The sequence below is a fragment of the Alligator mississippiensis genome, chromosome 1, assembly GCF_030867095.1.
Source record: "Alligator mississippiensis isolate rAllMis1 chromosome 1, rAllMis1, whole genome shotgun sequence".
In the NCBI taxonomy this organism is placed as follows: Eukaryota; Metazoa; Chordata; order Crocodylia; family Alligatoridae; genus Alligator; species Alligator mississippiensis.
This window is the reverse complement of record NC_081824.1, coordinates 461,116,912-461,238,807: the sequence shown is the minus strand read 5'-3', so window position 1 is coordinate 461,238,807 and position 121,896 is coordinate 461,116,912. Positions and strand designations below refer to the sequence as shown.

Genomic DNA, 121,896 nt, shown 5'->3' with positions numbered 1-121,896 from the left:
CTGGGCAAGATTGTAGGTATTTTAGTTTAGTTTAATCCATCTGTTTATTAGGTGAAGGTCTCAGGTAATATTCTTCAAAAGTGCAAAGTGATTTATAAACCAAAGTCTCATTTTCGTAAGTCCCTTGGGCACGTAGGTATGTAGGAGCTGAAGTGCCATGAAAAAACAATAAGGCTAAAATTACTTCAGTGGTCTTGCTTATCATTGGACTGTATCTAGTTGGTATTGTAATAAATTAATAGATAATTCCAGGTGCCGTCCATGAGATCTGGTTTCCATGAAGTCCCCACATGCTCCAAGAACCAAGGTAGCATTAGCTAGCATTATCCCACAGGAAAATTCAAGTAGATAGAATGGGGAAAATGCAACAGCAGTGGAAGAGAATAGCCAGCAATGTTCCATGTGGCCAAAAGTTTTCACTGTGCTGAACAGGTTGCAGTAGATGCTGACAATTCACAATTGCTTTATTGAAGCATGGATGTTTTCAGCATCTTTGACAAGGGGAGATACAGATGTGACATGGTGCTTTTTCTTGTGGAACATTTTAATAGCTATATGTTCAACCTCCCAGCAGGATCATACTTTTTCAGAGCAAGAAATTGTCACCATACACTTGGTTTGGATGAACCTCCTGCCAAAGTCAGCAAGGAAGGAATCGGCACAGTGATCTTTAGCAAAAGAGAACTTGTGACATGTTAGAACGGAGTGTGCACAGGGGGACGGAAAAGTTCTTTCATAAAGGAATCTCTTCTCCACAAAGCAAGTGCTCTCATGCTCTCTGCTGGTATCTTTTCTCTAGATTGCAGCAGCATTCAGAGGAGACTTCTTCACATGAAAGTCCAAGGGAAATAAATTTACCAAAAGAGAATTCCTTAGACGTATGTATTTTATAATTCAGTAATACTACATAATGTATTTAACCACATTTCTAATGATCGTACGTTATTAACTAATTACTGTTTCCTCTTTTACAATGGGCCTTTGCAGTTATTGTAAGCTTGCTTTTTTGTGCAATCCATGCACATTCTAAAGCTACTGAAGGAAGAAAAAAAATCACATACTGATACAACACATCTAAAATATTCTTGGTCCACTGTTAGATGGTAGCAAGTACATGGAGCCTTGCAGGCCAGCTTCCCTTGGGAGGAAGCTGAGCATATTGGGTATACTGTTATTATAACTTATTTTATTTACACACACATTCCAGTTTTCTAGAAACAATGCTTTCCCAGGAATTGACCCCAACCAGAGGCAAAAGCTTTAGAGCAAATTCCCCTGCTTTTCACACAGAGCACTGTACCACCAAAATTAAAATAATAGAATCATAGAAAATTAGAGTCAAGCGGGACCTCAGGAGGTCATCTAGTCCAACCACATGCTCAAAGCAGGACCAGCCCCAACTAGATCATCCCAGCCAAGGCTTAGTTTAGCTGAGTCTTAAAAACCTCCAAGGATGGAGCTTCCACCACCTCTCTGAGTAACCTGATCCAGCATTTGACTACTTTCCTCATGAAAATTTTTTTCCTCATATCTAACCTAAACTTCCCTTGCTACAACTTAAGACTGTTGCTCCTTGTTCTGTCGTCTGCCACCTCTGAGAACAGTCCGGCTCCATCCTCTTTCAAACCCCTTTTCAGGTAGTTGAAGGCTGCTATTAAAACCCCTCTGTCTTCTTTTTTCTAGACTAAATAAGCCCAGTTCCCACAGCCTCTCAGAAGTCATGTCCCCCAGCCCCTTTACCATTTTCGTTCCCTTCCACTGGATTCTCTCCAATTTGTCCACATCCTTTCTGTAGTGGGGGCCCCAAAACAACAGAGTTCAGTTAATTAATAGTGACATAGCCTGTTTTCCCAAGCCTAAGCATATCAAGAGAAAGACATGGAAGTCTGCGCTAAGTGCTACCTGATGATTGTAAGGAATAATAGGCTCAGAGTTAAGTCGTCACTAGGGAAAACTTTAGTTGCTCAACTACAAGTAAAATTTGTTTTGACAAAATGTAAAAGCAGATTTTGTTTTTAAGCTAAAAGCCATTAAGGTATGTTGGGAACTTAAATTTGTTCCCTAGGGCTTTGCTGGTAAAAACAACAGAATATTTTAAGAAATACTGATAACACAAAAGCGATTGTCATGGAAATAATGCATGAGGGGAGAGAACGTGTTGATTAGGTTCTTTGGTTATTTTTATAAAAGATGATCTCCATCAATGGTGGGTTTCACGTCCATTACCCCCGAAGATTGGGATCAGCTTTCTCAGCAAGGACCCCTTACTCACGTGTCCTGTTTTTCATTTCTGGAAGAACATCTGATCTGGTGAAATCCAGACACTTTCAGCGATTTTCTGTCATGACCTAAGGCCTGAAGATTGCTTAATGGGAGAAGACTGGCTACCCAGAATACTTGCATTCAGATAAATGGGCTCAAAAACACCTCATCAGGGCAAATGGGAAACAATAAACTATTTATAGACTACCAGTAGAAGAAATGGTCTCCTGTGCTTTTATCATATCCCAAGGTACATGCCTTGCCCTTCCCTTGATAGACCATTTAGAGGGAAAAAGTTGAAACACTTGAGTCCTTGGTATGGCCAGCCTGTTAGCTTCTTAGAAGATTTGTGTTGGCATCATGAACTCAGATCAAGCCTTTACCTCCATGGGTTAGTTAGAGGTCTCAAGGAATTAAGTTGCAATGAAAGGACACCCTAATTTCTCTATTTTTTTCTCTTTCTCTCAGCAGATGCATATATGTAAGTGGTACCTTTAATGGTACTAAAACATGAGTAGAAGTTTGTCATTGAATTAGCCAATAAATCCTTCTGGGCTAAAAAATAGTACAAAAAAAAGCTGCTGTTATGTAGGATATGCTTACACCTCTGTGCAATGTCTGTTGAAAGACTGTGCAAAGGGAGGGAAAATATAACAGCTGCAAACTGGGCACGTCTACATGAGATGCTACTGTGCTATAACCACGAGCTACTGCGCAGTAGCTCATTGCTACTGACCAGTGGTGTCAGAAAAAAATCACGCGGGGACAGTCCTGCAGGTACTAAATGACTGCACAGTAACAGCTGCGCAGTCCGCTGCTCATGCAGACACAGCCACTAATGACAAGTACTAACAGACAAGTTTAAGGAGGAAGTGCTAAATGGGAATTGCTGTTGCCTGAAATGGGGCTCTTACCCCATTACCAGAAAGGGAAGGGGGCCAGGCACCCCTGGCCCATTCCTTCCCCTTCACCTCCCCACTTCCTTTACTTTTTCTTCTGTTACCTTGCTGTGTGTTTACCAGTGTTTCCTTCCCCTGGTAGAGTTCCCTTCCCCCCTTTCCTATCTCTTACTTCCAGTTTATCTCCATCCTCTCTCTCTCTGCCAGTGCCCTGCTGGTGATCCCGGAGCCAAACCCACAGGCAGGGGGGACCTGCAGCAAGGTGGCTGCTGGATCCAGGTGCAGGCAGAGACTGATGGTCAGGGATCCTGGTTTTCTCTGATAAAAAAAAAATCCCCAGTTTTCAGATTAAAAAAAAACTAACCCAAAATCCACATTTTTCCATGATTAAAATGAAACATCACTAATATATGGATATATATACGTATAGTGGTGTTTCATTTTGATCACAGAAAAATGTGGGTTTTGGGTTATTTTTTTAATCTGAAAATTGGGGAGTTTGTTTTTTTTTAATCAGAGAAAACCAGGATCACCACCGATGGCCCAGGCAGGGGAAGTACAGGAGTCATGTGACCCAGAGAGCCCTGTATAAGCCCATGCCGTGGAAGCCGTCGGGGATGGAAACCTCTGTGAGAGACGTGAGACCTGGAGCCCAGACTATGGAGAGGAATCAGGAGACTGCCTGGAGTGAAGGGAAGTTGGGAGCCTGCATAGGAAGCAAGTCAACTATTCTGAGCACTTTCTGTTTGTCTTCTGTTTTTCTATGTGGAGCCCCCCACCAATGGGTGTGGTGAACCCCATGTGGGACATTCCTATGCAATGGGGCTGGTGCTTGCATTTTGGGGGTTTCACCTCCCCGCCCCGAGGGCTGGGTTGTGGCTATAGGGGTGGAGGAGACCACAAAGAGGCGGTGATGGAGGGAGCACCCCAAACTTGAGATTGTGCTGTGTAAAACTTGAGGTCACAGCGTGTGACTACAGCGTGTTCTGCAGCCACAGGAGGCTGAGCTTGACTGAACTGAGAGGCTGGAGGTGGCAGGGGGTCCCTAGCTGCCCATGTACTGGATATTGCAGGTGCTGGAGCTTGAGGTCACAGGGAATGCCTGGAGCTGAACCAGGAGCTTGTGGCCCTGAACTCTGGGTGCTGGGCTACAAGGCTCAGCAAGAATAAAATTGGGATGAGGCTGAGTGGGGAGCCCTGGACCAGACAGGGACCATCTCTTTCAAAAGCGTGCCTTGTCCTCTGTACAGCCTCCCTTACTAATTTAAACATCAAGGTGTGGCAGGTAAGACTACTGAATAGGGGAGAGGCCAGAGGGCGTAGGCGCTCATAGGCCCCTGGAGGTGGGTACCCTGTACCAGCACTTGCAAGTGGCCAACATTGGCATTCATGTAAAATGAGCCATGACACAATTAGTGCTTGTTTGGCTGACTTAGGGCATTTATACACATGCTCCAGGAGTGTGTGGGAGGGAAGGGGCATTTTAATTAGAGTGGCTCTGGGAGCCACTCTAATTAAAGTGCCTGAAGTGTCTTGTGTATCAGCATCCCCACAATGAAAAATGGCAGTGGCGGCACTTTAGCTAAAGCTTATCAAATGAGCTCCAGCTAATTACCATGCTCCAGCAGACTCAATTAATTGAGTCTGCTCCGACGCACTGTAATTACAGCGTGTCGGAGCAGCCTCACTGTACGTGTACAGGTGGCCTTAGGGTTTGGCCATGTAAACTGATTAGCATGAGGTAAGCTGGGGTGTTAATTTACAGTGCATCAGCTCAGATCCAGCCTTAGGGATGGGCGATGTGGGTGGCCACCCAGGGTGCCATGGTTGGGGGGGCCAGGGAGAATTTCAGGGGGGATGCTACACACACACATGCGTGCACACATACATGCACATGCATACATACACACACACACACACACACACCAGCACTGTACCCCCATGCCTCCCCACCCCAGCTGATCCCTGCCCCCCTGCCTCCAGCCACTGCTCAGGAGGAGCCAGGCTTGCCTGCTATGGTAATGGGGCCAGGGAGACACCCACAACACAGGGGACTGAGCTGGGGATGGGGGCCACCTGCCCAGGCAGCCATGCTTCCCTTTGCCCTGCCCCTAGGCTGGCCAGGGCTGACTGTGCAGCTGCACCAAGGATGTCATGATCACTCCTGGCCTCAGCAGTGTCTCCATGTGGGCAACTGGGCAGCAGTGCCAAGCTGAGAGCAGCTAGGTAGCTGGGGACAGGGTCACCTGTCTGGGTAGCTGTGCACCCCTCTTCCCCCTTCCTCCCTCCCTCCACTTCTCCACCTGCCTTTGCCTGCAGCAGTGCTGCTGACTGGGAAGAGGGCATCAGGAAGGGGGATACTGGGAGATGAAGAGGGGGGTTGCCAAAATAGAAGTTCACCCAGGGCACCATTTTCCCCAAGGCTGGCTCTGCATCAGCAAACCCATTTTCATTGAGGGGCAAACTACCTAAACACTTATTGCAGCTCCAAAGTGTGCACATAGGATGTTTTACAAAGCAACTGTTATGCTCTAAATTGGGATCATTGGAAAGCAGGGTTTGACAGGACCTCACAAGGCCAAGGCCGTCTAGTCCAGCCCCCTGCTCAAGCCAGGATCAGTTCTCCCAGACCAAGTGTCTGTCTAACCTGCTCTTGAAAGTTTCCAGGGAAGGATATTGTATAACATCCCTAGGTAGTCTGTTCCAATGCTTGGCCACCCTCAGAGTTGGAAAGTTCTTCCTAATCAACCCAAATTTCCCCCGCTGTATCTTGAGACCATTGTCCCCTACAGCCACAGAGAAAAGTCCATCTCCACCCTCTCTATAATTGTCCTTCAGGTATTTGAGGACTGTTATCAATTTCTCTGCAGTCTTCTCTTCTCCAGACTAAATAATCCAAGTTCTTTCAGCATTTCCTCATAAATCATGTTTTCCAGGCCTCTAATCACTTTTGTTGCTCTTCCACTCTAGCTTTCTGTGCAATAACTTGTTTGTTTGCTCACATCCTTAACTTGCCAATATGCAACAGATTTTTACATCCTACAGATGCCTGTGGCTCTCACAAGCTAAATAAGCACATCGTGGGTGCATCTACACAAGATTCTGACTGCACAGCTGACTAATACCACACAGTAACTTGTCACAGCACTGACAGTGCTAATACGCATCTGTGCAGTATTATTAGACTACTGTGCAGTAGTGTCACTTAAAAGGTGATCACTGATGCTACTGTGCAGTAACTCCAGTCACTGTACATTTATTTAGTACTCGATCATACAAGTACTAAATAAATGCACAATAATTTCTGCACAGTAGTGTCTCATGTAGATGTGTCCTCTCTGACCTAAACCAGTGGTTTTCAACTTTTTTCATTTGCGGACTCCTAAAAAATTTTGAATGGAGGTGTGGACCCCTTTGATTTGTAAGAATGGAGGTTCACATACTTTTGATTGATCGTAGTCATTTTTTGCAGACCCCTTAGACATAGTCTGAGGACCCTCAGAGGTCTGTGGGCTGAAGGTTGAAAACCACGGATTTAAACCACTGGCTGGAGCATTGAGTGCAAGGAAACTGGCTCCTCAAATTCTGTGAAGACAAGACAGAAACAAAATAATTCTTTCTAGTGCCCTCTTCATTATTTGATTAAATTACTACTGTATTACCTTGATGGTTAGATCATTTGAAGCAGAGGACGTATTGATTGTGACCTTAATTTGATTATTACATTGTTTCATTTTGAATTAGTTTAGTAAAATGTGAAGTAAATTAGCTCAGTAATATGCTGTAAGTGTACATCTTTTTGTTCATCCTTTTTAATAAAAGCCATACAAAGTTCACAGGAATGGTTTTCTCCATCCAGTTGTAATATGGGTCACAAACTCTAAGAGCACGGGTCACTTTAGGTGAGAAACTGCAAGCCACGTGGTTCTACTTCCAAATTAATACCCAAGTTCCTCATATGACACAAGGCATAATAACAATATACAACCCTATTGCTAAACCAATCCGTATCAAGGGAGGTAAAATAATAAACCCTTCTTGCACTACTAAAGGTGTTTCTATTTATCAGTTACATACCAGCATTATGTCTATGTGCTACATACCTACCTGCATGAGCACACATATCAAATGCATCAAAAAGCCACTGGTATCTGAATCAGACGGGTTTACACTTTTGTAAGCAAAAGCTGAAGTGAGCGCTTGCTCACAAAACTTTATGCATCTCTGATTCACTTAGTCTACAAGGTGCATCTTTACCCTGCCTTCCACCTGACTTCAGACTAATATGGCTACCTCTCTAATATCTTCAAAGTACCTATCAGCTTTGGCCTGGTAATAACTGTCTCGGGCAGGGGGTGGGGAGGGGAAGGATTGCAAAGATTAATTAGTCAATGTTTTAAAATTAAGCATGTGGAGCTCCACTGCATCACACCTCTGTGTAGCCATTTACAGCTGTTTAAAGCAGGAGTAAACATAGAGCACAGCCACCTGGACGTAGACACCTGTTACTGCCTTGTGACACCTGAGTGTAGAGTATGTCTACCATGCAATGCAGAGCAGAGATACCTGAGCCAGGTGGAAGAACTGGTTTAGGTATCAAGGTATATTAGTTCTGTGCTCCTTCCTGGCTCATTAACCCTGCTTAAAGCAAGGTGCACGAGTCTGGGTGAAGCCTCTCACTAACATGGCTATTCTGCTTCTGGTCTCCAAGCTAGCTCATTCCTGGCATCTCTGCATAGCATTGTCTTGCTCCATACGGACATACCCAAAGCCCCCAAATGCTACCATTCAGAGTTAAACACTCTTCACAAGACTACACAGGGTGCAAAACAGAGCCAAAATGGGCTTGTGTAGTGCTATATACAAGTTTTTCTTGACCTGCTGCCTAGTACCAGGGAAGAATTGATGGGAAATGTAGTAGGAGATGACAACTTGGGCAGTGGTGACCACAAGATGATTGAGTTCAGGATCTTGAGGAAAGGAAGGAAGGAGAGCAGCACAGTAAGGACCCTAGAGCACAGACAGAAGTGACAATTTTACCCTGATCTGCCACAGAAAGCGTTCTATTGCCATGACCAAACACAAATTCATGGCTGCAAACAGCTTAAAAAGTGGCTGATCCAGTGACAATCTGAATCCTCAATGCATGAGGTCCTTGGACCGATACTCTTTAATGTCTTCATCAGTGACTTGGACGAGGGAGTCAAATGTACTCTGTCCAAGTTTGCAGATGACACAAAGCTATGGGGAGAAGTGGACACGCCGGAGGGCAGGGAACAGCTGCAAGCAGATCTGGACAGGTTGGACAAGTGGGCAGAAAACAACAGAATGCAGTTCAACAAGGAGAAATGCAAAGTGCTGCCCCTAGGGAGGAAAAATGTCCAGCACACCTACAGCCTAGGGAATGACCTGCTGGGTGGCACGGAAGTGGAAAGGAATCTTGGAGTCCTAGTAGACTCCAAGATGAACATGAGTCGGCAGTGTGACGAAGCCATCAAAAAAGCCAATGGCACTTTATCGTGTATCAGCAGATGCATGATGAATAGGTCCAAGGAGGTGATACTTCCCCTCTATCGGGTGCTGGTCAGACCACAGTTGGAGTACTGCGTGCAATTCTGGGTGCCGCACTTCAAGAGGGATGCGGATAACCTGGAGAGGGTCCAGAGAAGGGCCACTCATATGGTTAAGGGCCTGCAGACCAAGCCCTACGAGGAGAGACTAGAGAACCTGGACCTTTTCAGCCTCTGCAAGAGAAGGTTGAGAGGCGACCTTGTGGCCGCCTATAAGTTCATCACGGGGGCACAGAAGGGTATTGGTGAGTGTTTATTCACCAAGGCGCCCCTCGGGGTTACAAGAAACAATGGCCACAAGCTAGCAGAGAGCAGATTTAGATTGGACATTAGGAAGAACTTCTTCACAGTTCAAGTGGCCAGGGTCTGGAACGGGCTCCCAAGGGAGGTGGTGCTCTCCCCTACCCTGGGGGTCTTCAAGAGGAGGTTAGATGAGCATCTAGCTGGGGTCATCTAGACCCAGCACTCTTTCCTGCTTATGCAGGGGGTTGGACTCGATGATCTATTGAGGTCCCTTCCAACCCTAACATCTATGAATCTATGAATCTATGAGGGGTCAGATGAAGAAGTTTCAAAATGGAGCATTTTCTGTAACTTCTGTCTGCATTGCCTGCCAGCCTTGAGCTGTTTTCAGAATGGGAGCTGGGAAAGGGAGCAGAGGGAGTTCAGTCTGGGGGATTTTCAGCCCCTGCTGGAGGGTGGAGCAGATGTATTGAAGCTCCCACCCCTACATGTGTGTGTGTGTGGGGGAGGGGTGTTCAATTCACCCACCCTATCCCCCGGCACTGGCTGGGGAACCCCTAGAAACAGCTCCCTCTGCTCCCTTTTTCTCCTCCCATTCTGAAAACTTTGCAGCCTGGCAGGGAGGGAGGCTGTGGCTAGAGGAAACCGGCTGTAGGCTGCATCTAGATTCCCCTCCCACCTGGAACCAAGGGTGAACTTCTGTTTGGTCCTGGGTGATTGCTGTAACTCAGAGCACTTCCTGCAAAGTGTTCTCAGTTACAGCAGGGAGCTGCACTTCTGTCTGCATGCCTAGACTTCAGAAAAGCAGACTTCTATTCCCTCAGGGACCTGATGGCAGGATCCCAGGAGGCCAATCTGAAGGGCAGAGAAGGCCAGGAGAGCTGGTTATATTTTAAAGAAACCTTACTGAGGGCATAGGATTGAACTATCCTAATGCTCAGGAAGACTAGCAAGTATGGCCAAAGTCCAGCTTGGCTTCGGCAGGGAACTCTTCAATGAGCTACAACATAAAAAGGAAGCTTACAGGAAGTAGAAACTTGGACAAACAACTAGGGAGGGGTATAAGAGTACTGCTCAGGCATGCAGAGATTAAATCAGGAAGGCCAAAGCACAATTGGAGCTGCAGCTAGCATGGGATACGAAAGGTAACAAGAAGAGTTTCTACAAGTATGTCTGCAACAAAAGGAAGATGAGGGAAAGCGTGGGGTTCTTACTGAACTGGGGAGGCAAACTAATGACAGATTATACAGAAAAGGCTGAAGTACTCAAGCCTTTTTCACCTCCATTTTCACGGGCGAGGTTAGCTCCCAGACTACTGCACCTGGCAACATAGTTTGGGGAGGCGAGCAGCCTACAGTGGTGAAAGAATAGGTTAGGTAGGGACTCTTCAGAAAAGCTGTATACAAATCCATGGGGCCAGGTGTGATACACCCAAGGGTGCTGAGGGAGGTGGGTGATGTGATTGAAAACTCATGACAATTGGGAGTGTCCTGAATGGTTGGGAAAGGGCAAATACAGTGCCCAACTTTAAAAAAGGGAAGAAGGAGGACCTGGGGACCTACAGACCAGTCAGCATCACTTCCCTGGAAAAATCATGAACCAGGTCCTCAAGGAATCCATTTCTAAGCACTCGGAGAAGAAACTAATTAAGAACAGTCAGCATGGATTCACCATGGGCATGTCATGCTTGATCAACCTGATTGCTTTTTTAATGATTTTTTATGATTAGGTGACTGGCTCTGTGCATATGGAAAGAGCATCGGATATGATATACCTTGACTTCAGCAAGGATTTTGACACAGTCTCCCACAATGTTCTTGCAAACAAGCTAAGGAAGTATGAGTTGGATGAATGGACTATAAGGTGGACAGAAAACTGACTGGATTTTGGGCTCAAAAGATAATAATCAATGGCTCAATGTCTAGTTGGCAGCTGGTATCAAGTGGAGTGCCCCAGAGGTCAGTCCTGGGGACTGTTTTGTTCAATATCTTCATCAACAACCTGGAAAATGAGATGGAGGGAACCTTCAGCAAGTTTGCAGATAATAGCAAGCTAGGGGGAGTAGTAGATACAATGGAGGGTAGGGCTAGGATTCAGAAAGACCTAGACAAATTGGAGGATTGAACCAAAAGAAAGGGACCTGGGAGTTACAGTGGACAATAAGCTGAATATGAGCCAAACAGTGTGCCCTTGTTGCAAAGAAAGCTAATGGCATACTGGTATGCATTAGTAGGCGGCATTGCCAGCAGATTTAGGGAAGTGATTCTTCCCTTCTATTCTGCACTGGTGAAGCCATATCTGGAGTACCGTGTCCAGTTTTGCACTCCACATTACAGAAAGGATGTAGACAAATTGGAGAGAGTCTAGCAAAGGGCAATGAAAATGGTTACAGGGCTGGGACACATGACTTTTGAGGAGAGACTATGGGAATTGGGCTTATTTAGTCTGCAGAAGAGAAGACTGAGGTGGGATTTAATAGCAGCCTTCAACTACCTGAAGCAGGGTTTGAAAGAGGATGGATTAAACTGTTCTCAGCAGTGACAAATGACAGAACAAGGAGCAATGGTCTAAAGTTGCAGCAAGGGAAGTTGAGGTTAGATATTAGGAAAAACATTTTAATTAAAAGGTAGTAAAGCCCTGGAACAGGTTACCCAGAGAGGTGGTAGAATCTCCATCCTTGGAGGTTTTTAAGACCTGGCTAGATAAAACCTTGGCTGGGATGACATATTTGGGTATGGTCCTGCCTTGAGCAGGGGATTGGACTAGATGACCTTCCGAGGTCCTTCCAACTCTAATATTCTATGATTCTATATAAGTTAATGGACTCGGTCTGTGAGTCTTTACTCAAAGTCCTTATGGAAACAGAGGAGAGTTTTGTCTTTGGAAAGGGTGAGGCCTGTTATTAGAGATGAAGGACCTGACAGCGTTAAATACAATGTCTGTCTATGAACTCACTATATGTTCCTCCATAATTTCTGCAATATACAAATATAAAACGGGGGAAGCAAGTATAGTAGCTTCATACAGAAAGAAAGAACTGACAAGCTAAATGGATTTTAGCATATTCATTTCGCTACTGAGTCCTGAGACAGTTCCTCTCCTGCTGCACTATACATGAACATTTTTAAAACACCAAAGCTCCTCCAAAGGCTTTTCAGTAACAATATATGAGGGTACCACTGAGGGTAGATTTTACTCTTCCTGGCAAGTTTTGGCAGCTCTGAAATATTTAATTAGAAACAAAGATCTAAACATTTCTATTTTTCCTTTATTCAAGCAAATTGAATGTTACCCTAAACTACCCAAATATAAGTCTGACAAATATAAACCTACCCAGAACAAATATTTATGGCTATACTATTAGGGTATCCCAGTCTCCATCTCATGTAGAATGCATCTAGGCTATGATTCAAACGATATATCCAGATTCGTCAGGTGCGCTCAGTATAAATAAAGCCATTTGTAATTCATCATACTGTAGTTAATAAATTATCATTTACTAATGACATAGTGCTGACTGTAAGTACTGTAAGTATTTTTCAGTTGGAAAAACAATACCTTGTCCCAAAGAATGTACAGTCAGCCAGATAGATTAGGCAGCTACCGAATCAGTGTCTTTACTCTGTATGCTATAGATTTTTGATTTTTGTGTTACCTCTTGTATTAGCAACTAAATTGAGTGGCTTTTTAAAGACCCCAAAGAAACATCCCAGGACATTTTAAAGCAATGGGGTGCTTAGAGAACCATTTATGTTTGTTCAGCACCACTGCTTGTGTCAACAGGTAGAATATGGGTGACTGTCTTCAGAGGGAACACGCCTCGAGACTGCAATTACTAGAGCTAAACTGGAAGGGCAACAGCCTCATGCACATCCTATAAGTGCTGATGTCACTGGGATTGCATCACTGCTGACTTGTGACCCTAAAGAACAGGATCTCAGGCTCAGACAAAATTTGCCTAATGCTTAAGCTAGCACTGGATAAAATACTAGCAAATGTTCCATGGTGAGAAGTCCTACACTAACAGAGAGATGACCTAAAATATCTCCACTTTCTGTGATTCCATGAAGATGGAAATAAATGACATAAGCCTAATGCTAAAAAGGCCACACATGGTTTTATTTTTGCAGGTGAAGTTGGTTCCTTTCTTCTTATAAAATTCAAAATAGACTTGAGTAAAAAATGTTTCCAATATAGTGATGTAGACTCCTGCCTACTAGTTAGTAGATTAAAATCATTGGTTTCCAAGAGGTCCTGAGTCTGATACTGTTCCCCTTAGCAAAATTGTCTCCACCAGACTCCATATCTATCTATAACCCTGAGAGCTGATTACAGTCATTGCAATAGGAAGTGTCAGACTGTACTTATACCTCCCAGGCAAGTCTGAGTAACAGGAAAATCCTGTTTTGATGAATAAGTTAATGGCTCCTTCTGGAAAACAAGAGGAGGGATTGTGTAGAGAACAGGCCAGTTTTGCATTCAGTCCCACCCTAATCTTTAAAATGCCTACCAGGATACAAAAAACAGATTAATTTGGCTTATTCCTGGTTTCTATGATGTTTTATAGAGGGAATGGCCCAGTGAAGAACGAGGATCCTGAGACAGGTTCTGAGCAGCTTTCGTATAATTAAATAATAAACTTTTTGCTCAAGAACTATACAAACTTAAGCCTACAGTTCTACGGCTAACCAGTTTGATGTTGGCAAGTCAGGTAGGCATTGGTGGATGCTGCCTATTATGTTTTACTAGAATAAAGAACCAACTATGTGATGTTCTCAGCCTCTTGAAGGCTCAGGACAAGCGTAATGGCTTCTTAACCTGGCAGGAGAAATACCATGTATCTGTGTCCAAGAAGGCAGTTTTCCTGAAGCGTGCTCCGGGAGAACTGCTCTTCTGGCGTGGTTCAGCACCCACCGAGGTACAGCAACTTTACACCCAGTTTATGAAGATGGGTGTCTCCTCCCTTGCTTGCTCTGAGAGCCATATGGCTAAGGGCAAGCAAAACTCGGGGTTGTTCGAATCCCACGTCTCCAGGCTTGGGCCTGCAAGTAGGATCCCCGCCAAAGGTTTTGGAAACATCTGAAGCCCCAGATGCGGATGGAGGATGTTTGCTGGTAGCAAGGCCACTTATGGTTCTGGACACTTGGACTTGGAATTAGTTTTGGCTAATTTGGCCCTGGATACAAATTAAATAACATAAAATAAAGTGCTTTCAGTGAGAGGAAGAGCTCCTCTATTACTTCCTTTGGAGCCCAGGAGGAGCAAGGCCCTTCATCTAATACATAAATAAATACATATTCTTACCAGATCACATCCTGAGAAAATGGTTTGCAAGTGTAATTTTAGAAAACGATTTATTATTTTAGCAAACAGCCCTTTTAATTTTCTACGTTAAGAGCTATCCAGCTAATCACTGCAGCTTTCCTTTGAGGCTTTCACCTCCTTGCAGGGAAAGCAAGAAGAGCAAGCCAGGGAGAGTGTGAATTATTTATGGGTTCTCGCTGAAAGCATGTGTGGTGTCAGGAGAGCCTCGTTTGATCGACTGGATTTGTACAGACAGTTTCTGTAGCAACACAGAACCTTGCCCAGTAACGTCTCATTCGCTTGGTCACTGGTAATGCAGAATTGTGATAAATTACTATATACACAGGTGAGGCTTCCATAGAATCCCAAAGCAAGACATAGGTGGGTTAAACCTGCTCATCCTCTCAAGCCAAAAAAAAATATTAGTTTAATAAAGAGAAGAGGTAGTTGTGGTTATTGCTCCTTGCAGTCACAGGTGTGACTGTAGCTCAGTAAACATACCTGAGCCAGCATTAGACTAGCTAGCTGGGCTTTCAGTAGGAGTCTATCCATGGCAGCACAGGTTTCAGCATCGTGGGGACCTGGGGACGTCCTCAGCAAGTGGAGCTCTTGATGTCTACAGTGTGGTGAACTCCGAGACAGCTCTGAGCACATGTTCCCCTGCCCTCCTTCCCCAACTCCTATCTGCATCCAAACCCAGATATATGCTGGTGAAGACACTGCAGGATGCTCTTTCTGGCTGCTCTAGAGACCTCAGTCTTTGGCATGCTTAGAAACAGCCAGAATGGCCTCACTAGTTTATTTTTTGGGAGAAATTAGCAGGTTGATAGGGCATGCTTGGGAATGTCTTTGCTGGCGCACACAGCTACCACTACACTGCTGGTGCCCAAGCCATCTTGGACACCAAGCCATTTAATTTAAATCTTTGCATTGCAGTACAAGTGTGCCTGGTACTGAGCTTTGAAAAAGAGGTAGGGGGAGGTATAGAAGTATTTTTAGATCACATTTTTAATATATTTATTATATATCTAGCTACAGAGACAAAGAGCACACGACTGAAATAAACAGGTTACACCAATTTGGGAGAGATAATATACAACAGTGAAACCAGAAAAATAATAACAATAGATTTTACAGTTTTTGAGATTAGACTGGAAATATACCGTAGAGAATAATTGTGGCTTGACAAGAGCAGAGATTAGTGGATTCAACAAGTCTTCTGCTATCTATGATGTCTTTAGCCTTCAGCCTTGGCTTATTGTTGTTTGCACTGTCTGCTGCTTCTTGTAAAGATGAACCCATCACAATGAAAGTACATGTAAAATACAAGCTGTCTGGCTTGTCTAGAAATGTTATGAAGGTCAATATAGTATTGTGCCATGAGTGTAGTCTAAGCATAAAATACACACACACACGCACAAATACATAAACCCACATACTTCCTTTTTAATACTTTTCCCCCTACAAATAACTTAGTTGACCCCTTCATTACATGCATTATGTTTCTGGTATTTGGGGGATATATATCAGGACTAAACAAGAACAGTAGAAAACTTCAGGGAATACTGGAAAACTTCATAGTGATTTCAGTGTCAAGTTACAGCATTTGGCCTCTAAGGGTATGTGCAGTTGTTTGCCACACCTCTGGTCTATATTCATGAGGCTTACTTTAAGCCACTTAAACATAGACTCAAGACCAGCGTGTGCAGTCATTCACTGTTCCTGGGAGCCCTGCAGTGAACACAATATAAGTAACTCGAGGTGCAGGAAGGGACAGGTGGGATCCGGGGGGAGGCTAGTGGATCTACGGGGGGCGGGGGGCGGGGTTGACAAGTTGATGGGGGCAGATAGGGGGTTGGGGTGAGTGGCTAGGCCTTCCCAGCCCTGGGGCTGTGCAGTGAATGTATACAGGCATTTGAGAGACTGGCTAAGTTAGTGCACCTCCTCAGGTGAGCTAGCTTATATCAGGCACGCCATTTTGGGGGTGATTGAAGCACTCCTAATGCCTGTATGATTGGGCATTAAGATTGACCTAACCAGGGCTAGGCTGGTCTAAATGTAATGTCTGTACAGACCCTACCTCACTGCAAGGTATTAAAAAAAAGTAATTGGAAAATGAGACTCATTTGATATCAGCAACAAATGGTTTTCTGCGTATTTTGTGGGTGTAGATGTTCAGTATCCCTGATACTTCCTATACAAATTTATGTTTTCTTTAAAAAAAATAAATGTTTAATGGTTCTGCTGGCAAAGCTGTCCTTCAGACTGGGAACTAACACAGCACTTTCTCAGAACTGTTCTGCACAGAGAACTCTGCACAGCGTTTGCGGGCTCTCCTCCAAGTGTGGACACTTGTAAAAAAGTTCGAAAGCGTTTAGATTGGCTTTGCTTGCACCACATAAAAAGAGAGGTGTGAACAGCCCTATTCATCTCAATGGCCCCCCCATTGTTACAATTTATAATCAAAACAGAAGCAGAAGTAGAAACATGCAGCCAGGGAGTATTCCTTTCTGGCAAAATAAAGGCAGCCCCTTGCAAAAGTTACAGAGCTGTGGGGCAAGTGTATTTTGGTTTTCCCAGCTCTCAAAACTAAGGTTTCAAGAATTCCAGGGCAAATCATATTTTGCCCAGCATTACCCAAAACTCCACCATTTACCCTCAAACCGACCTCCATGCTTTAGACAAAAAAGCCCTATGTTTCCCAAAAATGTCTCCCGCCCACACTAACTTCCTCTCTGTAGTGAAATTCCCACCTGGAACCTGGAGGACTGGATGGGGTTCTCTTAAAAGTCAGTCAACTCCACTTCTTGGCTGACTACAAATTGTGTCAAAGTAGCAAAAAATATTTTTCTGAAACACCATTTAGCTAGTGTGTTTCCACAAGGCCCCTAGGTGCTGCTGCCTGGGGAAGTTATACGTTCTTTCACATTTCATGAATTGCTGGGAACTGTATCGATAGCCAATCTTCCAAGTATTCAAATAAAAGATATTTGCAACTCCATGTATGTGATTTTGATTATGCAGACAGAATGCCTGCTCGTTGTACACTCGAGTCCAAACTTTGTTCAGATTAATTTAGGCGGCTAAACTTAGAACCTAGTTATAAAAGCTTAACGGGGGTTGGTCAAAAGTCACTGGAAGCATAAAATCTAAAAGTGAAAAAAGGCTAAGGCAGTAGCAAGAGGCAAAAATAATACCAAAAAAAATCTGATACTAGATAGGTTTTGAATCCCGGTCCACATTTAAAACATTTTTCTGGCAACAATATAATTTAAGAGACTGGAAAAATCATACCCCGATCAACACAGTTGTGCCAGCAAAACACCTTCTGTAGATGCAGCCATGCTTGCAGAAGCAATGATTTATTTGAAGAGCTGCTGTTAAGATACAGTGGCAAAAGAAATCTTTTGCTGGTATAAAACAAGTGACTTTTTTTGGTATAGATCCACCCTTTGTAAAAAAGACTGTAATAAAGGCACTAAGAAGTAGGGGAGACCTGTGCCAGCAGAGCAACTTAAAAGATACTACAAAAAACCCCCAACCAAACAAAGCTCTGTGCTTTAGAGCCCTGACAACAGTTTAAATTTCTACCCTCCTCAATAGGACCTGCAGGGAAAAAATGGGGAAAATACTGTTCACCTCCATTAGGGAAATCTCCTGTAGTGCATGAGCTTCCTGGGGAGAGAGGAGGATACATAATATTTCCTTGTGCTGGCTTGTAGAAAGGTGGGTAATACAGTACAAGTTAATTACTTCTGGGCTCAATTTCCTCATTTCTCCAAACTTGTCAAAAGTATTTATCATCACTGATGTTTTAACATCCTACCAGTTGCCTCACTGAAAAAGAAGAGGATCATTTTTGAATGCATAAAAAGATAACCATTTCTCTGCTGGCCTAACTCAAAACTGGACCAAGGGAATTTTATTGAGCTTTCCAAGAAAATCCAGCTCAGCCCCAAGAGCAAACATGAGACATTTCTGTTACAGGTGCGAGCATCTCAGAAACTTCCAGTCCATAGAGCTACTGTAGTGTAGTGACATCTATTTAACTATTCCAATGCCAGTGAACCTCAGTTTACCCTACCTTAAAGCTTGGTTTATACTAGAAATGCTCGCTGGTGCATTAATGGCTTTTTGCTGTATGATTTTATATATGTTTATAATGATAATGCAATGCACACATTTATAATGTAAAGGAAATGGTTCTAAATTATAGAGTTCTGCTGACAAAGACTTGTTCGCCTCAGTGGGAAGAGGTGTGATGTCTGACTGACATAGTTGTATCAGCTACATCCCTTAGTGAAGGCAATATTATAACAGCAAAACTGCTCGGTTACTGGCCTAGGTTGTGTCACTTTTTGCGTAGTGGCTCTATGATGCACGGACAAAGCAGAGCTTTGCTGGTATAGCTATGTCAACACGAGGAATGTTTGGTCAATAAAAGAGCAGTGATAAAGTATTGTACAGTAGACACAGCCTTAGGTTAGGCTCAATTAGACCAGCATTAAAATGCTTTTTCCTGAATAATTGATTTTGCTCTGGTAACTAATATGAGCTATAATGCAAAAGCACCCCTTACTGGTATAACCTGCATCTCTACCAAGCTGGTATGTCTATAGGTATGATCATATAGCTGCTCTGGCAAATTCTTTATAGTACAGATAAGGCCTCAAAGCACTTTGCCAGATGTTGACAAAGAGCTTCTAGGTTGTGTTGATGCTGGAACTGCTTTACTGGTATAGAAATATCAGCGTACTATGTTGGCAAGGGCTATTAGTACAGACTCAGGTATACTGACATGCTGTATTAGGGAAGAAAAAGCACCCTGTCTGGCCCGTAACATTTTTCCAATCAGCAAAATGAGTTAAACTGGTAAAAACAGATTTTTTTTTCCAACCAAAAGGTAGGGAGGGTGGCACTTGAGGCTAAAAACTGGCAACCTGTTTAAAGCAGCCTTGATCAGGCTGAGATATGACTCCCGTCAAAATAGACAAAGTACCAGCAGACTATTGTGCTCCTGTATGGTCCAGAAATTGTCACAGTAAAAAACTTGACACTGGACTTAACAGTGCACTGAGGCTCATAACAGGCTGCACAACTTACACACAGATTTATTCCCTGTACTCTTGGGCATTAGACCAAGTGATAGAAGAAGACAGACCCTGACATCATTACTGGCAATAGAGCAAATGAAAATCATCTTCTCCATCAACTGTTAACCCAGTAGATGGGGGCTTAAGATAAAGCTGTAAACCATTTATACATGAAGCCCACAGCTCCTGGAAGAGAATGGGGATGTTGAACCAAGCCTGTGGGCAGCAATGAAATGGGCCAACCGCTGGGAAAGATCAGACCTATTCCTAAAGCATTTTATACCAACACCAAATGAGCCACCCATTGGGCATGACCTTGACATAGAAACATGGGTTAAGATGAACAGACTAAGATCTGGATACGGAGTCGAATCCAGACTAAGATCTGGATACGGAGGCTTCAAAACAATATGAACATCTTGAACAGCCCCCTGTGTGAATGTGGTGTCCAACAAGCAGCACAGCATTCAATCAAAAACTGTAATCTTTACACAGTCGAGGCTGATGTAACTTTGGTTTTGGCATGGAGGCAGCTGATGATTGTGCTGCTGTTGCCATACTAAGGAGGACCTACAAATGATCCTTCACTGCTTCTCTCAAGCATACCAGTGCCTGAGACTGACCATTAACCTCAGAAAAACAAAGGTGCTTCACCAGCTTGCTCTTGGCCAATTAACTCCCCTGGCAAAGATCCTCATTGACCGACAATGGAGAATGTTAAACACGTTGCATACCTTGGCGCCATCTCTCAAAGAAGGCCAACCTCAAGGACATTTAGTATAGGATCCAATGTGCCAGCTCTGCCTTCAGAAGACTGCATCATTGTGTGTTCAATGGTCATGACATTAGGACTTGAACAAAGCTCCCATTATACAAGGCCGTGGTAACCCCAGCTCTACTCTACAGGTGTGAAGCTTGGGTAACCTACAGGGACCACCTGAAAAGCCTGGACATTTTCACCAGCGCTACCTCCAGAAGGTCCTTGGCATAAAGTGAGAGGATCATGGCACAAATACCAGCATCCTTGCCGACGCTAACACCACCATCCTGGAAGCGTTGATTATTAAACATCAGCTGCGGTGGACAGGGCATTGTGTGCGCATGCCTGATGTACATTTACCAAAACAACTGCTATCTCCCAACTCAGCCAAAGACAAAGGACATGTGGGAGGGGGGCAGTAAAGGAAATGCTTCAAGGACACCCTCAAGGCAAATATTAAGAAGTGTGGCATTGACACTGCAAATTGGGAAAAACTAGCTCAAGATGGGACTACATGGCAATGCCTTGCGCGAGAAGGTACATCCTACTTCGAGGAAAACTGTCTTGCCTTGGAGGCAGAAAAATGATGCAAAGGAAAGAAGATTGAGAAATCCATGGTGCAATCCTTCCTTTAGCCACCACCTGTGGCATCTGCCAGAGAGTCTGCGGCTCTAGGATCGGCCTTCTTTGCCATCAAGGGACTCGTCTACAACTCTTTACTTGGTGTAATCTTTACAAATGCCCAGACGGCGCAGATGGAGTCCACACATTGAATGATAATACCAGACAGTGGCTCAGCGATCTGGAAGTGGATATCAGATGCCATACAAAAGAGACACGGCACAGGAGCTTGCACGCTAGGATTAAATGGCAATGAAATTGAATTAGCCATGAGGCAAAGTGTTAATTCAAATTCGCAGGTACTTAATGTGGAACAATAGGTTTGTAAGTCTATAAAGTCTGGGGTTTTCTGACAGGCAAAACCCTCAAATGGGAATCAAGCCGATTTTTACCCTTAGAGTAAAAATGGTTCAGATGGGAATGGGAACGGTGGAGGGGATGCTGCTAAGAGGTGTCCCTGCAGCTCTTAACTCCTTTGTTCGTCTCTTTTGATCTAATCAACCTATTTATTATCAACCTTTTCTTGGCAGTGTCCCTTTCCCTACCAGTCCTTTCATAGCATTTGATAAGGAGGCTGTTGCCTACCACAGGGCATGTTTCTGAACCAGTTAGTTTCTATGAAGGTGCCACCTTGCCCTACCTTCTTCCTTGCTTCGGTCTATCTAACGTGGCTGAACCCAACACCTCTGTGCTCAATTTTGCTAGTGTAACTGTGCCCACACCAGGGGCTTCTGGCACCACAGTTGTGTTTTGTCAAGTGTCACAGCCTTGTGTCAGTCAGGGGGTCGTGTGTCAGAGCCGACCCTAGAGGTGTGTGGGGCCCGGGGCATATCAGCCTGTGCGGGAGATACGGGGGTGGCAAGTGGCCGGCGTATGAAGCCGGTGGTGTGTGGTGGTTGTGCAGAGTGGGTATGGCACCGTCCATGGGGGCCCCCAAAACGTGGGGCCCGGGGCAATCCCCACCAAGGGATGACCCTGGCATGTGTGAGTCTGCGTGAGCCAGATAGCATGGTTTCCTTGTTTCATCTTGGGACAACCCATCATAAGAAGGAGGTTGTGGGTTCACAGTGCAGTATTTCATAAGACTATGTGAATGCCTATTAATAGTATTTCAGTAGGGGAAAAAACCATTCCGTTGATGCACCTTTTACAAAAAGTGTACGTTCATGAGAAAAAGGTGCCAAATTTTAGATCTGGAAGCAAAATCATTCCTTTTTATCCCCAGAAATACACCCTGGGCAGCATCAGTGGCGGCTTTTACTACAGATTTGCCACGTGTCGCTTCTTTGGGAACTTTGTATTAAATTTCAGGCCATTAAAAAATAAAAAATGTTCCCTAGAGGAAGTGTTTTGTGGTGTGTGTTGCATAGAAACATTCACAAATCGCTCTCATTCAAAGGATCACAGCTCTATTCAGTAAACATTATAAATAGAAACATTTGGAGAGAGAACGGGAAAGAAAATGGGAATTTTGGGCAATTGCAAAAAAAAAATAAAAAAATTACTATACACACACAAACACACTTTAATTTTTGCAATTTCCCAGTTGGAAATAAATTCGGGTGTAATTTGACCTGGGACAAACACTGGTGGCAGTGCAAAGCCCTGGCATACTGCCTGCATTAAGGCAGCAGGGGGGCGCTCAGAGGCCTATATCCCCACTTGCCACAACTGAGGTCCAGCTTTGCACTTGGCACGTGCCCCCGCCCTGGCTGGAGCCAGACAGGCTGAAAGGGGGGGGGGGGTGACAGTAGGTCTCGGAACAGCAGGGATTGCCACGGCAACATCTGGCCAATAAGCAACGAGGCCCTTGAGGAAGCGGCTGAAAGGAGGGAGGGAGTGGGCGGAGTCACGTGCAGGAGCCAATAGCGCCGGAGAACTTCGAAGGCGGGCGGGATGACCCAGCGGAGCCAATCAAGACGCGGGCCAGTAAAGAGAGGCGGGACTATACTCTCCTGCCAATCAAAGGCCGGGGTGGAGATGAACCGACCAATAGCCACTGAGTACGGCGGTGGCGTTTTGGCCGGGGCCAACCGGGGTGGGCGGAAAGCAACTCCTCCGGTCCTGAGGAGCCAATAGGGAGCGCCCGGGCCGCGGCGCGGGCCAATGAGGAGGCGGGCAAGGAACAAAAGGGGGTTCCCAAGCGCCCGCCCCCTCCCTTAGAACAATTTCACATGACGCAACGGTTGGAGGAAGAAGGAGCCCGCGAGCCGCCGCCGCCATTTTGTGCGTGTGAGACGGAGACGGAGACGGCGGCGGCGCCGGCCCGGAGGATGCGGTAGAGGAGCCCGGCGGCGGCGGCAGCAGCGGCGCTCGGCGGCGGGGCAGCGGCGCTCGGCGGCGGGGGCGGGGCGGGCAGGCGGGGGGCGCTGCGCGGCGGGCGGGGCGGGTCCGGCGGCCCGCTCGGACGATGTCGGCCCCGGAGGGCGGCAGCGAGGCGCGGGAGGACGCGTGCCGCGACTACCAGTCGTCGCTGGAGGACCTCACCTTCAACAGCAAGCCGCACATCAACATGCTGACCATCCTGGCCGAGGAGAACGTGCCCTTCGCCAAGGACATCGTCTCCCTCATCGAGGCGCAAATCGCCAAGGTTTTTATCTCGCTCCGCCCGCTCCTCCCCGAGCGCTGGGGGCGGACAGCACCCCGGGGGGCGGCGGGCGGGGGACGGGGCGCTTGAGGGGCGGGTTGGGGGGCAGGACCCCGAGCTGGGCCGGGCGGGTGAGGGGGGGAGGGGGTGAGGGAGGCAGGCGCACGCAACATGGCGGCCCGGACGGGCCTGGGCAGCGCCTCGCCCTGCCGAGCGCCCCCGGCGCCGCCGAGGGCGGGGGCAGCAAGGGTAGGGCAGGGCCGGGCCGGCCTCGGCGGGGCCTTCGGCTGCGGGCGGGCCCGGGGCGCTCGGGGTAGGAAGGCGCCCGCTTCCGGGGCGCTGCGGCCTCCGAATAGGACTCCCCCCCCCCGAGTATTTTTTTTTTTCTTTCCACTCCTCTATATGGAGTATTTCCCTTCCCCCCCATGGAGTATTTCTTTTTCCTCTGTATATGGAGTGTATTCCCCCCTTATGGAGTATATTCTCCTCTCCTCTCCTCTCTTATGGAGTATATTCTCCCCTCCTCTCTTATGGAGTATATTCTCTCCTATTCCCCCCCTCCCCCATGGAGTATATTCCCCCCCTCCCCCATGGAGTATATATCCCCTGCCCCGCTTATGGAGTATATTCTTTCCCCTTATATGGAGTATATTCTCGCCTCCCCTTCTGTATGGAATCTATTTTGCCCCCTTCCCCTCTCATGGAGTATTTATTTCCCCCCCTTTATATGGAGTATATTCCCCTTCCCCTTATGGAGTATCCGCCCCCCAAGTATTTAGGAGTATTCTCCCCTGTCCCCTATTGACTATTTCCCTCCCCCCTAGAGTTTTTCCTCCTTTGTATGGAGCATTCCCCCCCCCCCCCCCCCAGTGGAGATGCTCACATTGGGGCCCTCACAGATTGAGCTTCCTGGGGTGGCTGGGAGGCCTGCGTGTGCTTGGTGGAGTTACGTGCGGGGCGTTGCTTTATTTCCCCCCACCCCCCTGACTGGTTAGCCAAGTTGCACGGGACGTTTTGTTTGCCGCTCTGACTCGTAGCTTAGTGGTGCGTGTGTTTGTGTGTGTGCGTGTCATTAATCTCTCTCTCTTTTTTTAGAGAAGCTTATAGGTTTGGGGAGGGGGAGAAGAAATCTGCCCTGACTAGACAGCAGCAGCCTGTAGGATCCTAACATGGCGCCTGAGAGGCACATGATGCAAAAGAAGGGAAAGAGGAGGCTCCCTCTGAGCCCAACCCAGGCAGTTGCTGACATCAGTCAGCCTGTGGGCACATGGCTGGGGGTTTATTGCACCTTTTTTAGCAAAAGAGTTTTTTTAGTTATAAAAGCTCTTTTTCACCACCACCCCTAAGCAAAACCTCTCTGTGTTCTCCCCTGCTCCCTCTACTATTTAGGTATATTGTAGGGTTTTTGTTGTGTGGTTATAAATTGTGGCTTATAATGGTGAGAATTACAGTACTTAAGAGGGGGGAGCTAGAGCCCTCCAGTTTATTTAATCTGATTTTTTTTCATCAAAGCAGGATGACTTCTTAAAAGTATTCTTCAGACCTTTGTCCAGTCTAATTTTAAGTGTCACGAGGGGCTGGGCTTTGCCATTTCTTTGGGGAGCTGATTTCATAACAATCAATCTCACCATTATATCTAATAGGGGGCAGTGGGTGCATATAAAATGACTTGTTATGAATTCTAATGCTGTCAAATATCTTCATTTCTGCGTGCTTTTGGAGCTTCCCCCCAATGAGTGTTTTTATAGATGTTTTAAATCCTGTATCTATGGTTAGAATTGCATAGTTACTGTTCGTGACTATGGTTATACAAAGGCAAGTTTTTAGTTTTTCCCGGGGAATTGATCTCCTTTATTAAGCCACTTTTAAAAAGTGTTGCCTGGAGACAGCTTGTTTAGTGTAAAACTGAGTGGTCTGCTTTACCTTTTTAATAAATGGTTATGAAATGTGTGACTGGTATTTAAAATTTGTAAATAAAATGTGTGAAATATGTATTTGTCTTTTTATTTTCCATTGTGTAGTGCAGAATCCGTTTCTAAGACGTATTCTGCTAACATGGTTATTTAACCAAAGGTGTTCAAAAGTTGCGTGACCTGGGGTTCAACTATTTTATATAAGTATAAGGTGCAAATCTTTCGGGAAACTAATAAAAGAACAGAGCCACACATTTCCAACAATACCTTTCATACCTGATTTAAAAAAAGAACAGTGGGTGTTGTGTTCTGCAATGAAAGCTAACCGCCATATTTAATACGTTCTAGTATCTTTGGGTATCCTGGTGACCTTCCCTAATTTATGGTGGGTGCCCTGTGGGTATCTTTAACCAGGAGACTCTTGAAAATCACAATAATGACCATAGCTAGGATTCCTGGATTCCCTTTTGTGCTAAACTGAATGCTTGCTAGCAGTTTTGAAAAATACTTTCAGAAAAAGGATTTACAGATTTCAGCCTAATCTAAATCCTGGTTCTTAAAAGTGACATTGAATAATTTATGCAGCAAACTCAGTTTTGAATACTTAACTCCTAATTTATATAAGTTGATTTGGAAACAGGCTTCCTTACCTGAATGAAGTGGTTCCACATGTGATTATTTTTCACAATCTGATGCCTGATGAAGGTGACAGTTGTGGGTTCTTTTTCTTTTCTTTTTTTTTTTTTAAGGGATTTGCTACCAGTTTTAATGGACCCCCCGCAAGGCCTTAGGTTTTAAAGCTTAGCTACTTTCGGCTGTATAGATACATTCAGTGATGAACTAAAAAAATACGTAACACTATCAGTTGCTGGTGAGACAGCTATGTATGTTTCACTGAAAGTGCCTTGAAAATCAGAGAAGCTATACATTTGATTACAACCTTCCCCTCTCTTCCTCTCTTTAACAAGATGTTTTTAGAAGTTAGAAATACAATTTTTAACTTACTATTTTGTGGACTACCTTGAAGAAGAAACCCAAACTCTTCCAGCCATTTTAGTATTGTGAAGTATTGGACCTATAACCTTGGTTTTGAAGGCTAGAGGGGGTGTGACTTTTTCATTGGTGGTTGCTTTAGCTCAGTTAATCTTGCTTTCAATGTTCAGATTAATGGGCCATTATTGCATAAGTCATATTGTTCATTTACAGAAATTAATGTACATGCCCCATGCATCTCCCGGTTTCCTGTTATATTCAAAGACCTATCAAAGGCCCATTAAATTTCTCCCTCCATATCTAAACTAGTTTAGGGAGTGACCAGATTGAATACCAGCCTGATATAAAAAAGAAATTGCCGAAGGTATGACAGAACATGGCTCTGATTCACCCCAAAAAAGTTAAAGGACTCAGAATGCCCTATATATTTTTTTCCCTTTTGTTTACTTAAGCCCCTTTAGTGGTGAAGGTATTAAATAAAACTGTAAAGCAAGAGCATTTCCACACACTTGTCTGGACAATGTTGTTTTTTTTTTAATTGAGGTGTTATTAATGATGGATCAATCTGTTAACCAGTCCTGGCTCAAGTTACTGATGAGTAAACTTACTCTCACTTAACACTTGACTAAAGGCATGGTGAATGGGAATTTAAAAGTTGCATCACTGCAAGCTCCTATATGGGAGCACAGTCAATGGACAGTTTATGCTGTTGTGTCTTTTACGTTGTCCTCACCAACAAGTCTGTGTACCTGCTGATGCTTTCTGGAAATTTGCTGTGCCTTCTGCTTGGGAAAGCTGATGGTAGGCATTGAATTTCTTTTGCTTTGGGCCAGCAAGGTTTCATGCGCGTTCGTAGTTGCTGTGCCAGTTTCAACACCACCACACTGTTCCTGTTGCACAAACTTGTTACCAGTTCTGGAAAAAAAAAAGTGAAAACCAAAAAAAAACCCCCCAACCTGCTTGTTTGGTAATGGAGTGCCCAGAGTTTGAAGACTGTCTTCACTGAAAATCGTGGTTGCCAGTTACAAGCTCATCTGTACTTACATGATCAAGCTCATAACTGAGTTTTGCTTGGATTTAGAACTTTGTTTTAGCTGCATATTTTGCCTGCACCGTGAAAATCCTACTAACTGCAGCTGCTGAAGGGAGGATGAGATTCCTCATGTTTTTCGTTTGGATTACAAGGAAGTAACTTTATTCCAAATATTCTTTTACCAAGGGACTATGGTATTCAACGTTAACTTACGGCTACAGAACTTCAATATTTTTTGGGCTTTCTGCCAGAAGTCTGACATGCAAGATGTAGATAAACAGCTTTAAGTTGGGTCAAATTACATTTCTTAGATGTTCCAGCAGGTGCTAATAGTGATTTCATGTTAATCAGTTCTTTCAAATGAATCTGAAACAGTTTGTTCAGCACCCCTAAAGTAACACTTAGGCTCATTTTCCCCCCCATCTTTTTCGTACACAAGCATAACAATTAGTTGAAACCCTTTTTGTGTGGTTGAAACACTGCCTGGTACTTTGAATATCAACTCTTCATATGTGTGAAACAGTCCTTTGATTTATAGTGTGAACCAAAATAGAGGTCTCTATTTTTGTTTGGGATTGATAATACCTTAACTTTAACATTTATGAGTGCATGTTGTTATACTAAACTTCTCAGTTTCTTCTTATTGCTCCAGGCTCCTCCTTCAGAGAAGCTTCCTGTTATGTATCTTATGGATTCCATTGTCAAGAACGTTGGAAGAGAGTATCTTACTGCGTTTACTAAAAACCTAGTTGCAACATTTATTTGTGTATTTGAAAAGGTATATATGCTTTCAGAAATGTTCTGTATTCTAAGCAGAGTTTGTTCCCGCATAAATAAATACTTGGTTTTCAGTGTTGGATTTTTTGGGCAGAGAAATGTAAGAATTAATGTTTTCTTCAATTAATTTTATTACTACTGTGTCATTAAGAGGAAATTTGTTTTTTGTGTGCTGGTTTCTGAGAAATTTTAAGTTATGATATCAGTTTACAGGGTCCAGAGATGAGTTTACCTAAATTTCAGTAATTTCTTCCCTACTGGGCAAGTCTTCATTAGCTCTTTTTGTGCTAGTTAATACAATGCTTGCCTGATATTTAAAAAAAATAAAATAAAAAAATCTGTTGCACTGTACAGGTAAATTAATTCTGAATTGATCTGTTTTTAAGGTAGGAAATGTCCTTTGTACAAAGACATATTAAGGAAACCTTTTTAAAATGTATGAGCTTCTGAGTGAGTTTTGTTTTTTTGTATTTGAAGTGGGTTTAGCTTTTCATTTTAAAATATTTTGCATTTAAGGTGGCAAAAAAGAGTGCTTAGACTAGGAAGTGTGACTATCAGCAGCATTCTTATATATATATATTTTTTTTTAGTAGCTTATAAGTCTGTGGTGAAAGACTTTCTAAGAATGTATAACTATTGCGTTGCAAGTGAGTTTTTAGTTTCATCTAAAGTTTCACTGCTGCATTTGATTTACTTACTTTTGCTCTCAATAAGAGAGTAACAGGCAAATTGAATCATTTTTTAGATTGGACTAGACCTTAATCAGTTTGGATTGTGAACTGAAAATGGGCTCTTAGCCTGTATTTCTGCATATTATTTACATAGCACCCTTTATTTAACAGAGGAAATCAGTCAATATTTTGGTTCACATTTTGTGTACATTCATCTGATTTTTCACTTTGTATTAGGATCTTGGTATTTATTTTAACACTTCCCTTCATATACAGATTTTTTGGGATGAGTACATTTTTTAGTATGCGACTTCAGGGAGTTAGTGATGAACAAAGAATATTTAAAAATGGTTCGCATGAAGCTATGATGGCAGGTCTCAACAGTAGAAGTTCTACCCATGTGTTTTAGTGCAATATTGCAAACATTCATAAAGAAAATCATGCTTCAGCTTATTGAAACTATAGCATTCATTGTTTTTTAAATGTTTCTGAGCTTAATACCTTTAATATCCACTGCTTAGAACTATTCATTTTGGTATTTTGTTTTTATTTTTCTTATATGTCTGTGTTTTGAAAGGAAATAGCCTTTAATAATTTGGTATTAATATAGGATAAACTCTTGATCTATAATAATTTTGGATCTCTAAGACTGACATTGTTTAAAAAAAAAATTAAGAGATGATTATTGAAGTCAGTTTGTCAGCTCTGTTCTAATTAGGCTTTTTTTCCTGCAAATTTTTAAATTATTACATTGAACAAAAATAACTAGAGTTTTCCTGGAGGATTGCAGTATGTAATACAAGTGACTGAATTTAAAACAACATTCCAAATTATCTCACATCCCATTTTAACAGTTTGTAGTTGAAATTATAAATACTGCAGTAATAACTGGCCTGTAAAACAGATATTATTTGTTTAAATAACACACAGACTGTGGCACAAGTATGAAGACGTGTTATCTGTCCTCAAATTTCTCTCTCGGTTAACTAAGCAAATTCAAGTCAATAAACAAAATTTTTTAAATATAAATTTCTAGGTTACTTGGTAGTAGAAAAATCTACGCTCTTTAAAGAGTTTGCAAAAGGATACATGGATATTTTGAGACTTACATAAACTATAAATGATAGTTTATGGTTCTGTGTAATCTTACAACTGAAACGAAACTTGAATTGACATAATGTTAGGTTGTTGGGTTTTTTTGTGCATTTGCTTATATTGTTTTCCAATGATAAAACTGCTGTTGGGCTGGCCCTCCCCTGCACACTTTGGCTGTGATTTTGTGATGTGCAAGCCCCAGCTAGTGTCTAAATTCTGATGTGGAATCTCAGTAATTCAGAAATGTAAGCAATGTCTTCACTTGCTTGCTAGCAGTTTTCACTCTATCAGTGTTTAATATATTCATCAATAATTTTTAATTTCAGTAAAACGACTAGGTAATCATTAAACTTTTTTTTTTATAGAAATTTGGCAAAATCTAATAAAATGTATATCTTAATACATAAAAAGTTATCCTAAATAGAGCCTATTAAAGAGGATGGTAGCACGTTACCAAACCCTTATATGCTCTTCAGACAATTCCACATTTATATATTTGTGCTGTTTTAAGTTTTTTCATTGAATTTTATGCACAAGCGCGTGTTAAAACTTAGGTTGTAAGGGTGCTGTATTTGATACGATTTATGTAAGAGATGTGTGTTTCTTTAAGCACTTTATAATTTTATACTAAACTATTTGCTAACGCTTTTTTAAGGTTGAGCCTTCTAAATCAATGGAGGTCTAACATATTTGGAATGGTAGATTTTTTTGCAAATAAACTGTGTAAAACTTTTTTTATATTAACTTAACAAGCCATAGAATTGTTCTATTGTTTTTAGGTGGATGAAAATACTAGGAAAAGTTTATTTAAATTACGCTCTACATGGGATGATATTTTCCCTTTGAAGAAGCTATATGCCCTTGATGTCAGAGTCAACTCATTAGATCCTGCTTGGCCTATTAAACCTCTACCCCCAAATGTGAATACTTCTAGCATCCATGTGAATCCTAAGTTTTTAAATAAATCGGTAAGTTTGAATGTGGTTACTGCATGAACAGATGGTATTACACATAGTTTAATTGTGTTTCCCTGTTTATTGAAACTAAGCCGGTATTAAGAATTTGGATGAAGGATGAAGTAGGTGATGTGTTTAGGTGGATGGGTAAGAAAGTTTTGATGCTTCTGGTGTTTAAATGAGTTCATTTTTACTTCTAAAAACTGGACTGTAAAATGCTAAATTTTAATAATCTAACTTGTATTAAATGATTTTTATATGACAATGCTTTCAAACTCAAATTGAGCAAAATGTTAAATATTCGTTCTGATGCTTTTATTGAAAAACAGTTGATGTACAGATGCTGATTATCATATAAATGAAATAAGTTATTGTTCTACTACTAATTGAAATCCAGTTAGTTTTGAAATGCCTCAGTTTGTTTCCTTCATGAGCTATAGTAATCTTAAAATTATTTTTATTTTTAGCCTGAGGAACCTTCTACACCTACCTCTGGAGTCACTTCGTCTGGTGTCTCAACTCCTCCAGCTGTTCCTGAAATACAGAAGAATTTGACACAAGAGCAACTAATAAGACAGCAACTGCTTGCAAAGCAAAAACAGTTATTAGAACTTCAGCAGAAAAAATTAGAGCTGGAGCTAGAACAGACTAAAGCACAATTGGTGAGTAGGGTAGTCTGTGGAGTCTTCTCCTGCGTGGCAAGCTGTAATTTTGCTTTTGGAAGTGTTGAACACTTCCTTGGCTACACTGCTTACTGTATGGAATGGGCTACTGCATGATTCTCACTTTTTGACAAGGGTAGATATTTTAGAATGTTTTTGCCATCAGGACTAGCTAAGTATTTCTAATTGCAGAATTTAGGAGCCTTGGCACCAAATTTATATTGCCACAGACTATCTTAATAATTATTTTAGTCGTAACTGAAGTAAGCAAAGGTTCTTTCTGCTGGACTTCTCCTCAAAGTGATGTGTATTGCAACACTGAGCTAATCTCATTTCTTGTGATAATCACTATACTATATAAATGTTGAACACAAGCACCTTTTTTTAGCAGTCTTTATTCCATTTATTTGTATAAAGAACATCTGTTTCTAATGTGGTGCAAACTTGGGAAGGTGGGGCATTAATTTGAGTAATCATGTCATGCTTGTTTCTAATAGCCTGAAAGTGGCTGTCCTTCATGTTTCCTTATATTTGTATCTTTCCTACTCTTAAGTGGTTAAAAATAGTATGGAAATAAACAAATTAAACCACTAGTGCTCAACCCTCCAGTCCTGTGGGGGCTGTATGAGTGGCATGGGTCGGTCCTTGAAGTAAATCTAGCCTAGTGTTGATGGAACAGGTGTGGTCTGGTGTGTTGGCCTGGCTTCAGATCCTGGATCTGGCCATGGAGTGACCCCATGCAACATCTGGCCCCAGGGCCATGTCATGCAGTATGCAAGGCTCCCCTCAGGCCAAATGATGTGGCCCTGTGCATTGAATTTGGCTTGTAGGCTGGAAGCTGAGCTGCACTGATTTAAACCATATCAATACTTAATATTTGGCATATTAGGTGGCTTACTGTTTACTTTTTTTGGTGTCTAGGATAAGGTGAAAAACTATGAAATACAAGTATAAGAAATTTTACTTGATCTATTAGTGGGATCTTTGAAATAATCTCTTACGTGGTACTGACATTTATTGTATTTCTACTTTCTCTGCTGTTTTTTATAATGTTACTGTATTTTAATGTGGAAGGGAACTTCTGTGAATATATTTTTATTCTGCAGCTGAGTTTTAAGATGTGGCACAGCAGAATAACTTTAAAATGAGTAGGGTTTGTATCTTACAGGCTAACGTTTTTCCCCTCCCCCCATCTTTCAGGCGGTTTCTCTTAGTGTTCAGCAAGGAGCATCTACCATGAGTCCAGTTCCAGCACCTTCCAAGCAACATGTGTGTCAGACTCCTCAGATGTCAGTTAAAGCTTCCCCTGTGCAATCTGAAAGGAACAGACCTTCTCCAATCCCTCAAGTTCATGATATTAAATTAGTGAACAGAGATCCTCGACTTAATAGGATGGCTCAGCATTCCTCTCATGCTAAAGAGCAAAGTCATAGGAAGGAATTTCTGTCAACCACAACAAATCAGTCTGATATCAAGGTCAATAAACCTGTGCCAACTGAAAAACAAAACGCATCAAAGCAAGAAAAGTTAAAATCAAATGAAAAAATACAGAAAAAAGAACTTGATCAGGCAGAAACAAAATCTAAATCACCATCCCCTTTGAAAAATAAATTATCCCATACTAAAGATACTAAAACTCCAACATGCGAAAACATGAAATTGTCTGAAATTAGTAAGAGAGATCCAAGACTAAAAAAGCATCTTCAGGAGAAGCCAGATGTTAAAGATGATGACGCAAAAGAAAAGAGGAAAAGTATAGAGAAAAAAGAGAAAGAGGAACATAAGACATCTGAACACAGACCTATTGGTAGTAGAAATAAAGTAATTAATGGTGTTGTACAGAAACAAGATGCCAACACGGAAGATTCAGAAAAACAGGGTGGAAAACCTGGACGATCCAGTAATAGGAAAAGGTCACGATCACGCTCTCCTAAATCTCGATCACCATCTGCTCATTCTCCAAAGAGGAGAGATAGACGGTCACCCAAAAGAAGACTGAGGAGTCTGTCCCCTACCTCCTCAACTCCAAAAATTGGAAAGCTTCGTCAGTCAGGTCTTAAACAATCTCATGCTGAGGAATTTACTCAAACCATGAGAGAGGAAAGAAACTCTAATAAGAGAAACGTTAAACAAGATGTGAGAGATCCGAGGAGATTGAAAAAAACTCAAGATGAGAGACCACAGGAAACTGTAAATCAGCATTCTGCAAAATCCACCCCAGAGCCAAAGGAGAATGTGGAGAATTGGCAAGGTCCCAAATCAAGCAAAAGGTGGAAATCTGGTTGGGAGGAAAGTAAAAAGTAAGTTACTGATTTTGAGCTTGTTCCTTCTGAAATCAGTTGGAGTTCGTAATTGACTTCAGCAAGTGTGGGATGCAGCATTAGGCTTGTCAAAGAAAGTGGGTTCACAGCCTTGATATATTTCAAATAGTTAACAGTGAAAAAATGCCAAAATTCTGTTAAGAGCAGCTGGGGTGTAGCAGCCATACATGGGATCAGTTATAATGATTGTGATGATGAATGTCTCTTTATTAAAGGAAAAAATTATGTTTTAAATATCCTCATTTTTTGTTTTCAGCTTACAGCAGAGTGAAGAACATCAAGGACTTGGTAAATCACCACATCAAAGGCATAGGGAAAATTGGGCAGCTGGTAAAGGAATTTTGTCACCTCGCGCACCAAAACTGCAGCATCGATTGAGTGTGGATGCCAATTTGCAGATTCCCAAAGAATTGACTTCCGCAAGCAAGAGAGAATTACTCAAAAAAGTAATATTCAATTAGATCCATCTTTGTAGAGATTGTTTACGAAGTTTTAAAATCAAAATATAAAATGTATTTTCCTTTTTCTTACTTTGTAGGCAAATGAACGTCTGGCGTCTGGTGAAATAACACAAGATGAGTTCCTGGTTGTGGCTCATCAGATTCGTCAGTTGTTCCAGTATCAGGAAGGAAAGCACAGATGCAATGTGTGGGATAGTCCTACAGATGAAAAATGTGGCGTGAAAAAGAAGCCCCTTCTTTCAGATGCTGAATTAACATACTATGAGCATAAAGCTAAATTGAAAAGAACACAAGTTCAACATGCATTTCCAAGGCTTGATTTGTTGGATCCTGATGATATTTTAGACTACCATTTCACAGACGCATTGCTTTCTGGACTGGAATGCGAGCAAGCAAAAAAACGAGCACAGTTTGACCGAAAAGAGCAATTTGGAGAAAGGTCAAGACGGCATTCTCCAATATCTGGTAATAGACCTTTCACTGATAATCTTTCACCACATGAAAGTGAGCGAAGACATGATGAGCAGAATTCCTCTAAAGGAACAAGCAGTTCTAAAAGCTTTGATCCTTATGATAGCTGGGGAGAATCAGATGAATGTAGAGATGTGTTTGGGCAACAAGGGAAATGTACACCAGAATTCCAGAAAATTGATGGAGAGGGATTTTGCAAATTTGATAATCCTGAAGACAGGCAAATGCTTGGACAGAGTGGTACATATTTAATTTTTATATTATGGATGATAGGTGACTTGAAAGATTTCAGTAAGTAAAAGTAGTAACTTTTTTCATTTTTTAAAGGTGTTCGAGAAGAACCAAGATCTCCGTTCAGTGAACGTTTCAAGAGATCTAGATATGAAGATCCAGAGAAAACAGCATTTACTGACAGTCCTGGGTCAAGATTTGGAGGCATTGAAGTAAAGCAGAGAATAACTGCATTGATGGAGGACAGACCTCTGTTTGATGGGCCATCTAGACCGCCTGCTTCAAGGGGAGGCGGAGATGGACAAGCAAGTCATTTTGTTGATGGGCCATCTAACACCTCAAATTCTAGAATTGATGGGCCACCTGCACAGGCCTCTTTGAGGTTTGAAGGGCCACTAGGACAGGTTGGTGCTGGGGGTGCCCCTCAGTTTGATGGACCGTTAGCACAGGCAGGAGGAGGGGGTGGCATGCGGTTTGATGGACCACCAGGACAGCTAGGCAGTGGCCTCAGGTTTGAGGGGCCCTCAGGGCAGGTAGGTGGAGGGGGTGCAATCAGGTTTGAAGGCCCTCTTGGGCAGGTAGGGAATGCTTTGAGGTTTGAGGGACCTACGGGCCCATCTGTGGGTAGTCTCAGGTTTGAGGGCCCTACAGGCCAGCCTGTGGGTAGTCTCAGGTTTGAGGGGCCTCGTGGTCAGCCATCAGGTGGTCTCAGATTTGAGGGACCTCATGGGCAACCTATGGGCCCTCGTGTTCATCCAGGGGCTGGTCTCAGATTCGAGGGACCCCATGGTCAACCTATGGGACCTCATAGTCAACCAGGGGGTGGCCTCAGGTTTGAGGGACCACATTTACAACAACTGGGGCCCCATGGTCAACCAGCGGGTGGTATGCGATTTGAAGGACCACATAGTCAGCCTTTGGGACCACATGGTCAACCGGGGGGTGGTCTCAGGTTTGAGGGGCCTCATGGTCAGCCTGTGGGGCCACATGTTCAGGCAGGTGGGAGTGGTCTCAGGTTTGAAGGGCCACATATCCAGCCAGGAGTTGGTCCTAGATTTGAGGGACCTTCAGTTCAGACTGGGGGTGGACTTAGGTTTGAAGGTCCTCTAGGTCAAGCCGGTCCAAGATTTGATGGCTGCCATTCGTCCAGATTTGATGGTCAACCTGGCCAGCTGTCTCTCTTGCAAAGATTTGAAGGGTTACATGGACAACCTGGCCCACGGTTTGAAAGGGCACCAGGTCAGCAAACACCTCCTCGGTTTGAGGGACTGCCTGGTCAACAGGCACGATTTGATACAACAATACCTCAAAGATTTGATGGCCCTCAACACCAGCAGGCTTCAAGGTTTGACATGCCTCTTGGTCTCCAAGGTCCAAGGTTTGAAAATGTAGCAAATCATCCTGCCTCCAGACTAGAAACATCACCTTATGGGCAAACTGGTCCATACAGTGAACATCCCAATCAGACCTACAATGGACCATCCCATGGCATGCAATTCCAGAGACCTGAAATGTTTGATGGCTCTCAAGGACCAAATTTTAATGGGCCAGCTGGCCCTACAGCACAGAACTACCCCAGTCTGCTCAACAGAGCATCTGGACATTACTTCGATGACAAGAATCTTCAGGGTCCTCAATATGGAAACTTCAGTAATATGCCCAATTCAATGTCAGTAGGAAATGCTCAACAACCACATCAGGTAAGAATTTGTCTAAATAAGCTGTTTTGTCTTGAAGAAAATGTTAGAGGTTTTTTCTCTACATATCCCCCAAAACATGATTTTATTAGAGATTAGAAGACCTCTAATCAATAAGTGGTTTCAAAATAAAAACATGCTTTAATTCCTATATATCGGTAATTTTCTATAGATTACATAACTATTTTAAAGGGAAATTTTGGACTTCGCTTGTCGCTTTGTTCATACCTGTACCTTTAGTTTAGATCAGTGTTTCTCAACTCATGGGTCACGACCGAAAAGTGGGTTCACAAGAATATATGGAAGGGTGGCGAACGAACTTGAAAAAAGGATTCTCCTTTAAAGGAGAAAAATGTGGGAAATGGTGGCTTTTCCGTTGCACGTTGAGAGTTCCAGCCTGTGAGGGGCTGCTTGGGACACCTCATGTCCTCACCCCCACCCCATATACTGGGCGGCTGGAGCAGGGGGCAGTGGGTCAGGAGTGAGGGGCACTGGGTTGGGACTGGCCATTGATGTTTACAAATTGGTCCTGGTACAGAAAATGGTTGAGAAGCACTGCTTTAGATAATAAGCATTGGGCATAGACTGGTTTAGCTACCCCATTTGGAGCTATAAAAGTTAGTCGCAGCTGTCATGATGGAGTTAAGTTTTTGGGAAATAAGTTTTGTTGGGTGACAGCTGTCAGTTTAGGTGACATGGTTCATTAAGGGTCCATATCAATGACTCTTTGGGAAAAGTTCCGTTCTTTAGGAAATTTGTTACTGGGGATGTGAAAAATTAAATGATTGTTTAACCGATAAGCCCAGTGATTAACCAGCGAGCTTATGGTTTGCAGAGGACAGGGTACAGTCTGGCATGGAAGGGGGCAGGGGTTGAGAAACCACACGGTGTCCTGGCAGGGGTAGGGATTAGTACCCCTCTCACCTGTGAGGTTAAAGAAAAGGCTGGGCAGCCTAATGACAATTAAGCAATTAGCTGCTCATTCCTAGGTGTTCTCCCTTCCAGCCTGCTGCTTCCTGAGTATGCTGGTAAGCTGCCTGGTGGGGCTTGCAACCACTTCCCTTCCTCACCCCCTCCCCAAGGGCCTGCTCCAAGCAGCAAGCATGTTTGAGCTGCTGTTATCGGTTGTTTAACTGATATTATTAGACTAGGTTGAACTGATTTTTTTTTAAAAGGTATTTACATCCCTAGTTGTTACTAGGTTGGCCATTCGTTGTGTTTTATAGAGGACAGCCTGGTTTTCTGCTACTTTCCTATTGATATGAAACCGGACGCCTTTGTCAGACTGGTGGAAGTCTGTGGAAGAAAATAGAGGACATAAAGGTGTCTGGTTTCGTATCAATAGGACAGAGGACAGAGTAGCAGAAAACCTGGCTGTCTTCTATAAAACTGGACGAATGGCCACGCCCTAGTTGTTACCGAACATTAGTGTGAAAAAATTTTTCATTCTTTTTAGTTGAACCGAAACATAGAAGCATTTTTTTTCATAGTAAAGGCAATAAAATGAATGTCATATGTAGATTTAACTAGTCTTAACAAATACCAGTCAGGTGTCCTCCTGCTACGCATAGGGATAAAGTTTTCAAGATGAACTACCAAGACAACTGATTAAATTGAGAACTATATGCTGAAGGGACTTACATGGTTGCAAAAGACATTCTGTTAAAAGTGAATACCCAAAATACCCCTCCCCCTAAATCTGATTATTTTTTTTTATGTAATTTTTATACCATTTTGTTTTTTAGTTGAAAAGCAGAATCTGTTTAGTTCACATTGCCAGTCAGATTTCTTTGTAAGCTCTAAATACCTTTGCTTTATTGTCTAGTTTTGTCTAAAAAGGAGCAGTTTAAAAAACCCCAAAATGTTTAAGTACTGTATTAAGCAAGTTCAAAACATGCAGGCTAGATGTCTAAAAAAAAATAATAATTGCTCTTTAAATCAGTAAGCATAGAATTTTGTAATTTTTCTTAGTTTGTTTCTGTAGGCTTTGTAAATCAACATACAGTTGAAATGCTGCTTGGTCAAATAAGGAGACTTTAAAAACGCATGGAAGTAGTCTCCTTAAATGGAGATAAACTTATGTAAAAAGTAATGATTGCAATCTAGAAGTTGATAGTAAAATTTAAGAAACTTTTGTGATTCAAATAGTTGTGAAATCAATACTTAGCTGTTTACTTTTACAGGTTCCTGTTCTGTCTGTACCTTCTGGTCAACATGTACCATATGGTCCAGGTCAACAGTATTTACCAGTACGTGGACAAAATCCTGGAGGTTTTGTTCAGAATCAAGCAGGTATTTCCAACAACTTTTTTTAAAAAGAAAACTGGAATTTTTAAACAAATGTGCATTTCTTTAAAAGCACAAATGTGCTGTTGGAATTTTTAAACAAATGAGCTGCTGTGTTATTGGTTAATAATTTAACCAATATAATTAGGTTAGATTTAAAAAAAATATATTTTTTTTTCCTGTTGTGGGCCATAGTATTTAAGAGCATAGTGTATTAGGCAGCCTGTTGCTTCCTGTTGTTAGTTTGGAACACCTGGGAAAAGCCTTACTGAATTGTTAATAAATACCTGTTCTGGACCTGAGTTTGCTTTTGGAGATGTCCTGGCATCCATGCAGAGGGTATAGCTGCTGTTAGTTTACATATCTAGAATTATTTGAGATGTACTAGTGCTGAAAGTAAAATTTTGCTCTGGTTGTAGGAAAGCAGTGTAGAGAAGCAATGGGTTGGCTTATACCAAGTGCTAAAATGTGCAGTTCATTTCAGCACATCACATCACCTTACTTACAAAGTTTCCAACATGGCAGGAATGAACTGTGCCATTAAATCGACTGTGCTTACAGTGCCTAGAACTAGACTGAGAAAATAGATCATATTCTTTCAGAGCTTCTGTGTCTGAACAATACTTTGGATGGCAGGCTGAATAGCACTAAACACCTTTTGACTCTGAGGAAGAGACTAGAAAGGGAAGTTGACTAGCCAGGACATCAGAAAAGCACAAAAAAGAATAGAGAGAACATGACTGAAAAGTAAAAACATGTGCTGTGGGAAAAGCAATAGCAAAAGGCCATCTCTTCTGCTGCATAGCCTAAGCTTAGTCTTGTTGCAGAGGGGTTGGGAGTCTGGCAGCTAGCTGCTGGGAGTGTGGGGAGGGACAGACTTCCAGCCCACAGCTTATGGCCAGGTAACAAGCTGGCGGAAGGTTGAGGACCCCTGCTTTAGATTTAGAATCTAATAGATATAAAAAAAATGTTAATACAATTAAAATAAATAAAGATAATTGACATATTTTGTTAATGCATTAGAGATGTAGCATTGATATTCTTTTTTCTTCTGGACTTTTCCACTTTCATATCCAGATAATCACCTTGGTCAGCTTGATGTAAATGAATTATTCTCTAAACTGGTTTCTACAGGAATCCTCAAATTGTCAAAAACTGATTCCACATCAGCACGTATGTACAGCTTTTATGTTCTTATTCTCCTTTTTGATATAACTTTAGTACACAACTTCCAGTAAAAGTCAAGATAAAAAATGATCTAATTTTCCAGCTTAATAGGTATTTTAATGCCTTGCATGCGTTATAAACCTTTAACTTTGTTCTATGGTCTCATCATTTAGGAATTAATATCTTGGCACACCTAATAAAAATGGTAGTGACCTAATTTTAAAATTTATCCTGTCTTTTAGCTGATCAATATTGTCAGGTTATAATGTGATTTATACTTCTGTGCCATTCCCTGTTAGCTTAACTACATAACATTTTTTTAGAATGTATTAATATTTGAAGTATCTTCAGCTTGTCTGTTACAGATTATTTTTTAAAATGAAGGGCCGGGATAAAGCATTGTCTTATCACTTGCTGAAATTCAGATTGATATCTGTGTATTTAAATGTCACCTTTGTTCTAAGCTGTTCTAATAAGAGGATTTGACTCAGTATTGCTATGCTTGTATTCAGCTTAAGTCACCCAATAAACTAAATATTTAAATTAAGTAGGACAGTTTTAGAATGGTCTCTTACCAGTCGGACTGTTTTCCATCTGTGCTTTCTAGAAGCAAATGAAACTGCTCCGCAGCCAGCTCCTGAGGAGGAGGAGGATGACCAAGACCAGAGCGAAGATCAAGATGTCCCAGACCTTACTAACTTCACAATTGAAGAATTGAAACAGTATGTACGCTCACGTGGTTTAATAATGTAACTAACGGTAATTATGATATGCTGATATCTCAATAGTTTAATTCTTTCTGACCTAAGACATCTTCGTAGAAGATTTTGAGATGCCACTTCATTGTTTCACTAAGGCATACAATTATGAATTTCATTATTGTGTTCATTAATAAGAAAATATATACAAAGGGAGAACATTTTACATTTGGAATAGACATTTAATCATTTTTTGAAAAGTTGATTTTTTTTTGTTTTGTTTTGGGATTTTTTTTGTTTCAAGAAGTTTGTAATGCTCATGGAAGTCTGTGGAACTAACTTAATTTGAGCAAAGGTTTGCAAGGTTGGGCTTATTTACATTAGCTCATTGATGAGTTTCTTGAGACACTAGATGTAAAATAGCTAATGTGGTAGTTCACCTTTCCTGAATGGATACCTCAGGAACCTCTTGCTGTTTGAATTAATTTCAAGTTGGTCACAGTACAGTGTTAAACACACTGGAAATCTGCTCCATCTTACACTTGTTTTAGCTACATATTAGCGTCTATATTGTGAGCTGAGAATCCAAAACTGTAATGTTTTCTTCCCCATTTACTTTTAAAGTTTCAATCTTTTAACTAAAAAGTGTTAAGACTTTCTAAATTTATTTTTGTAGGCGTTATGATAGCGTCATAAATCGGCTGTACACTGGCATTCAGTGTTATTCTTGTGGAATGAGGTTCACCACTTCACAAACAGATGTTTATGCAGATCATTTAGACTGGCATTATCGACAAAATCGTACCGAAAAAGATGTTAGTAGAAAGGTTACTCACAGAAGGTGGTACTACAGTTTAACAGTAAGTATAAAGTATATACGGTAGTGTCTGTTTATCAGTGTCTTGCTAAAGAAAAGGCCAAATTCTTCATTCACTTCCCTTATGTATAGCTGTATTCAATAAATGTGTTAAACACTGAAGTTATGATTACTTAAGGCCTACATATTCACTTTTCTTTTCCTCTTAGGATTGGATAGAATTTGAAGAAATAGCTGATCTAGAGGAGCGTGCAAAGAGCCAGTTTTTTGAAAAAGCACATGAAGAAGTTGTGTTGAAAACACAGGAAGCTGCTAAAGAGAAAGAGTTTCAGAGTGTACCTGCTGGACCAGCTGGAGCAGATGAGGTAAACATTCATGTTTAAAGTGGCGTTGATGGTAGGAATGACCTAATCTACAAAATATTTTAAGAGCTTTGCTTTTTATTCCTAGGTATTTTAATGTATACCCTATTCCATCCTACCTAATAAATTTACTTTAGAAATGTACCTAGAAGTACGAAAATGTTCTTAAGTCAGAGCATAAATTTCAGAGCATCATTTTCTAGGATTCTGTGATATAATTCCATGTAACAGCTATGCATGTGAAATAGGATGAATTGTTTAAGTAAATACATTGAAAGAGGGTTCCCTGTGGGACAAATTATGAGCCCCTTAAAACATTTATATGCAGTCCTCACTCAAAGAAGTCTCATGGTTAATAGAAGTCAGCTGGGTTATAAGCCCCATCATGAGTGAGAACTAAGGGGCAGGGTCAAATTCTTTTAATCATTGCACGCAGGAATTGTAGCACCCAGAAACTAGGCAAAATTAGTTATCTGGCCTAGGATGATGGGCAAATAAACATGGTTGGGCATCTCACGGAGAGAATGAGTTGTCTCTGAAGGCAGGTCAGAGCAGCTAAGTGCTCAACAAGGAGGTGCCACAGGCAGCGGTGGGCACATGGGGGTGCATCTGAACTCCACTCCTCCAGAGTTTAAGGGCCAAGCCCAGGGTTGCATATAGGTGCTTCTGTCATTTCAAGATCCAGAATGTCAATGGGGAAATGTCTAACTTTACATCAGTAGCAGTATTGAGTTCAGGTGACAGCACAGTGAGCCCTGGAACTTTCATTCAGTTACGGTGGTTGCCGCCAGCCAGTTTTTGCATAATAGTTTGGTGCAGTTGGCTAGGAATTGGGAGATGTGAAATCTAGTCCCCCCTGAACCTGAGGGGGAGGGTTCAAACAAACTTCTTTCATCTCCGATTAAGATCCTATGGTCCTATTCACTGGGTTATATGGATGCAAGCAGGTTGTGAGTGTACCTGACCCTTTTGGTTGGAACTGGTCCACTTTGGAGAAAAAGAATGTGGAGTAAAAAGAATAGTGAGTAAGAGAGGGCCTGACTCTGCAGTGCTGGAGATGATACCCAGGGAGGTAGGGGCTGAAACCCAGCCTTTTGTGTTGAGGCAATCTTTGGTTACAGAGGAGCAACCCTGGAATCAGGAACCAGGAGCCAAGTTTCTTCCTGCCAGGGTTACAGAATCGGTTGCTACTGCTTGCTTTCTTAGCTCCATGAATCTTTCAGTGTTGGCCCCCCAGTGGCAGAGCTTCAGTAGAAAGGATAGGGGGTGCCTCCAACTCAGTCTGTTGTCTACAGCCTGGTGGTTAGTCTGCTGTCCTGGGAAATGAGAGATACGGATTTGAATCACCTCAGATAAAAGGGATGCTGGAGGGATACTCATTTCCAGGGATCCTGGTTTTCTCTGATTTAAAAAAATCCCCAATTTTCAGTTTAAAAGAAGTAACCCCAAATCCACATTTTCATTTAAATGAAACAACACTGATATATAGATCTTTATATTGGTGGTGTTTCACTTTAATCACAGAAAAATGTGCATTTGGGGTTACTTTTTTTTTTTTTAAACCAACAATTAGGGATTTTTTTAAAATCGGAGAAAACCAGGATCCCTGCTCATCTCCCACTTCCTTGTTGAGTGTTATAATCCTGATTATATTGAAGCTGTTGTGCTTTTAAAGATGGATGTCATCTTCCCCTCCCCCCCCTAATTTTGGAGAGTGAAAGTCAATGTGGATGCTGTGCCATTTACTGAGCTCAGTCCTGTTGCGGTCCAACAGGCTCTAGGCATGTTTTGTAAGTACTTAAACCCTGGGCTTAAGTGGAGTTTAGGTATTTCTAGATTAGAGTTGGATCACATTGGAATTTGGACAGGAATTAAGTCCCCTAGCCTCTCAAACTTCTTAGCTACTCAGAAAACTTAAGTGTAAGCCTCTAGGGAAATACTTAGGCTAAGGGGGAAGGCACGTGATGTTTCTAGGCAACTTAAGTAGGGAGTGGGGTTGATGCGGATTGTTTTGGGGGCTTAAAGGCAGACAACTTTGGAGGATTCTTTTTTAAAATTTGGAAGACCTAGTTATTTCTGCATGTAGAGAGCTGACATGAGTCATTTTTAGCAGACTGAATATGGCACCATTAAATTGAATGTGGAATCTGATTATCATTGCTTGCCTGCATGGGCACTGTTGATAAAAAATAAAGCGAATTGCTGAGGGTTCATGGACAATGTGCATAAGCTGAACAATGTTAAACCTCTGAGAGAGAGCTCCCTTTCAGAGTAAAGTGGCCATAGATTGCTGTATGGTGATCTTGAAGCTATTTTGTTAACCGAATCAGTCTACCACCTTAACCTAATGTCCATTGTCTGCCCACATTTGGTGGATTGTCAGTTTTCTTGAGAGTACCCCATTTAGACAAGCCCTCAGTTTTGCCACTAATCTTTATTTTGCAAGTTGCAAGTGAACAAATAATGATCCATTTCTATTAATAATACAGTTCAAAAAATAATTTTATTTAGTGTATTTTCTGTGATTGTTACAAAGTCCAGTTTTCCTTAATTGACTGCAGTTAGTGCCTCCTTAGAAATAGTTAAGCACAAATAAAGGGTTTTAAATGCTTGTAAATTGTATTCTTACTTGTAACTGTCATATTTTGTATAATCTTTCAGAGCTGTGAAATTTGTCAAGAGCAATTTGAACAATATTGGGATGAGGAAGAAGAAGAATGGCATCTAAAGAATGCCATTAGAGTAGATGAAAAGGTAATTTGAACACAATGCTGCATGTAGACACTTGGTCACTAAAAGCTAGGGAGCAATTGTGGTTAAACAAAGATGTGCTAGAAGAGGGGTGGGTGGGTGAAGAGGAATGCTCAGCCTTTTTGAAGTGTTCTGCTGCTTTTTGCCCCCCGTAGTATGCCAAAGCATCAACCTCATGGGAACTTTTAAAGTGCTGGTACCTTGGCATAGAGATGTTTGGCTTGTCCACCTGTATCTTCAGCACTCGATGCTGCAGTGTCATTAATATAGTATGGATATATGTGGACATGTAGTTCTTGATTTAGTATTAAGTTATACCAGATTTAGAATTGCCAGCATAGATCAGACTTTCACATCAATTTTCCTAAACATGATGGAAGAATGTGGTCATCATTTATGTTGACCTCAGCCTCATGCCTATGCACCAATATATAAAAATGGGTTCAGAATGGTATACAAATATATCTGATGGAAGCTCTACCTTTCTTAATCATTTAAAGTATTTGAACCTACAGGTTGTGAGAGGATGAGGTAGAAGTTGAGAAGTAATACAGGATAGTCGCATCTTATGTGGGGGTTACGTTCTAAAGGCAGCGTGTAAGGCGAAAATCGTGTATAGTGGAATCGTGTATTACTGTGCCAGTGGTGACTGCCTCTGTCTCCGAAACCTCCCGCCGCCACTGTGGAGCTGTGCTTAAAGCTGTGCAGCAGCGGTGCAGTGCACACTGCTGTTGCCACCCGGCGGCCCGCCACACAGCTCCGGGCACATGTGCAAACTCAAGCCGCCCCTCCCCCCCCAGTTGAATGCACGCAAGTTAAATGTGTGTATGATGCGACTGACCTGTACATATGTTCAGAGCTTTGAATGACTTGCTACTTGAAGTTACTGGGAGGTGTTACTCTCTTCTACCTTGGGGGTCTTCAAGAGGAGGCTAGACAGATATTTGGCTGGGGTGATATGACCCTGGCACCTGTTCCTGCCCGGGGCAGAGGGTTGGACCTGTTGATCTGTTTAGGTCCTTTCCGACCCTAAGTACTATGATCCTGTGATACTAAGGCTCAGAGTTGGTAGCTTTGGTGTGGGGTATGTGATGTCTGATGTTAAATATTTGCAGGGGCATTCCATTTATGATTATTGTTAGAAGGTAACATTTTTCTCTCCTCAAGTCATCTTTAGGCATTAGAAATCAGGCATAGAAAAGGTGGGGAAGCTACAGGACTCTGGTGTTTGGGTGCATAGTCAGAGTGCTCTCTGTTTGTACCCAGTACAACAGCTGCATAATGGGTATTTTGAGCATTTACATGGTTTACTTGCTTTTTGTAGATTTACCATCCATCATGTTATGAAGATTACCAGAATGTAAGCACATCCTTATTTTTGTATATTTTAAAATATTTTGTTGTGAATTTGTTTTGTATAGAGTGTTATGGCTTTGCAGTGAGTGTGGGTAGCATGCTCTGAATACATCCATTCTAATACTAATGACTAGACAAAGAACTGCTGACCTGGTAAAGGCAAGTTTATAATTCAGAATTAGCTAGGAAGCTTTTAGCTTATTTTAGCTGTTATGTGGCATGTCAGCTTGCCGTGTTAAATGCCATTTATACAGAAGCTAGAAACAGAAAATACAGGGCTTTTCTTATTGTACTGGCAGCAGGGTTTTTGTGTGTGAGGAGTCTGCTAAATGGGGTAATGAAAGGCATGCTTTATGGTTACATATCACATTTATTCCTGTTGTGCATGCTAATTATATTCATTTAGGGAGTATTTATTGTTTTAGGCTGTATTGTGATAGTACTGAAAACCATTCTGGTGAGAACCTTTGTAATGTATGCATTTACTGCTTTCCCCACTCCCTCTAGTACTTTATAGATGAAGACTATCAAAGTGGTGTGTTTTAAAATCCTATGTGGATTGTTAATTTTCATTTTGCAGACATCGTCATTTGATTGCACGCCATCTCCCAGCAAGACCCCAGTAGAAAATCCATTAAACATTATGTTGAACATTGTCAAACAAGAAACAGAGGAGCCCTGTAACAGCCCTACAGTTACAGAACCACCAGTGGACACACCTGCTGCCTGTACAGAAGAGAGCACACCTGCATCTATAGATATTAAAACAGAGCCTGAAGAGGTTGAATCAGTTTAAATAAACTGAGGTATGATTTTTTTTTTTTTTTTTTTTTACAGAGGAGCTCTTGTGTTAACTCTCGAAGGCATATACTTTTTATATAAAATAAAATGATCACCTGGGGCAGGGCCCCAGCTACTGTTTGGTTAATAAATACATTTTTGTATTTGAATTTCTTACTGCCTGCACAGTTTCAGGTGTCCATTGTGTGAAAGTTCTGTAGATGCGTGCAAATTTAATGGAATATGGGATTGTATATGTAAACAAAAATGTACAATTTTCACTTGTTGAAATGTAAATTATAAATAAAAGATATTTTTGCTATATATGGAGTGTAATGTTTATGCACACCATCGAATGAAGACAGTGTACATTTTGTTTGGTTTAAGTGGATTTAAACAGAGACCTCAACTTAGACCTGTTGCTAAGTAGGATTCTGAAAAACAAAATAACTGAAAAGTTTTTTGGCTTCAGAGGAAGAGTATCAAGGAAAGCAATTAAAAAACTTTCTCAAATAGCAACCCTAGACTTCTTTTCTTATGTAATTGAACAAACTTGCATACATACCCAGATATAAAGAGAGTAACTTAAAAGATAGTTCTGGAGTGGAGGGAGAGTTAACAAAACCGTGATTGATTGTGGACAAAAGTGCCAACAACCATTTGATTAATAAACCAGTATACTCAGTAGTTGGAACAGATTTTTTTTTTATTATTTTTTTTCCAAATAGTCAAACACACAAAAACATTTAGTACAACTGAAAAAATATTTTAAGTTACAGAAGAAGAAAATGAATGCTCATTTTAAAACATGGTTAACCTTTTTTCTTTGTTGGTTATGACTGGATTTAGATGGTAAACAGGATACCATAAGATGTTAATATTTCTTAAGTGTAATAAATAGAATGAAGCATTTCTGAGTGTGAATCTCTTTATTTCATGAGGAGCTTGGGGGGAACTTGAAAGAGAATGTGTGAGAGTAAGACTGGGAATTGAAGTTGTGGATAGGAAAAATATTACTTAAATATTTATTAATGGATTATTTGCTGTGGAATATATAGAGTATGCTTCTAAAGCTGCTGAGTTTATATTTAAAGGGGTTCGTTTCACAGAGCCCTAAGAATTTCTATATACTGGGGTGGTTTCTGGGAGATGAATGTAACTTCAGTTCTCTGCCATCAGCTGCACTGGTGTTGCAGGTCAATAAAGCTGCTGCATGTCCCTTTCCCACCTCTGGACAACTGCTGGTTATGCAAAGCCAGATGAAAGACCTTCCTCAATTTATACAAGTCCTACTTCAGGTGCCCAAGTCCAAAATTATCCAAAAAACTCTGCCAAGGTGCTATCTAATTTTGAAGTTTCCTAAACTAACCAAGTTAAGTGTCTGGAGTTCTGTATCTGTGTATGCTCATGAGTAACATAGTCTGAGCAGTTCAGTGCCTGTCTCTTACTAAAGCTCAGTCATGATCAAGAAAGCAGGTACTCTTCTCAAGAAAGTAGGTATTCTGCTCAAGTCCTCCAAAGACTTGAAACGCGTGCCAGCAGGACCAGCCTTCTCAAAAACCAGTTGTGGTTGCCACTTCAGTTGAAGTAGAGTGGCTGGAGGAGGCGGTGGTGTCGTCTTCCTTTTATAAAGTATAGTGATTTAAGTGCTTAGCAGAAAGTTGGAAATGCCTTAAATTTTCGTCTCAGCCTGAGGAGGTTCAGATCCTCATCTTTCATGTCCTAGGATGGAAGGACATACCCTAACCAAATTTAAGTCTCTTCTGCTTGGGGACATTCTTCAACCCCCTTATAGAAGAAGCTATGCCAGTGAAACGAAGGATACAAGATTTGTGGGGCTAGGAATACATACCTGGTTAGGACATTGATATAGGGTGGAAAAACCCTCAACTTCAAGGACTGTTCATGTATTTTATCCAACAGTTGTTGGATAAAAACACCCCAGGCCTAATGAGAACCTAATGTCATGCAGTAACACAGCTTCAACAGGCGATTAGCCTCTGTCTGGGAGGTGGGAGATGTAGGTTGGAGCTTCCTCAAGCTACTCAGACCTACTTCTGTGCAAGTGTTTGAACCACTAGTTTATTACGTAAAAGGGTGGCACATTTAAATTATGTAGTTACATTTCTTCTTTAAATCCTTTAAAGAAGTATCTTCATGTGTTGCAAGAGAAGTTTGGACTTTGAACTCGATTTGGTATGTCAAGTAAATGATGAGAGTTGTGAAAACTAATCTATACTTCTGGGTCATGGTTAGTGACCTGAAAGTTTTAAAAACAGGTTCACAACTCTTATCTTTCACTAGGACAGCAGTTCCCAAACTGGGTATGCAGACAACCTGTCAGTGGTACATGGCAGCAGCAGGCAGGGGTACGTGGGGCACTCATGGCAGCAGCTGTCAGCGGTACTGGCACCTGGTGGGGTGTGGCTCCCACTAGCACTACACATGGTAGTGAAGGGCGCAGCCTCTGTTAAGCTGTCAGTATCACCAGTGCACACGTGCAGCTCTTGCACTTGCTGGGCATGGGAAGGAAGCCCTGTGTGCTGGAGCTGGCTGCCTTCCCTGCTGGGGCTCCCCTGGGGGTGGGGAAGGCATCTGGCTCCAGTATGCAGGGCTTTCCTCCCCAGCAAGGGTGGGGTACAGGCTGCCTGGTGGAGGATGTGCCACTTGCTGCGAGGTGTAGCACTGGCTGGAACCATGCCCCTGAGCACCCTGGTTGCTGCTCTGCCATGCAGGGAGAGCGGGGAGTCTCCATACCCCCACCCTTCCTCCCACCCCACAAGCCCACTGCACTCGCACCCTGCCCCCACATATACACAACTCCCCAACATACCCTATGCCCCTCACATAGCCACACCCCTTCACAAACTCTTCCCCCCCCCCCCACACCCTACAATACACCCCTCCTCAAGGGACTTAAACTTGTATTGTTTAAATTGGTGGTGCCCGATCTGTTAGTTTTTTGGTTATCGCTGCACTAAGGATATTGACTGGGCACCTTTCTGTGAAAATGAAAATCAATTTGTTGGTGCCTGCTTGAGCACATGGAGCACGTTTATTGGCGCAATAGGTACAAGAGAGCATACATCGTAGTATCTGTTCTTGATAGCAGCTCGTTCCGCTTTCACTACCTACTGTTCTGTTTGGAATTAGCTTTTACAATTTAGAAGTAATAAACTGTTCAATCCCACAAAGTTTTGCTAGGAGATGAGGTTACATTATGTAGGCCAGTTTGGACAGGGATGTTCCTGCCTCAGTCAGGGGCTAGATGACCTCTGGAGGTCTGCTCCTGCCCCTCTTCTCCATGATTTCTACCGTGGTTCCAGGTTTAGAACAGCCCTGCTGCCCTGCCAGCCTCTCGTGGTGCTTCAACCGCAGCTGCCGCATGCCTTCGGGTGCCCAGCTCGCGTGTCATGACCCAGGAGTAGATCACAAGAATAGATCAAAACTTTAAAAGTGGGAGTCTCCTTTGAAGGAGAGAAACCTGGGAAGCAGAGGTGGTGTTTCCTGTGCAGGCTGGTGGCTGGCAGAGCTCCAGCCTGCCAGGGGCTGCTTGGTGGGGCAGGGGGCATGCCTGCCCCACCTGGGGGCTTGGGGCAGTGGACCATGAGTGAAGGGCACTGGGTCAGGACTGGCCACTGCTGTCTACAGAAACAGGGTTGAGAACCACTGCAACACAAATACTACAACCGGGTCTGCCAGAGATGAACCAGCCCCTGAGAGAGGAAGAGGAGAGGCAGCTAGGGGGAGGGAAGTGTGTGTGTGTGTGTGTGTGTGTGTGTGTGTGTGTGTGTACACAGATGCAGACAGATGCCTATACGCATACAGACGTGTGTACACCCCCCCAATCCATAGCCACACGTGCCCGCATGCCGCGCGCGGCGGTGTACCGTACACACGTGCCCGTGGAACGCGCCACGCTCTCGCCCCGCCCCTCCCCCGCTGCCGGAAGCGCGTCCCGTGGCCATAGCAACCCGGCAGCCGCAGCAAGAGGAAGGCCCCGCCGGCATGGCGCCGCCCGGTGAGACCCTCCCCCCTGTCCCTCCCTCATCCCCGCCTCCCGCGGGAGCCTCAGGGATCAGCACTGCGGGAGCAGAGCGGCGGGGGAGCGCCTGCGTCACCCCGCACTCAGCGCGCGTCATCCAGCAGTGCCGTGACGTCAGCGCGCGTGACGACACCGCCCGGCCTCGCTACTGGGGGGGGGTGCACCTTCTCGAGCTGCTCCCTCCCTCGGGTTGGGTTTTGAATGATAAGCAGGGGGCCTGGTTTTCTCTGATTTAAAAATAAATAAATAAATAAAAATCACCAATTTTCAATAACCCCAAATCCACATTTTTTTCTGTGATTACAATGAAACCCCACTAATATAGATCTAGAGAGATTATCTAGATTGTATTAGTGGGGCTTCATTGTAACCAGGGGAAAATGTGGATCTGTATTAGCGGTGTTTTATTATACTAGTGGTGTTATATAGATGTATATTTCGTATATTAGTGGTGTTGATATATAGATAATGTAATATATTATCTATAAATTTAGTATATCAGCGGTGTTATATTGGTATATACTAGTGGGGTTTCATTTTAATCATGGAAAAATGTGCATAGATGTATATTAGATATATATTTAGTATATTAGTGGTGTTATATAGATATATATTGGTGGGGTTTCATTTTAATCACAGAAAAATGTGGATATATATTAGCAGTGTTTTATTACACTAGTGTTATATAGAGGTGTATTAGATATATATTTAGTATATTAATGGTGTTATATAGATATACAGATAATATATATTATCTATATATTTAGTATATTAGTAGTGTTATATAGGTATTAGTGGTGTTTCATTTTAATCATGGAAAAATGTGGATATAGGTGTTTTATTATACTAGTGATGTTACATTATATAGATATATATTATATGGATAATATAATATATATTTAGTATATTAGTAGTGTTATATAGATATGTATTAGTGGTGTTTATTTTAATCACAAAAAATGTACATTATATATATATTAGTGGTCTTTTATTATACTAGTATAGTATTATCTATATATTATATAGATAATATAATATACTATATTAGATATATATTTGGTATATTAGTGGTGTTATAGAGATGTATATTAGTGGCATTTCATTTTAATAAGGGAAAAATGTGGATTTGGGGTTACATTTTTTTAAACCAAAAATTGGGGATTTTTTCAGTCCACTAAAACCAGGATCCCTGATTTATAAGGATGAAACGGACTGAACCGGCCGGCCAGCCCAGCCCCATTCCAGCTGTTCCTGCATCACAGGGATGGGGATGAACCCACCACTCATTTCAGCTCTTCCTTTCTATATTTTGAATCCCTTATTGAAGCTGTTACCTACATGGGATGTTGTTTTCACCCCGTTTGTTCCTCCAGGTGAACAGCTGCTTTTTAAGGAAGAGAAATGGGTGGCTGTGCTCTGCCCCAGGGGCTGCCTCGGTGCTGTCGCTGGGGAGCTCAGGGCAATGTGAGCCCCTCTGTCCCAGCCCCAGCGCAGGGAGGCAGGAAGGAAGTACGGAGGTCCTTAGTGTGTGGACAGCCTTGCAGAGCAGGGATCTCCAGATAGTAGCGATTATAAAAAGTTACTATAAAGACTTTGTAGGGGGTCAGGATGCCACATTCACCAGGTTTGCCAACTCTCGCTGTGCATTTTTTCTGGTGGAAAGGATGATTTTAATCCAAACTCGCTGCATTAGTCAGTGCACTAACATTCCTGTTTAACATAATGGGCCAAATTGTCAGCTGAGGTAAATCAGTGTAGTTCCTCTGAAGCCTGTTGGCTCGCTTGATATAGTGAGACACACTATGGGGGAAATTCTGCCTTTTCAACACTGCCTTTCTAAATAAATACCCAACAACTAACCAATCAACCCAAAAAAAACAACACCCCCCTTTACATTCCTTTGGATCATGGATACATAGGTTCATAGATGTAGGGTTGGAAGGGACCTGAGCAGATCATCAAGCCTGACCCCCTGCCCTGGGCAGGAATGAATACTGGGCTTATATGACCCCTGGTAAGTTTAAGCTCATATGACCCCAGCTAGGTAATTATCAAGCCTCCTTTTAAAGACCCCTGAGGTAGGAGCCAGCACCACTTCCCTTGGAAGCTGGTTCCACATCCTGGTCACCCTGACAGTGAAGTCGTACCTCCTGATGTCTAGCCTGAACCTACTCTCAATCAACGTGTAGCCATTGTTGCTTGTTACTCTGGGAGGTGCTTGGGGGAACAGGGTCTCACCCAATCCCCGCTGATCCCCCCTGGTAAGTTTATAGACGGCCACCAGATCCCCTCTCAGCCTTCTCTTCTGAAGGCTGAACAGGTTCAGGTCCTGTAGCCTCTCCTTGTAGGGTCTGCCCTGCTGCTGCCGATCATGCTAGTGGCCCTCCTCTGGACCCTCTCCATGCTGTCCACATCCCTCCTGAAGTGCGGTGCCCAATAGTACTCCAACTGTGGCCTGACCAGTGTCACATACAGGGGGAGGATCACCTCCTTGGACCTGCTTATGATGCATCTGTGGATACATGACAAGGTGCGGTTAGCCTTCCTGACTGCGTCCTCACATTGGCGGCCGATGTTCATTTTAGAATTGATAATGACTCCAAGATTTCTTTCTGCCACCGTGCTTTTGAGAAGGGAGTTCCCCAGCCTGTAGGTATGCTGCTGGTTCCTACTGCCCAAGTGCAGCACCCTGCACTTGTCAGTATTGAATCCCATCCTATTTTCATTCGCCCACCCCTGTAACTTGTTCAGGTCCAGTTGTATCCTGTCCCTCCCTTCTAGCATGCCAACCTCACCCCAAATCTTGGTGTTGTCAGCGAATTTGAACAAGGTGCTTTTCACCCCCTCGTCCAAGTTGCTAATAAAGAAATTGAACAGTGCGGGCCCGAGGACCAAGCCCTGAGGGACTCAGCTGCCCACATCTCTCCAGGTCGAATATGACCCATCCACCGCCACTCTCTGGGTGCGGCCCCCTAGCCAATTTGCGAGCCATCTGACTGTGTAGGCATCGATGCCACAGTCACCTAGCTTTTTAATGAGAATGGGGTGGGAGACAGTGTCAAAGGCCTTCCTGAAGTCCAGAAAGACTACATCCACTGTGACAGCTGCGTCCAAGGATTTTGTGACCTGATAGTAGAAGGCAACCAGGTTGGTCTGACAGGACCTGCCCCTAATGAAACCGTGCTGGTTGCCTTTGAGCATCATCCCTCCTGCTGGTCCTTCACAGATGTGCTCCTGGATAATTTTCTCAAAAAGTTTCCCCAGGACTGAAGTAAGACTAACCGGCCTATAGTTGCCTGGGTCCTCCCTCCTCCCTTTTTTGAAAATGGGGACCACGTTGGCCTTCTAGTCTTCTGGCACCTGGCCAGAGCACCACGAGTGCTCGTAAAGCCATGCTGGTGGCCCTGCAATGATCCCTACCAATTCCCTCAGCACCCCGGGGTGGAGAGCATCTGGACCTGCTGATTTGAACACGTCCAGCCCCTCCAGAAGTTCCCTAACTCAGTCCTCCCTGACCCTAGACCTGGCGGAGTCTTCGTTACTTCCATAGGGACCTTGGCTGAAATCAGGCCCAATCGGATGGCCAGCGTTCTGAAAAATACCATCAATATGGTCAGGATAAGATACTGATTTTTACATTGATCCTTACTACTGCAAAAGGTCAGACCCAAGATAGGTTCTGCACGTCAGCTTCCTCTGATTCAGTCCATATTTCAAATCCCCACAGTGTCGTTCAAGTGGCTAATGGCCTTTTGTTATTTTTCAATAGCTGTCAAGAAGAAGCAAAATTATGCTAGCATACATGAGGCAGTGAAAACCGGTGACGTAGAGCAGCTTGCATCAATGGTAAAAAGTGGAACCAACATTAATGAAGTGGATTTAGTCCATAAATTTACACCTTTGCACTGTGCGGCACACTCTGGAAGTCTGGAGGTAAAATCTTTTCTTAGATCTGGCCTGCAACAAGGTTCTTGTAGATCAGTGTAATCTTTCTTAGATTAGGAGAGAGACCGAACCCAACATTGCAACTTCATACTGTTTGAGCTAAAAAATAATCTGTCTTTTTATTATTTAATGACTTCAGCAAAAAGAGGATAGGAATTGATAGTGATGAGTGTACAGTTTAACATACAGCATATTATACAATGTAGAAATCAAAAGGATTTCCAAGCCCTATGCATGTCACACATTCAGTGTTGCAAGATTTTACAAACTATATGACTTTTTTCTAACCTCAGCATTATAACGTCACAGCTTCCCTGTATTCCTCAAGCAGCCCTGTTCTTATTAACCCTGTTTTGTCCTCCTCTTCACTCAGCAAGGGCCTGGTGAAATGTTTGAGATTTGTACTGTGTTCTAATGAGCAACAAATCTGGGCTATATTGAAACAAGAGGCGGGTAAATTGAAAAGACACTGATTCAGATACAGCAGTTGTGTTTACCCTCTAGCCTGAGGGACAGATCTGGTTTGTGAGGGTATGTCATCTGCCCACAGGGCTTCCCCACAGGTCTGGAAATTTAACAGTGGGGGAGCAGTGGCAGCCTTGCTGCCTCTCTGCTGCCAAATTTCTGGACCTTTTGGCAGTCCCCAGGCACTAGGTTGCACCAGTGTTGTGGAGTCACTGCAACTGGATCCAGTGCATGGAATCAGGTGGGTGTGCAGTGGATCCGGTGCATGAGGCCAGACCAGCATCACATCTCTGGACTGACCCCTTACACTAACCTCATGCTTGGTCCAGCCCACAAACCAACATTGTGCCACTCATCCAGTTCAGGGGGCCAAAAGGTCGAGCACCATTGCAGTAGCATGTATCCTGCCACCCATCCCATCCCATCCCATCCCATCCCATCCCTCCATATCAATGGAATGTGAGTTTGAATGCATCAGGCAATTGCAGCTTCCAGATCCTCCTATAGGGAGATGGTATCAGCATGAGAGGACTCTAGCCATTTAAATTTGTATAGGTTTCAATCAAACCTTTTTGCAGTTACCCAGAAATACTTGCCAGTTGCTGCAATAAGTGCTATGAAATGAAAATCTAGCTTGCCATATTTTGAACAAGCTGCAGTGTTCTGCTGTAGCAATCTAACCAGGAAGTAATAAACACCTGGATAAACATGCCAACTTTTATGTCCCAAAGGCAAGGAAGCAAACTTCTTACTAATTGCAGGTATTAAGCACGCATCTGCTGTTAGCTCATGTAGAAGCTGTCAGAAAGATAACAGGACAACTCCATTGTGAACTTTAGAAACATTTCCCATATGGCCTAGTTCTCTAACTTCTTCCTTTTTTCCCTAATAATTCCTACACTCGGGTTATGTTTGAGTTGAGTCTCATTTAGCCAAGCCTCACCAATGCCTCATTCATTCATGGGGACAGTGGAGGAACCAGTGCTAGACTAGGAAAAATCTCTGCTCTAGAAAATGTAGTACATTTAGCAAAGGGAGTTTTAACAAATGCTTAAGTTTTCTCTGAACATTGCATGGGAGCTGCAGGAAGTAGTCCTCAACCTCAGTACATTTTTAAAAGTGATGCTTGGTCTTGAGGGGGCAGGATAAGTGAAGGGGATCCAGGAAACCTAACAAATTAAAGGCCAATAAAGGTTAATCTTTTTTTTTTTTCTCATGATAAACATCAGAATTGAAGAGAAGGATTTTTAATATTTCCTCTATTTTTAATATACTTTCCACTTTTAATAGGAGAAAAAATATAAACGCCTTACGAACTACTTTGTAGGTTGTTGCAGAATTTCCTGAGCAGATGAAGGCATGAAGCTGCATAGTTCATCTGTAGGTTCCTACTGGATCTGTTCTACTACAGAAATAGTCCCTTCAGGATATTCTGTTAATACTGTTAATCAGTCAGTAAGTTGTTATGAAAATAGCATTTTAATTGCATATCAGCTCCATGACAACATCCTATATTTAAGATAGACGTGAATGCCTTTGACTTTGTTTTGGTTGGTAGTGTCTTCACTGGCTGCTCTGGCATGGAGCTAATATAACAGATACAACTATCAGAGGCTGGACAGCAGCTCACCTTGCCGCTATCAGAGGCCAAGATGCTTGCATGCAAGTAAGTATAGTTGTCTGTCATCAACCAAAAGTCAATACAGCAGGTTGTCTGCTGCTGTAATGGCCACAGGTCCATTGTGGGGGGATCATCTATGACATTTTACAGGAGCTGAGGGTGTGCTCCAGTGGTCTGAAAACAAAAGCCACCATGAGTGGGATTTGCATGAAGGATCAGGATGCCAAGTTGACATCCAGGTCCGTTACGTAGCTTGATAGTTGCAGCTTACTCTTCAGAATTGTAGGTATGTACAATTAACAAACGGGAGGCATTTTATCTCTGCTTTAATTATTGTTAATTATAGGTATTCTGGTATGGCTTGTAATGTCAGTCATGGACCAGGACCCATTGTTCAAGGCCCTGTGCAAACGCAGAATGTAAGGATGATCCTCACTCCAGAAAACTTAAAATCTAAGTTAAAGACAAGAAGCAACAAGTGGGTACAACCTAGACAGATGGAGGAACACACTATACTGATTATAGTGTGGAAGAGTTTATTGATGCTTTTTTAAGTTCTCCTTCCTTCTTCAGAAATATACCTTTAAAGTAATCCTCCTAGGCAACTCTTTCTTTTTAATATTGTAAAGTGAATTTTAAATTTTTGCATTTCTTTTAAGCTTTAGGCAGGGTGGCAATTCACCTTATAGACTAACTAAATCAGAGACACATAAGCTTTTGTGAGTTTGAGCTCACTTCATCAGATGCTGTGAAAGGACATAGTTGGATTTCTGATTTAGTTAGTCTGTGGATAGGAAAAGATGTTGCATTTGTCCCTGGACAAGTTGTGTTATACACATAGACTTTTTGTCTATTGCTTTGAAGCTTATGTATTTTCTTGGGTTTTGCATCGCCTTAAGAAACTATTTTGTATTCCTTTGTAGCTTGACATAAGTGCTCGACCTTTCTGTGCTGCATGTGTGAGAGAATGGGTGAGAGCATGTTTGTGGAAAAGAAAAACATCAGCTGACGACTGGCTGAAGAATGCAGACAGAAAACTGAAACAAGAAGAATCTGGCCCAGAACAGCGAGAGAACAACGGGAATTGACCTTCAAGGAAGAACACAGTGATAACACAGCAATAACACAGTGATAACAGAGGACTGGGTGAATTGACAAGACTATAAAAGATGGGGCGAGACGTATCAATTTTGGGTCTTGTTCTGCATGTCATCCTGGAGCACTGGTTCTTCTGATGAGATGGACTGGCAGGAGCCCAGCTCCTACTTGTGATCAACTTGGCTGGCCCCTAAGTTGATCCGAGCACTGATAAGACTGGTAACGTATACCAGTGGAGAACAGAAATTGGGGTACGAATGTGGTGTGTATGTGTGCATTAAGCACTTAATCAATAAATGCGGCATTTGCCTTATTCTCCTTCATAAGATCTCACTTGTGATTTGAACGATTGGCAATTTGTGTAACAGTTGTGCCTGTGTTTGTCCCAGAACAGAAATATCCTGGGATTGGTGCATGCACATCTGGCCCTTCTCATCAGAGTTTAGTGAGTGGCTGAATTCACTGCTGCTTTTCTGCCATTGATTCAGTTATGCAATCCTGGGACAGTGGTTCAGATGCACTTTGTGATGTCCTGGGATAAACTTAGCACATCTTATCCTGTGAACCTTTTTAGAATTTATCCCAGGACAATGGACATGGACATCTGAATCATCACATTTGGTCATGGGATAAAAATGGTTTAATCCTGAGACAAATACTAGGCCTGTTTGTAATCTGTAAAGTGCATCTCAACCTGGCCTTGTGTCTGACTTCAGACTAACATGGCTAACTGCTCTCTGCTTTTAGGCTTTAGTTATAAATGGAGCAAATCTAGAAGCTCAAGATGACAAAGGACGTACTCCATCACACCTAGCTGCAGCTCATGGTCAGTCGTACACATTACAGACGATTCTCCGGAATGGCGTGGTAAGGCAATTTTATCTCTCAAGAGGAACTTTTAATCTTGAGACAGTGTAGACTTCAATTATATCATCAGAGCTTCGTAGAACAGAACCAAATTCTGGGATCCTTTGCAAACAAAATTCCTGTTAATTTTTTTAATGGATTTGGGATTGTAAGGTTTGATCTATAGTTTAGCAGTTGTTTGTGAGAGTTTATTTTAGCTTAAGGTCTAGTTATTAATTGTGAGACATAACAAAAGTTCTCAGAGAATTTTAAGAGAATCAATGGATGGTGGTATCACTAGAGGGAGATCAGAAGTTTGATGATAAAAAATCTTTTTCAATTGTAGAAAATTTTAGCTTTAAAATACAGATGTAAGCACCAACATATAGTGAGCAACAAAAACATGGCCAGAACATTCCTAGTATGTATGTTTATGCATGAATTATTGAAATAAATAAAACACTTATGAAGAAGGATGTCTGTCCTCCAGCGGGAATTATGTTCATAGTAGCATCATTATTTCAATCAAATAAAGAAGTTATGTATTATTTTTCCTGGCTCTTTTGGTTTGGTTTAAATTAGGTTTGTCCAACTGGTGGTCCTTGGGTTGCATGTAGGGTTAAAACCTGCAGCCCCCAGGCTCTCTCTATCCACCACTCCTCTCATCACTCCAGGTGCTCCCCATCTCTTCCCTGGCTTTCACTCCCTGTCCCCAGCCCACAGGGTGGAGCAAGGCATGGCAACTCAGGTCGGTGTAGACCCTGCAGCCAAGGAAGTAAGGGGGGCTGCTCATTCACATGGTGCTGGGGGAGCTTGCAGCCAGAGAGGTGAGGGGTCCATGGCCTCTGCTGGTGAAGCCTCTGTGTTGTATGGTCTCTGGCCATTAAGTTGGACAGCCCTGATTTAAATAATTAAGACAGTATGAATACCTAGTTTCTATTCCAGAGTTAATCTGGGTTGTACAAGTTCTTCCACTGACACATGAACAAACTAAGTGAATGAACCTACTCCTTTTATTCTAGGATGCTAATGTTTCAGATAAGAATGATTGGAAGCCAATTCATTATGCTGCTTTTCATGGCCGCTTGGGTTGTTTGCAGCTTCTTGTCAGATGGGGAGCTAGTATAGATGACGTGGATGACAATGGAAATCTTCCAGGTACATCAGGGAAATACTGTGTTGCCCTGACATTTGGGTTTCAGTTGCTATATTATGTGATTGTTTAGCAAATGACAAGTAGTAACATTTGCTGGCTGATTCCACATAATTGCCACAGTTCTGTAATTTTGTAAGGGAAAGAGACACTTATGTTATCTACAACACTCTTGTGTGGTTAACATTGGAAAATGCTGACTTACAATGGTAAATCTTGCATCTATACTAGATGTACCCTGAGACATGTTTTCATTCACATGTGAGATATATGTTGGGCAATTTTAACAGTAGGGGGTGTTACCAGCCCCACCTATAATATAACAATTAATATCTAACATAAATAACATGTATGTTCAGTGCCTGTGGTATTTCAGCTTCAGCTTCACCTTGGGTAGGTCTATAATTCCTTGGGTGAAATCCACTTTCTATCAAAGTCGAAGGCAAAACTCCTGTTGACTTCAGTGCATTCAGGATTTCATCCCCTTGAATTCCAGCCTTATGCAGCAGTGCATTTCTGGCACTGGAAGGCCCTGCTGTGGGGCCAATATCTGTGACTATCTAGAGCAGTGGCTCTTAAAAGCTATGGACTTGAAGCACCCCTCACTGGACTTGAGGCACCCCTCCATAATTTCTGTGAATTGGGTAGCACCCAATTTCAAAAACTAATTTATATGTTACAATGCTTGTCTCCTTGCAGAGGGCTAGGCAGTGGGGGTAGGGGATCAACCAGGCAGGGACAAGCTTGAGCCTCTGCTTATATGCTTATCTCTTCACACCTCACAGTACCCTTCAAAGGATCTGGAGGCACCCCAGGGTGTCATGGCAGCCTGGTTAAGAATCACTGATCTAGAGTTTTCCTGGACGGGGAGACTGTGGGCAGTTTCTTACTTATATGAAGTACATTAGTGCTACTTGCTCTGGTTGTATCTAGCTATTAAAAGGATAATGGAATTCTTAATGGGAGAGAAACTAATTATCTTTCCAGTAATGTACAACAAAATATTCCATCTTTTTGCCAGTAGTATATGAACCAAATTATGCAGAGTATTTTCATGGAATTACATTACCTAATTAATACGTATGTATTTGACACAGTCCCTCATCCACATTTCCCACTCATGGGAATAGCAAATACTACTGTTTATAAAGCAATGAACATATGTATTGTACCTCTGTAGTTCATTTCATTATGAATCGCTGAACGTTTCAAACATTAAACACCTAAGCTTCACAGTATCCTGAAATATAGGTAAAGTAACGTTTCAGTTACCTTACCTTTATGGGTAGACCATAGTAGTTTCACATAGCAATAATTCATGACCTTTTAGGAGAGAAAACAAGCAGAAATTCTGTATACAGTGAAACTCAGGGAAAGCTGAGAAGCAAAGGATGATGACTTACCTCTTTCAGATGTCTGCTCATCCGCAGGTCTCGGAGGGCTCTTCTACGTGCAACGCTGCTGTGCAGTAACTGGAGTTACTGGGCAGTGGGTGTGTCTACATGAGACGCTTACAGTGCATTAACCTAATAACACTGCAGTAGTGTGGCGGTTAAAAACCATGCTAATGGCCTACTACACAGTGTTATTAGGCTAATGAGCAGTAAGCATTACAAAATAACCATGCACTGGTGCTCCTGCACAGTAACTCTAGTTACCGCACATTTAGTTAGTACTTTATTATACAAGTACTAAACTAATAGCACAGTAATTAAGGAGCATTAATGAATGTGTAGACATAGCCAGTAGCATCGGCGAACATCTTTAGGTGTCACTGTGCAGTAGTGTATTAACACTGTCCGTGCTGTGACATGCTACTCTGCAGTATTTTCCAGCTATAGTGCAGCCTGCATCTTGTGTGGATGCGCCCAGAGTACAGTACAAAAGAGTGTGAATGTCATTATCCCCCTTATGTAGATGGGAAACTGAGGCATGGACGGGTGAAGTGATTTGCTCAAGGTTGTACAGCAGAGGTGAAGCTGGAGCTGAGGTCCCCAGACTTCTGGCCTATCCATGCTGCCTCCATCTGATCTGGAGTTTGGCTGGGACAGTGAAGTTGGGCTCGTACTTTTACACAAATCTGTTAAGGGATCTTGAAAAACCACAGATGATAAAGGCTTAAATTAATGTTCATCCAAAAGACTGCACCCCCAACAGTGCATGGTCCATCATGGGGCCCAACCTTGTGAAGAGGGAATGATGGCAGAATTTGTTTAGCAGAGATCTACTGTTTCTGTCCATCCTATACCCAGCCCTTTTTTGTTTCCCATATGCTTCATCTCCAAACTCGGCACTGAGCAGGAAGTAAACACTCCCATGTCCAGTCCGCCTGCTCTTTCTGCTGTGGTATACAGCTAGAAGGCCTAGCAGAGAGGAGCTGGATTTGGGGATGTGGCGGGCTTTGAATTTAGCTGGGTGTTCCTTAGTTAGTTATGCTCAGCTTTAATATGCGTCGTCTTTGCTTTTGTAACAGCTCATTTGGCAGCAATGGAGGGCCACCTGCATTGCTTTAAGTTCTTGGTTAGTAAAATGGCCAGCGTGGCTCACGCATTGAAGGCCAGGAATGACCATGGGGAGACCCCAAAGGATTTGGCCCAGAGGTTCTACAAGGATAATATTGTAGAGTACATTGACAGCGTGGAGCAAGAGCGAGACCATCCGTTTGGTCAGGAAGGTGAGCAGAAACCCGAACAGCATCTGAAATACAAACTTTTGCAGGAGAAACAGCAACAGTGGCACAGTAACTGTGTAGAAGTAACTGAAGCAGATATGGGAAAGTGACTCACTTTAAAGTGGTAGCGTAGGGCTGTAGAATAGAGGCTGTCAGACTGCCTTGTTGTTATGCTGAAGACCAGACCTGCTTGATTTTTCAAACAGTTGTTCTTTATCTAGTACTCTGGGGGTGGTATAACTCATGTCTGCTACCAAGAAAAATGAAACTGGCTCTATGGATAATTATTTGCAGCAAGAAAAAATAAAATATATTATATTGCAACTAGAACCATTGAGTGGAAAATAAGCAGAAGGCTTTATTTTCCAACATTATTAGGCCATTCAGTTTAAAACAAAGGCATATTTATTACTTCAGAATTATGAAGTGAATCTCTCTGCAACTATAACATGCCTACAGCCAGCAACCAGGGCATATTTAGTGAAGCCTGTGTTGAATAATGCTCTGTTCTGCAGCTGTATTTTAACTGATTAAAGATTCATTAACTGCACTACCAACAAGAAGTGTGGATTTCCCATGCATGAGTTATTACTGAGAGAGAAAAACTGACAGGCAAGTGAAAAGTAGCTTCTTTGTGTATTTAGTGGAATCACTGTCCTTCACTTGGAAATGTCTCTGTTACATTTGTTTAGATTTAGCTTTCCCAGCTCATGTTGCTGCCTTCAAAGGGGACCTGGTGACACTTAAAAGATTAGTGGAAAGTGGAATAATCAATATTAATGAGCGAGATGATAAGGGATCCACTGTTATGCACAAAGGTCAGTAATTATGATTAGGGTTTCAGCTTGTTATTGCTTGTTATTGACTTGTTTACTTCCTTATTTAAGTAGCTGCTCATCCAATAAGCTTCACGAAACACCGCTTCTTATTTTCCTGAGGGCTTCAAAGGGCAGCCAGCACTGAACGTACAGCTGGAAATACCTATTTGCTGGTGCATATGTATAAGTGGTGGTGCATATGTGTAATTGCTCTTAAACTAAAGTAACCAAGTTAAAGTACAAAAGAAAGTGTATTTACTTCCTTATTATACTTTTTTACATCATCAGTGCAGAAATATGCCTTACAGTGAATTGTTGCTTCATTTTCTAAGCATTTAGGGACCATGGTGATGTACATTATAGACAACCAAAATATAGTACACCATGAAAGGTAGTGATGCAGCCACTCAGGAGGGTCTAATGCAGAATTATGGGGAAATATTTTGGACCACCGCTGTTGCATTTTTGCGATATACCACAGGGCCAGGGTAATTCTTGTCTGGTCCAGGTTCATTCAGGTATAGTACTTCCATGTTAGCTTGCGTGCACTATACCCTCCTGGAACTAGAGGGAGGCACAAAACAGGCTGATGGCTCTATATGAGACAGAAGGCAGAGGAGAGTTGCACCTTATAGACTAAGTAAATTATTGTTATACAGAACATTGATAAGGTGGTTCCACAGTTTCTCAGATGGAGTGAAGCACAGCTTGTTAGCATAGGCCGTGTGGTATGCAGAACAGTGTGGATTATTCATGTTGAGTCCCTTGAGTATGATATTCATTTGCTTGTATCTGGTCAGGAAGAAGATATCTGAGTGAACCTGAGCAGGTTTCTTGTGTAGATTGATTGCAGTCCACTTCGTTTGGCTGAGCATGGTGCCATCCCTGAGCAGAGAGGTAGTTAGTCTGTAAGGTGCAAATTTATCTTGCCTTCTGCCTGACTTCAGACTAAGCTAACTACCACTCTGTAGCAGACAAGCCTGCCAGACTGCACAAATCAGCTCTGATTCAGCCAACCGTGAGTCGTCTGCTGGCTGCTAGCAGGACTAGTCTTGTTTTTATATATAAACATATGCTTAAGTTGTTTATTGATACAGTGCCTTATTCTGCAACTACCTTTTCCTTTCTTTGTCTTCCCCTAATTTTTCTGTAGGAGTCATAAAATGTCACTTCTGAAAAAAATGAATCTTTTTTATATTTTGTAGGAATCGCATTCCAGTTTTACCGTTTTCACATTTATAATTCTACAGCCTGATCAGTCACTAAGGCAAATACTTTTCTCCCATGTATGCATTAAAGAAATCCCAGCTGCTTGAATCAGACCCCTTTCCAACATTGTTAGTTATGAATCAGATACAGGTTTCCCTCATGGTGGACATGTGTTCCTGAAAAATGAGACATAACTCAAATTTGCATAAAGGAAACTCACTTTACAATGTAACAAATAGGGATATGTTCCAAGATCTCGACTGTACTGACCTCTGGACCCATTTCTACCACTTTTACAAGACAATTTTGGTACTCGCCAAGAGCAGACAGTACACACAAGTACAGGGTGGTGCTGAATGTTACCATAACGGGGACGGCAACTACAGAAACACACGTTGCAGACAATGAGCGAGGAGCACAGATCCACACAGGAGACTATATTTTGTATTTTGGTGTGCGTCACTCCCACAATGCACCACACAAAGCAGCTGACTGCCGGCTTCCACCACACTGATCGCATAAGAGTGAATTTACCTTGCATATAACGATTTTTTGGTATAAAAAGGGTCATTGCTTAAGAGTGAATTTGCACATACAGAACCTGCATAAATCAAGGGAAACCTGTACCCTGCTTCTGGTATTATGTGATATGTGGAAAGCCCAACGAGAGAGATCCCCTTGCTGAATGAGTAGTAGGGAACCCTGCAAACCTCATCTCCATCCATTCTAATGCCAGGACTAAAAGCAGGAGCAAGAGAAACCATGAGGGGCTTTATCATCTGTAGTCAAGTGCCTAAATCAGTAAGGCAAGAAGCAGATTTAGTCTATGCAGAAGATAGGCAGTAGGTCATAGCTGGTCTTATCGTGGCAAGGATTTGGACTAGATGACCTATGGAGGTCCCTTCCAGCCCTACTTCTCTATGAGTCTATGATTGTGAGAAGACAGGAAAAGAGCTCTCGCAAGCTATTACCGGAAAAAAGAAAAAAATTCTGTGACTTAACTCTCTCTCCCTAGAAGCCCACCACTTAGATAAAATGAACATTTATATGGTATGTGTGATTTGTTGTCTTTTTGAGGGCCATCCTAGTAGTGTAAAGTATTTTCTCTGTCTTCCCTGAGGAGGACTGTATTTGTCAAGCAAGTGTGTGTATAGATTGTAGAGGAACAGTGTCTTAATTGTACTGATACGAATTTCATCGTTGCCTCTCACTCAGACCTGTCCTGTCATTCTGGAGCATATCATAGATGTTCAGCAATCTGTGATACTGCACAGCAAGGGCCAGGAGATAGTCCTGGAGTTCTCTCCTCAACAACTGAACCTCTTGTCCATTCAGTTCTCGTCATCATGATGCTGAATGGATTGTTTTAGGGATTTGCAGTCAAGGTATCCATAGTAGTGACTACAACTGACAACAAACTTGGAGAGATCCAATAGTGAGGATGAAATGGTTCAGCAAGTGAGGGACATGTTTTAGCAACGTACTGTCAAGAAGCATTCTCAAACTGAGATGGATAGATATAGGGTAAGATCTTTCTTGTTAACATAAATAGAGATATCCCAGGTTACAGGAGCTGAAGAATTGGCCCATAACATTCATTTGACATAAAACAGGATATGATGACAATATATAAAAGCTCTCCTTCCCTGCTACCAGTGTACTGAGCTTGTTCTGGGAGGTATTTTTGTCTTGGGATCTTGGTGCTCAGTCTTCACAAGCTTTCAACCCTTGTTAAGGGGGGCTGGGTTGGTGTGGGTGCCAAGGCACCAGGTTGGCAGCCCAGAGGTTGAAAGTTTGAGTCCATAGCAGAAGTGTTTGTGGTGCAGCCTGATCAGTATTCCAGCAAAATCTGAGGTTTCTGCTAAATACCTTGTCCTAAGGACCTGAAAAGGGAAGGAAAAGGCATTTAAGGTTAACAAGTGTATAGGACTGACTTTGATACATGCTCTCTCCATCAGCTGCTGGGCAAGGACACATAAACTGCTTACAATGGATGATTGAAATGGGAGCTGACTGTCACATTACAAATGAAGCTGGAGAGACACCAAAGGATGTAGCCAGGAGGTAGATGTCCATGTGCCTTTGTTTCAACTGGTTTGTAAAGGGCAAGACTCCAGACTCTGCTTTTATACCAGCAGAATGCTGTGGATTTCAGTGGAGTTACTCCTGATTGCCACTGATGCAAGCAAGAGCAGATTCAGGTCCATTAATTCAGACTTCGGGGTAATAGTTGTTTGGCTGTAATGCTTTACCTCCCAAGAGGGGCTTTATTGAAAGTATTTAAATAATAAAGGCAAATTATTGTGACTGGAGGTGAGGGGAACTGTGTGAGCTGTGTACATGGCAAACAGTAAAAGAAGAGAATTATGCAACCGTGAGAAGAAAGAGAACACTATGAGGAGATATACTTCAGGCATACATAATAATGCATGCTGAAGGTGGCCAGCAGGCAGCATTTCTGTTTACTGTTAAGTATATCACACGTGTTTATTTGATTGAATTAAGAGGCAAAATAAATGTAAAGTCTCTAAAAAGAAAGAAACTTTTGCACAACTTCCTAAACTGTAGAACTGTCTTCTATAGTTATCACCGAGGCAGAAATTAAGTCTTCAGAAAGCCAAAAGAAGCATCTTAGCGCCCCTAGAGATCTAGGCTCTCCTGTGTACCAAAAGCCCCAAACTAACTACTACTGAAGTAAGTGGGAGAGGGAAGAGAACCTGGGAGGCACTTCCATCTCCCATGTAATCAAGTGTATGTGTTTTACTTGGCAGTGAAACATGGGCTGCTTTTTGTAGAGGAGCTCAGGATATTGCAGTGGATACTAACTATTGACTGTGCCATGCAGGTTCGCTCAGCTGGCAGCTGTGGAACTTTTGACCCAGGTAACAGGAGACAACTCGGATGAAGAATTAGATATCAATGACGTAAGGTTTTTTGATAGACATGGTGTGGAAGGGAGCACAGATAGCAAAGAAGATTTAACCCTAGATAAAGTCAACAAAAGAGATGCACGCAGTAAGTAAGCTCTTTCTCAGCTCTGTCTTTTTCTGAAAGGGTGGGGAGGAATAATCATCTCAGGAGAAAAATATATTTAGCCACATAATTTCAGTCAAGTCTGCAGAATTCTTCATCATATGAGGTGTCAGGAACCAGGGACTCTGTGCCAAGGAGCTTTGAACAGTGAGCATCCTGTGGAAACCAGACCATTTTTGATGCATGGAAACTAGAACAGAGGATAACTGGGAGATTACTTTAGTCCATATGTAGGAAGCTGGCACAGGATTGTCCGTTATAGATTATTTTTGAGGGATATGTCAGATATAATTGTATAACAACCAAGAACTAGACCTAGGTTACTTCCTCTGGGAGACTGTTCCACAATCCATTGGCAGGAGATGGCTCCCAGCACTCACAAGACCCAGTAGCTTCATGCACAGAAGCTCGTTAGCTACTCACACAATTGTCTGTCTTGCAGTAAGAGCCTATCAAAAGACTGAAGAACTTAAGCAACTTCTAGAAATTGCCTGCAGCAACTACAAACAGCTGGGGGGAATAACTGAAGAGGAGAGAGTGAAGAAGAAAGAAGAAAGGGAGGCTGACAAGTAAGCTTCCCTCAACTGTGATACTTGTGCGCTTCTTTCCTTCCAAGTCTCTTCAAAGGTGTTCAAGTATTTGGTACTTATTTAGGCATTATGTTTTAAATGCAGTATGTATGTATGGTCAAGAAGCTATCAGATGAGAAATCAGTTGAGCTTCTGTAATGTTTGCCTAGTTCCTCAGTGTTTCATTAGGGACTTCTGCAGAAATGTTCCCTTGCAGAAATGGTTGAGGTGGTTGGACATCCCACCTGCAGAAGTTTGTCGGGAGTGTACAGGAAATGTCACACTATCCTGCTGAGACTTTGGACTCCTAAATAGTGGTGCCACTTTTTGCAGGCCTCCTTCTGGTTCTCTACTGTTCTCTGAGTCTCTGCCTGTCCCCACCTGGAGATTTTGGCATCCCCAAACCAATGCTTCTTGTCAGTCACTGTGTGGGTGGAGCTGTAATATTGAGGACTTACAGTATAGGAGCAGGGAGGTGTGTGCAAGGGTATTGCAGAATTTAGATAAGGAAATCACTTATTTCCTGATTTTTTCAAAGGCGCTGAGCAGCTCCACGTTACTGGACTTCAGTGGGAACTGTGGACACTCCACAACCCAGACACTGCTCTCTTAAAAGTGCCCTCTGGAAAATGGCGATAACATTCATCTGCCTCACAGGGTGCTGTGAAAGGCAGTAACGCTTGTCATGGCTCACTTTAGACTGGTGGCCAATAGACAAAGCATTCTGCAATTATCTCCCTGGGTTCGTTATTCTTAATATCAGTGAAGATGGCGTTTTGGGCACCTGCAAGCTCATCTGGATTTGATCTTTCTTCCTGGCTTAAATTCTCAGGGCAGGGCATATGCCCTCCTTTTGTGACTGTGCTGGTTCATACTGGTGCATGTGAGATCACATTTCAGTTTGTGATGCTAGAGAGGTGGTTGCAGTAGGAATAATTGGAAGACGAAATCTGAATGACATTTAAACTGCTAATCTCCAGGATTCACTGATCGCTTAGGGGACCTTGTGTTGCTGAGTATCATATGCTGCTGCGGCTTCATGCAAACTATAGTTCATTTTTTTAAATTTTCATTTCTGGGTAATCCCATAGTTTTAGACTTCAGAAACAGTTTAAAGCATCCACCTTCTTGAATATACACAACCTGCCACCCTACATCCTATCAGTGAAGGGACCAATCTATATGATTTCACCATTTCACACTCTCCCCTTGGTCCTGCAGGTATTTTTGATGTCCTGAGAATTAGGACCAGGAGGTAAACTTGTCTTTTGGTCAGTGTGTGGGATTACATTGCCCTCTAGTGGCTGGCCAGCATCTAAAACAGTCTGTTTTACCAGAGCTAACACTTAAGCGTTATTGTTTGTTTTGCAGCCAAATGTTCTGAACCAGTTACGGTCCACATGCGGGGTGTAGCTGGTAGCTGCAATGTCTCTATGTGCGCTCACGCGGCGTGTTGTAGTAGCAGAGAGCCTCTTTGTCCTTTCTGCTCCCATTGCAGATACTAATTGCAGCCGCTGTGCAGCAAGGACAGTCTGTGGCAAACATGGATCCCTGTTGGATCAGAAAGCATACTACCCTTGCAATCTTCCCTCATTCAGCATGCTAATGATGCTTAAATAGCTACTGAACTATGGTGAGGTGTGGGCCACAGACTTCCTGTGCTTACAAGGACAGTGGCAGCAGATGCTGGTGTTATGCCTTACTCCGTTCTGGAGCAGTAGTACAGGCACAGCTAAACTTATGCCCCAACTGGCCTCCATGAGCTGTTTTGCCCCTGCAGCAGCAGGATTGGACCTAGACTTTCTTCTTGGATCACCACAGGGCAGTGGTTTAACAAACACTGTGCTTTTGGCAGGATGGTGAGAGAGCTGGAGGCCCAGCTGGAGTACGAGCGGGTGCGTCGAGAGAAGCTGGAGAGCCAGCTGGATGATTGTCGAGCAGAGATCGCTCGCCTCAAGGAGTGCCTGGGGAAGGTGCCGGTCTCGCCCCTGCCCACCAGGGTGAGTGCTGCATTTTGTCCTGTGCCTTCTCAGCACTGCTTTGGAGAATGTGTGAAAAGGGAATGTGAAAAGTTTGGGGGCAGAACACTGTTACCCTGCTAAGACATATGAGAGTTAGGCCATTTTGGGGCATCTAAGTCATCCAGTAGCATCCAGTTTTGCCTGTGGTAATAGCCTAATGGCTTACATAGCTATCACTCTGTCTTAGTGCACTGTGAGCCCCCAAACTTTTCATGTTCCCTTGTGTTCCCGTTGCCCAGGACCTGGGACACCCAGGTGCTAGACTCACTGCTGAGGAAATTTGAACTTTGATCTCCCACATCACAGCCTGCCAACCTGATCATTATACCATGGGACTGAGGCTACCTTTCTATTAAGTTTAGGCCACTGGGTAGCTGAGAAGGAAACATCCTGGGTGCTGGCAGAAAATCAGCAAGAGGATGCCTTCCTGTGGCTCAGGATGGTGAATGCAGCCCTGATATGAGCCCTTATTTCATTATACAGCATGGAGTCATTGGGAAAACTTCACAGCCTGTGGGCAGAGAGCAGGCTTCTTCACAGGGTGCTCCCCCTGGCTATAATTCCCTCCCAGCGAGGCTAGAAGGGATGCCCAGACTGCACCATTTTAAAGCCTTTTAGTGGCAGTCCTGATCCCAGGGCTTCTTCAGGAAGGAAAGGCTTCTCGGAAAGACCTGACTCTGAATCCCTCACAGAGAAGAGCATATGCTGGTGTTGGACTGAGGGAAGGAAAGCCTGGGGAGCTGCTTATAGTGAACCTCAAGGTCTTGGACTTTCAGGCAATAAGAGAACTCAAATGCCGTGCAAGTACAAGATACAGCAATGACGCTATGTACAATACTCAGCATTTTCCATTCCTTTGTTACTACCTCACCTGCCTTGTGGGACACTGGATGTATCTGTGCACTGTCAAATCTCCTGAAAGGACACTTCTGTGACACCTCTTCCTACAGACCCTGGAGCAGGCGCACTAATGACTGGGGACCGATCAGTTTTAGGTCACTCTGTGCACTGCAGGCCAGATTCCCCTCACACTTGCATTGATTTAATTCCATTGGGCCAGATCCTGCTCCCTGTTACTAAAATACACTCCAGATTGGTGTCATGACTTGGTAAAATGAACAAACAGCCTTGGGAGCAGGGGCCAGGACCCAGGGCAGTGCCTGCCATCCTGAGCCACAGAGTTAAGGTCTTCCTATTTGCTTTCATTCTGACCCTGGACTCTCCCTCTTGACTGTGCTGTCGGCCAGCTTGAAGAAGAGCAGGGTGGAAGGCTACAGCATAGGAGATGTGGATTCAGGCCCCCTGATGTTAAAGAGGGGATGTTGTCTATATCCTGATGAAGTGCTCTGAGCATGAGGTGATCTATGGAAGGAGATAAGGATTATCCTTAAACTGCCACATAGAGGCCCAGCTGGTAGGACAGATGTCCTACTAAGACACATTTGCTTTCTCCGCTCCAAGGGAACTAGGAGCCCAGAGCAGGCAGGCTGAAGTGAATGGGAGTCATGTGCCTCCTGGGTCCATCTGTGGAGGTGTCCTAAGTGCTGCCCATTGACATAAATATGCAGTTCTGCAGAGAGCAGTAGGAGATACACAAGCGCCCATTGGAAGTGCCTACACAGGCAGAATGGGATACCTCTTGGTTTTGGGTTGTGTACATCAGGCACTTGTTAGCAGCTGCACATTAAATCCCAAATGGGCAAAATAGGATTTATCCCTCTGTGATCCAGAGCCGGCATCTCCAAAGAGCAGCCTCCAACTGCTGCATATAATGAAGCTGGAAGAGGAGGAGTCTCTGATGCACGTCAGAGGCGGCTCTCCCTGGCCGCCAGGCAGGTGCACACCCACTACTTTGCTGGTAGCAGCAGCGAGAGGCTAGGACCAAAACCCCTCGCGCTGAGCTGGGGACTGCAAACCATCAGCTTGCCTTGCCTGGTACCCCAATTCTGACCAAGCTGTTCTGATTACTTCAGAAAGTGTTACAGAGCCAACAACTCACCCCAGCCCATAGCGGACATGTGTACAGAAGTCATGGCACAGCAGACAGAATCCTCCTCTGGCTACGTTGTGCCCAGGCTGTGTCTGACGGCTTAATTGCACTGTCCGCATGCAAACGTGAACGGCAGCAGTAAGCCTCCTGCTGCCATCTGCTGGCCTCCGGCTACAACTGCCTCCTGATGGCACTTCAGAGTGGCATGGCACGAGGCGCCCTGGAGCTCCTGCCTGAATACAGGTGCAAGGTGCCTGGGAGTGGACCCTTTGTTTCTCCATAGGCAGCAGTGTAGGCTGCAAGACGCACCCATAACTAGGGGCAGCTCACAGCATCTCCTACCCCTCTTGGTTCTTGACAAGGGTTTGGATGGCAGGGTTTTTTCTCCTCTACCTGAGGGCATTTGATCATGCCCTCCTATGCACAGTTGCTTCCTCCTTTCTTTCTCTCTCTCCCCTGCTGCTTCCATGTCTCTCCCATACTCTGGGCTCTTTTCTCTCCCTGTCCCAGGACTGCCCTTTGATGGGCTATGTAGCCACTGCTGTGTGCCTACTGCTCCCCTGCCCATTTGGTACTGGAAAGCCCTGAAATGAACCCACCTCCTGCTTCCACAGCACAGTCCTGGGGCACTGGCCAGACATCCTTGGAGTCTTGTAAGCCTGTGACTCTTGGACTCATACCATTGCAGCCTCTTATCAGTTGTAATTGGGCTGTTTCAAGCAGGGAAGATAAAACGTGGCCCACGGATGCAGGTTTACTGTCATGTGCCCTTCTGAATTAATATGGCTGCTGAGAGAAGGTCTTTGATGGCTCCTCAGCACTGCCCCATGAAAGGCCTCTGCTTGTTCTGACCCCTTCATTGGTGAGGCTGTGACCTTTCCCCTTTGGGATTTCAGAGCTCTGCTCGTTTGTTAAACCAGTGGGGGATTTCAGAGTTGAGAGACTGGCTTTAAAAGTGAGACAAGATTGTCAATGATAAGCCAAAGTGACAGCTGGATTGCTATTGCCATGGCACTGACAATGTGTCCTGCAGCCTTCCAGGTACCTCGCAGCAGGGGAAGCTTCAAATCAACCAAAATCAAAAGTTCATTTCACTTAACAGCACTGCACTTTCTTACGTCAACAGGTCTTCAGCCTTGTATCGAAACAAATGCTGAGGGCTGGAAGGTGAGCACAGGAGCTGTAGATGTATCTACCCCAGAAAGGCACCACTTTTTTCCCTCCAGACAAGCAGGCAGCTCTAATCAGTTGCCCTTAAGGGGGTGAGAGAGGTTCTGGTTGGACCTAGGGAGCGTTGCTGGGAGAAGGGATGGTGCTACCCAGATTACAGGTAACCTTTCAAGTTGGCTACTGATAAAAGAGGCAGACCTTTCATTTACTTGCACTTCGAAACACAAAAACATTTAACCCAAAGGCTACCTGACTACCTGTGACAGCACAACAGCTTTTTATGTATACCACCTAGGGAGACGAGAGGTGGGTGGCATGTAGATTGGCAGCAGGTCTCTTGAATTTGCTGAGTTTTCCAAATTTCTCTTCAGCTCATACCCCTATTTCTAGATGGCTTATTCTAAATCTTCTAATGCACGCTCTCTGATGGCCTCTTTATTTCACTGAACCAGATCTCTTGTGAGTTTGCACAGTGTCATTTAGTTGGGAAAGTAAAAGGGAGGGTTTCTTATCTTTTCTTTCCCCATTGTGAAAGGCTTGTTGTTAAACACTGACCTGTTTCTTTTTTTACCTTAGCTTATGGCAAGGCTGTTTTGTTTTTACAAGTGATCTAAGACTCTTTAACAAAAATATATCGGTTATAGCAAAATAGCATCTAATACATGTGGTTACCTCAATCGTTGATATTAATATTGTAAGACACAGGTATGATACAGTGTATTTGTATTATTTATTGTATGGTGTTCTCATACAAATGTCTTCTTTCAGTCTTTGTACTCTGTTTAATTGGATCTCATTACTAGTTTCGCTGGACATGTTAATTGCTTTACTTTGCTGACCAAGCTGAAAAGGTTCGTGCTATGGTCACTCAGAAACAGGCATTGGGACCTTCTGCTTAGCTACTCTTCTGCAGCTTGACCTAGGCCCCTTGAAAATGGCCAAGGCTGGTAACTATAGGAAGCGAACAGAAGAGAAATGAGACAAGGATCCATTTCATGCCCATTTTTTTCCCAGCTGTAGGCTCAGGAATTGGGATAGTTAATTTACCGTCTTAGCTATTGTATTTCTTAAGCATTTCGTCTTTTATGTTTAACACAATATTTTGCAACTGAAAGTTTGTGTGATTTAACCCCCTCCTTTGTAACGAAAGCAGGTTGAGACACACAGCTGCATTGTAATGGCTTGTATGTCCTTGTTGCAGGAAATAGAGGCTCCTTCTGACTTGGGTAAAGAGAAAAAGAAGGTGAAGAAGCCACTCAGCAGCCCCGGAGGTGTGTTTGTGAGACGATGCTGAGGTGTGCGTGGAAAGCAGCATTCATCTCGTTCATCTCGGGAGCGTGGCAGGCAATTAGGAAGAGGTGTTCACAAGGGAATGCCATTGTCTTGTAGAACCCTTAGGGCAAGCCCCCAGTAGAGTATGGTGAGCTGAACCCGTGCCAAACAGCAGGGTTTGTACTCCAGTCCTCTCTCAGAGTAAGCTCCTTGCAATAAACGCATCCTAATACATCAGTAGGGGGAATGGAAGTCTTTTTTTTGTACTATCCTGGCACTGGGCAAGGTGCAACATTTTGTGGGACTACTGGTATAATAAGCCTGTAGCCTAACACTGGGTGCGTCTATGTGAGATGTTTACTGTGCATTAGACTAATTGAATCAAATGGCAGGGAAGCAGTAGGGGGGCAGGCAAGGGAGCCAATAGGGGAAGGTAGCTTGACCCCTACCCCTTTCCCCCTGCTATCTGTCCCTCCATTGCCTCTGCCCACACCCTCAGCCTCTGCCCCATCCCTTCCCCACACCTGCTTACCCTTTCTCCTGCACTGCAGGCTCTGTCCCTGCTCCAGCCTGGGGCATGGAGCACGGGTGGTCTGGTGGCAATGGTGGCAGAAGCTCTGGCCGGGTCCCAGAGTTGGGACTGGAGCTGCTAGGCTGCTGTTGCTGCTACAAGACTGGGCTGGGGCTGAAGGAAGCACGTGCTCCATGCCTCAGGCTAGAGTGGGGATGGAGCCTGCAGTGCTGCAGCAAGGGTAAGCAGCAGGTGGGAGGGGGCAGAGGCTGCAGGGGGAGGGAGGAAGAAATGGGGGAAAAGGGGCCACAGGCTGTTGCATGGGGGGAGAACTGGGGAAGGAGGCAGCAATGGGTGGGGCAGGCAGAAGCTGCGGTTCCAGCCCTAACCCTGGGTTGGGGCCAGAGCTGGAGCCACACCACCTTGTAGTGGTTGTAGTTGATTCCTTGTAGTTGATTCCAAAATGAGCCCCACGCCCATGTTAAATGGGGAAAAATCCTTCTTGTCTTGGTATTTAATAAATACAGTATTAATGCAAAATCCGTATGTGGATCACGTAGGGACTGACTGCTGATAAACAGAAATGGCAGAGATTCAGAAGGTGAATGCTATAAATATGGTGTTTATTGTGGCCTTGAGTAACTCTGTACAACGTTTGCTTATAACACAGCTGTACCTATCAAAATTAGGCATGGAATAGTCATCATCTGAGACAGCACATACCACCACCACCCACAGTGGGCAGCTCTCAGGAGACTAACACTACCGCCTACCATAAAACATGTTGTCGCAGTTTTCCAGGTTGGTTTCTTTTAATCACAGCTCAGGTTGCAGCTGTAACAATTCTGTTGCAGGAGAATTTTACGTAGAATTTCGTGCATGAAATACACAATTCACAAAATACCAACACATCCCATTTGTAAACAAGATAAACCTGGAATAACCTGAAAATGCCACTTTAGGTATTTTGTAGAGCAATTCTCTCCCCCATGCAGGGGATACTCCATTACTACAGCAATACCATTACCTGCAAAGATGAACTGAGCATTGGCACCACTGCGGCCAAAAAAAAAATCATCTATAAAAGTCAACAACAACAAATTGGCTGCTTTCATTTTGGATGATATTACTACATCCTGTTATATATCTCAGCACTAGTATTTCGTGAGCAGGGCAGAGAGTTGAGGCCATGGTCAAAGTTTGGTTTAGAGGGATTGGACTCTGGAGGCAAGAAAGGGAACACTGGAAGTCTCATGGAAGTAATGTATCATTCCAGCCTGGAGTCTACTCTCAGACAAAGGCTATACAGACTGTATAGGAGTTTTCCAGCAACAGAGAAGAGTCCAAGTTCCCCTTTGCCTTGTCCCAGGATTATACACAGCCACCGAAAATGGTGCTATTTCCCCTTAGAAAGCATGAGTCTTTACTTCTAGGTTTTGTGGGTGAGGAGGAAAGAGGGAGCCAAGAAGGGGAAGAGGGGGGTGGGATGGAACATTTTGGCCCTTATGTCTTAGCCTGAAGGGAAAGGGTCCTTTTGAAAAGGCCTAACATTTTTCTGATTTAGGGTAGGGTAAGTTTGCAGCTGAAGGGTAACATCCGTTCCCTGTACTTTGAGCCACAGGAAGTCTCACACAGCAGCATCTGCTTGGGTCTATTTTCATCCCTTGCATCTTCCTCCACTGGACTGCAGTTTCCAGCAGGTAAACACTTTTGCTCAAATAGAGGAAAAAAGCCCGTGAGAGCAGGGCCTTTGCAAAATTAATCTGGGACATGGATTTTGGTTAGTGTAGCAACACCCTCCCCCAATTTCTCATTTAATATGTGAGGTCTTTTAAAGAAGGCCACCTAGAGCCAGAGAAAGTTTTCCATATATTCTATTACTGACCCTATTTTGCCTGTGAGTGTTATGCATTACGAAAACATTTCCTAGCGCTCACTAAGAATCATCATCAAAACGAAGGTGCCAAACAACAGCAATAGCAAACACAAGGTCCTAACAGATGTTGCCTGATAGATCGAGGAGGCCCGTTCTTTGTTCCATGGTGTCGTAGTTCCAGTAGCTTCATTTCCAGAACCTGTAGAATCCCAGTGCTATTGCCAGGCAAGCGAAAACAGAAGCTGCAAATAGAAACAGGAAATAATTAATGTGGCACAAAACATCATCCTGTGCTCGGTGCAGGGAATTCATTTTGCGACAGATGAAAGCTGACTGCAACTCCAAAGGATGCTAAATAATCTAAGACAGGTCATTTAATTTTAAAAACATTTCTCCCAGAGCTTAAACCTTTCCTCAGGACACTAGCTATACAGACACGATATCAGGAGTCAGACTATTAGAACAAGTTCTTGTTACACAAGTAAAATATTTAAGTGTCCCCCCACCCCCATCAGACGAGATGACTACCAAACTAATAAAAGGATTTCATAGGCATTAGGGCTGGAAGGGACCTCATGAAATCATCAGGTCTAGGCCTCTGCCTAAGGGGCAGGAAGTCAGCTAGGGTCAGATCACCCCAGCAAGATAAGCATCCCAGCGTTTCTTAAAGGTACCCAGGAGTAGGTGCTTGCACCACTTCTGGGTGGTGTTTATTCCAGACTCTGGAGACTCAGATGGTAAAGAAGTTTTTCCTTACATCCAGTCTAAAACAATCTTCCAGCAGTTTGTGACTGTTAGATCTTTCTTTCCAAAGAAAGGCGATCTTCCAGGGTTCCCTTGGGGTGCCCTGGTGAACAGACGTTCTCCCAGTTCCTGATGCACACCCCTCATGTACTGATAGGCAGCCACCAAGTCACCCCTGAGCCTTCGCTTCTCCAGGCTGAAGAGTCCCATGGCTCTCAGTTTCTCCTCATCAGGCCTGTTCTCTTGACCTCTAATCATGCACATGGCTCTCCTCTGGACTCTCTCAAGCTTCTCCACATCCTTTCTAAAGTGTGGAGCCCAGAATTGGATGCAGTACTCCAGCTGCAGCCTCACCAATATACATCAGGGGTGTCAAATATACTGTCCATGGGCCAAATCTGGCCTGTGGAGTGCTGTGACCCAGCTCATGGATGTTGGACCAATCCAAGGTGTCAGTCCAAGCCCTGGCTTCACGTGCTGCATACAGCAGGTAGGTTGGACACAGTGCTGCGTGCCCTGTGTAGCAAGGTGTCCTTCTGGGGATGGCTGTGAAGCCCCTAGAAGCCTTCCTTCCCTTGACCACTCTGCTAACTTAGTGCAATCAAACCTTCAATTTCGTGCCATGCCTTGATGTATCTGATTTAAATAAAGGAGGCTGCCCCAGGGCTTCCCAGTCTGCTCCCACTAATAATCACCAGGTGTCTGTGGTCACTGCCTTATGGGCTAATTATGTGGCTCCAATCAGTCCCTACACCATGCCCCATGTCTTGCAGGTGTTCTCTCTCTTTGATGTTCACCAGATCTCGCTCAGCCCCTCTCTGGGCCCTCAATACACTCAGCAACTCTCCCTGGGCTCCTGGACCCTCTCTGGTTCCACACACTCAGCTCTTCTCTTTGGGTCTGGACCCCTAGGAACCTCCTCCTCCTCCCCTTAGTTCCTCTCCAAACCTCCAGACTGCTGGCTGGATTGTCCCTGCTGGCATTCAGGAGCTGCACCCATCCTGGCGAGCCCATGTTCCCTGAGCAGCCTCCAAGATCTAACTGCTTGTTTCACTCAGGACTTGGGCCTATATATCTCAAGCCCAGCTCTCTCTCAAGTCAGGTGAGGCTCCCCGCACCCCACCTGCTTTGAGGGCTGCTTCTCCTCTTAAAATGGGAGGCACCCTAAGCACCCTGCCACACCCTGAACTTAACACGGGGTCATGATGTCTGGGGCACATGCTGCATGTGGCTCTGCTAGGAAAGCTCTGCATGCTGGCTCCAAGGCTGGTCTGGATTGGGCCATGCCAAAGTGCCGGTCCAGCAGGGTGCCACATACAGTATGCGCCTTGTGCTGTTCTTTGCTGTGCGCAGTGCAGTGGCCAATCCAGCTCCACATGCATGCAGCATATGCTGGCTCCAGCTCTCCCCAGCATGGGGTGTGCAGGGTGTGCACTACCTGTAGTGGAAATGTTGAACCTGGGGCTGCACCTTAGACCAACCCCTTGTGCTAGCTACAGTGCCAGGTCCAGCGTGTGCCATGCTGACCCCATGCTGGCCTTGTACACCACATGCATAACAAGCTCCAGGGCTGGTGCCTGCTGTGTCTGGTGCATGGGCTGGACCTGGTGCTATGGGCACTACACAGGGGTTGGTCCTTGTTCAGCCTGCAGACCGTCCCAGTGACCCTCATCCAGCCTGTGGGGACAGATGAATTTGACACCCCTAATATACATAATGGGCACTATGTCAGGAATGAGCACAGACAACTGGAACAACTGTATGAAACTTGAACAACTTACTTTCCAGATGGGCTGAACCAGCAGTTTAGCAAGTGTTAAAGCAGGTTTCTTCATGTTCTGCTCTTTTTGCTGGACTTGATCTCAAGCTGCACAACAACTAGGTTATTCTCCTTTCTACCTCAGTGTGCACTTCCTGGTCTCATTTCGAAGCTTAGTTTGGTTTCTTTAAACCTTACTGAAATCATCAAACTGAGAGTTTTTGAAAATGCAACTTGGAGGTTTACTCCTGTGTGTCATGAAGGTGCACGCTAAGGGAGTCAGAAACACAGGATGATCCTGACCTTCATCCAACAAAAGTCCTAAGCTTCAAAGCAGAGCAACTTAAACACTGCTGCATCAGACCATCCGATTATGTAAATGAGCTGCCTCACTCCCTGCAGAGTAGCTTTCAACTCCAGCTCATTCCTGTGGGGGATAATATGACCCCAGGATAGTTTGGGCTAGGAGCCTCTGCAGCAGAAGCTGCTAACTTGCTAGAGTAAGAGAAGCAAGAATGGATGGAGGAAGCAGTGTTCCTCCTGTCCACATGCTGCTCCTAGCCTGACTTTGGGCATAATCCTGTGCCAAAATTTCCGCTAGTTTTCTACCAATTTTTTTTCTCTATCACTTCTTTTAAATTATGAAAACAGAACAACTGACTTTTGAACTTGTTTGGATTAACCTTTCCCGTAATTTATTAGCTGTTGTCATGCCTAACCTGAGAAACATTGAAACCAACAACGTTGTATACATAATTATGAATTCACAGTCATTTTCTTTGTAGCTCATTTTTAATGTAGAGTCATCGGACAACACACCCAAGCTACCAAAGGGAATTTCGGAGAATTGGGAACTCTACACCCTAAATTTCCCTTTGAATCAAGTTTTATATTTTGGAAACACATGGATAATGCCCATTCCTTCACGAGTAAGTTGCGTACCTGCCAAATAGCGTATCGTGCCCAACTTATTCGATTCCATCAGTGTTTTCAAGGAGGCTATTTCAGTATCAATTTTGTTGCTGATTTCTGCAATAACACTGTTGGTTCTTGAATCCTGAAATATTATAAAACACAGCATACACGTGACTCATCTCTGCCCCCCTTCCACTTTTACATATAACATCAGTGTTTTCGACTCTTCCAGGTAGAGAAAAGTCACAACAAACATCAACTCCCTTAGGGAAATAAAATATATAACCTGTAAATGAGCTTTGAAGAGATGTGGAGTCCAACTGAAGAGACTTTTAAAAAGGGGAATAGCAAAGAACTGACTGAAGCATGTCTTTCTGTGGTAAATGCCCTGAATAATCAGGGTACAGGAGGCAGGTGGCACAGGTATTAACATGGCTTTTAATAAAGTCATTTCCCACCCCCCCTCCCCAGGTCAGACCCACGGTCCATTTAATCCAGTATCCCATCTGGGGCAGAGGGCAGCAATAAAAAAAGATACAGGTACAATAAATTCCTGGAGATGTTTATTAAATCATCTGCCCATGTGGGATGTTTCTTTCTAGCCCCAGGTAGTCAGTGACTGGCTTATGCTCTTAAGCATGACAGTTTATCCCATTTATCTCATCCCATCTCATTAGCGCTGACCGTGATTTAGTAAACAACAGCTGTTCTAATTCTGAGCAGGGAGACCAGTTTCAACAATCAAAAAGCAGATTTAAGACACTTCAGAAAACAGTTACTGCTCACAGGCACCTGACATGTGATGGAAAGTGACTTGCAAGTCAAAGTATATCAGTCCTAGCAGTAAAAGGAACAAGAGGGGACACTGGTAATTCCAGGGGGTCCTTTGCTCTCCTTTGCCATAAGCCCTCCTTTAAAACCCAGTCAAGAATATCTGGCTGAACTAACAGGCAATGGAAAAACCTTAGAAAAATTAAGGAACAGAGAAAGGGAAGGAGGCATTTGACTCAATAAAGTAAATGTCATTGTTTCCTCTGTGTATTCATCTAGACCTATTGTGCTATACATTTAAGTTAAATGGCCCAATCTTTCTAGAAGCAGAGGGAAGCCACAAATCCTAGAAATCCTTAGAAATATGGAAGAAGTATTTCCTTAGAAATATGGAAGAAGTACACGAGTTAGATACAGCCAAATGTGCAAGCCGAGAGAGGCTTGCACATTTGGCTGTATCTGACTAGCACAGCAGAATGCTGATACAATGAACTGGGAGGGAAACAGGATAGAAGAAAGGATCGGGGACATATTTGACCAGGTTAGGTCTGAGGCTGCTGCAGGACTGCAGGAAGGGAGAGGTAGATGCAAATATGCAAGTGGCTACAACTGATGAGAGGAAGAAGAGGAGGCGGAAAGCCAAGGACAGAGCTCTACAGTGAGCAAGTTTGAAATTTCTAATCAAAGGACCTTGGTTTCTTATGTTTTTGGTAGGTACAAATCTTAAGTGCATTGTACAGAGACATGTACTAGAAATATCAATAAAGCATAGAGGTGCTAATGTCTGAAAGCAGACTAGCTAGACTAAAACCGCATGAAGTAATGATTTAAAGTTTTATGCAAGGAGTTTACTTTGAAGAAAGTGGACTGGATACATTAGTTCAAAACATTTTCACAGGACAAGATCCAAAATGGGGTTTTCACACCTGCTCATGTGCATATGAATATTTCTGCATGCACGCAAGAAATACAGGCTTAGGCCATATAGGTGGATATATCCAACTATCCAGCCCAATAGCGCACTTCTTATCCCTTCAAAATCTAATTTGTTCCAGTGAGAATTTTGGGTGTACAAGAACTGCAGGGGGAAGGCCTTAGTGGGAAATAGACTACAAATACAGAACAGCCATTGCTCAGCACTCACTTTTTTGTGAAACTCTGTAGTTGCTTCCATGAGCTTCTTCTCCTGATCTGTAAACTATAGATTGAGAGAGGCATTATGATCTCAGCAGTGGAAAAAGAGCAGGTAATTAATAAAAACATCTAAGAACAGTTTACCATGTCTGTCACTCTGCTCCTTTCCAGGTTTACGTCCAGTTTGTTGTCAGCTCTGATTTTACCCGTTTCATTCTTAAAAACAAATTATGACATTATTTTGAATTATGTTATCATAAATGGCCATACAATTATTAAAATGATTATATGCCTCCCTGAAATGACAGTACAGGTACTTGTTGTTCACTTACCATTAGCTGCTGTTTAACTTGATCCAATTCAATTTTCATTTTCTAGGTAAAGAGAGAGAGAATTTGACAGACTGAGCAACATGACCGCTCATTTTAGATGGTATCGCATGTCACTTGTCAGACTGACTGAACTAGCTCACTGCGGTTGCAGTGTTTTCAAAAAAACGTGCAGCAGAACCCGGACCATTTCTATCTGGGTGGTTTCAAACCTGCTTAATTTGCAGCAGGCTGACAAGTGAACAGTGAGCCCCTAAAGTGTTTGCTGCGGCTTTTACAAAGGGCACCACCTCTCCAGCACTCAGCTGAAGCTCTTCCCTGCTCCTATGCAGCTTGATCAGAGTAGGGATGTAAAAGGTTAAACGATTAATCATTTAACTGATAAGTGCTGGGACAACCGGTTATCTTACCAGTTATGGTTTAGCTCGGCGTGGGCACAGTCTGGTAGGGAAGTGGGTAAGGGAAGCTGTGCGCACGGTATGCTAGCAGGAGGCAGGGCAGGCAGAAGGGAGGGAGGGGTTAAGAGGAGGGGAAAGAGAGGTGAGGGCTGAAGAGGACTAGTACTGCATAGCCTAAGAGGAAAACAGCAGGTGGCCCAATGACTCCTCAAGTAAGCAATTAGCTCTTTCTTCTCACAGGTGCTCCCTTCCTCCCAGGGTAGGGCTTCATTTAGGCTGGGTTGTCTTCCACCCATCAAAAGGCCCTGGGAGCAGCTCCCAGCAGCAGTCATGTCCGAGCTCCTGTGTTATGGGTTGACCATTTAACTGATATAATTAAACGAGGTTAAACGAATACTTTTAAAAACAATATTTACATCCCTAGATCAGAGCAGCTAAGTTACAACATTATCAGATTTTATAAAGGTTGCAGCAGCTAGCTAGAGCATGTTAGTGGTCTCAGGCTGGAAGAGTCCAGGTTCTTCTGTGCTTTGAATATACTACTTTGCCTGTCATTTTAATTAAAAACAGCAACTATGCCTTTATATCTAGTTCTATTTGAAATATGGTTTAAAAGAAAATGGACCATCATCTAATACACCTTGCCACTTGCATCTTGCCATTATGAGCACTGGCATATGGCCTATGGATGACAGAAGCACATACCTCAATATACTAAATGCTGGCAGGAAAAACAAAGAACTAAAACTATCCAAGCCACCAGCAATTTTACTGAATATTGTGTCATAAACTGCATATTATCTGCACTGCACATCTAATAACAAAAGGAAGAACACTTAAAAATATATTAAATCAGTCAAGGATTCAAACAAGAATTTTTCTTTTCTGAAGGTCACCACACGAATCCTTATCTTATTTTTTATATAAACACAACCCCTGCTATTCAACAGGCACAGCAGATTTCTAATCTTTCGAGGGTAAGAAAACTAAAAACTTTTAATATTGGTTAAAGTACTTGTGACTGTCCATAGAGTTCATTCTACAAGCAGGCTTCCCAGATGTAATGCAACATACTCTGAAATGTATCTGTTCAATGAGGATGACCGAATTGTACCTCATTCTCTGCTCTCAGGTTCGCAAATTCACTTTTCTCAAGGATGACCATATCTTTCCGAATGGAGTCCAGATGTGCCATTATCTGCTGCAGAGTTATTTCCTAAAAAATAAATAAATAAATAAAAAATTGCAAGGAATTCAAAATGGCCAAAAAATGCTAAGACTTTTTTTTCAAGCACCCTATTTCAACAGGTAGCAACAGACTTGCTTACATCAAGGAAAGTCAACTTTTGCTGTGGAAGAAACTGGTGACTGTAGAATAAAGACAGGAAAAGACAACGGAAGTCACAAACCAACAGAAAATAAATAGCTGTAATTGATTCAGTGGATCCAGAATCATTATTTGTGCCTATTTGATACCTTCCTTTTAGACCCAAGGTAGAAAGCAAAGACTGGAATTCAGTTTCTTTAACCACTTTCTCCAGTGGTCTACACAAAACAAGCCAACTGACTCACCAAGTTCCTAACTTCATGTTTAGCACTAACTTTCCTCTTGGGTTAAAGAGCCAGAAAGGCAAAAAAAGAGGGGGTGGCTATGGGTACCAAACTACCGTCTCACACTAGGTGTATGCAGGTACAAGGCACACTGACAAAACACTGTGGGAAATCTTCCAACCTTGGCTCTTTGTAGTCTACACCGCTGTTAAGCTGGACCTAAACGACGTGTCTAAAAATATGGTACAAAACTTTAAATTTGAAATGAGCCAAAACATTACTGCCTTCAGAACTGTATGACCTTCAAAACTGTATGACCCCTGCAGGAAGTTTCTCTATTGTTCTTCTAAGCAGGGAACAAAGACAGGGAGTGGCAGGGACTTCTGGGGGACCCTGTTTGTAAAGGTGCTGAGCATTATGAAGTGTCAGGCTGTGATTAGGGCCAGGTGCTGAGTTTGCATTCTTCCCTTCCATTCCCTATAATACAGCCTGAGCCACTCGCACTGAAATCAATAGAAGGCAAAGAGGCAGCCCCTGATGGCTTCTGGGAGCACTTGGCTGTCTTTGTTTAGGATCTACTCAGTCCATAGTCCATCTTAAATTAAAGCACTTGCTAAGCCGCAAGCAGCAGCAGGTTTCCATCTACTGCACTACTCCAAGTAGGTTACATTTGGGTCTTGATGTCACAGCAATGTTCATTTAAGGCTTCTGCGCTGGATATACCAAGGTCTCAAAGCCAGCAAGATTTCCATATTAACTGAACAGGGAAAACACTGGCGTTCTCAGGCTCTCTTCGTCTACCAGGGTTTATTTATTCATGATAGGAGTTCTCAAAAATTTTAAGAAACATAACTCAAATAAAAACCAGCTGGAAATGATTCACATCTTAAGTGACAGAGAAACAATTCATATCTCTTTGCATAAACTCACTAAACGAGAACTGTCCTGAATTCTCAGTCAGTAGATACGGATTAATTATTAAGCAATTACTTTGCATCAGTCTTTTTGTATAGGCCTGGCTGTTGGCTTTGCAAAGGAGGTAAACATTTTAGATTTTTTTCAATTTCATCGTGGCCAAAGCCTGAAGATTCCCCTTCGCTGTCTCAGCTTGGGCACACCCTAGTAATATTTTGCTGATTACTTCACCAGATGCATCACAGGCACTAGTATGAACTTCTGAGTTAAGGATGACCTTGCAATACTTTGTGTAAAGTATCCGTATCCGATAAAGATGACCAGCCCTAGGAGGCCAATATGCAGAAAGAATTAAGATGATCATGAACCAGTTTTAATAGTTCTTAAATTTATTGAGAAACCAACCAAAGAAAAATTGTATCTATATTATTACAGATGGACTAATTTCTCCCACATGAAGCAGATGCATTATTTTCAACGTATTATTAATATAATCGTCTTTGAAATTAATTTCCTAACCTATTGTGTTAAATGGAAACAGTTACTGTGCCTTGCTCTAGAGACTGGCTTTCAGTACCTGATGAAGTGACCACTGCACAGCATTTGTGTATCAGTACTTTCTGTAAGGCACTTTGCATTCCTATGGAACAGAACATACTATAATAAATGCAAGATACAACTTCTCGCTTTCCAGCTTAATGTCAGCTTAAAGTTTAGGACCATCTGTCTCAGTAAAGTGTTTGTTATACCTGTTGTTGTTAAATTTAACTATATGAACGTGGGCACTGTTATTTTCCAACACCACATGCATTTGGGGTTCAGACAAATAAAGAGATGAAGAAGCCTCAGGTGAATGATTTGTTACCTGCTGAGCTTGGGTCACCATATCCTTATACACTGTGTCCAGGCTCACATTTGACAAAGTTATTAATGCCGATACAATGGTCTCTGCTTGTTCTTTCCCAAAGCCTAGAAGACAGTTAAAGGGCGACAGGCTAAGATTAAATGAGAGAGTTGTCTGGAGAGAGGAGCAGCAACTACGTAATAAATCAGAGCCCTCAGCTCAGGATCCAAGTGCACAAGCAAGTAATAATTCACCCTGCCACGGAGAGAGTGCATCTCCAAAAGCACTGCAGACGTTAATGCCAGATCTGAATCTGGGCCTTAGCAAGTCTACTACCTGGTGCTACTATTTATACTCTGTCTGTAGCTTGGTGAGGTTTTACCCCAGGAAAGTGCTAATGTGTCAGATTTTGGAAAACATCACAAAACAACTAATTGACAGATTTCAGGTGGAGTTCATCTGCTAGGAAGGGCAAGAAACAGGGGCTCCTGGGTTCTGTTTCCAGCTCTGCCACTAACAAAGTGCATCTTTGGACACGGAGTCTACTTCTCTGCGCCAGGTTCCCCATCTGTAAAACGACCCTGGAGAAGTCAACTATCCGTCTACTTTCAGAACTCATGAGGAAAAAGCACAAGGATGACATGACATTATTTTCCTTCCAAATCGCTGGAATTACAAAACTTCACTTGTCAGTTCTTTTATTCTAACAGGCAGCTACAAACACTGCTGGAGATTCCCCTTCCACTAAGGCAGGCACCTCAAGGATTTAATAAGGTTGATGGTATTGCTATTGGAAATTTTGAGAATCCATTTATTACTTAGGTTTACACAATCTCCTGAACCCCAACGTTGTTCTCATACAAATGAATGAGACATGCAGTGAAAATGCATAAAAAGTAAAGCAGACTTTTTCTATCCAATTTCAATAACTGAAGGTGTGATAAGTAACGTGAAGAAGTAACCTAGTGTAACTTGATGGAGATTCTTTAATTATCATCAGGGATCTTGGTTTTCTTTGATAACCCCCAGCCCCGCCCCCGTTTTCAGATTAAAAAAAGTAACCCTAAATCCACGTTTTTCCATGATTAAAATGAAACGCCATGAATAGATAGATATATAGTGGTGTTTCATTTTAATCATGGAAAATTGTGGATTTGGGGTTACTTTTTTAATCCAAAAACTGGGGATTTTTTTTTTAATCAGAGAAAACCAGGATCCCTGATTATTACTGATCCTTTACACCAGTATGAAATTCCTCTGACAGGAGGAACCATATAAGCCTTTACATACCTATGATCAAGTGTTACCTTATGGTTTATTGCTGTGGTTGTCCAGATTACAGCATGGGATGTTTCCATTTATGCTTTAGGGGTTACCAACAGGCTAGCAAGACAGTACAAACTTCTGGATACTTGGGGAAAGTAACAGCATGGTTTTGTTTGGGTTACTTAACAAGTGTTGCTCACCACGTGCTTCCAGATCCCGCACTAAAGCATGCGTATCGAAAGTTAGCTTCCTTTGCTCTAGGGGGGTTATTTCAACTCTTCTTACATCGTACGACTTCATAAAGGCTGTGGCAGCAAAACCTGAAATTGGCAAGAAGCTCTTTAGTCATTAGTTCCTTTATTAAGTTATATCCTGGAATGCAATAACATCCACAATATAAAATCATATCCAAAGGAATACAAAGGGACACAAATGTGCATGTACATCTGAAGGCTGGATCATCCCTCAATGGCTTGATTATAAAGCACAGTGGATATAGGCAACAGAATAACCATTTTCTTTTGCCTTCAGCCTTACAAATCTCATCCTACATGATCTACACAACAAAAAGCAACTCAGAACAACTCACAGAGACACTCTCATGGACCCAGAGGGATAGATTTCCATCTCTAGCTCCCTCTGCAAAAATGTTTATTTCCTACCTGTGGGGACTTTTTACCATCTTTAATTTTCCCAGAGCTAGATGAAGAGCATTTGAGCCCGAAAGCTTGCAGAAAAATATTTTTTTTTCTGTGATCTCCTACTTGGTCTAATACAGTGTTTCCAGCCCAAGGCACACTTTACATTAATAACACTTTTCTGCAGCACCACTGTTAAGGCATCCCCCATCCTCATACCTATTGTAGCTCATTGCCATGGCAAAATTCAGCGGCACACCTGTTCATTTCTGATGACACACTTTTGTGTCGTGGCACATTGGTTGGGCAACACTGGTCTAATAAAAGCTATCATCTCTGAACCAAGAGTTTTAGACTTTTGCAGACCTGTTCTGCCTTTACAGACCACTGCTTCCTGAGGCCGTCTGCAGCAGCAGGAATGTAAATACCAGCACCAAAGTCAGGCATGCAGTGCAGTGACTTGCTCTAGACCAGCAGTTCCCAACGCAATGCTCACGGGCGCCACGGCGCCCTCCCTCCCTCCCCCCGAAGTTTATTCAGGTGCCCACCTGCATTTTCACCATCAGCAAAAAATCATTATTCCAACAAAAAAACGCTGTTACTGCTGACTGAACTCAGGCTGTACGCAACAGCCACCAAAATGAGACCGAGTCAGCCTGACTGATGCAGTGGCGCTTACTGCTCCCTCCCCAAATGAAACTATGTGCATGCGCGTATCCAGGTTTATAAATTTTAAACTTTAATATTCATGCGTTGGCATCTGCTGCTTTTTCTTTTAAATCCGAGTGTGCCCTTGGGTACATAAACGTTGGGAACCCCTGCTCTAGAGGCAAGCCTTGTGGCACCCTGAAGAGGAAGGCGTGATTTTCAGGAACACCAAAGGAGGCTATCCGAATCAGACTTCTGTTTCTAATACGCCAATGCCATGGGCATGTGGGACTGGGCCACAGGAGGCAGCTCCCCTTGGAAGCAGAGGGCACACCTCTGTAAAGCGCCAGCACGAAGGAAGAGTTGTACTCATAGTTTCACTACTAAGCAAGAAGGCAACAGACCGACATGAGTTTAGCATCTCATACACCCCTGCACCTCTTGAATGAAAGTAACAAACTTTTTACTGTGCAAACCCACGCTCTGAGAGAGCACGGAGAACAAAATGATAATTTGTAAAATTTATCATACTTGACATGACCAACATTTGCTCGCGGTGCTCAAGGCTGAACAGAAAAATGTGCAGGCGGTACTTAAGGCTGGATCATTTGCACAATCTGTCAGATTTGGGGAAACCGCTGTATTACAGAACGAGGATGACATTAAATCAGCATCAGGTAACAGAGAGGTCAGCCCCTGACAGCTAACTTACGTGCAGGGTTAACCTACGCCCGCACTAGTGAAACGGCTGCGGTTTAGCCCAATTCCCACTCCCGACGAGCCCCCGTTAGAGCTGACTTGACCCGTGCAAGCTGTGATTTTGGGGGGGGCCGGGTCACAGCTTTCCAATGACACGCAGCGTTTGCTTCCACGATTCTCCAGACACCGAGCCCTGAAATCAGGGGCGACCAACCTGCGACTCTTCCCAAGTTCATATGCATCTCCTCGAATCTTTGCCCAAGCCCACGGGGACCAGCGAAACATCGGGGTTGGCTAACATCCGCAGGCTCGGCTCGCCCCACCCAGGGACGCCAACCCTGCCTGGCCCGCCCAGCCTGCAGTCCCCAGCTGGGCACCAGGGGGCAGCAGAGGGGGGTCAAGCCCCGCCCCCAGCAGCACCCAGAGAGGCGGGGCCTCTATGGGGGCGGGGCCTGTGTTGTGGGCGTTGCGTTCCCACCCCCGCAGGAAGGGGGAGGGGGAGAAAAAGGAGGGGGATGGTCCGCACCACGCTTACCTCTGCGGGCGGCCGTGCCGGGCAGGGCGGCCCCCGCGCAGGCGAGCAGCCGCCGGCCCAGCACGCAGCCCCGCATCGCCACCGGGAGGCACTTCCGGCCCGCGCGCGCGGCCCGCCGGGACCTGTAGTCTCAGGCGCGGCCGGGGAGAGGCCGCACTTCCGATGCGCCTGGGAGTTGCGGCCCCAGCGCATGCGCGGCTTGGCCGCCGGGGAGGGAGAGAAGGGCGGCAGCGCCCTCGCGCGGCTCGGCGGGGCGGGGCGGGGCATTGCGGGCGGGCGTTCTGCGCGCCTACTCGCCGGTGCGTGCGCACGCAGCTGCAAGATGCGCGCACAACTGGGGCTGCGCGCACGTGGTCGGACGTTTGGGGCCTCCTTCAGGCTGGAGAGAGGCTGGATCAGGAAGTCCAGATGCAGCTCCTCTTTTTCACCACTCTGGTGGCCCGTGTCGTCTGCACCCGCTGTTGGTGGTGCACTGTACTTACACATTTAGTATCGGCCCCCACTTTGCCAGAGATCATGACAATGAGAATAATAAAAATGTCCATTTTAGGGCCCTCTGGTTTGCCCATGCCCTGCCCTCGGTGCCGGGGCCCTCAGTTGTGGCACAGCGGGACCAGGCGGTGCTCCCCCTTGCAAGGGCGGCAGAGCCGGATGGGCTGGGGAGCTGACTGTCCGCGGGGAACGCGCGTTAATGTTTTTGGTTGAGTCATTTTAATTGCAGCCAGACTCACAAGGAGATGTTTTTGTCTTCTCCAATCAAAGCCTGACTGAAATACAGCGAGACCACGGCAGATCCCGCGGGAAGAAGAATTGCAATTCCTGGGAAGTCACCGGAAGAACGTCACGTTGATTTGAGCACGTGCGTTATCTGTTGGGCCGAAAATGATCAAACAGTGAAATAAGGCAGAGAGCCGCGTTCGGTCAATGTCTGTGAAGCTCCTCGAGACTAACAGCACCGCAGAAGCACAAAGCATCCTGCCTAATTTGTACAAAGCATCCTGCCTAATTTTACTTGGGGCCTAAAAGAGCTGCTAAGATCCTACATGGCAGTGTGACCCCAGTGTACATCACAAAACAATCCTGTGCACTTTGTGTCATGATTAAAAAGGTGTGTTTCTCCATCTAGAGCATAAAAACATCAGCAGGAGCCAATGGCTTCCACCAGAAACGATCACCGCCCGCCCGGCTAGTTGTAACCCTCCAGGGATGCCTTAACTACCTGCCTGCCTGATTTCTCTGGCACAGACAGCTGAGGTTTGCAAAGGATACTTCCCACCCCTTAACACCAAGGAAATCTGTACAGCCTGAGTGAATTCAAGCAGCACGTCCTCTCCGTGGCTGATGGGATTATAGATACAGTTTATCCTGATTTTCAAGTTATGTCCAGCGTGCCCACGTTATTCGGGCAGTGCTCTGCAGTGCCTGTTCACATCTAAATAAGCAAAAGAGAGTAGGAGGAAGGCACAATCAGGAGATGCTGGATTTGATGGTGTCTTGCTGTCGGCTGCTGTCCCCCCATGGCTTGCTGAAAAGGCCTTGCCTTCTTTCTCAGCCAGCCTCTCCAGCACTGCACAAGTGAAGCAACCAGTTGAGATTCAGCTGCTAGGACCTGATGGTCATATTATAGCCTCCAAAACCCCAGTGAATGCCAGCACAGACTTAAAAGTCACCATCCCCTAGAAACCGTCGATCCTACGAGGGACCAGGCTGCAGTGCAAAGGAAGACATGACAGTCAGACTTGGGTTGTGTGTGACATTGTGATTGTCAAAGGGTGGCATCACCATGGAGTGGGGTTGGAGCCAGCTCTCTCCGTAGCGGCAGGTCCTCCTCCCCGATTGCTGGTATCTTGGCAACACAAGGATTGTTGACTTGGAAACTCAGTGTTTTAAATGAAGCTGCCTTCATTTCAGGACCTGCTGAATCCTGCATCTGTTCCCATGGTAGGGCCGTGAAGCTAATCCTCAGTGTGCTTGCTTCTGCTGCCTTCAAGGCTATGGACAGAAATTACACATAAACCAGTTTAAGCAATCAGAAAGTGGTTTAAATCTGTAACAGAACAGACATTCAGTGTGGAAGGATTTCAGATGAAGTGGCCTGGCTGCATGCAAGGGGCAAGGCTCAGCTCTGGTTTACAACAGTATAATTCTGGGGTGACTCTGCTTATGTCAGTAGAGGTACTCCTGTTTGATGTGATGCTACTGAGGGCAGAGTCTGGCTCCTAACGCTGCAGTGTGCATTAAATCACATCTAGGAACAATAGCTAAGAATCAGTGTGAACTGTATCAATAAAAAGCCTGTAAAGACTGAATGGGACAGAGGCTAAAAATGTGGGGAAACTTCATACAGACAGATGCAGATGTGGCCACCTCACCGAGTTTGTCCCAGGAGCTCTGATTTCAGCGCTTCTTCAAGGTAGCCCTGAACTGGAAAAGCAGTCTGGGTATCCACATGCAGAGGAGAAGTGAACATCCCAACCTACTACCTCACTGTTACCTACAGCAGTGCCATAAAACTTTTGAAGTTTTGGATGTATTCAGGACACGTATATCGTCAAGGCCTGCTTGGGGAGGCTCATCACAATGGTGTAACCTGGCTAGGAGCAATGAAAGGTTCATGCCCACTGAAATGCACAGGAGATTGTAAAGATTTAACAAGCTACAGTCAGCCCTGGACCAACTGGTTGTCTTTAATGACTTTTACATCTACATCAGTTCTGAATAGCAGGCAAGCCCATAGATCTAGGCAAAAAGGCACAGCCTCTAATTTGACTAGGGGTGAATCCAAATCCAAACCCGATACAGAAACATCCCTGAACTATGGGCACGTTTCAAAGGCAAACTAGGATTTTAATTTTGTAACTGGAGTATTTTGAGTGTAAAGTGTTAGATTGGGATTTAGCAGATTTGGGTTAGTTTCCCAGATTTGCCACAGGCTTCCCAAGTGACCTTGGTCACTGTGTGCCTCAATTCCCTGTCTATAAAATGGGGATGATAATACTGTTTCCTCACTCTTTGTCTCATTTGTGTAGTTTAAATCTCTTTGGTGCAGACACTTTTCCTAGCCCAATGGAGCCCTGGCCCTGGCTGAGCCTCTTCCTGCTATTGTATTAATTTCTACATTTTTTATTACATACTTGAGCCTATTTTGTACGTGGCGTCTTGACTGAGATGTAATCACAGGTGTCAGCTTGAATACAGTGGAGGATCATTTTGGTAGGGACCTGACAAGCCCGACAGCCTCATAGTGAGATGATAAAAGGGAAAAGCCAACTTCTGATTTACAGATCCTGCCCTGTCATCTCTGAGGAAGCTGCTTGACAGCCTGGTACAATTGTCCATAAACTGTTACCTAATGCTTCTGCACCTACTGAGACAACAAATATGGGTTAGAGCAGCTGTTTCTCACTTTGAAAAGCCCAGCACATTATTCTGTCTGTCGAAGTCCCTTTATTATTTTCTTCTCGTTAAAGCTCTTTACAACCATTGAATGTTTTGCACTGGAAGGGAGGCTAAAAATAAAGCCTTTTCCTTGGCACCCACTAGGAAGCTGCCCACAGTGGTGACCGAATATGTGCATACTAGGATGAAAGGATCAGCTCTTAAGAGTCAACAGCTTTGTCTCTGTGCCCCAAACCAGCCATTTCCTTAGGAAAACTCCAGCATCCTGAGAATGGGACCCTTACAACGATGGCTGTTAAGGTCATAGGTGCTTAGGAAGCCTTGCAAGACACTTCCTAGCCTTGGGGTTTAGTGCCCAGTACTGAAATCCACATTTGGGTCCCTAAATGACTTGATTTTTAGAGGTCCTAAGTGCTGCAGAGTAGGAGTGCTTTTTTCACTCCCTGCCCTGTAGAGGCAGCAGACTGGCCCACGCAAGGCTAGAAGGCAGGAGACTCATGGGGAATTCCTTCATCTTCATAGGAAAGTTGAGGAATTAGGGGACATCAGCTGAATGTGGCAGGTAAAAATCTGGATGTTGGGTCAAGAGCACAACCTGGCCCTTTTCACTATGGTTACCTTGGGCTGTGGTTTGCAGCAACCAAGGACCTCATGCTTGGGAGGGAGCAGGAGATCCTGAGGAGCAAAATGCCTGTTGGGGCTTCATTCAGGCCTGAAGCTCAAGTGAAGCTATTGCCCCATTCTGCCTATTGACGAAGGGTTTTTGAACCCGAAAGCTTGCTTAATAACTATTCTCTAACCATTTGGGTTGGTCTAATAAAAGATATCAAATTCACCCAAGGAACCTTGTCTGCCTATTCCAAATCAAGACACTCAGCCACTTCTCTGCCCCCTCCCTTCTCGATACCTAGCCCTTTTGCAGTAACAAGCACAGAAGAGCTCCTCTGCTCTCTTACACAGATGCCCTCTTCCTTTGCTCCCCTTTCTAGAAACACTACCCAAAACCTGTGCCTTCTTACATTTGGCCAGGAGATGAAGTCCAGCTCACCTTCAACAATGATCTGGAGACACCCTAGCAAGACCTTCTTCCATCTGACATCAGATGATCCACTAAGTCAAGCAGGGCTCTGACGTGCATCAAGGCAATGTCTAAAATCCTGAGATGGTAAAGAAGGATGTTATAATTAGAGCTAGTTAGGAAGTTTTCAATCACATCTTTTCATTAGAAAAGTGCTGATATGTAGAAACAGAGATTTTTTTTGTGAACACGTGTCTGTTTCCCTGAAACTTTCACCAGGAAGGTTTCTCAGGTCCAGAATTAAATCTCTGATGAGAAAAAGAGATGACGAATCTAAACTAGCCAATAGTTCAGTGATTCAGACCATTGATTAAATCTGGGGTCTCCCACATACCAGGTAAGTGCCCTAATCTTTGGACCATCAGGTATGTTGATGGTGGTCATGGGGATATTTCTTTCTGCCCCCTTGCTCTTCCCATGAAAGCTCTTGATTTCATTACATCCTGCACTGCAACAAAACCACGTGTCAAAACCTCTTCTTTTTTTTTTCACCAAACATGGAATTCTCACTTTCCAGCCAGCCCAAATATTTTAGGCTTCTTGACGTATTTATTTTGGACAGTACAGTCCCAAAATACTCATGTTAAGCCTAGTAAGTCTTAAAATAAATGTCTTCAAAAAAGAAGACATTTGCAAGTGCTACTTCAAACATGCCTTTTTTAGGTAAATTGGTCTATCATCCAATAAAGTTGGGGAACAGCTGGTATAAATGCAAAGTATTTATTAACCACAAAGGTCACATTTTTCAAAAGCAACCTGTTGTTTTGGACTGCTTAAAATTTCCCTCTTGAAGACACTTGAAAGGGGCCTCCTTTTCGCAGACGGGCACTCATGTCTTCAATTGGGCACCTAAAAGTTTGGGCACTCAGAATAATGAGTTGCTGTTGAAAATCTTGGCATTAACGTCTTTGCAGGGGAAAAAGGACCTTTTACAATTTAAAAATCTTTATCCCCGTCACTCTAACGGGCTGTCATGATCACACCATTAACTCAGTCTCCACACTGAGTAGGAGGGAACTATGATCCTGGTAGGACTGTCAGGCCCACTGCCAATGCCAGTATTTTGGGAATGCCTTGTATTCTTGCATTACCAAGAGCTGGTTGTGTGTTTGAATTTGAACTCGTTCAGCAGCAGCTCGTCTTCAGGGTGTGAGGATTGCTTTGGGTGGAAAAGGGCTAGAAGGAGTCTGTGCAGGAAGGGAAGGAGTAGTGGCCTATGCCTGAGAAATCAAAGTGTCCAGGAATCAAGGAGCACACCTGAGGTTGCTGGCGGCAGAAGCAAGCATGTGGTGCTCACACCAAGGATTAGCTTCACGACCCTACCATGGGAACAGATGCAGGATTCAGCGGTTGCTGAAACGAAGGCAGCTTTATTTAAAACACTGAGTTTCCAAGTCAACAATCCCTGTGTTGCCAAGATACCAGCAATCGGGGAGGAGGACCTGCCGCTATGGAGAGAGCTGGCTCCAACCCCACTCCATGGTGATGCCACCCTTTGACAGTCACAATGTCACACACAACCCAAGTCTGATGGTCACATCCTCTTTTGCACTGCAGCCTGGTCCCTTGCAGGACAGAGCAGATCCATGGTTTTCAAGGGGTTGGTGACTTTTAAGTCTGTGCTGGCATTCGCTGAGGTTTTGGAGGCTATAATATGACCATCAGGTCCTAGCAGCTGAATCTCAACTGGTTGCTTCACTTGTGCAGTGCTGGAGAGGCTGGCTGAGAATGAAGGCAAGGCCTTTTCAGCAAGCCATGGGGGGGCAGCAGCCGACAGCAAGACACTGTCAAATCCAGCATCTCCTGACTGTGCCTTCCTCCTACTCTCTTTTGCTTATTTAGATGTGAACAGGCACTGCAGAGCACTGCCCGAATAACGTGGGCACGCTGGACATAACTTGAAAATCAGGATAAGCTGTATCTATAATCCCATCAGCCACGGAGAGGACGTGCTGCTTGAATTCACTCAGGCTGTACAGATTTCCTTGGTGTTAAGGGGTGGGAAATATCCTTTGCAAACTTCAGTTGTCTGTGCCAGAGAAATCAGGCAGGCAGGTAGTTAAGGCATCCCTGGAAGGTTACAACTAGCCAGGCAGGCGGTGATTGTTTCTGGTGGAAGCCATTGGCTCCTGCTGATGTTTTTATGCTCTAGATGGAGAAACACACCTTTTTATTCATGACACAAAATGCACAGGATTTTTTTGTGATCTGTACTGGGGTCTTACATTTAGGATCTTAGCAGCTCTTTTAGGCCCAACATAAAATTAGGCAGGATGTTTTGTGCTTCTGCAATGCTGCTTGTCTTGAGGAGTTTCACAGACATTAACCAAATGAGGCTCTCTGCTTTTTTAAAATGTTTCGATCATTTTCGGCCTGGCAGATAATGCACGTGCTTAAATCAACATGACGTTCTTCTGGTGATTTCTGGGGGGCATTGGGACCAATCAAACACAACACAGCCCAGGCTGCCACCTGTGGTGTGGGTCAGATAAAGTCCCTTGGAGGGCCAGATCCAGCCCATGGGCCGTATTTTGCACACCCTTGCTCTAATGCCTGAGCTGTGCATAAAGGGTGATGATTGCTCTGCCGGCTTCTACCCCATAGCTATCCACATCAATGGGATCCTGAATGACAACACACAGGTAGTGAAACAGGGATTAAATGACTTGAGAACATCTTCGCTAGATGGACCAACTTTATAGGCAATCCAGGTAATCTTTTCTTTGGATGATGCATTTTTACCAGTTTTTAATGTTTGTGGGTTTGTACATTCAACTCCAATGCTCTACTAAGGAGACTGTGAAACAAAGAGCAGAGGGAAGAAAAGAAATTAAATTCGGAAGAAAAATAGAGCCCATAAAAACAACTGTGTGTATTGACCTAACCTTTGAGGTTGCTTACTTCTGTTTTTAGTAGATGCCATATCAAGATAGATATGCTTTAAACAAAAGAAATCCACCTTGAAGCAAATGTACAGTAAGAAACCATCCCGAGAGGATACCAAGCTGGTGTAGGGGTAGGACAGATTGGCCTTCATCATTCTCCAGCTCTCTTCCCTGCCTCAGATTAGTTCTACTCCTATTGCATTTAGTCTGGATGAAGGGCTGTGTATGGGCTGTGTCTATTCATATATATGTGATGGGACTGTTTTGTCATTCATGAAACTCATTTTAGATAGAAAAGCCCCAATTCACTTGCTCATAGTGTGAAAAAAGAACCCACATAAGCTGGGACCCCAGCAGGGAACAAAACAGATGCAGCTGCTTTTACAACTCTTCCGCTCCATGTAGTGGTTCCACAAGCCATTCTTATGTGTACTAGCAAAACCGGATTATGCTAGTGTCTTAATATGCCCAGTCACAGGCAGGATTACAAGGAAAGTAGGGCAGAGTGGGTGGAAACAGACATTGCCTGACATCTTATTTGTGCCACCATAACATTTTTATGGCAGCACAAACGCTGAGCAATTAGATGTCATGTTGTGCTACATGAAAGGAAAATCAGTGGTGCAATAAAAGGTGGTAATAGACTACTGCTTTCTTGCAGTGGACATCTATTACCTCCATCATGCTTTCCCTGCTCAGCCACATCTGTGCCCCGGGGATCTGGCTGAGTGGGGAAAGCAGGGAGATTACATCGCCCCTTATCCCACAACATCAAGGGTGGGACACTGTGTTTCACCTAGTGAAGTGGATTGGCTGATCTGCTTTATTTGGGGACATCTGTTTCTAGCCAGTGATGTTACATAGGTCCATTGATGTCCAGGGCATCAGTGCTGTCAGTGAAAAAATGTGGATTCTTACCACAGGGTATTATTATTCATTACCTGGAGTATTTGTAATATCTAGTTCTGGCCAGCACCCACTTCTGTCAGGTGCTGAACAAGCCCGGAAGATATGCCCCATTGTCCAGCTGGAAATAGCAAGAGTCTAACAAGGGAGACTATGAAAACGTTCCCTGCTTCAGAAACGTGATGCAGTGGCAGGTCCTCTGGCAGATTTCACAGCTGTATGGTGCCTCTGTGCCTGTCTTTCTGAATCAATCTCTCTCTGCCCTCTACAGACCAGCCATCTGCCACTCTGTCTCCTGACATTTTGCAGGCTTTCTCAGTACTTTCCAGGCTCTGCCTAACAAGGTTCCTGAAGGCCCAAGGAGGAGAGGAGAATCTGGCACGGCTTCACAAACAAGTGCATACAAGTCAATTATAAAGCTCACTCTGCTCTTGTTTACAATTCATTATGGAGCATGGTTGACAGCTCCTGAGGTTTCCAGGGGAGCTAGATTTCAATGGCTCCAGAAGTTGCTTGTAAATTCTAATTGGGTCCAAAATACTTTGCCTTGGATTGTCCCCTCACTGCAGTCATGCTGTTTGGCACTGGATTGAGGACCCAGATGCCTTGTTCCAGGGGGACCCAAAAGCCTCAGACCAACCACAACCTTTCCATTTGATAATAGGCAAATTTATTGATACACAGTGATAGCAGATAAGAAAAATACAAGCAATTCTAGAGTTACCAATCCTAAAACTGTCATCAGTGTCAAGATACATGTGGCCAGGACACAAGCTTCACTCCAAGGTTCTCTCTTGAATGTCAGATGTCAGCAGCCTGGAGGTCAGAGGCCAAGGGCCTACCGCCCATCCCCAGGGGGGTGGGTGAGACAGGCTGGTGGTGTGCCTCTGTCCCTGATGGCCTTGGGGATCCCTCTCAGGGACGGTGATCCTTTGCTGTTCTAAAGCCCTCTCTTTTGTATTCTTTTCGCCTCCTGATGACTCTTCATCTGTGGGCATTGCTGATTGGTTTTTCTGTAGTTGTCATATTGTCCATGTTCTGTCCTGTCAACATATTCCTTTGTTTCACAAGCCCATCACCTGTACACATCCCAATTTGGGCCTTCCAGGTCTTCTCCTAATTTGGTCTGTTCCCCCAAAATCAGAACTCTCAGCCCCTCCTCCCACACACACACTTTTGGGCCTTGTGAGCTGCTGCCACCTTATCTCATGTTATGGAACAATGTGGTATATACCCATAATTTTCCAGACTATGTGTATATCTATTTGCCTTTTTGTGTTAGACACCTTTAAAGGCTGTGAGAACTGTGTGACCGTGTGACCAGGCCTTTAGAAATCAATTAACCCTTGCTGTTGTCCTGAACCATTATTCTAATACATACATATACACACACACACACACACACACACACACACACACACACACACACACACATATATATATATATATATATACACATACATACATATATATAATTATATATATATACTGGCTTATATATATATATATATTACCTATAAGCCAGTTCCCCAAAGCAAACCTCTCAATGCTATTTTCTAGCCATCAGCTGCTTCTAGAACACAAAACCCTGATGCATATTGATGCAGGCACAAACAGCACCCACCTATGCTACCATGCTTTGTATCATGGAAACAGCTTGCAAACCATTATTTTTACAGATTTTCCTTGCTTGAATAGATTATAACAGAATTAAGAGCTCCTGGTCAAGGATTTATGGTCTTGGGAATGTAGAGGATAGTTTTCTTTCCAAGTTCATGCAAATCCCACAGAGGACTTAAAATTTAATAGATGCAGTTCACAAAAAGGTATATTGCTTGCTTCAAGACCAGAGGAGGCATCTTCAGCATGGTTGGGGAACTTGCCGTGGTGGATGGATTCCACTGTCAGAGGCACATCCTTGTAACAGTGGCTTGTGTCAAGGCCTAGGGACAGGCATTCAAAAAGCCTGAGCCTGGATTGATTCAATCTTTGCGGGTTAGTCTAACCTGTCTAAGCTAAATCAGTTTTATAACCAGACAAACATCCCAGAAATGCAGGCACATGCCTGCAGTGGCTCAGGCTAGAAGCCAGGGGGCACTAGAGCAGCTCTCCCTTCCTTCCACAGCATGGAGCTGAGAGGGGCATGGCCAGGCTCCTGGCAGGACACTGTAATTAGCCGAGCAGGGAATTGATAACAGTGTTTATCACCCAATTAAGAAAACAACAGATGGACATTACAAGCTACCTGTTGATTCTGCCTGTTGGTTCTACCTGTTGATTCAGCACAGACTGTAGCCAGCATGTTGTGTGCTAGCTAATACACAGACACCTCCTCAGCAAAGCAGAGGGGAGGGGGGAATTCCTGCTTAGCAGGGAGTGGTGAGGGGAGGAGGGAAGCAGCCCACAGTCTTTGGAGCTCCTGTGAGGGAGCAGAGGGGAGGGGCCATCCCTGCTGCAGAGCAGAGATCCCAGCCCAGAGAGCATGCTGGGATGCTGGGGGCATCTGGTTTATCTTAAACCAGCAAGGGGTCTGGGACAGACATTACATAAACCGGTTTGAGCCGAATCAGTTAAATCCAATACTACATTCGACCAGGTTTATCTCAAACTGGTTTCAGCCATTCCCAAACTGGTTTATGTGCACTGAACATCTGTTCTGTTATAGGTTTAAACCAGTTTCTGATCACTTAAACTGGTTTATGAGTAATGTCTGTCCCTAGCTTAGATGCTCATCATAGCTGTATGTCCTGACACTGTTGTGCTATTTACCACACACTCTTACATTTCCCTACAAAGACATTTGCTTTCTCAGCAATGTGATGATGGGGAGATATGCTAATGCCAGTCGCAAGATGCTTAAGTTTTTCTGAAACAGCTGCAGGGAAACACATGTGTCATTGAATAACTGTGTGAAAACAGGTCATTTTTCTCTCCTCTGCCAGGGACAGTAATTCACATGGAACATTTCTGTCACCTTGCACAAAAGTTAATTACAAATGTAAAGGTATAACATTCACAGCCTCATCTTCAGTCCACATGGTCACATCTCACTAACTTGGTAACTGCACGGCTAATACACTACCTGGTTTTAGTACAAAAATGCTTCATAGGTAGAGGAGCAACTTCAGTTCTTGTGAGACTTGCTCTAAATCAGAAGGAATTGACTTAGCTGCTTTTCTACGGCAAGAAAGTAGAATTCGCATCATTTGGCGAAAATTTTGTGGATTCTAAAATTGCTTTGCTAGAGCTTAGGGTCAAGTTCTCACTGAAGTAAATGACAAAAAACCAACCAACCATCCACTAAGGTTGCTCCAGTTACATTCACTTACATTGGAAGAAAGCTGGCTCCCCTCACTTTGCTAAGTCTCTTGATATGGGTAAGTGGGCTTTAATTTGTTCACTACTTAGTGACCTCCAAGGCAGCATGCTGCAGTGTCCTGTATTCAAAAGTGGGGAAAGAAGCTCTGGTCCTGGGGAAGCTCTTTGAGAAAATTATCTAGGAGCACATTTGTGAGGGACCAGCGAGGGAGATTATGCTTAGGGGCAACCAACATAGGTTCATTAGGGGCAGGTCCTGTCAGACCAACCTGGTGGCCTTCTACGACCAGGTCATAAAATCCTTGGACGCAGGTGTTGCAGTGGACATAGTCTTACTGGACTTTAGGAAGGCCTTCGACACTGTCTCTCGCCTCATTCTCATTAAAAAATTAGGTGACTGTGGCGTCGATGCCTACACAGATGGGTCACAAATTGGCTGGAGGGCTGCACCCAGAGAGTGGTGGTGGACAGGTCTTTTTTGACCTGGAGGGATGTGGGCAGTGGAGTCCCCCAGCGCTCGGTCCTCGGACCTGCACTGTTCAACATCTTCATCAGTAACTTGGACGAGCGGGTGAAAAGCACCTTGTTCAAATTGGTGCATGACACTAAGATCTGGGAAGAAGTGGGCATGCTAGAAGGGAGGGACAGGCTACAACTAGATCTGGACAGGTTACAGAGGTGGGTGGATGAGAACAGGATGGGTTTCAGTACTGACAAGTGCAAGGTGTTGCAACCTGGGGAGGAAGAACCAGCAGCATTCCTACAGGCTGGGGAACTCCCTTCTCGTCAGCACAGAGGCAGAAAAGGATCTTGCAGTCATTATTGATTCCAAAATGAACATGAGCCAACAGTGTGGGGACGCTGTCAGTAAGGCTAACCACACCTTGTCACGCATCCACAGATGCATCAAGAGCAGGTCCAAGGAGGTGATCCTCCCCCTCTATGTGGCACTGGTCAGGCCACAGTTGGAGTACTGTGTCCAGTTCTGGGCACCGCACTTCAGGAGGGATGTGGCCAGCACCGAGAGGGTCTAAAGGGCCACTCACATGATCAGGGGGCAGCAGGGCAGGCCCTACGAGGAGAGGTTGAGGGACCTGAACCTGTTCAGCCTCCACAAGAGAAGGCTGAGAGGGTGTCTGGTGGCCGTTTACAAACTGACCAAGGGGGACCAGCAGGCAATGGGAGAGTCCCTGTTCCCCTGAGCACTACCGGGGGTAACAAGAAATAATGGCCACAAGTTGATCGAGAGTAGGATCAGGCTAGACATCAGGAGGCGCTATTTCACAGTCAGGGCGGCTAGAAGCTGGAACCAACTTCCAAGGGAAGTGGTGCTGGCTCCTACCCTGGGGGTCTTCAAAAGGAGGGTAGATAGACACCTTGCTGGGGTCATTTGACCCCAGCATCCTTTCCTGCCCATGGCAGGGGGTCGGACTTGATGATCTGCTCAGGACCCTTCTGACCTTACCAACTATGAAGCTAAGAAACTATAAAGCCTTGAAAACTCTTTTTCTGGTCTAAAATTTGGTGGCTGGCCTGACTAACAATGCTGGGAAGAAGCGCCTCGTGCCAGTACTACACTGACTCCCAAGGAATGTCTGGCATAGTTTAAGAGCATGCCAAGTCTAAAGTTTCTTTGGAGGGGGGTATTGGCTACCCAGAAAACCACCATAACTAAGAATTGCCAATGGAACTGTCCCAAGTCAAGGGCATGTTTTATAGGAGCTGGAGACAGGTCTACATCTGGGCTATTTAAACTCCATCCCATCCCTCATCCTGGGCTGAGGTAGAGGCCACTGCAGGTGCTTGTGTTGAGTCAAGCAATTCAGATCCTCAGCTCTTATTTAAATGAAAAAATAAGTTTCTATCCCTCCTGGTTGTGAGGAAATGAGTATAATTCATGCAGTGGCATATGTCTGAGCTTGCAACGAACCTGAAGCATTAACTCAGAGACAGACAGTCTGCACCGTGCATTTCAAAAAGTCCTGGAGATTTGGGAGCTACAGCAGCTCTCCTCAGCACAGGTTTTCCCTGATAAAACCCCCCCACAAAGTCTCTGATAAAAAATCGAAAGTTCCCTGATAAAAAACCCCAAATTTGTGATTAAAATTAAAGGCGTCCCCCAGCTCCCCAGCTCCACTGGTGCCCCTCACTACCCCACAGCCCTTCAGCCCTACCGGTGCCCCTCACTCCCCCACCTACAGCACCCTGGTCCTGCTCATGCCCCTCACTCCCCCCAGCCCCCAGCCCTGCTGGTGCCCCTCACCCCCCCCACAGCCCTGTTGGTGTCTGTCACCCCCCCACAGACCCCCCCAGCCCTGCCGGTGCCCCCTGCCCCCCACCCACAGCCCCTGCCTCCCCATCCCTGCCGGAGGGGCCCCCAGCTGCTAGGGCTATGGGGCCGGCTCTCTGTGGCTGCACACACTCCCAGGGGACGTGTGGACCCACACCCCCCATATCTGTGTGTGGGGTGGGGACAGAGCAGGTGTGCACTGTGGGCTCAGACTCCTGCCCTGATGCCCGTGCCCCCAGGACTTCTGCAACCTGGCGTGTGCGACATGGCACTGCAAGGCAGAGCATGGCCGTGCAGGAAAGCTCCTTGCAGCTGCAAGCTCCGCGCTGCCCTGGTGTCGCATCTCTCATGCATGGGGCTGCAGTCTGCCAGCCTGCAGGGAGCTCGCTGCAAAACTGCAAAATCCACAGGTTTCTCTGCTAAAATGAGAAATCCACTTTTTACTCCAGTAAGGGGAGAAATCTGTGTTTTACTCTGAATTTCTGTGTGAAATGGAAAACCTGGATCCCTACTTATTATCGGTACAGGAAAGGAGAGAGTTTGATATTGTACAGGCTATTCAGACTTTTATTTGGAGCAGGGTGGGACTGCCACCAGCTCACACCATCTTAGAGAGAATAACAGTAAAAAGAGGGTAGGAGGTTCCTCAAGGTCAAGCAGGAGGTCAGAGGCAGAGCCAAGAATAGAAGAGAGGACCCCAGCTCCCGATCCTGGAGACAACCTTCACTAAATACATGCATGCCAGACACAGTAAGGCTTGTGTGTAGGTGGACATGCAAAGCTGCTTTCCTGGCATCGGAGCTCATATTTGTATCCGTAGCATTTTTTGCTCAGCAAGTGATTCTAATCATGGACCAGGGCTTGAAAGATAGCACATGCAGCTATATATATTTTGATCTAAATAGATATGCAAAATATATTTAGATATGAGAAATGTATTTAGATCTTTTGACTCCTACTCCATTATATATATATATATATATATATATATACATGACTGTGCCTGTATATATGTATGGCCCCATGGGCCAGATGAGTGGTGTAGGATCCAGCCATGGAGTGCCCCCACGGGCTGGATCCAGCTGTGGAGCAACCCCACATGCCAGTGTGATCCAGTATGTGGAGCCATGTCACCCAGCCTGTGGGGCTCCCCACCAGCCAGATAGGTTAATCACCACTTATCTAATCTAATGCCATGCTTAGGGCAGGATTATCCCTGTGGAAACCATCCCAGTCAAATGCCTGTTTAACCTGCTCTGAAAGCAGGGGTGACGTGTAAAGGGGTGCATGTGCACCCCCTGAGAGCGCTGGTGAACCCCCTGCCAGCTGTGCTCCCTGTTTAGCTGGTGGGCAGGGGGGCAGGTGGGAGCACCAGTGCCCCCACTGCAAGTGCCGGCCTTGGAGCAGCGCCGCCAGCAAAAGTGGCTGTGCCGCTTCTGGAAGTGGCCATAGGACTTCATGATAAGTGAGATTGGCTGTCGGGGGACATCCCCCCGGTCACCAGGATCAGCCACTGGGGGACCCCCCTCCCCCAGTTGCTGACTGGTATCGGGGGGAGGGGGAGGCATGTGCCCCCCTGACTCAAGAGGCACCAGACACCCATGTCTGAAAAGATGCTCTTCCCAAGGATGAATATCCCACAGCCTGTCTAGGTAGCTTGTTCCAAAGCTTGACCACCCTTATAGTGAGAAAGTTCTCCCTAACCTCCAACCTAAATTTCCTGCGTGTGACAGCTGAAAAGTGCCTGTGTGATAAAGGTGCTTGCTGAAGGCTCTATGAAGATTATACCAAGTATTTTTCTGTATTTGTTTAGATATTAAGCTATATGTTGTTGCTAAAAGCCTAATTAAAGTTTAAGATGTAGTGAGGCCTTGTATAAAGTAAGGCCTAGTAAATTTAGCAAAGCCTGGAAGTAGTAAAGCCCTGTGGTGTAGTTAAAACTACCTTATCAAAGGAATGCAAGGCTTGTACTGCTATTGGTCAGTCTAAGGACAGTTGAAGTAAAAGGAATCTGAGTGGTTGTACATTATCAGAGCCATTCAGAAGCTATAAATGAGCTAGAATATCTGGAAACCATTCAGAAGGAAGATACAGTTCTGTAAAAAGGATTAGTTAGCTGTTGCCTGGATCAGTGGGCCCATGGACCTCGAGGAGCCCAAGGACTGCATTCTAGGGTCCTTCCTGTTACCCCTCGGACAGTGCTGTTCAGGGACGCCTGACTTTGCTGAACTTTGTGGAAAGAGAAACTTATTGTACAACAGGCATCAGAGGGGACTGCCAATAAGTTGCTGATGCGAATTGCTTTTGTCTGTCATTATTTGTCTTGTTACTACACGTAGTTGTGTTTTTGTTAAGTCAGTAAACCTTTCTTACCTTTCCACCCCTCTCAATCTCATACTCTCAATCTTGAACCCTCCACAGGCAGCTGGCACATAAATTGGTGTCACGAACAGGATTGAGAGGCTCTGGTCCGGAGAGAAAGGTCGGAACGGAGGGAGTTGCGTGGGGCCCGTTAGTAGCTTTGCTTAAGGAGGTGACGGGGATGGAGAATCCTGGGTGGGATAAGGATAGGTTGAGCCCTGCCTGGAGTGACCCAGGAACCATACCCGATCATTGGGCTAGGTTTGCTACTGCTGCCCAGGGTAAGCCCAAGAAGGGGTGCCTGTCGTGGCTGCTGGCAACATGCCTGTGGTTAGGGCCGAAGAGAATGCCCAGCTCCGGGAAGAAGTCACTCAGCTGAGTAAGGAGTTAAAAGATGTGAGAAATTCCAACAGCGTGGCATGCAAGGCTGTGCGAGCTACGCAGAGCTGCTTGGAAACATTAAAATGAAAGAAAGGAAAACTTATGGTCCTGCACGTGGCTGCTCCCCTCCAGAAGAAAGTGCAGTTAGCACAGGCTATGAAGCGATCCTCCCACAAGTGTCTATATAGAGATAAACCAAAAGTTAAGCTCTGGGAAGATCAAAGGGAAGAGATTGACGGAGAGGAGGAGATTTATGATGAGCCTGGTGCTGAAACACCCCTGTATGTTCCTGCCCAGAGGGAGGAACCTAGCCAGGCCTTCCCCGCCCCGAGGGAGAAACACAGCCAAGTTTTTCCCATGGTGATAACTCAATCAAGGCCGCAAGGAGAGAATCCCCGAACAGAGCTGCATTCCTTTACCTGTGCAAAGATTAAAAATATTCAAAAGCAGCATGAATTCAAGCCAGGAGAACCAGTAATAGACTGGCTAGTTCAAATGTATAGTGAAGGAGCATTTGCAATTTCAGTGAGTAGAGTTGAAGCTGCAAAAATGGTTTTGTACCCTGAGCTCCAGTTAAATCAGTTTGCAAAAAGTGATGAAAATTTTACTTTGTTTTCTGCTGCACTCCAAGTCACCGCAGCCAGTTATGAGCTTAACCCTGCCTCTTGGCCATGGGCCAATTTAAAAAAGGCTGTCCGCTGTTTGTATCTATTATCACTAACTGAAATCATTCATACAGTGGTTTGGACTCACACGCCAGATGCAGAAGTCGTGACAGCACTGCTGTGGAGGAGGTTTTGCTGGCAACCACCAACAGAGTGCACTTCAGCCTTGTTGGCCTTGGAGCCAGGTGCGGTGAATCACCCGGTAAGAGATGCTATCCGGCAATTAGTGCAGCTTTTACCCATTTTGCAGAAGCCAAGGCTTACCAAGCCGATGAAAACTGCCAAGGCCATGGCAGTGGCCTCAGTGAAAGATAAACCCCCTGACCCCCCCGAATTGTTGAAAAAAGCCGGGAAAGGCTGGCCCAAGTCTCCGCAAGCAAAAATGTGGAAAGACTTGTTAGCTTCCTGTTTCAATGACGTGCAAATCAATAGACTGACCATCAATGCCTAGCAAGGGCTGAGGGCTAAACACTGTACCAAAAGGGCAAGACCAAAAGCAGAGCCTTCTGCACCACCAACAGTGTCACCAGAGAGATTCTCTGCCCTGAGAGCAAAACTGTCAACATTTTCCCAGGCACATGCAGGGCCGCCAACTTTTACCCCACCTGATCACATGGCCTAGGGAGTCCGGCCGGCCTAACCCCCAAAGAAAGGAACCACAATGGGGGTAGTAGCAGGCCGAGGACCGGTATCTAAAGTTAATATTGGCCCCTTAATTCAGATACCTGTACAGATTCAATTAAGTAAAGTGAAAAGTCAGTTGATATGCTATTAGACACAGGTGCCCAGATTTCCATTTTAGATTCCGCAGATTGGAAGGGGAAGAAAGGAACCCCTTATCAAGTAATTAGAGTCGGAGGCACCAGACGACCAGGACATCTAGTCCAAGCAACCTTCACGTTACCTAATGGCTCCAAGGTAACAGCGGCCTCAGTAATACTTAAAGGGGGACCAAGCTTACTGGGACTTAATGTACTAAGAGGACAGCAGTTTGCCCTTGAACAAGAGAATTGGCGGTTTGAGTACGAAGTGCCTCACTGAGAACCAGAAGAAATGGCTATAACAGCTGTAACTCAATGTAGCGTGATCCCACTAACCCTGCCTCCCATGAAAGGAGTACACAGACCCCAGTATCGAACTCCCCCCGAGGCCACACAACCTATCCAGTGTATTATCAGCCAGCAGTTAAAAGATGAGACTACTATTTGAACCCACTCTCTGTATAACAATCCAGTGTGGCCAGTGCACAAGCTAAATGGAGAGTGGCAATTGACTATTGACTTTCAAGCTTTGAATGCTAATACTAACCCCTTGATGGCTGCCATCCCATCATTACCAGCCTTGACAGAAAGCAGCCAAAGTTATAAGCCTGCATGAATAGAATCCATTAATATCAAAGACATGTTGCGATGCTACATGTTTGTAGCTGTAGAAGTTGCCACAAGAATAACATTCGCCTGCACCTCAGTGAGAACTACAGCCCAGGACACTTGTGCAGCACTGAAAACTCTGCTAGCTGTGTATCCACCACCTATAGAACTACAGAACGATAATGGCCCTCACTTCCGCAATCATCTTGTGAATGACTGGATTGCGAAACAGCATGTTATGGACATATGACAGCCCATACCATCTGCAGTCTAACGGATTGGTAAAGCAAGCCAATGGCATCCTCAAATGCAATTTGCGGGTAGCCGCTGGCCCAGCTCTTAAAGACTGGGACTTGCACCTGGATCGAGCTATCAATTGGGCCAATAACCGAACCCATCTGGGAGGTAGCCTTTGGATTGCTACCACAGGCCTTTGGATTGGGTGGTCCCTGCGAGCTGGCAGTAGAGCAACCTAGGGGTGGTGACCCAGGAAAGCTCCAGGCAGGAGATTGGGTAGTAGTGAAGCGTCCTTAAGGAAATAAATGAGAGGGGACACTATTAACAAAAGGTATGCATCATACATGGTAAGCATTTAAGTCAGCTTTATCTAACGGGAGCCAAGCTCCTTGTTGTCTTGTTCCTACCGATTGGATCTGTCCACAAGTGCAGCTATAACCATTTCTAATTGAGCCTGCCACTGAAGAGGAGTCCTTTCCTGTCACCGGTCTGAATCGACTGGCATCATAAAGTGGTGGACTGTTATAAATGAACTCTTTTTCTTAATGCTTTGTTGTGTCTCCTGGGTAGGGCATGTCTACTATCCTTCTTATTACCCAGATATTAATGAACTTGCTCCTGAAAACCTCAAGGAGTGGCCTGACCCTGAAGAGCATCCCCTGGAAATGCATTCAGATGGCCTACACATGGTCCAGCTGCAGTATCCATACTGGAAGAAACCCGCCACCCCAGAGCAACTGAAGTCCTAGTCTCTGAGTAGAAGAAACAGGATAGTTGACTGGCAAGGTGGTAACTGTCAGTGCATCTGTGGCACCAGTTATTATCTTGGGTTCATTCCCTACCTGAAGGCTGGAATGGTTAACTGTGGTAGGGGAGGTAATTGTTGTAGCTCTGCTTGTTTAGGAGTTTGTTGTTACATACTTCCTGAGGGGAACCCCGTTGAGCTCAATGCCCCTGAGTTTGTGTCCCCAGTGGTGCATTCTGCATCTCTTCAGCCTCTCAAGCCACTGCGTTTATGAGAGAATCTGCCCCCTCCCATTCCTATGGCTGACAACACTCTTCAGCGATGGTGTAAAGCCCACCAGGTGGAAAAGTGCATCACAAGTTGAAACAAAGTTATTACATGGTTTGTGAATCATATCTACACAGAAGTGTGGTGGAATGGTACCCACTTTAATGCAACCAGAAGGAGGCTGTATCTGCAAGTCTCCAACACTTATCCTCATCCTTTTATACCAGTAAAGTTCCTAAAGCAAATCAGTGCTATGATTCTGCCCGAACAATGCCGTTTCATTAACCCGTTATGGCATCGTCCCCATGAGTGACAATGGGAGCTCTTTCGTTCTCTGAGAGGTGAAGCATGGTTACAGGCTCCCGAAGTAGGAAGAATAAATGTAATCTGTGAGAAAACGAGGTGTTCACTACTATCTCTGACCGTTCCCCCATGGGAGGCCCTGACACTGCCCGTGTATAACTCCATACCCTGGTGGAGGTCACAAGTTAAAATCCCAACCCTTCTAAATGCTTCATTGTTCACTGCCCAAATATTGTTCAGACCAGAACAATGGTATGTTCAAGCTACTTTTTCAAACTGTTCAGCAGGAGCCTGGGTAGCTGAAGAGTTGCTTAAATAAAAATAGCCAGTCATTTTCCATTCCATAAGTGCACTTAAGTCCTGCAAATGAAAAAATACTCCAAGTTATCTTTGGGATGGACTTAACTCAGCTATGAATGTGTGGAACTTGAATAAATCCCAGAAAAACACTGAAGAAGTAGTCAATCTCTGACATGTGGTAGGGCTGCTCACTAGGGGAGGCATGCTCAAAGAACAAACGTTAGAGCACACTGACAAGTTGCTAACTGATGTAGAATTAGAGACAGCCCGTCTTACCCTAGTCATGACGGACACTGCTTTTAAAGCAGACAAAAATCAAATTTGAAATACTGCGTGTGCACAAGTCCAGTTATCATTAAATATGCATTTTCCCATAAACAATGTTATAAATAGAGAATAGTCCCCTGGGTTAGAAAGTCCTGGGATGCCTGCAACATTTAAAGAGAGATACCCCTATCAAAGTACCTGGATTACCACTTGGGAAGGCTGTAATAAAGAAAAATGTTCATTCCTGGTGCAGGGGGTAAAAGATAGAAACTAGACCACTGCTTATTTGCTAAACATGGGGCTAGGAGGAGGATGCCTTTAAGACTGAAATCTGCATCGCCCCATATGGGAAATAGTTACCCCTGATGGCCCTCAGTATGTAGCACAGTCCCCCTTAGTTCAAATTAACTACCTGCCTGCTAAGGGTTCGTAGCAGGCAGTTCGTGCCTGACTAATCTAGTCTCTTTTTATGACCAGGTTACAAAACGCCTGGACACAGGAGGAGGGGTGGATGTCGTATACTTAGACTTCAGGAAGGCCTTCGATACAGTATCCCACCCCATACTGGTGAACAACTTAAGAGGCTGTGACTTGGATGACTACACAGTGCGGTGGGTGGCGAATTGGCTAGAGGGTTGCACCCAGAGAGTTGTGGTGGATGGGTCGGTTTTGACCTGGAAGGGTGTGGGCAGTGGGGTCCCGCAGGGCTCAGTCCTTGGACTGATACTCTTAAATGTCTTCATTAGCGACTTGGATGAGGGAGTGAAATGTACTCTGTCCAAGTTTGCGGATGACACAAAGCTATGGGGAGAAGTGGACACGCCGGAGGGCAGGGAACAGCTGCAAGCAGACCTGGACAGGTTGGACAAGTGGGCAGAAAACAACAGAATACAGTTCAACAAGGAGAAATGCAAAGTGCTGCACCTAAGGAGGAAAAATGTCCAGCACACCTACAGCCTAGGGAATGACCTGCTGGGTGGCACAGAAGTGGAAAGGGATCTTGGAGTCCTAGTGGACTCCAAGATGAACATGAGTTGGCAGTGTGACGAAGCCATCAGAAAAGCCAATGGCACTTTATCATGCATCAGCAGATGCATGACGAATAGAACCAAAGAGGTGATACTTCCCCTCTATCGGGCGCTGGTCAGACCGCAGTTGGAGTACTGCGTGCAATTCTGGGTGCCGCACTTCAAGAGGGATGCAGATAACCTGGAGAGGGTCCAGAGAAGGGCCACTCGCATGGTTAAGGGCTTGCAGACCAAGCCGTACGAGGAGAGACTAGAGAACCTGGACCTTTTCAGCCTCCACAAGAGAAGGTTGAGAGGCGACCTTGTGGCTGCCTATAAGTTCATCACGGGGGCACAGAAGGGAATTGGTGAGGTTTTATTCACCAAGGCGCCCCTGGGGGTTACAAGAAATAATGGCCACAAGCTAGCAGAGAGCAGATTTAGACTGGACATTAGGAAGAACTTCTTCACAGTTTGAGTGGCCAGGGTCTGGAACGGGCTCCCAAGGGAGGTGGTGCTGTCCCCTACCCTGGGGGTCTTCAAGAGGAGGTTAGATAAGCATCTAGCTAGGGTCATCTAGACCCAGAACTCTTTCCTGCCTATGCAGGGGGTCAGACTTGATGATCTATTGAGGTCTCTTCTGACCCTAACATCTATGAATCTATGAATCTATGAAATTAGTAGCACCTAGTTGATTGGATTAGGGACCCTATAAAGAGGCTGGCCTCCCAGGCCACCTAACATGACCTGTGTATACGAGTTACCTAATGTGTCATATGTAACAATAAGGCAACGTGTTCGTTGAGAAGGACCAGGTCGTCTGCTGCATAAAAATAGTACCACCTGGACTTTATGCAATTTGTGTTGCTTAAGAGCTAAAAGTGAAGCCGTTGCTCTACTGCAATTAAGTAACTGTACTATTGCACTAAAATAGCCAAAAATTTCCTCTGAAACTATACCTCTCAAGTTTACGATACCCACTTCATGGGTATCAGATGTAGACATGCCATGGTTAGAAAACTAGAATGAAGTGAAAAATAAGCTGCAAAGCCTTGAGGCAAAGGCTCGGCAAGGCACTCAGCTGGCTCTCCTTGCAAGAGAGGGTGGGCGAATCATCAGTCTGGCTGTCAACGTGCCTGAGCCTTGTAAATGGTATGATGTAATCTATACTATTTGTGTGTCACCAAGTGCCACCTCAACCATGTGGCTAACCATCTTAAGCATCATAGTATTCTGTATTGCCCTAGTAGCAACAGCTAAATGGTGTTTTAATCGTTGTTGTAAATCTGTTCATGCTATGCAAATTAAATTTATAAATCCTTCCCCATTTCCCGATGTAGCGCATGTGGCTTTAGCATCTCAACTGTAGCCATCATAGTGCTTCAGCAAGCAAGGGGTGGAGTGTGACAGCTGAAAAGTGTGCCGGTGTGATAAAGGTGCTTGCTGAAGCCTCTATGAAGATTATACCAAGTATTTTTCTGTATTTGTTTAGATATTAAGCTATACGTTGTTGCTAAAAGCCTAATTAAAGTTTAAGATGTAGTGAGGCCTTGTATAAAGTAAGGCCTAGTAAATTTAGCAAAGCCTGGAAGTAGTAAGGCCCTGTGGTGTAGTTAGAATTACCTTATCAAAGGAATGCAAGGCTTGTATTGCTGTTGGTCAGTCTAAGGACAGTTGAAGTAAAAGGAATCTGAGTGGTTGTACATTATCAGAGCCATTCAGAAGCTATAAATGAGCTAGAATATCTGGAAACCATTCAGAAGGAAGATACAGCTCTGTAAAAAGGATTAGTTAGCTGTTGCCTGGATCAGTGGGCTCACGGACCTTGAGGAGCCCAAGGACTGCATTCTAGGGTCCTTCCTGTTACCCCTCGGACAGTGCTGTTCAGGGATGCCTGACTTTGCTGAACTTTGTGGAAAGAGAAACTTGCTGTACAACAGGCATCAGAGGGGACTGCCGATAAGTTGTCGATGCGAATTGCTTTTGTCTGTCATTATTTGTCTTGTTATTACACGTAGTTGTGTTTTTGTTAAGTCAATAAACCTTTCTTACCTTTCTACCCCTGACCATACTCTCAATCCCCAACCCTCCACAGGCGGCTGGGACACCTGTGTGTCAGGAATATTCTTGCATCACCTCCATTAAGATCCACTGTAAGCATTTGATATTTCAGTTTGCACGTGCTCATTAGAGGCTTTTTAGATTTCAGCTACTAAATTCCCTGAAGAGTCTACCTGCATCGGTCATCTTCCAGTCTGGGCCTGAACAGGACTTTTCCTGTCCAGCTCTGGGTTGCTGTTGATCACTGAATCTGGATCCAGGTACCTGAACTGAGGGCAGAGAGACTGTTCTGTCTGAACTGTCAGTGATGCCTGCTGAGCCCAGGGAGCCTGGATGAGGAAGTTGCCTGATCCGAATACAGAGATGATGAAATCTGGATTGTCTGCAAAGAAGATCTGGAACAGGAGGGTAGCATGGCACCTTTGGCTGGGCAAGGAGACCAAGAGCTGTATACAGAGACTGGGCCTGGGAGCTTGGGGAAGACTGGTCTTACTGGCCAAGGAGGCTGTGACTTGGAACAGTAGGAAGACTAACTAGCTGGTCAAATGGATGAGGAGTCAGTGGAAAGGGAAGAGGAACTGGGGGCTGAGGGGAAGATGGGGACTGGTTGGATAAAATTGGATTGAGAACCAAGAGGAGAATGGGGAAGATATAGTTTCATAGTTGTTAGGGTTGGAAGGGAGCTCAATAGATCATTGAGTCCGACCCCCTGCCCTGGGCAGGAAAGAGCACTGGAGTCAGGTGACTCCAGCCAGGTGCCTGTCCAGTCTCTTCTTAAAGACACCCAAGATAGGGGAGAGCACCACCTCCCTTGGAATCCCATTCCAGATTCTGGTTACCATTACCATAAAGAAGTTTTTTCGTATGTCCAACCTAAATCTGCTCTCTGTCAGTTTGTGGCCTTTGTTCCTGGTTATTCCAAGGGGTGCCCTGTTAAACAGAGCATCTCCTATCCCTTGCTGCCCCCACCCTGATGAATTTATAGACAGTCCCAAGATCCCCTCCCAGCCTTTTCTTGAGGAGCCTGAAGAAATCCAGATCCCTCAGTCTCTCTTCATAGGGCCTTTGCTCCAGGCTCCTAACCATATGAATGGTCTCCTCTGAACCCTCTTGAGGTTGTCCACATCCCTCTTGAAGTGCAGCACCCAGAACTGGACGCAGTACTTGAACTGTGGGCTGACCAATGCCACATAGAGGGAAAGTATCACCCCTTTGGACTTGTTTGATGCACCTGGTAATGCATGAAAGAGTGCAGTTACCTTTACTGATTACTTAGTCACATTGACAGCTCATATTCATCTTGGAGTCAACTGTGACTCTGAGATCCCTTTCTGCTGCTGTGCTGCTAAGAAGGTCACCCCCCAGCCTGTAAGTGTGTTGGTGATTCCTTCTCCCTAGGTGCAGCACTTTGCACTTGTCTTTATTGAACTGCATCCTATTCTTTTTTGCCCACTTTTCCAACATGTCCAGGTCTACCTGGATTTGATCCCTTCCCACTAGCGTGTCTACTTTACCCCATAATTTCATGTCATCCGCAAATTTGGACAGAGTGCTCTCCATGCCCTCACCTATGTTGCTGATGAAGACATTGAATAGCACAGGTCCAAGGACCAAGGCTTGCGGGACTCCACTGCCCACATCTTTCCAAGTCAATACTGACCCATCCACCAGCACTCTCTGGGTGTGACCCTTAAGCTAATATGCCACCCGCCTGACCGTGTAATCATCTATGTCACAGCTGCTCAGTTTGTTTATGAGAATAGGATGAGATACTGTATCAAAGACCTTCTTAAAATCCAAGTAGATGACATCTACCTTGACTCCTGCATTTAAGCATTTTGTGACCTGGTCATAAAAAGAAACAAGGTTAGTCAGGCAGGATCTATGTGCTATGAACCTGTACTGGTCGTCTTTCAGCATTATTTTTCCTGCTGGGCTCCCACAAATGTGATCCTTGATAATTTTTTCAAAGGTTTTCCCAGGGATAGAGGTGAGACTAACCAACTTATAATTACCTGAATTCTCCTTCCTCCCCTTCTTGAAAAGGGTTATAAATATGAGGGTTGCAGAGACAAATCTGTTGAGAATTATCCAGGAGAGCGGAACTGGGACTCCCCAAAAAAAGAGTTCGGGAGAAGGGGTGGGAAGGAGGCACTGAGGGTCCATGAAAACCCCAGCATGGCATAAGGAGACTAGAAGTCAGTGGACATAAGGAACATATTGGTGGTGGGAGCTGGAAGCAATGGAAGGAGAGACAAATTGGATGAGGGTGAGGAGTGAGGAAGAACAGAGTTGGCTGAGCAAGAAGACAGAAGACAAGGGGTTGGATGACAGAACTAGGAATGATAGACAAGGAGACTAGGGAAGAGAGTTGGAGGATAGGGAAGGAATCTGAGACTGGGCTGGGATGTCAAGATGGATGAGACTAAGACTTGCTGGGCAAGGAAGCTAAGACTGGGATCTGGGCTCTGAAGAGTGAAGACTGGGACTGGGTAGGTGAGAAGGGGTGGGGAGTCTTGTTTGACTTGTTTTGCTTAATTTGTTGCAGAAGGTGGAAGGTGTGCACAAATGAAGCAAGGGACTGCAGGAGGAGTAGGGAGGCTCTCAGGACTAGGAGAGATGAATGCTGCCCTGGAAATATGGAATCTATTCTTACCTCTGCCCCAGAGTATCTGGGCAAGCCACTGGGCAAGTCACTTCAACCCTTTTTTTAAACTAGTGATTTTCTGGTGTGTACCCTGTGGTCCTGAGGCCTGATTTGCAGCAGTACTGAGCATCCATTACTTCCAGTGAAACCAATGGGAGCTGTAGTTTAAACATATGGAGTGCTATAAGTACCCTGAAAAATAATGCTGAAGGGCAACCAGTAAACCTGAAAACTTGGGCACTGACAATCAGTTGGGCATTCAAATCAATGGATACTTTAGACATTAACCTGTTGGTTTTTAAATCCTTCTTCTTTAATATTCTACACTTTTCTCCAGGGATATGATGAAAATACATTCATTAATATTTGTGAAGTGTTCAGATACTATAATGACAAGCACCTCAGAAAAAGCCCAGGAGGAAATTATTAATTTTCTCATCACAGCCAGTTTTGAAGAGACTGAGTAGTAAGAAAAACCTAGGTCCATATATTGTACAATAGTACTGAATAAAGTACCGAATAGCTGCTCATTATGTGAGCACTGTCCTTCTTGTGCACTGAATAACGCAGGGGTCATGGGAAAAAATAGCATATGATCGTTTGCATGGGAGGATTAAATTCAGGTTCCATGGGTGCCCCTAAATTCAAAATTATTTAATTTTGCAGCTTTAATAGTGCTTTTTAATGTAGGCTTTTTATGAGTATGTGTTATATCTATATCTATATATAATCTTTACCAGCCAATTGCCCGTCAAGAATGATGTAGGGAGGGGCAGGGAGCAGGTGGGGAGAGAGCACCAGCACCTACCACCCCGTGCCGCTGCTGCCTCCCAGGAACGGGGTCAGGGGGAGAAGCTTGCACACAACAGCCACTGCTGCCACCCACTGTCCTGCACTGCCGCTGCTCTGCATCTGGCCCCGTGCCAACCCCCACCCCCTACTGCTCTGTTTCTGGCTCTGCGCCCCCCTGGCCCCCTCCCTGCACCGCTCCGTGTCTGGCCCTGCACCATCCCCCCACCCCCACCCCAGGCCAATCCACCCAGAGGTGGATTAATGTGTATTGGGGCCCTGGGCAAACATAAATTTGGAGGCCCTCTCCCCACACAGGATCTGGGCTGTAGGGTGGGGGGTAGGACCCCTTCCCCTCCTGGTGCTGGTGAGGGAGGCTGGGGGGACCTTGCCAGGCTGGGGGTGAGAGGACACATGCCCCCCTCTTCTCCCTGCTTCCTGCCCCACTGTCCCGCTATGGCCAAACATACACATACACACACACACACACACACACACACACAGAGGCATGCACACAGACGGACATGCACTCTACTCGCACTCACTCTCTGCACATGGACACACAGACACAAACATACTCTCCCTGACATGAACACAGATACATTGTTTTATCCTTTAGTGGCTTCAGTGGCTGACTTCCTTCATTTCACCACCCAGCACCCAGCAGCTATTCCTCCCCATTGCCTCTCCACCTTGCATATCACTACCCAGTCCCCATTATCAAACTCTCCCCTTTCCAGCCTCATGCTCCCATCCCCACGCAACTCGTCTCTCCAACACATCCCACCCAGAGCAGAGAAAGAAGCCTGTCCTGGTTTACCAGCCCTCTAGTGGCAACTCACAACTGTAGTTCCTCATCAGGCCCCTGCTCACCACTCTCCAGTTGCAAGTCACAGCTGTGCAGATTGGGGACAAGTCAGAGGTTTTTAGACTGAATATGTGACTGCTCTAAACTTGAGCTAACACTAACCCATCAGCAATCCTTTGATTCAAGGATGATCTCTACCATAGTTCACTGATGAGCCTTGAGGTGACCTAAGAGTCCAATTCTCGAGCCATAGATCCATCCTGCTAGAAGTTGCAGGCTTTTCTCTGGGGAGGGGGGCAGGTGGTAGGCAGTAGGTCAGGATTTCTCTCCTTTTCTTTCTTTGGCTCTTTTTTCTCTACTTCGGGGGCAAGAAGCTTTGCCTTGAAGTGGGCATCTGTTTGGTTAAGGCTGCAGCGCCACTGGAGTTGGTCAGCAAGCTTCTCCCAAATCTTGATGTTAGCATCTGTTTTCTTGAGGTATGCCTTCAATGTGTCCTTGTAGCAGTTCCTCTAGCCATCATGATATCTCAGGCCGTTACTAAACTGGTATGAAGTTACTATACCAGGATAACACTAACACCAGTCAACATCTGAGAGGCTTAAAGTGTAATGTGTAACAAAGCCCTAAAGCTTCAGAGTCCCTGCCCAGGATCTGAACCTTAGGACCATCCTGTGGCAGGCCAGTAGGAAGAGCTCCTGCGTTGAGTCTCCCACCTCACCATGTCCATCCACCTTCTGGACTCCATGTGTCTCTCCAGGGGCGCTTAAGCCCTGGCAGACCCCCTTTCGAGCCCCACCGCAAAGTCCAGGGGTAACGTGTGCTGCCACCACCCCGAGAAGGAACTGTCTGGGCCCTGTGTCCTCGGGGAAACACAGACCTAATAGTCCTATGGATACTTGACCCAATACAAGAACTTGGGGCACTTCCCCAAGTTGGCCAAAAAGGATAGTCTCCCTTAGACGGCAGACCCACCCCCTTTCGAGCCCCACCGCAAAGTCCAGGGGTAACGTGTGCTGCCACCACCCCGAGAAGGAACTGTCTGGGCCCTGTGTCCTCGGGGAAACACAGACCTAATAGTCCTATGGATACTTGACCCAATACAAGAACTTGGGGCACTTCCCCAAGTTGGCCAAAAAGGATAGTCTCCCTTAGACAGCAGACCCAAGGGGCCTCCTAGGCATAATTAAACCCACCCCTCAATAAGTCTCCTACACCAGTCACAAAGGAGAACTTTATTGATTACAGAGGGTAGGGTTAGAATAGGGTACAGGGTAGAGCAATAGCAGAGAAATCCCATAGAGCAAACTCCTGTGGCTGGGGTAGCCTTTGATCTTGCATCTGAGTTACTGCAAGCTATATGTCTAGTTGGATCTCAGTTAGCTTACTCACAAGTATCATCCAGAGGCTGTTGGAGATTCCCTCTGGAGGCAGGCAGTTCCTTGATCGTGAATTTTGAGAGATAGAGCAAGTTTCAGATGGTACAGCTCTTCTTTGTTCCTGAGTATCCCTCATGGCTGCTGGGTCTCACCTCCCAGGCAGTCCTTAACTTATATAGCCCTTGTGACCTCATTTACCTGGTCCAATGGAGGCCAGCACCTGTTGGCTGTCAGCCAACCAATTTGAAATACATCACTAGTTGCCAGGTAGACTCTAGCCCACCAGGAAGGAAGCCCCTCACCCTGGTATGTGATGCCAGTCATGTAGGCAGAGGGAGCAGGTTTCCCCCCTCCCTCAGGAATGTATCCAGCTCAGGTTACCCAAAGAGATAGGGTAAAGGTATGTATCCTCTGCTGGGCCCATCCTAATCAAAACTGTCACAGAGCAGAGTTTTTGGGGGAGAAACAAAAGTGGAGCTGGTCAGCCAGCTTCTCCCAAATCTTGACGTTAGCATCTATTTTCTTGAGGTACGCCTTCAATGTGTCCTTGTAGCATTTCCTCTAGCCATCATGATATCTCAGGCCATTACTAAACTGGTATGAAGTTACTGTGCCAGGATAACATTAACACCAGTCAACATCTGAGAAGCTTAAAGTGTAATGTGTAACAAAGCCCCAAAACTTCAGAGTCCCTGCCCAGGATCTGAACCTCAGGACCATCCTTCCTATGCTAGATTCAGTGGAGCTGAAGTTGTATAATATTTTTATCACCTGAACCTATAAAACTTTCAATTCTTTGGAAAGAGTGAATCTCTCTTTCTCTTGGTCTAAGAGTGGAGCTAATGATTTGAGATAATTTCTGCCTCTAAGTTTTTTATCATAGCCATCTCTTTCCCCTTATATTTTCTTTGTTGAACAAAGGATATTAATTCAAGAGCATATCTTAGAACAATGCATATAAGCACAATGGGAATCCCTGTGATTACCAGGGATCTTGGTTTTCGCTGATAAAAAAAAAATCCTCAATTTTTGGATTAAAAAAGTAACCCAAAATCCACATTTTTCCATGATTAAAATGAAACACTACTAATCTATCTATCTATCTATCTATCTATCTATCTATCTATCTAGTGGTGCTTCATTTTAATCATGGAAAAATGTGGACTTGGGGTTATTTTTTATCCAAAAATTGGGGATTTTTTTTTTTAATCACAGAAAACCAGGATCACTAGTGATTACACCTGTGAAGTTGTGGGGTCTTTATTTTTTGTGGGCCACCTTCTCCAGTTATGTCCCCCTGGCTCTCAGAAATGTTTGAACAAATAATCGGAGGATTATCACGTTTCCTCGATCACCTAACCAACTGGCAGCCCATGGACCAAATGCTGCCTATAAGGGGTTAATATGCAGTCCTCAGGCTCCTCTTCACCACTGCTCTCCTCATCACTCTGGCTACATCATCAGCCAGGGTCTTAGGACTCCCCTTGCCTCCTCTGGCTTTCATTGCCTGCCTTTTTCCCAGGACATCACGGCTTAACAAGAGGCCTGACAAGATGTCCAGATTCTGGTGTGCAGATCAGCCATCAGTCTAATCACCAGCTTTATGTGACATATAAACACTGCAATTAAAAGTGGTGTCAAGTTCCCGAAAACTACCTTAAAGCCAAACTTCATTCTCTCTAACAATCCCTTTTATTAGGGACAGATAATTGTTTTTAAATATCAGACCCCTCATGGATAACCTGACTAACACATTATGTTTCTCCAAGGATTTGTCTGAAAATGCCTTCTTATGTATGTTCACAACTTGAAAGACACAGAAATCAATTACCTTTTCAGCATGGCGTAGCAGTAGCCTGAGTACAAGAAGATAGGACATGACAAATGGGCCTTTGACTGGTTGCAATTTATAGCCACTGAGGCCAAATGCGTTGGTTCCAGCTTTGCAGGTAAGGGGTAGGTTAAACAACTCAAGCTGAGAGCCTGCCTGTGCAGTAGCACTAAGTGCTGAGCCATAAAAATCACTTCCTACACTGCCTGTGGGAACAATGTTGAGCTGATGTTTGAACATTTTATTTACACGGGTGAGAAAGCTTGATTATTCCAAGGGCATTTGCAATTTCGGAAGAGTAACACGAGA

The 121,896-nt window shown here is 44.3% G+C and overlaps 3 protein-coding genes across 7 annotated transcripts; 2 read left to right on the top strand and 1 right to left on the bottom strand.

Moving 5' to 3' along the window:
• The first annotated feature begins 22,902 nt into the window (after positions 1-22,902).
• PCF11 (PCF11 cleavage and polyadenylation factor subunit) lies at positions 22,903-47,749 on the top strand. Of its 2 annotated transcripts, none has more exons than XM_059722092.1 (16): positions 22,903-23,342; positions 27,931-28,056; positions 30,601-30,789; positions 31,245-31,439; positions 32,640-33,739; positions 34,017-34,206; positions 34,299-34,932; positions 35,020-36,623; positions 38,804-38,912; positions 39,984-40,079; positions 40,681-40,795; positions 41,448-41,631; positions 41,798-41,953; positions 44,612-44,704; positions 46,026-46,061; positions 46,638-47,749. In XM_059722092.1, the coding sequence occupies exons 1-16, from the start codon at positions 23,163-23,165 to the stop codon at positions 46,851-46,853; spliced, it is 5,223 nt and encodes a 1,740-aa protein (XP_059578075.1). In that variant the 5' UTR covers positions 22,903-23,162; the 3' UTR covers positions 46,854-47,749. The 2 variants fall into 2 exon arrangements, with proteins under 2 accessions (XP_059578075.1, XP_059578078.1); XM_059722095.1 differs by having other exon boundaries at positions 22,904-23,342; positions 34,299-34,686.
• Positions 47,750-50,802: 3,053 nt separating this feature from the next.
• On the top strand, positions 50,803-75,000 carry ANKRD42 (ankyrin repeat domain 42). Of its 2 annotated transcripts, none has more exons than XM_006273926.2 (12): positions 50,803-50,858; positions 54,652-54,815; positions 56,851-56,958; positions 58,759-58,878; positions 59,880-60,015; positions 62,484-62,684; positions 63,374-63,499; positions 66,667-66,772; positions 67,554-67,723; positions 68,184-68,310; positions 70,166-70,310; positions 74,693-75,000. In XM_006273926.2, the coding sequence occupies exons 1-12, from the start codon at positions 50,846-50,848 to the stop codon at positions 74,783-74,785; spliced, it is 1,509 nt and encodes a 502-aa protein (XP_006273988.1). In that variant the 5' UTR covers positions 50,803-50,845; the 3' UTR covers positions 74,786-75,000. The 2 variants fall into 2 exon arrangements, with proteins under 2 accessions (XP_006273988.1, XP_019349120.1); XM_019493575.2 differs by lacking the exon at positions 50,803-50,858 and adding an exon at positions 51,955-52,255.
• An 876-nt stretch (positions 75,001-75,876) lies between these two features.
• Positions 75,877-90,405, bottom strand: CCDC90B (coiled-coil domain containing 90B). Of its 3 annotated transcripts, XM_014606602.3 has the most exons (9): positions 90,297-90,405; positions 87,977-88,096; positions 86,532-86,635; positions 84,315-84,416; positions 82,806-82,847; positions 82,618-82,689; positions 82,484-82,537; positions 80,596-80,710; positions 75,877-77,392 (listed from the first exon to the last, which is right to left on the bottom strand). In XM_014606602.3, exons 1-9 carry the CDS (start codon positions 90,370-90,372, stop codon positions 77,337-77,339), a joined length of 741 nt encoding a protein of 246 aa, XP_014462088.2. In that variant the 5' UTR covers positions 90,373-90,405; the 3' UTR covers positions 75,877-77,336. The 3 variants fall into 3 exon arrangements, with proteins under 3 accessions (XP_014462088.2, XP_019349144.1, XP_019349146.1); XM_019493599.2 differs by lacking the exons at positions 87,977-88,096; positions 90,297-90,405 and adding an exon at positions 87,818-87,932; XM_019493601.2 differs by lacking the exons at positions 86,532-86,635; positions 90,297-90,405 and having other exon boundaries at positions 87,977-88,065.
• Between the last annotated feature and the right edge of the window lie 31,491 nt (positions 90,406-121,896).

Coding starts and splice junctions, on each gene's coding strand:
- CCDC90B (XM_014606602.3), bottom strand. CDS start 90,372: ATGCGGGGCTGCGTGCTGGGCCGGCGGCTGCTCGCCTGCGCGGGGGCC. Junction 88,097..90,296: donor CGGCACGGCCGCCCGCAGAG/GTAAGCGTGGTG, acceptor TGCCAATTTCAG/GTTTTGCTGCCACAGCCTTT. Junction 77,393..80,595: donor CACGATACGCTATTTGGCAG/GTACGCAACTTA, acceptor TTCTATTTGCAG/CTTCTGTTTTCGCTTGCCTG.
- ANKRD42 (XM_019493575.2), top strand. CDS start 52,147: ATGGGGATGAACCCACCACTCATTTCAGCTCTTCCTTTCTATATTTTG. Junction 62,685..63,373: donor CCATCCGTTTGGTCAGGAAG/GTGAGCAGAAAC, acceptor ACATTTGTTTAG/ATTTAGCTTTCCCAGCTCAT. Junction 63,500..66,666: donor ATCCACTGTTATGCACAAAG/GTCAGTAATTAT, acceptor TCTCTCCATCAG/CTGCTGGGCAAGGACACATA.
- PCF11 (XM_059722092.1), top strand. CDS start 23,163: ATGTCGGCCCCGGAGGGCGGCAGCGAGGCGCGGGAGGACGCGTGCCGC. Junction 28,057..30,600: donor TTATTTGTGTATTTGAAAAG/GTATATATGCTT, acceptor TATTGTTTTTAG/GTGGATGAAAATACTAGGAA. Junction 41,954..44,611: donor GACCAGCTGGAGCAGATGAG/GTAAACATTCAT, acceptor ATAATCTTTCAG/AGCTGTGAAATTTGTCAAGA.